The 126,978-nt window shown below is 43.8% G+C and overlaps 1 pseudogene; it reads left to right on the top strand.

The window, feature by feature from the left end:
- Positions 1–21,779: 21,779 nt before the first annotated feature.
- On the top strand, positions 21,780–110,657 carry LOC122935958 (annotated as a pseudogene).
- Positions 110,658–126,978: the final 16,321 nt, after the last annotated feature.

Here is a 126,978-nt window from a genome sequence, read left to right on the forward strand (position 1 = left end):
TCTCTTTCAAAATCATGCGGGGCGCATTTACTTATTAACTTAGCTCGTTTTTTTTTTATCAGGCGTATTAGTAAATTCTGTCTTTAATTTGCGCCTCATTTATTATCCCTTAATAAATCTGGTTTGTCTCTTTTGCTTCAAGTCCGACCTCTATGGGTCATTTTCTTTCGCTTTCCCTTTGTTGTATTGAGATCCGTCATAGGATCTCAATAGCGGGGTAAAACGCTTCTGTTTTGTCTCCATTCATCGTCAATGGGGACAGAACTGAACGAAATGGAGGTCACCAAAATGAATTCCGTTCTCTTTGGTTACGTCCCCATGGCAGACAGAGTAACACTGCAAGCAGCGTTTTTCTGTCCGCCATGTGGTGCGGAGCAAGACGGATCCATCCTGACACACAATGTAAGTCAATGGGGATGGATCCGTTTTCTCTGACACAATAGAAAACTGATCCGTCCCCCATTGACTTTCAATGGAGTTCATGACGGAGCCGTCTTGGCTATTTTAAAGATAATACAACCGGATCAGTTCATAATGGATGCTGACGGTTGTATTATCGTGACAGAAGTGTTTTTGCTGATCTATGATGGATCCAGCAAAAACGCTTGCTAAAGTAGCTAAAGGGTTCATGCACACTAACCTTTTGTTCCGTGTGGAAATTGACCTGTTGTGAGGATTTGGAAATTGTCAATTGTTTGTTCTTTTGTGCGGATTGCACTCTTTTCAATGCAAGGGTGAGATCAGAGGCAGAACCGCACCCAATCTTCACCAAAAACTACAAGTAAGGCCTCATGCACACGACAGTATTTTTTCACGGTCCGCAAAACGGGGTTCCGTTGTTCCGTGATCCATGTCCGTTTTTTCTTCCGTGTGTCTTACATGATTTTTGGAGGATCACCAGACATGAAGGAAAGTTAAGTCGTTTTGGTGTCCGCCTGGCCGTGCGGAGCCAAACAGATCCGTCCTGACTTACAATGCAATCTGTTTGACGTTGACACAATATGGTGCAATTGCAAATAGTCTCCCATTGACTTTCAATGTAAAGTCAGGAGTCCCTATCGGAGTTTTCTCCAATTCGATGGTATATTTTAACTTGAAGCGTCCCCATCACCATGGGAACGCCTCTATGTTAGACTATACCATCGGATTTGAGTTAAATCGTGAAAACTCAGATCCAACAGTATATTCTAACACAGAGGCGTTCCCATGGTGATGGGGACGCTTCAAGTTAGAATATACTAAGAACTGTGTACATGACTGCCCCCTGCTGCCTGGCAGCACCTGATCTTTTACAGGGGGCTGTGATCCGTACAATTAACCCCTCAGGTGCCGCACCTGAGGGGTTAATTGTGCATATCATAGCCCCCTGTAAGAGATCAGGTGCTGCCAGGCAGCAGGGGGAAGACCCCCTCCCTCCCCAGTTTTAAATTCATTGGTGGCCAGTGCGGACCCCCCCCTCCCTCCCCTGTTTTAAATTCATTGGTGGCCAGTGCGGCCCCCTCCCTTCCTCCCCTGTATTAAATTCATTGGTGGCCAGTGCGGCCCCCCCCCCTCCCTTCCCTGTATTAAATTTATTGGTGGCCAGTGCGGCCTCCCCTCTCCCCCCCATCATTGGTGGCAGCGGAGAGTTCCGATCGGAGTCCCAGTTTAATCGCTGGGGCTCCGATCGGTTACCATGGCAACCAGGACGCTACTGCAGTCCTGGCTGCCATGGTTACTTAGCAATTTTAGAAGCATTATACTTACCTGCGCTGTCTGTGACTGGCCAGGCGCTCCTCCTACTGGTAAGGCCTCATGCACACGACCGTTGTGTGCATCCGTGGCCGTTGGGCTGTTTTCCGTTTTTTTTCGCGGACCCATTGACTTTTAATGGGTCCATGGAAAAATCGGAAAATGCACCGTTTTGCAACCGAGGCCGTGATCCGTGTATCCTGTCCGTCAAAAAAATATGACCTGTCCTATTTTTTTGACGGACAACGGTTCACGGACCCATTCAAGTCAATGGGTCTGTGAAAGAACACGGATGCACACAAGATTGGCATCCGTGTCCGTGATCCGTGGCCGTAGGTTGCTTTCATACAGACGGATCCGAAGATCCGTCTGCATAAAAGCTTTTTCAGATCTAAGTTTTCACTTCATGAAAACTCATATCCGACAGTATATTCTAACACAGAGGCGTTCCCATGGTGATGGGGACGCTTCTAGTTAGAATACACTACAAACTGTGTACAAGACTGCCCCCTGCTGCCTGGCAGCACCCGATCTCTTACAGGGGGCCGTGATCAGCACAATTAACCCCTTCAGGTGCGGCACCTGAAGGGGTTAATTGTACTATCATATCCCCCTGTAAGAGATCAGGGCTGCCAGGCAGCAGCGGGCAGACCCCCCCCTCCCCAGTTTGAATATCATTGGTGGCCAGTGCGGCCCCCCCCTCCCTCCCTCTATTGTAATAATAGCTTGGTGGCCAGTGTGCGGCCCCCCGGCCCCCCCCTTCCTCCCTCTATTGTAATAAATCGTTGGTGGCACAGTGTGCGCCCCCCATCGGGACCCCCCCTTCCTCCCTCTATTGTAATAAATCGTTGGTGGCACAGTGTGCGCCCCCCATCGCCCCACCCCCCTTCCTCCCTCTATTGTAATAAATCGTTGGTGGCACAGTGTGCGCCCCCCATCGGCCCCCCTCCCTATATAGCATTACCAACATTGGTGGCCAGTGTGCGGCCTCCCATCTCCCCCCCCCCCCGATCATTGGTGGCAGCGGAGTTCCGATCGGAGTCCCAGTTTAATCGCTGGGGCTCCGATCGGTAACCATGGCAACCAGGACGCTACTGAAGTCCTGGTTGCCATGGTTACTTAGCAATAGTACAATAGTAGAAGATTCATAGTTACCTGCTGGCTGCTGCGATGTTCGTGTCCGGCCGGGAGCTCCACCTACTGGTAAGTGACAGGTCTGTGCGGCGCATTGCTAAATGAACTGTCACTTACCAGTAGGAGGAGCTCCCGGCCGGACACAGACATCGCAGCAGCAAGCAGGTAAGTATGAATCTTCTACTATTGTACTATTGCTAAGTAACCATGACAACCAGGGCTGCAGTAGCTTCCTGGTTGCCATGGTTACCGATCGGAGCCCCAGCGATTAAACTGGGACTCCGATCGGAACTACGCTGCCACCAATGATCGGGGGGGGGGGGATGGGAGGCCGCACACTGGCCAACAATGTTGTTACTGCTATAGAGGGCGCACACTGGCCACCAACGATTTATTACAATAGAGGGAGGGAGGGGGGGCGATGGGGGACGCACACTGTGCCACCAACGATTTATTACAATAGAGGGAGGGAGGGGGGGCGATGGGGGGCGCACACTGTGCCACCAACGATTTATTACAATAGAGGGAGGGAGGGGGGGCAATGGGGGGCGCACACTGTGCCACCAACGATTTATTACAATAGAGGGAAGGAGGGGGGGGCCGCACTGGCCACCAATGATATTCAAACTGGGGAGGGGGGTCTGCCCCCTGCTGCCTGGCAGCCCTGATCTCTTACAGGGGGATACCGCACACTGGCCACCAATGTTGTTACTGCTATAGAGGGAGGGGGGCCGATGGGGGGCGCACACTGTGCCACCAACGATTTATTACAATAGAGGGAGGGAGGGGGGGCCGATGGGGGGCGCACACTGTGCCACCAACGATTTATTACAATAGAGGGAGGGAGGGGGGGGGCCGCACTGGTGCGGCACCTGAGGGGTTAATTGTGCTGATCACGGCCCCCTGTAAGAGATCGGGTGCTGCCAGGCAGCAGGGGGCAGTCATGTACACAGTTTGTAGTATATTCTAACTAGAAGCGTCCCCATCACCATGGGAACGCCTCTGTGTTAGAATATACTGTCAGAAATGAGTTTTCACAATGTAACTCATATCCGACAGTATATTCTAACATAGAGGCGTTCCCATGGTGATGGGGACGCTTCAAGTTAAAATATACCATCGGATTGGAGAAAACTCCGATCCGATGGTATAAAAGGGACTCCAGACTTTACACTGAAAGTCAATGGGGACGGATCCGTTTGAAATGGCACCATATTGTATCAAACGGATCCGTCCCCATTGACCTAATTCAGGACCGATCCGTTTGGCCAGGCGGACACCAAAACGACTTTTTTTTCATGTCCGTGGATCCTCCAAAAATCAAGGAAGACCCACGGACGAAAAAACGGTCAAGGATCACGGACCTACGGACCCCGTTTTTGCGGACCGTGAAAAAAAACTGTTGAGTGCATGAGGCCTAAGTGAAAGGTCTGTACAGCGCATTGCTTATAGCACAGACCTGTCACTTACCAGTAGGAGGAGCGCCTGGCCGGTCACAGACAGCGCAGGTAAGTATAATTCTTCTAAAATTGCTAAGTAACCATGGCAGCCAGGACTGCAGTAGCGTCCTGGTTGCCATGGTTACCGATCGGAGCCCCAGCGATTAAACTGGGACTCCGATCGGAACTCTCCGCTGCCACCAATGATGGGGGGGATTTTAATTAGGGGGGAGAGGGGAGGCCGCACTGGCCACCAATGAATTTAATACAGGGGAGGGAGGGGGGCCGCACTGGCCACCAATGAATTTAATACAGGGGAGGGAGGGAGGGGGGCCGCACTGGCCACCAATTAATTTAATACAGGGGAGACAGGGAGGGGGGGCCGCACTGGCCACCAATTAATTTAAAACTGGGGAGGGAGAGGGGTCTGGCTCCCTGCTGCCTGGCAGCACCTGATCTCTTACAGGGGGCTATGATATGCGGCACCTGAGGGGTTAATTGTGCGGATCACAGCCCCCTGTAAGAGATCGGGTTCTGCCAGGCAGCAGGGGCAGTCATGTACACAGTTCTTAGTATATTCTGACTTGAAGCGTCCGCATCACTATGGGAACGCCTCTGTGTTAGAATATACTGTCGGATCTGAGTTTTCACGATGTGAAAACTCAGCTCTGAAAAAGCTGTATGCAGAAGAATCTGCAGATCCGTCTGTGCTAAAGTAGCCTACGGACACGGATCACGGACGCGGATGGCAATCTTGTGTGCCTCCATGTTTTTTCACGAACCCATTGACTTGAACGGGTCTGTGAACCGTTGTCCGTCAAAAAAAATAGGACAGGTCTTATTTTTTTGACGGACAGGAAACACGGATCACGGAATCCTGAGGGGTTAATTGTGCGTATCACATCCCCCTGTAAGAGATCGGGTGCTGCCAGGCAGCAGGGGGCAGTCATGTACACAGTTCTTAGTATATTCTAACTTGAAGCATCCCCATCACTATGGGAACGCCTCTGTGTTAGAATATACTGTCGGATCTGAGTTTTCACGATGTAACTCAAATCCGATGGTATATTCTAACATAGAGGCGTTCCCATGGTGATGGGGACGCTTCAAGTTAAAATATACCATCGGATTGGAGAAAACTCCGATAGGGACTCCTGACTTTACATTGAAAGTCAATGGGAGACGGATCCGTTTGCAATTGCACCATATTGTGTCAACGTCAAACGGATTGCATTGTCGTTGTCCGTCAAAAAAAAATAGGACAGGTCTTTTTTTTTTGACGGACAGGAAACACGGATCACGGACGCAGATGACAATCGGTGAATTTTTTCGAGTTTTCAACGGACCGATTGAAAGTCAATGGGTCAGCAGAAAATCACGGAAAATGGAACAACGGACACGGATGCACACAACGGTTGTGTGCATGAGGCCTAAGGCCCCCTGCACACGAACGTGTGCACCCCATGGTCGTTCTCCGGCCAGCAAAATGCGGGCCGCAATGCACAAACACAGTCCATGGGCAGCCGCAGTGGATCGCAAAAAGATAGAACATGTCCTATGTTTTTGCGGAACGGAAGTATGGGACGAAACCCCATGGAAACACTTCGTAGTGCTTCCGTAGGGTTCCGTTCCGTTCCGCACCATTCCGCATCTCCAGATTTGCGGACCCATTCAAGTGAATGGGTCCGCATCCATGACGCGGAATGCCCACAGAACAGCACCCGTGTATTGCGGATCCGCAATACGGCAGCAGGAAGCACATGTTCATTTGCAGGGGGCCTAAGGCCTCTTTCACACAACCGTTTTTTTTTTCCCGTTTACGGGCCGTTTTTTGCGTTCCGTATACAGAACCATTCATTTCAATGGTTCCGCAAAAAAAAGGAATGTACTCCGTGTGTATTCCGTTTTGTTGTATTTCCGTTTTTCCGTTCCGTTGAAAGATAGAATGTGTCATATTATTGCCCGCAAATCACGTTCCGTGGCTCTATTCAAGTCGATGGGCCTGTATGTCTTCAGTATTGTTCCGTTTTTGCAGAACCATCTATTGAAAATTGTATGCCCAGCCCAATTTTTTCTATTTAATTACTGTATATGCCATATGGAAAAACGGAACAGAAACGGAAACACAACGGAAACAAAAAATGGAACAACGGATCTGTGAAAAACAGACCGCAAAACACTGGAAAAGCCATACGGTCGTGTGAAAAAGGCCTAAAGCCTTAGGACTCATGCAAAAATGTATTTTTTTTGTCCGTGTCGTTCCGTTTCCCCCCCCCCCCCCCGTGTGCGGAACCATTGACTCCAGTGGGGCCGCAAAAAAGTGGAAATGACTCCGTGTGCATTCGGTTTCCATATGTTAGCATGACCTTTTGCAAAAAAGTAGAACACGTCCTATTAATGTCCGCATTATGGACAAGGATAGGACTGTTCTATTAGGGACTGGTTGTTCCATTCCACAAAATGTGAAATGCACACGGCTGGTATCTGGGTTTTTTGGGTCCTTAATTTGCAGACCACAAAACAACAACGGTTGTGTGCATGAGCCCTTATGCCTCATTCACACGTCAGTGTTTGGTCAGTGATTTCCATCAGTAATTTTGAGCCCAAACCAGGTGCGGCTCTAAACACAGAACAGGTGCAGATCTTTCCCTTAGGGCTCATGCATACGACCGTATGTATTTTGCAGTCCGCAAAAAAAGGATCCGCAAAAAATACAGATGACATCCATGTGCATTCTGTATTTTTAGGAACGGAACAGCTGGCCCCTAATAGAACAGTACTATCCTTGTCAATTAGGCCTCTTGCACACGACTGTTGTTTTATTCTGTGTCCGTTGTGCCGTTTTTCGTGATTTTCTGTGGACCCATTGACTTTCAGTGGGTCAGTTGAAAACTCGGCTAAAGCATCGTTTGTCATCCTCGTCCGTGATCCGTGGTTCCAGTCCGTCAAAAAAAAATAACCTGTCCTATTATTTTTGCAGAAAACGGTTTGCGGACCCATTCAAGTCAATGGGACTGCTAATAAACACGGAGGCACACAAGATTTTCATGCGCGTCCTCGTCCGTTTTTTTCCTATCATTTGCATGGCAAACCTGTCTTAGATTTTTTTTTGTTACTTTCCTTTATGTCTGGTGGTCCTCCAAAAATAAAGGAAGACACACGGAAACAAAAACGGAAATGGATCACGGAACAACTGAATCCCATTTTGCGGAACGGAACACAACAACGGTCGTGTGCATGAGGCCTTACAGATGCAGAATTTCTGCAAGATATCCCACGTGTACAGATAGCCTTTTGTCCCCCTAGTGATGCTAGACGAATAGTTCAGAGCCCATCCTGGGCTGTGGAAGTGACGTACGTGCCCGTTCATAGATCAGACATGATATTCTCATTGACGGACAGCAGATGTAGGATTTCAGCAGAGAAGCAAATGACCAGCCTCAAGAGCAGCCCTTTCTATGCAGCTTGAGAGATGATAGGTATACTGAAATAAAACCTGAAGAATTACAGTACAGACATGTTAATTAGTCATTTTCAGTAATCGGACAAGTGTTTCTGTAGGTACATTGATGAACCCTTTAAAGGGTCACCAACTATTCAAAAATTTGCCGTCTATTTATCAAGCACTTGATAAGTTCGACTGTGTGTATTACCATTAGTCTGAGCTCTAGTGGTTATTTTTCAGTACAACGGGTTCATTTTTACTAAGGCCTAAAAATGACTAATTAACATGTGTGTACTGGTTTCTTGGAGTTGTGGGTGGAGCAGGTTCTCCAAGTATCAGTTCACGTTGTAATCACATGGCTGAAATGATCCCCAAGGGCATTAAAGCCTAAGATTCTGAACTCTCTTCTGGAAAAAGTAAGATAGTAGATAATTTGTATATGGTCTGATGTTCTTAAGCAGCTGAGGTGTGTATTAGGAGGTTCTGCAGCAGCTGAGGTGTGTATTATGAGACTTTGCAGCAGCTGAGGTGTACATTATGAGGTTCTGCAGCAGCTGAGGTGTATATTATGAGGTTTTGCAGCAGCTGAGGTGTACATTATGAGGTTCTGCAGCAGCTGAGGTGTACATTATGAGGTTCTGCAGCAGCTGAGGTGTGTTTTGATGTTGTTTAGCAGCTGAAGTGTGTATTATGAGGTTCTGCAGCTGCTGAGTTGTGTATTACCCTGCTTTCACACCTGAGCGTTTCTCAAACGCGCGTTTTACGCGAGTTTTTGTAGCGCGTTTTTATGCGCGTTTTTTGTAATAGTAAACACGCGTTTGACGCGCGTTTGTGTGATTGACTGCAGTGTCCTATGGCCACAAACGCGCGTCAAAACGCCCCAAAGAAGCTTAAGTACTTGATTATGCGTCGGGCGTTTTACAGCGCGATCGTACGCGCTGTAAAACGCCCAGGTGAGAACCATTCCCATAGGGAAGCATTGGTTTTCATGTGTTGAGCGTTTTACAGCGCGTTTGAACGCGCTGTAAAACGCTCAGGTGTGAACTTAGGCTGGGTCCAGACATGAGCGTCCTGACCTGAGCGCTGTGTATGCGCGATTCTCCGGCGTCTCACATACGCGGCTCCAGTAGTATGCGAACGCCCATTGTCGCGCGTTCCCGGAAGTCTATGTACGGGAACGCGCGACAAGACGCCCCAAAGTCGCTCATGTACTTTTTTGAGCGTCGGGCGTTTTACAGCGCGATCGTACGCGCTGCAAAACGCCCAGGTGGGAACCATTCCCATAGGGAATCATTGGTTTCTCCTTGTTGAGCGTTTTACAGCGCGTAGGAACGCGCTGTAAAACGCTCAGGTCTGAACCCAGCCTAAGGGTTAGGGCACAACCATACTGCTCGGTCATGAGCTGTTTGGGTCAAGTTGTTTTTGAGGACCATGTGGCCAATTAGACCTTTTATTTAAATAATGAAGATCGCATTGTATAGCAGATATTCATTGGCCGCATGGCTGTTAACAATTAAACCAGCTATACAGTAGGGCACATTTACTAAAGTGCTTGTGCCTGTTTTTAGTAAAAAAAATAAATGTTTTTGACTTTCATTTATTTTATTTTTTTAGCTACATAGCTCCTACAAGGAGTAGTAATCATGATCTGCTTTCAGAGACTCACTCAGCTCCAATTCACAATCACAGTACAAACAGAAAGACAAGTTAAAGGATAACTGTCGTAGATATATATATATATATATATATATATATATATATATATAATTTTTTTTTTGTATTGGATTGTAGTGATTAATATCTCCTTGGTGGCCCTATTTCAACTTTTCACTGTTTATGAAATTACCTTAATTCCACATTTTTGTTCCCTGTACTGCCTACTTTTACCTGTGCTTAAAATAGGGTTGCTAGGCATGGTCCGTCTATGTGTTGAAGGACGGAGGACGCAGAAGCACGCAGCCTGCAAGGTCAGATTACAGACAGTCAGGGACTGTAAGTAAATGATTAAAGCCAGGTCCTCCCCAGCAGCTGATAACAGTGCCTGGGCTGTGTGCACTTCTCCCTGTCCCTGCGCTTGACAGACGCTCCCTCACTCAGCAGAGCTGGAGAATGCAGAGTTGGAGCAGCACAGACCAGGGAAGGGAGATCTGCCGTCTGCTCAGTGTATAAATGAAGGCAACATGTGGTAGGAGGACCTCTTTGTGCTGCAGGAGATTAACCCTTTAAGGGGGGGCTCTGGTTACTGACACTTTTTGTGGGCTATTGTTACTGGCTAGTGAGGGCAGGAGGGATTAGCCTCAGGGTGAGGGCAGTGGCGGCCATCTTAACTGAATAGTGAGATTGCAGTTTTATGCAGACTGGTTGCTATGGGCTGAATCTTATTAAATATGGGGTAAGTCAGTCTAATAGTAACTGATTCTGGAATATCATGTTATTAGTAACTACATATATGAAAATTGAAATTGGGGTCTAAATGTGACAGTTATCCTTTAAAGCTTATAGATGCTTGGTGAGCCATTCAAAATACTCACTATTCCAGAGGTACTTGTGTACTTTCCAAATTTATTTTTTATTGTATATATCCATATAGCGTAGGATCACAGGACATGTTTTTAGGAGTCCGCAGAGCTAGTTGTTATGCCATACTGCGCAACGTTTTGGGGTCACACCACCTTACGCACCATTTTATGCCGTGTTGCCAGTCGGGTGGAATGGAGGCAGAGTGTGGGATTGTTGAGGGGACTCTAGCCACCGCAAATTTACACCAGGAGCTGGTTTAGTTTTTACACCAGGTGCAAGGACTACCACAGATGCACCTAATCAATGACATGCCTCATCATAAATTAAACAAATTATAAGAGTGCAGAGAGGGAATGTAAATGTGACCCAGAGGGTACTTTGGCGTATGGATGTGTGTGGACATTTCCTCCCTATTGCTACTACGCAAAGCTGTCAACTCCAACTCCCTACTATTATGCACCTTGAAGGGTTAACTTGCATTATGTTTTATGCTGTTGTTTACACTTTGTTTATACAGTTTTATTTTGTTGAACTGAATTTTATATGCTGTAATATAATTCCATTCATTTGCACAGTTATTGTACTGTATTTGTACTGCAATACTGAGCTAATACTGAGAGACTTTGAGACTTTCCAGCACGTGCACTGAGAATCTAGTAATTTTCCACAGTTGCTATAAGAGAATATGCAGAGCTAAGCTTTGGAGGGGAAAAAAATAAACAGGCACAGTGAACTTTTGGAACTTTTGACTAGACAAGGGAGCTTTGTCTAAACCAGGGATGCCCAACCTGCAACTCTCTAGCAGTTGTGGAACTAAAACTCCCAGCATGCCTGGACAGCCTAAGCTATTATGGCATGCTGGGAGTTGTAGTTTTGTAACAGCTGGAGGGCCGCAGGTTGAGCATCCCTGGTGTAGTTGGCTGTTTACACCTGAAAACTGCTCAGTCATCCCCATTGACTTGTATTGAGGCTCAATGATACAGACGTGGACAAAATTGTTGGTACCCTTTGGTCAATGAAAGAAAAAGTCACAATGGTCACAGAAATAACTTTAATCTGACAAAAGTAATAATAAATTAAAATTCTATAAATGTTAACCAATGAAAGTCAGACATTGTTTTTCAACCATGCTTCAACAGAATTATGTAAAAAAATAAACTCATGAAACAGGCATGGACAAAAATGATGGTACCCCTAGAAAACACAGAACATAATGTGACCAAAGGGACATGTTAATTCAAGGTGTGTCCACTAATTAGCATCACAGGTGTCTACAACCTTGTAATCAGCCATTGGGCCTATATATATGGCTCCAGGTAATCACTGTGTTGTTTGGTGATATGGTGTGTACCACACTCGACATGGACCAGAGGAAGCAAAGGAAAGAGCTGTCTCAAGAGATCAGAAAGAAAATTATAGACAAGCATGTTAAAGGTAAAGGCTATAAGACCATCTCCAAGCAACTAGATGTTCCTGTGAGTACAGTTGCACATATTATTCATAAGTTTAAGATCCATGGGACTGTAGCCAACCTCCCTGGACGTGGCCGCAGGAGGAAAATTGATGACAAATCTAAGAGACGGATAATCCGAATGGTAACAAAAGAGCCTAGAAAGACTTCTAAAGAGATTCAAGGTGAACTTCATGCTCAAGGAACATCAGTGTCAGATCGCACCATCCGTCGTTGTTTGAGCCAAAGTGGACTACATGGGAGACGACCAAGGAGGACACCATTGTTGAAAACGAATCATAAAAAAGCAAGACTGGAATATGCCAAACTACATGTTGACAAGCCACAAAGCTTCTGGGAGAATGTCCTGTGGACAGATGAGACAAAAATCGAAGTTTTTGCCAAGGCACATCAGCTGTATGTTCACAGACGAAAAAATGAAGCATATCAAGAAAAGAACACTGTCCCTACTGTGAAACATGGAGGAGGCTCTGTTATGTTCTGGGGCTGCTTTGCTGCGTCTGGCACAGGGTGTCTTGAATCTGTGCAGGGTACAATGAAATCTCAAGACTATCAAGGAATTCTAGAGAGAAATGTACTAGCCAGTGTCAGAAAGCTTGGTCTCAGTCGCAGGTCATGGGTCTTGCAACAGGACAATGACCCAAAACACACCGCTAAAAACACCCAAGAATGGCTAAGAGGAAAAAATTGGACTATTCTAAAGTGGCCTTCTATGAGCCCTGACCTCAATCCTATTGAGCATCTTTGGAAGGAGCTGAAACATGCAGTCTGGAAAAGGCACCCTTCAAACCGGACACAACTGGAGCAGTTTGCTCATGAGGAGTGGGCCAAAATACCTGCTGAGAGGTGCAGATGTCTCATTGACAGTTACAGGAAGCGTTTGATTGCAGTGATTGCCTCAAAAGGTTGCGCAACAAAATATTAAGTTAGGGGTACCATCATTTTTGTCCATGCCTGTTTCATGAGTTTATTTTTTTACATAATTCTGTTGAAGCATGGTTGAAAAACAATGTCTGACTTTCATTGGTTAACATTTATAGAATTTTAATTTATTATTACTTTTGTCAGATTAAAGTTATTTCTGTGACCATTGTGACTTTTTCTTTCATTGACCAAAGGGTACCAACAATTTTGTCCACGTCTGTATATATATATATATATATATATATATATATATTATGCAACACACAGACCACTCACACATTACATATATGCCACACACTAGTAACAATTTGGATGCATGCCATACACAGACCACTCCTCATGCTACATGAACACCACTCACACATTAGACACATACTGCACACACAGACCACTCTAAGATTAGATCCATGCCACACATACTACTTCACACATTAGATTAAAACATGCCACACACAGACCTGCCACACATACTGTACACACACCACTCGAATTATATAGCTTCATGCACACGTCACTGAGGCTTTAGATTGAAACTGTACACACGTCACATACATTCACTCACTCATTGCATACATGTGGTACACATGTCACCATGCAATCAGCTCAGACAGTGTAACAGAGGCTCCAGTAGCATCATCTGGTGAAATAGCATCATGCTTTCTTCTGACATCAGCCCACAAGAGAGCAGCAGAGGAAGGAGGGAGATGGAGACGGTCCAGCCCTGGATACAGTAGTATCCCCTTTGCTAGGAAAAAAATAAAAGAGTTCTGCAATCACGAGACATGGAGAAATGAAGATATGGTGTCATATTAACTTTTTGGATCATGACAGGTCTTCTCTAAGTATGTGGCCGCTGGATAGCAGCAGTCAGGAGAGGGAAGGTCAAGGCCTTGTGCACACGACCACGTCCGTATTTGCCGTATTCACGAATTACGTAATTTTTTTTTAAATATTTCCTGGCTGCCTTTATAGTGATGTAGAACACTGTGCCTTGCAGTAACACGCATAGGGAGTCTGCTATGATAGTGAAACAATACTGTGAGTCCGTATGACAGGCAGATGACAGGCGTCGCTCTTAGGCCTAGTTCACACTTCAGTGTTTGGTCAGTGATTTCCATCAGTGATTTGTGAGCCAAAACCAGAAGTGGAGCCTCCATAGACATTAGGTAGAAGGGAAAGATCTGCTCCTGTTCTATGTTTAATGCTGCACCGGGTTTTGGCTCACAAATCACTGATGGAAATCACTGACCAAACACTGAAGTGTGAACGAGGCCTTAGAATCACTGCACACTTCACTTATTTGGGCAGTCACGGGCAGGGCCGCATTAAGAGCATCATGGGCCTGGTGCTGAAGATTTTAATGGGCCTTTTTTTTTATAGAAAATGAAAACGCAACACAGAGAAATTTTTTATAACACAAATAAATTGCATCTGTCATATTTTTTTGCATATGAAATCACCAGAATAGATGTTGATGTATTGATACCTTGCATACCTTTTATAGAATCTGTTCTTTAGACTTTACTTGGCTTAAAAAAAAAATATATATTTTAAGTAAAACACTTATGGGGGCCCAGAGTGTCAAAAGAGGTGTGGTAGGGGTTCCTCTGTGCGGTACACAAATGTGGAGTCTGTAGGAACCTGAGACTGTGCATGCACTGCAATCCATATTCACAGCACATACGGGATGTGTGTGTCACAGGGCAGAAGTGTTGCAGCCCAGGAGGACAGCGCACCCCCAGCCATACCTGTTATACACTGGACCCCCATAAAGTTTTTTTATTTTTGTTTAGTGACATAAAGGCAAGAACAACATCTATAAAGGTATGCAAAGTATCCATACACTAACCTCTTTTTGGCTGTGCCGGCGGTTTCATGTGCGTTTTCATATGTCGTATGCACTTTAAACAAGTGGTGCTTATAGAACAGACTACACATTGTAGCGGTATACTGTATATTGTGTGGCACAGTGTAGAGGTATACTGTATATTGTGGGGCACAGTGTATGCTATATGTGTATAACAAACATATTTCACATTTAACTTACAATTGCTTGGCCCTTGGGGATCTCGGACGCCACTGCAACTCTTTGGCTGGGGGGCTCGGCAGAGCTGATGTTGTGTTTTATTCTAATGAGACAGATTTCATAATAAGGATTTGGAGAAGGAGCAGAGGGATAGCAGAGCAGGAAGAGGCTGGTGCTGCTACGATGGGGCTTATACCATGGGGGAGTAGTAAAGCCCACGATAATGCCCCCCCAGTAGAACTAATTCTCCTTATAATGTGACAAATACCCCCTTGTAATGCCCCCAGTTGAGCTAATGTCCCCATAGTGGCCCCATAATGAGACAGTATAAAATACCCCTATATAGTGCCCCCAGTAAATGCCCCCATAGTGCTCCTCTCCCCCCTTCCTCCTAGTGCCTCCATAATGTACCAGTATAAAATGCCTCATATATAGTGCCTCTGTAGATGACCCCATAGTACTCCTGTCCCCAACAGTACCCACCACAATGTGCCCCATTATAAATGCTACTATACTAAGCCCCTCATATAAAATACCCCTTCTTTATGGCCTCAGTAGATGCCCCCATAGTGCCCACCAATAATGTGCCAGTAAAATGTGCTCCCATAGATGCCCCCCCCCATCATGTGCCAGTAAAAAGAGGGCCCCCCATCATGTGCCAGTAGCAAGAGGGGGCCCCCATCATGTGCCAGTAGCAAGAGGTGCCCCCCCATCATGTGCCAATAGCAAGAGGGGGCCCCCCATCATGTGCCAGTAGCAAGAGGGGGCCCCCCCATCATGTGCCAGTAGCAAGAGGCGCCCCCATAATGTGCCAGTAGCAAGAGGGGGCCCCCCATCATGTGCCAGTAGCAAGAGCGGGCCCCCCATCATGTGCCAGTAGCAAAAGGGGCCCCCCATCATGTGCCAGTAGCAAGAGGGGCCCCCCATCATGTGCCAGAAGCAAGAGGGGCCCCCCCATCATGTGCCAGAAGCAAGAGGGGGCCCCCCCATCATGTGCCAGTAACAAGAGGGGGACCCCCATCATGTCCCAGTAGTAAGAGGGGGCCCCATCATGTGCCAGTAGCAAAAGGGGCCCCCCCATCATGTGCCAGGAACAAGAGGGCCCCCCATCATGTGCCAGGAACAAGAAGGGGCCCCCCCATGCCCAATCATGTGCCAGTATTGCGGGCTGCTGCTGGGACGATTTTCATGCAGGGGCCTGGAGCTGCAGCTCCATCCACCCCTACGTTAATCCAGCCCTGGTCATGGGGCCAAAACTGACCAAAAAACTTAAGTATGAACTCAGCCTCATAGGTCGATGTTAGCGCCCAGAAGAAGCGCACTCCTTTTACACAGACGTCAGCTGATTCCTCATAGATGTCTACAGAACCTGTTATATTAAACGCTTATAAAGTAAAGCCCCCTTAACAGAGTGGAGAGGGTATCAGCAGTAAGTTTGTGTTGACGTCACTGATTAATTCACCCTGCCTCTGATCCGTCAGAACAATAACCCACAAAAAACGGATCCTGTCTGTGGAGCATACGCCTTCACTCGGTCAGCATTTGCTCAATAATCCATCAGTATTGCTAATGCCAAAAAAACGGAGATGACACGTGAGTGGAATATTTGCATTTCTTCTGTGTTTTTTGTACCCACTCCTGCTTTTGGCTACCAAATCATAAGCCAATTCTGATGGGACAATACAGGCCTTACAGCTGCTACACAGATAGGATCCGTTGTACGTCTCATTTTTCCTTCCTTCTGACGGATCAGAAGAAAGGTCAAATAAATGAAAGCCAAAATAGTGGACCAGTCATGAAGTGGGGAGGGTGGGAACAGCAAGAGAAGTCCACAGAGTGGACCTATGACATAGTGGTGAGGTGGAAGCAGCATGAGAAGACCACATTCGCCCAATGACAGAGTCTGGAGGTGGCGGCAGCATGAGTCGGCCATAGAGTGGCACTACGACAAGAGATTGTGGAGGTAGCAGCAGCATGAGGAGGCAAGAGTAGCATGACGACGAGAGATTGTGGAAGTGCCAGCAGCATGAGGAGGCCACAGAGTAGCATGAGGAGGCCACGAGAAATTGTGGAGGTGGCAGCAGCATGAGGAGGCCACTTCAGCTCTGCATGATTTAATAATACACGTTCTCCGGCACAAAAGGCTTGGCAAATTGATTGTCCTGGAATTTCCATTGAAGATTGGGATAATATATTGGTGAATTTAAGTTTAGTTTCTTATAATTTTAATCACGTTTTGGTGCCATTTAATATTTAATAAATGTAATTTAAAAAAAATAAGTGTTGCCTAAGACAGGAGAGAATCAACCTCTAAATGACGAGAGATTGTTGGTGGCAGCTGCATGAGGAGGCCACAGAGTGGCATGACGATAAGAGACACTGGAGGTGTCAGCAGCATGAGGAGGCCATAGAGTAGGACACAGACAAGAGAATGTGGAGGTGGCATTAGCATGAGAAGGCCACAGAGTGGCACAACGATGAAAGATTGTGGAGGTATCAGCAGCATGTGGAGGACACAGAGTAGCACGACAACGAGAGATTCTGGAGGTAGCAGCAGCATGTGGAGACGAAAGAGTGGCCCAATGACAGAGTGTGGAGGAGGTGGTGGCATCAGCAGCATTAGGAGGAGGCCACAGAGTGGCACAACGGCGAGAGATTGTGTTGGTGGCAGAAGCATGAGGAGTCCATAGAGTGGTACGACGATGAGAGATTGTGGAGGTGTCAGCAGCATGAGAAGCCACAAAGTGGCATTACAAAGAGAGATTGTGGAGGTGTCAGTGTCAGCAGCATGAGGAAGCCACAAAGTAGCACGATAAAGAGATATTGTGGAAAAGTCATCAGCATGAGGAGGTAAGAGATTAGCACGATTATGAGAGATTTTTGAGGTGGCAGAAGCATGAGGAGGCCACCAAGTGCACAATGACCAAGTCTGGAGTCGGCAGCAGCATGAGAAGACCACAGAGTGGCACAATGACAGTCTGGAGGTGGCGACAACAGCAGCAGCATCAGGAAACCACAGAGTGGCAAGGTGTCATAGTGTGGAGATAGCAGCAGCATCAGGATACCACAGTGTGGCAAGGTGACAAAGTGTAGAGATGGCAGTGGCAGCAGCAGCATCAGGATACCTCATGTGGCTGTGAGATCTAGGCATCACAACTCCGGTCCCCTGACCAATGATTGTTACCACCATCAGTTCCGGGACATAAAACAGTGGAATGACATTGTTCATCCCGTATTCCTGGCGACTGACAAATAACGTGGCTTCCTCGTAAGTCCGGAGCAAATGGCAGGTGTCACGCATGAGCTGCCACTGGCTGACATCGAAGTTACACAGTGGCGTACTCCTATCCACTTGCATCATCAAGAAATCCTTGATGGCCTTTCTCTGTTCGTATAGTCGGTCCAACATATGGAGTGTGTAAATCCAACGGGTGGAAACCTCGCATATCAGTCTATGTTGTGGGATGCCATTCTGCAGCTCAAGGAGGGTGTGCTTTGCGATGTAAGAGTGGCTGAAGTGCATGCAAAGTTTTCTGTTCATTTTTAGGATGTCTTGCAGATTGGTGGAAGACTTCAGTAACCGCTTGACAACCAGCTAGAACACATGTGCCATGCAGGGCGCATGGCTCAGCCCTCCTGGACGCAGCACCAACACAATGTTCTTCCCGCTGTTGGTCACCATGGTTCCGATTTTGAGTTGTCTGGGAGAAAGCCATAATTTGATTTCTCTATGAAGGACACGGAGCAGTTCCTCACCTGTGTGACTCACTTCGCCCAGGGAAATGAGGTGCAGAACAGCGTGACACCGCAATTCCCTGCACATGTGGTATGCTTGAGGGGCACTGTGACTTGTCCTTGCAGTGGAGGCTGAGGACTTGGTGGAAGATGCGGAGGCAGTGGTGGACATTGTCACAGGACCAATGGCGTGACAACGTGGATGCGGAAGTGGCGTGACCTGGAAAAGTTGCTGGTGTGGCTGGAATCACATTTACCCAGTGGGCTGTAAAGGACAAGTACTGTCTCTGACCTTAGTTACAGCTCCACACGTCGGCGCTGCAGTGCACTTTGTCAGACACCGACAGGCTCAAGGACTGGCCCACCTTCTGTTCTACATGTGTGTGCAGGGCTGGTACTGCCTTTTTCGCAAAGAAATAACAGCTTGGGACTCTCCACCTCGGCTCGGCACAAGACCTCAGTTCTCTGAAAGGAGTAGAGTCCACGACTTGAAAAAGGAGGGACTGCAGCACCAGCAACTTGGACAGGAGCACATTCAGCTTCTACGCTGTTGGACGTGTGCACGCATACTGCTGTCTCTTGGCAATCGCTTCGGTGATCGATTGCTGACTGAATGACTGACATGCATGCCACTGGGTGATGCTGCGGCAGGCTGGACCACCACATCGGAGATACGGTTCTCCCAGGCCACTGTATGGCAGGTGGTCTACCCGGGGCAGGATTTTTCCCGACCTTTTTCTGCTGACACCCTGCTGACTCCGGGCCACTCTATCGACTTACTGGTTCCACCGCTGTCTCAGGGCAAACTGCAACCCTTTTCACCTGTTGATGATGAAGCCCCTTCTGCACCCGGCTCCCAGGTGCGATCGGCTTTATCATCATCGAGTAGTCTATTCATGTCACTGATGTCCTCCTCAACGGCCTCTGGGTCAATAGCCTGACCGCTCACAACACCACCTCCCACTCCACTCTCCTCATCACTACTTGCCCGCCTAGCGGAGGAAGCAGCGGATGTCTCCTCCAGATCTTAGCTGGGCATTAGCTGCTGACTGTCCTCTAGTTGCTTGTCTTTGTCGTATAGTGGAGCTGAGCCCACAGCATACAATACTTCTGTGGCTGAGGGAACAGCAAAGGACAGAGGCAGGTTGAGGACAGATGAGGGCACATGACCTGCTCCCGGGTTATGCCAACTAAGGATTGTGTCTGACGAACCCACTGACTGTTGGCTGGTGGTGTCTGATGTCACTTCGAATTAAGTGGATGACCAAGTTAATCAATCAAGAACCGCTGGGTTGATGGTCAAGACACAACCGCTAGATGACACCGGAAGCTAAGACCTTTCTCTGTGACTCCTGCTGCCATGCCTCCTTACTCTGTCGCAATCTCTGCCTGCGCCATAAACATTTATGCCTCTGCAGCTCCGCTGTGCATGGCCTGGTACTTCTCTGTCTGACATACTTTTAGCTGAAGTAAATGAATTAAAAGCAAATTAAAACACCCCTAAAAGCAACAAAAAATGTTTTCTTTTTGTACTGAAATAGGCCACTAAACGCTTTGAATGCATATAACTGCAGAATTAAATTAAGAATACATTTTTATTTTTGTACTATAATAGGCCACTAAATTATTTTACCAGAAATAAATGGCCCAGTGAAGTGCGTACATATTTTTATTTCTGTATTAAAATAGTGAACTGAGAATATATATATATATTTTTGTGCTGAAATAGGCCACTAAATGCTTTGAACACATATAACTGCAGAATTAAATTGAGAATATGTTTTTCTTTTTGTACTGAAATAGGCCACTAAATGATTTTATCAGAAATAAATGCACCAGTGAAGTGTGCATATATTTTTCTTTCTGTACTGAAATAGGCCACTAAATTCTTTCACCACATATAACTGCAGAAGTGAACTGCGGATATATTTATCTTTATCCACAGATTCAAGCCACTAAAGGCTTTTCAACATAGCACTTGCACCCCAAGAACAAATTGCTGGAATGCCAGAGCTGTATAATGGCTATTTGGATCCCCAAATAATCTTTCCCTGCACTTGTAAATTGCTTTTCTAGCACTGTCTCTAGCGCCTTCTGACGTCTCTCCCTGCCTCCCTGCACTAAGATGCTGTGAAATAATTCCTCCCTATCCTTTCCCTGCACTTAAAAATCATTTTTTTCAGTTTCTCTGTTTGCAATAAGGTTTTTCCTACACCCAGAACGCTGGAAAATGGCAGAAACTAAAATGGCTGCCATATTTATAGGGCTGTGACATCACAGGGCTGGCTGGCTGCTGATTGGCTGGATGCATGCATGTCAATCTGGGTGATCCCACCTTCCCAGAGTCCCTTGCCCCATGTCCTCAGTCCTCACACATGTAGCTGCCATTTTAGGAAAAATTGTGATTCGTTACCACAAAGCGCGAGTAAATTTTACATTAGTTGCAAATTAAATGTTTCCTGAAATTTGGATCGAATTCTACTTCGTCTGATTTAATTTGCTCATCTCTAGAAACCATGTTGTGTCTGTTGTTTTCACAAACCCATAGACTATAATTTGCGTAAAGGGTCCGTCATCACAGACAAAAATAGTGCATGGTTCCAAGATGTCACTACAGTGTCGTGGAAAACCACTCATTTATACACATTAAAGTCGATAGGTATGTGTGCTGTTTGTGGAGAACACAGAGAGACATCTGTGATTCTCTGATGTGTGATAGAGGCCTCAGGCGAAATGTGCGCCTGCATTAGATGTTTGCTTTTGTAGATCAGTCATATTAGATATGCTGGTATAAATTCTAGAATGTCTACTCAATACTCTATAAAGTTGACTACCCTTTCAGATGCATTTGAGCAGTAAACTATTGTATTTCAAAAGTTGACACAGACCCTCTTTAAAGAAAAGTTCTCTGGTTTCCCCAAGAGAATATAAAAAAAATATATAATAATAATAAAAAAATCAAAATATGTTAAAACTGACAAAGAGGCATTCTCCAATTCCACTTACCATCTATCTTTGCTACTCCAACACAGCTCGAGTCCCTGCTGCTCTGCACTTATTGTGCTGACTCAACATGCTAGGGCTGCTGAATCAATCTCTGGCCTTAATGGTGACCTGCTTCATCAAGTGATTGGTGTTTCCAAGCATTTCTTTCCTAGTGTTTCATGTACAAAGAACTGGCTTCAGAGGTACAAAGTAGCATGGACCAGAGCAGAGTCGTAATGGCATTAATGCTTCTTTATTATTGTTGGCATGTTCTGCTCTGTTAATTTTAATTTTCTTTTAAATATTTGTATACAAGAATCACTCATGTCTTGACTTATGTTTTCAAATTTTACAGAACTCTCATTCTCCATGGACCTGTTCACAGTTCTCCTCTCTATTGTTGTCATCGTAATTTTGACTGTTGTTTTAAAGAACCAGAATCAAGGAAATTACAAAAAACTTCCACCTGGTCCAAAGCCTTTACCGATCCTTGGAAATGTTCTCATGATAGACATGTCAAAGCCACATAAATCATTCCTAGAGGTAATACACAAATTCTCTAATAATATCACCAAAAAAACATTTCTGGTCTAATTGTTGCATTGCCATATTGTACCACTGTCAGGGGCCACACAAATCTTAGAAGTATTCTCATCTGAGACATTTATGGCCTACCAACAGTATATGCCGTAAGCATAGAAGTCTCAGAGGTACAACCATCTTACTGGATTAATTAACTTTGGCCTATTATCTGCTGCAGAGAATGGAAGTGGTATTGACCCTGATGAAGTGTTGTGTCATGGTATACACCCTCAGGCCATCACTCCTTGGGGACCTGTGCAATGAATAAATAGTGTGAAGGAACCAGGAAGAGATTATAGAACAAAGAACATATTTCTTTACTGAGTGCAAAGACAAATAGCAGCATATCCAGCAGCAGTTTGTACAAAGTGCAATTTCTCCTCCAGATAATGGAGCATGGTGGCTGGCAATATGGCAGAAGTAGTTGACACTCAGGAGAGATGAATTTTCAGCTAGAAAACTTCTAATTTGCATCCCTATGGCTGTACTCTACTACCTGTGGCTGTAGGTGTCCACTGTATGACACAGGCTTCTAGCTATGCCTGAACTGTGGTGGTGGTGTCTTAATGTGTTTTCCCTCACCGTGCAGTGGAGTATGTATAGCTCGATTGCTTGATCTCTCTGGTGACAATATGTTTACATATTTTCTGTAGCTTGGGATCCTGCATGTCCTCTGGGGTAGTGGCCCCAACAGTCACAACAGGTTGGAGAAGGTAAAGAATGACTTTGCCACACCTGTCCATAGGTTGTGTGTGCTATTGTAGCTCAGCCCCATTAACTTCAATGATGCTGGACTGCTGACACAACCCATGCACAGGTTTGACACTGTTTAAAAAAATATAATATATATATATTTGGAAAAAAATAACTGGCAGCACCATCCAAAACAGTAAAGAGGAAAGGAAGGGTGCAATGTCCGAGTATGGTAACTGGTGCTTACCCACTTATACAGAACAAAAAATCGGACTGCACTCCAGATGAATCTTCAGTAAAGTGTATACTTATTCACCCATACGGTGGCTAAAGCGACGTTTCGGCTCATACATGAGCCTTTCTCCAGCATTAGTAAGTAGTGAGCAAGTTACATATAAAGGTGTGTCAATCATAACAATCATTAGTGCTTCAACTTAATTGATACTTAAAAAAATAAAATAAATCCAAAAGACATTACAAATATGCCAAAACAAATCAGATTTGATATAGTTGGTAAAGTGACAAGTGCATAATATATAAAAAATACATATCATATTTTTCCAGATACATAATTGTTCACAGCTTCATTATATACAAACGTGATTGCTGCATAAGCCATAATATTAAACATGTGCAGGAGGAGGAAATTAGTCGATTGATACCTGGGAAAGTGATGGCACCCACGTAGACCATCGCGCTGTACAGCGCGTCCTTGCGATCCGTTTGCGCATGCCCCGATAGCCGCCACGTCATTGTCAGGTGCCCGCACGGAGACGCACGTACGTCGCACAGTCACATGTCAGTGATGAAAGCGGCGCACAATGCAATGACCCACGGCGTCCTGTACAATTTAAGAACGGAAAATGCGCATCCGGTGTCTCCTGTCTGGTGACTTATTGGAAAAGGGAGCATTGCCCGCAGGGATACCAGGAGGAGGAGGTAAGCGAGCCCTCCCCTTCCCAGCTACTTCCCAACTGATTTCTGGGGGCAGGGGATGAGCCTGCGATACCCACTGATCCCTTCCCAGCGGAAGAGCTGGCATCCGGGCAGAGCGCCGTTAGCCTCTGCTCCACCGACCCCCTTGTTACAGGGCTAGCTTGCACCCCCCTCACCCCAGCAGAAGTGCTGGCATCAGTGCAGAACACCACTGGCCGCTGTTCCCCAAGTAGCCCCAGCGGTTTGCCTAGCTGCACCAGGGAGACTGAGGATGCGGAACTGTTTCACTACAACCTGGGACCTACAGACCAGCACTGTCCCTTTTGGGTGAGCTACCCTGTTAACTATATACTGTGGGTGGGCAACTCTGCTAATGTTTCTTTGTGGGGGAGCTTCCCGACTAATCTAGGTACTGACCGACAGGAGGTGAGATACCTGTTTAGTCTTAACCCCAAAGAGAAGATATGTGACAAACTCCCCTCTTTTGAGGTTGCCACGAGTGCTTGGAGAGGACTACTTGCCAGCCTCTTACCATGTGACTACGGTCCCATGTTGTATGCACCGGTTTTATGCAATAGCGGCATAGTTATATAAGTTCATGTATTTTTCTGTCTTTGGAATTGTATTGTATGCTATGTGAGGGTACCCAGATAGCTAATTTTAGTGTATTTGTGTAGTCTGAGTGCATATTATTAGGTGAATGGCACTCAGACTACACAAATACACTAAAATTAGCTATCTGGGTACCCTCACATAGCATACAATACAATTCAAAAGACAGAAAGATACATGAACTTATATAACTATGCCGCTATTGCATAAAACCGGTGCATACAACATGGGACCGTAGTCACATTGTAAGAGGCTGGCAAGTAGTCCTCTCCAAGCACTCATGGTAACCTCAAAAGAGGGAAGTTTGTCACAGAAGAGTCTCAACCTTTTCCAAGTAGGAGGCTCATGTCCTCTGGGGTAGTGGTCCCAACAGTCACAACAGGTTGGATAAGGTAAAGAATGACATTGCCACACCTGTCCATAGGTTGTGTGTGCTATTGTAGCTCAGCCCCTTTAACTTCAATGATGCTGGACTGCTGACACAACCCATGCACAGGTTTGACACTGTTAAAAAAAATAATATATATATATATATATATATATATATATATGTGTGTGTGTGTGTTTTTCTGTTCCTGTACAACATTTTCAGCCAGAACAAATATTAGGATCCTTTTAGCTTAGAAAAATTAGGGTGGATATTCACTTGAAATTTCTTACTGATCGATCATTATCTTTTTGTAAGCTCACATGTGTAATCTCTGCTTCCTGGTCACAGACAGTAGCTATTAGTGTTGAGCGCGAATATTCAAATAGCGAATATTAATTGCGAATATCGCAACATCGCTAATTCACAAATATTTTGAAATATAGTGCTATATATTCGCTATATCGAATATTAGTCTTTTTTTTTATTTATTTTTTTACATCTGAAAACATGATTCCTCCCTGCTTCTTTCTTGTGGGTCAATGAGTCATTGGCCCACAAGCAACTTAAGCAGGAAGGAATCATGTTTTCATATGGGAAAAAAAAATTACAATTATCCCAAAAAACTAATATGTAACAATATAGTGAATATATTAGTTATTTAGAATATTCACATTTTTCTTCCAATCTGTACAGTTGTTCGCATACTCCTCCCCGACAAGCGTCCCCGTCACCATGGGAACGCCTGTGGGTTAGAAAATACCATTGGATCTGAGTTTTCCCTGAGAATGTGAAAACTCAGATCTGATGGTATATTCTAACACACAGGTGTTTCCATGGTGACGGGGACGCTTGTCGGGGAGGAGTATGCCAAAGTAGAATAACAGTACACATAAAAAAAAAAAAGCTGAATATTCTAAATAACGAATATATTCGCTATATTGTTATAACTTCATTTTTTTTAGAATATTTGTCATATTCTAAGACAAGATATATCAATATAGCAAATATTTGTAAAATACACATATAAACAGCAATTTAGCTAATAAAGAGCTATAGTGTGTGTGTATATAAATATATATATATATATATATATATATATATAATTTTTTTATTTTTTTAAAATCTGAAGTTCAGAAGAGACAAAACAAATTAGACTAGAAAAAAAAAGATTATAACACTATATTAGCTAAATTGCAGTCTATATGTGTATTTTATGAATATTCACTATATTGCTATAACTTTGTTTTTTAGAATATTCATCATATTCTAAAACAAGAATATGTAGCAATATAGAGGATATTCGTAAAATACACATAGCCATTTAATAGGAAAGTTGAAAAAATAAAATAAAATCTCAATACGCAAGTAATTAAATCGCATATTATTCGCGATAAATAGAATGGCAACTCCCGCTCATCACTAGTAGCTATTAGAGATGAGCGAATTTCTAAAAAAATTGATTCAGTCAGTTCGACCAATTTTCCAAAAAGATTTGATTTGAATTTATTTGTAGTGAATCACATTAAAAAACTGCTATTTCCTGGCTGCAGAGAGCCTTTATAGTGGTGTATAACACTGTGCCTTGCAGTAACACACATAGGGAGTCTGCTGTGGTAGTGAAACAATACTGCGAGAGTCAGTATGACATGCAGATGACAGGCGTCGCTCTTAGAATCACTGCACACTTTACTTATTTGGGCAGTTACGGTGCCAAAACTGACCAAATAAATTTAAGTGTGAACTCAGCCTTACAGGTCGATGTTAGAGTCAAGAAGAAGCGCACTCCTTTTACACCATCGTCAGCTGATTCCACATAGATGTCGACAGAACCTGTTCTATTAAACGCTTATACAATTAGAGCCCCCAACAGAGTGGAGAGGGTGTCAGCAGTAAGTTTGTGTTGATGTCACTGATTATTTTGCCCACCCTCTGATCCATCAGAACAATAACCTCCAAAAACGGATCCTGTCTGTTAGGCATTACTTGGTCAGCATTTTGTCAGTAATCCATCAGTATTGCTGAAGCCCCACCAAAAAAAGAGTGGGTCCAAAACAGAGATGACACGTGAATATAATGTTTGCATGTTGTCTGTGTTTTGTACCCACTCCTGCTTTTGGCTACTAAATCATAAGCCAATTCTGATGGGACTGTACAGGCCTTACAGCTGCTACATAGACAGGATCCATTGTGCGTCTAATTTTCCTTCCTTCTGACAGATAAGAAGGGTCAAATAAATTATCATGTCAACCAGGCAAAAAAGGCAAAATAGTGGCCCCGTCATGAAGTGGGTAGGGTGGGAACAGCATGAAAAGTCCAGAGTGGCCCAATGACATAGCAGTGAGGTGGCAGCAACATGAGAAGACCACAGAGTGGTGAAGTGGCAGCAGCATGAGGAGACCATAGAGTGGCCCAGTGACATAGTGGTGATGTGGCAGCAGCATGAGAAGACCACAGAGTGGTAAAGTGGCAGCAACTTGAGGAGACTAGAGAGTAGCTCAGATACATAGTGTTGAGGTGGCAGCTCCATAAGGAGACCACACAGTAGTGATGTGGCAGCAGCATGAGGAGATCAGAGTGGCCCAGTGACATAGTGGTGATATGGCAGCAGCATGAGGAGACCATAGAGTGGTGAAGTGATAGCAGCATGAGGAGACCACAGAGTTGCCCAGAGACATAGTGGTAATGTGGCAGCAGCATGAGTAGACCACAGAGTGACAGAGTGGGTAGGTGGGGGACAATACTAGTACCAGCTGAAGATGGTGGCGGACAGTAGGAGCACTTGGCAGCAGGTGTGAAATCAGGCGGGTAGCAGCATCAGAATAGTAGCTGAAGCAGGTAACCAGAAGAAACAGGTCTCTTTTGTCAAAGTGTTGGTGTGGCACCATGGATGATCTAGTCTGATGTATCAGGCATTAGTGATGGCCTTGCGTTTGGCCCGGCGGTCAGTTCGCAATTCATCGAACATGCGAAGATATGGCGATATTTGCATCCGCCATATTCTTTTACATTGTGAAGAACTTTGACCCATGACACATCCATCAGGTGGTACAGGACAGCAGCCAATTAAAAAGTCTTAGCACATGGACATACCCCCTACCTTATAAATAGACCCGATCTGGCCGCCATTTTACATTCAGTCTTTTGTCAGTGTAGGGAAAAGTTGCTGTGTGGAGCAGGGACAGACTGTTAGGGACAAAAACGCTATCAAATAGGCCCACAAAAGTCCTTTTAAGGACTAGTATAGGTATACTATTGATAGGTGTGCAGTACAGAGGGGTGTAATACACTTATAATATACTTTCTAACATACAAAGCATATTATAGTGGATTTGTATTGAGCAGTTCTGCAGCGATACTGCAGCTACACAGAGTGACAAACGAAATTAGAAAACATTATTATAACTGGTGTGATATACCAGTCGCCCCCCAAAAAATCTGATAGAAGCGGGGTGTTATATACCAATAATATACTTTCTATATAGTGCATTTGGGTACAGCAGCATGTCATGACCATGGTCATGGTCGTGACTCCTTGGGAGCCGCATGCATTTGCCCGCAGTCTGGTATTGTTGTCAACCACAGGTGAGGGCTAGTATCTTGCCTCACGTGTGGTTGCCGCTGGCAACTTTTGGTTGTTGGGCAGTGGAGCAGCCTGAGCTGGTTGCTGGGCGGCTCGCTGTCCATGCATGCGGTTGTCTTTGGCAATGTGTGTTTATGTGTGCACTTTCCTTGTCTGGTGTGCACGGGGTTTATTGTGTGTATTCCCCTTTTAGTTGCTGTCTTCCCTTCCCTGGTGTGTGAAGGGTTAATTCCCTTCCTAGTCTGTGAGCACTGGGTGTGTCTGCGTGGGTGTGGCTACATGTGCTATTTAACCTCAGTTGAGACCTGAGTTCTGAGGGGTACTCCAGCCTTGTAGTAAGCTGGAGGCACTCTCCTGGTCCCATATACCATCTGCCAGTGAGGGCCACCCTTGTGGTCAAAAATTGTGATACTATATGTTTATGTGATGTCTGTATTATTGCAGCTATGGTTCTGGGTCCCTGTGTGCTAATGTGTGCTGTGTCCTTTTATGTTTGTGTGTGGACAGCCAGCACTTGTGTCCAGGGATCCAGTCAGTGTGTCTGTGGCAGGTAGAGGTGGAAGTCTTTCACTCTCCTGCCATATCCATAGTCTGTTTATGGTTACATCCCATTGCAGCTCGGCCAGTTTTAGACTCCTCTTTCTCCGCATCCAGGAGGAACAGGTGGTCTACCCAGATCCTAGTTCAGGGATCGGCGGAGGGTGAGTAGGGATCCGAGGTTCCTGAGCATGGGCCCTCCTACCTTCAAGGTCGGCTCATGCAGCTAGGAGTTAGGGTCAGATTAGGGATGCGTTAGGAGGTGACCTGCTCCCTAATTCTGTCGTCCTGGCCGAGCAGCCACTAACATCTTCCGACATCGCACGGCTGAGGGTTTTCCCCATCCTCAGCCGTGACACAGCATTTGTTTGTGGTTTTGCTGCGTTCCCTCTGCTATACACAGTGACAAATGGTATTGGAAAAAAATAATTATAACTGGTATGTGCGTACGCGGAAATTATATTGAAGATATTTCGCATTGAAAAAAAATGAAGATTGCAAATTCGAATAATACATCTGGTATGTCACTGTTCATGTTGTGGGACTATTTGTGCACTTCTAGTAATTATTTGTGCACTTCTAGCAAATATGAGCTGAAGGTTTTTCAGGTTCGCCTGCCATTAAAATGAATGGGACCCACCGCAAACATTTTATTGCGTTCGCGAACCGTCCCGGCAGATGTTCGTCCATCAGGCGTTAATGTTTGAAGATCCTGGCTGAGCCACGCCTGATTCATTTTTACAAAAGTCAGTTTCTCTACATTTTGGGTGGAGATGTGAGTTCTCCTTGGGGTAACTATGGCGCCTGATGCACTAAACACTCGCTCTGATGCCACACTGCTGGCCGAGCAGGAAAGCTTTTCCAGGGCAAACTTGGCCAGTTGTGGCCACAAATCGAGTTTGGCTGCCCAGTTCTCCAGTGGATCTTCAATGTGGGGTGGCAGGGTGCACTCCAAGTAAGCCACAACCTGCTGGTTCCGGTTTTGCTCTTTCTGCCGCCGGCGCCATATTCTTTAGCATTGCGCTGAACTTTAACCCTTGACACACACTTTAGGTGGGACAGGACAGCCAATTAGGACGTTTCAGCACATGTACACACCCTCACCCTATAACAGAACCCGATCTGGCAGCCATTTTACATTCAGTCTTTTGCCAGTATAGGGAGAGGTTGCTTTGTGGAGCAGGGACAGACTGTTAGGGACACAAAACGCTAGCTAATAGGGCCACAAAAGTCCTTTTAAGGACTGGTATAGGTGTGCTATCAATAGGTGTGATATACTTTATAATATACTTTCTAACATAGTAAAGTATATTATAGTGCTTTTGTATTGTGCAGCAGTCATGTGCAGCTCTGCTGCAATACCGCAGATATATAGAGGGACAAACATTATTGGAACAACTTATTGCAACAGCTGTGATATACCTGTTGCCCCCCAAAAAAATGATTGAGGGGTGCAATATACCTGCTTCCACAAAATACTGATTGAGGGGTGCAATATACCTGCTTCCACAAAATATTGATTAAGGGGTTCTATATACCTGCTTCCACAAAATTCTGATTAAGGGGATTGATATACCTGCTTCCACCAAATATTGATTAAGGCCTGCGATACACCTGCTTCCACAAAATACAGATTGAGGGGTGCGATATACCTGCTTCCACAAAATATTGATTTAAGGGGTTCTATATACCTGCTTCCACAAAATTCTGATTAAGGGGATTGATATACCTGCTTCCACCAAATATTGATTAAGGCCTGCGATACACCTGCTTCCACAAAATACAGATTGAGGGGTGCGATATACCTGCTTCCACAAAATATTGATTTAAGGGGTTCTATATACCTGCTTCCACAAAATTCTGATTAAGGGGATTGATATACCTGCTTCCACCAAATATTGATTAAGGCCTGCGATACACCTGCTTCCACAAAATACTGATTGAAGGGTGCGATATACCTGCTCCCACCAAATATTGCTTGAGGCCTGCGATACACCTGCTTCCACAAAATACTGATTAAGGAGATTAATATACCTGCTTCCAACAAATATTGATTGAGCCCTGTGATACACCTGCTTCAACAAAATACTGATTAAGGGTCCATTCACACGTCCGTTGTTTGTTTCCTGATCTGTTCCGTTTTTTGCTGAACAGATCTGGACCAGATCTGGACCCATTCATTTTCAATGGGTCCTGAAAAAAAATCTGACATTGTGCTGTCCGTTTTTTTTCAGGACCCATTGAAAATGAATGGTTCCAGATCTGGTCCAGATCTGTTCAGCAAAAAACGGAACAGATCAGGAAACAAACAACGGACGTGTGAATGGACCCTAAGGGTACTTTCACACTAGCGTTTTTATTTTCCGGCACTGAGTTCCGTCATAGGGGCTCAATACCGGAAAAGAACTGATCAGTTTTATCCCCATGCATTCTGAATGGAGATAAATCCGTTCAGGATGCATCAGGATGTCTTCAGTTCAGTCACTAAACTGCGTTTTGGATGGAGGAAATACTGCATGCTGCGGTATTATCTCCGTCCAAAATTCCAGATCAGTTGCCAGAATGCCGGATCCGGCATTAATTTAAATTGAAATATATTAGTGCCGGATCCAGCATTAAAAATACCGCAGTATATAACAGATACGTTTATCCGGATGACATCCAAAGAGACGGATCTGTTCTTGCAATGCGTTTATAAGACAGATCCGCATCCGGATCCGTCTGCAAATGCTCTTCGTTTGCATGCAGATTGCCGGATCTGCAGGCAGTTCCGGAAACTGATTTGCTTGCCAGATCACTCTGCCGCAAGTGTGAAAGTATTGATATACCTGCTTCCACAAAATACTGATTGAGGGGTGCGATATACCTGCTGCCATAAAAAATTGATTGAGGCCTGCAATATACCTGCTCCCACAAATACTGCTCTTCTATAGGGACTTTGGCACAGGGTCATGGTGAAAATGACAGGCAGAGGAAGAGGCAGGCCATTCCGTAGGGGTGGTAGGGGTCGGGCAGGTGCACTAGGCCGGAGCCTAAGTGGGAAGTTAGTGACGGTGCGTGTGATTACGTCAAAGGACGCACCAGAGTTGGTTGAGTGGCTCACTCAGCCTTCTGCTTCTGCACCCTCCTCACTCTCTGCTGTGTGCACCCCCAAAGACACCACCACCACCATAGCCCCTCCACTCGAGTCAGAGGAATTATTTTCCCACTCATTTCCAGACCTTACCAATGCGCAGCCATTCTTGGAATCAGATGAGGAAGGGGGGGTAGCAACGGCCGCCACCCAGCAGTCTGACGACAGCACCCAGATCAGCCCAAGGAGGGTGGTCTCCGCTGTTTCTGCCTATTCCGAGATCTCTAATGTAAGTGGTGGTGATGGTGACGATGATGATGTGTCGATGGACGTCATGTGGGTGCTCACAAGAGAGGAAGAGGAGGGGAGTTCAGAGGGAGAGACTAGCAGCAGATAGGGAGGAGAAGGAGAAGCAGGCAGAGCTCGCAGTGCACAGAAAGCAAAAAGCAGACTGCAAATGTATCTGGAGCGAGCCATTCACCATCACAGTCACATCTTGCATTCATAAGACAACGGAACATGTGTGTGGGCTTTTTTTAACATGTCAGCTGCTGACAATGGTGTTGCCATCTGCAGCCTGTGCTGTCAACTCATAAGTCGCAGTAAGCCCAACAGTCACCTAGGGACGACCGCCTTAAGAAGGCACCTGGCCTCCCATCACCGAGCCCAGTGGGAGCAACGCTGTCAGAACCCACAAAGCCACACTCGCGGTGCTCCACATCCTGCCTCCTCTCCTTCTACTCTGCTCCCATTTGTCCTCCACTCCACCTTCAACAGTGCCTTCATCGTGTTCAACTGGCAGAAGGCAGGCTTCCGTGTCCCAAATGTTCGAGCGTAAAAAGTATATGACACAGCATAATCCTCTCGCCCAATGGCTGACCGCTGGCTTGTTGGAACTGCTAGCCTGCCAACTACTGCCATATAAACTAGTGGACTCGGAGGCCTTTAGAAAATTTGTGGCCATTGGCACACCGCAATGAAAAGTCCCAGGAAGGAAATATTTCTCCCAGAAGGGCATCCCAGAGCTAAATGGCCATGATCAGCGGCAAGTGAATATATCTCTGGCACACAGTGTCGGTGCCAGGATACATCTGACCACAAACATGTGGTCTAGCAAACACAGGCAGGGAAAGTACATAACTTTTACTGCTCACTGGGTGAACCTTCTGACGGCAGTCAAGCAGGTAACCCATTGCACCCATGTGGATTTGGTGTTACCACCTTGGATTTCATGCAGGCCTGCTTTTTCTTCTCCTCCTCCGTCTCATACTCGGCTGACTCCTCCTTTTCCACTGCTACCACCTCTTCCGCTGTACCCCCAAGCTCCCCAGAACCTATAGGTAAGACGTTGCCATGCTGTGCTGCGGCTGTTGTGCCTGGAAGCCAAGAACCACACCGTTACTGCACTGCTTTCAGCTCTGCGGTCACAGGCCGATCAGTGGCTAACACTGCTCAATTTGAAAGTTGGTAAATTGGTGTGCAACAACGGTGCCAATCTGCTGAGTGTGCTAAAACAGGGCAAGCTGACACACGTCCTGAACTTAGTCGTGTAGCGATTTGTTGTCAAACACCCCGGGATCCAGGACGTCTTCTGGCAGCCAGGAAAATCTCTGGCCATTTTAGAATATCTTACACGGCCATGGCTCTCCTTGCTGACGTTCAGCAGCAACACCACCTGCCCGTCAGACGTCTGATTTGTGACAACCCGACGCACTGGAACTCCACCTTGTATATGCTTGATAGGCTGCTCCAGCAGCAACGTGCCGTTAACGACTACGAGTGTTCATTGCATTGTGTCATTGATCAAGCCGTCGAGGAGCATCTTGACTTCAAGCATGTCTAGAGAAGTGCGCCGGCAGGGGATAAAAGAAAGTTTTCTGAGCTTTTGCTTCATCTGCCTCCAGGAAGAAAACGATAGTCGGAAACACGCTGCTGGCTACTCTCAGGTACTGCTGGCGGCTTGGGATGGCTTTTGGAGGTGACAGGTTCCCTTTAAAAGTAAAAAACATTGCTTATGAAAACGTGTAGAAATCTGAGTCTCAATTCCTTTTGGTATTCGCATCCCCACCTATCCCTTGGTTAAACTTGATGGACATATGTCTCTTTTCAACCATATTAACTATGTAATTATGTAATGCGCATTCGCGAACCATCCCGACCGATGTTCGTCCATCATTACTGGTGAGTAGTTTCTTCCCCGGTCAGACCTGCGTGAGGATGGCCGTGGTGCAAATAGGCAGCGGCAAGATCACTACATAGGATGTCTCAATAGTAGTTCAGTTTGTCTTCCCTCTCAGCGGGTGTGAAAAGGCTTAGATTTTGGACCAGTAGTGAGGGTCTAACATGGAGGAGAGCCAGTACTCATCCATCTAGCGAATGATGACAATTCGACTGTCACTATGCAAGCAAGTGAGCATGCATCGGGCCATTTGCGCAAGTAACTCGTGGGGACTCCCTGCCTCCATGTCCACTGCATACTGCCACCGTGTGTCTGGGTCCTCTGCCTAGTCTTCCTCATCGCCCTGTAGCTCCTCTGGCTGCTCCTTCTCCTCCTCTCCTGTCACCTGTGTAGAAAAACACCTATTTCTCTATGCATTGTTTGTGCTTGAATGTCCTCCTCCTCCTTCTCCACTAGTTCAGCCCCCACAAGGCTTATGTGGCCATGAGATGTAATCGCCATGTCTCCAGTCCCCTGGCCAGCCAGATTTAGCAGCATCTGTTTCAGGACATGAATCACTGGAATGACGTTGTTCATCCTGTAGTCCTGGCGACTGACAAATAAAGTGGCCTCCTCAAAGGACCTGATCAAACATCAGGTGTCACGCATGAGCTGCCACTGGCTAACAATAAAATTACACAGGGGAGTACCTCGGTCCGCCTGTATCATCAAGAAATCATTTATGGCCTTTCTCTGTTCATAGAGTCGGTCCAACATATGGAGGGTGGAATTCCAATGGGTGGAAACGTTGCATATTGGCCTATGTTGGGGGATGCCCTTCTGCAGCTCAATGAGGGTGTACTTTGCGGTGTATGAATGGCTGAGGTGCATGCAAAGTTTCCTTGTCATTTTCAGGATGTCTTGCAGATGGGTGGAAGATTTCAGGAACCGCTTGACAACCAGATTGAACACGTGCACCATGCAGGGCACATGGCTCAGCCCTCCTTGACGCAGCGTGGACACTATGTTCTTCCCGTTGTTGGTCTCCATGGTTCCAATTTTGAGTTGTCGAGGAGAAAGCCAGGATTCGATTTCTTGATGATGGCCAATGAGTAGTTCCTCCCCTGTGTGTCTCTGTTCGCCCAGGCAAACTAGGTGCAGAACAGCGTGACACCACTGTGCCCTGCACATGTGGTATGCTGGTTGGGCACTTTGACTTGTCCCTGCAGTGGAGGCTGAGGACACGGTGGAGGATGAGGAGGCAGAGGCGGACATTGTTGCAGGACCAACGACGTGAGAATGTGGAGGTGGAAGCTGCGTCACCTGGCCAAGTTGCTGCTGTGGCTGGGCAGGAACCACATTTACCCAGTGGGTCGTAAAGGACATATATTGTTCTTGACCGTAGTTACAGCTCCACACGTCGATGCTGCCGTACAGTTTGACAGATACTGACAGGCTTAAGGACTGGCACACCTTTTGTTCTACATGTGTGCAAGGCTGGTACTCCATTTTTGGCAAAGAAATGATGGCTTGGGACTCTCCACAAACCATCAGTACTATGAAAGGTGCAGAGTCCACCACCTTGAAAGGGAGGGACTGCAGCACCAGTAACTTGGCCAGGAGCACGTTCAGCTTCTGCGGTGTTGGATGAGTGAACGCATACTGTTGTCTCTTGGCAATTGCTTCGGTAATCAATTGCTGATGAAATGACTGACAAGGAGTAGGAGGAGCAGGAGCATCAGGGCCAGCAGATGTTGGGAAGGACAGACAACTCCCTTTGGCTGAGGTGGTGGACTTGACTGCATAAAGTTAGGTGCGTGCCACTAGGTGCTGCGGCAGGCTGGACTGCCACATCGGAGACATGGTTCTCCCAGAACACTTTATGGTGATGCTGCATGTGTTGACGCAGGGCAGTGGTGGCAACATTGGCACCCCGACCACGTTTCACCTTCTGCCCACAAAATCCGGCAAATGGCCATGTTCACGTCATCCGCCGGCCTAAACAAAAATTGCCTCACCGCCGAGTATGGCGCTGACTACCTGCTACCGCTGCCTCTGTGAACCCCTGCACCACTACTTTCCAGGCCGGCAGGCTCCTGCAAAGTGAGTAGTCTATCCCGGGCATGTTTGGCTTCCAACCTCCCACTGCTGCCATCCTGCTGACTCACAGCCATGCTGCCACCCTCTTCTCCTGATGATGAAGCCCTTTATTCTCTCAGATCCCAAGTGCGATCAGCTACGTCATCATCATCATACGCTACTGTCTGCACGTCACTGGTGTCCCCCTCAACGGTCTCAGGGCCAGGAGCCTGACCGCTCACAACAACTGCTCCCACGCGGTTCTCCTTATCACTACTTGCCTGCCTACCGGACGAAGCGGCAGATGTCTCCTCCAGATCTTGGCTGGGAAGTAGCTGCTGACTGTCCTCTAGTAGCTCGTCCTTGCTGAAAAGGGGAGCTGAGCCTATGGCATATAATACTTCTGGTGCTGAGGGAACTGAAAATGACAGAGGAAGGTTCAGGATAGGTGGTACTAAGGGGCCTGCTCCCAGGCCATGCCACGTAAATGGGTGTAGTGCCAATTATGACATATTTTCCTTTTTTTTTCTCCTGGTAATACCCCCCTCCCAAAAAAAATAAAAAAGTTAAACAATGTAAAATCAACACAGAAAGGCTAATAGGACGTACGCATATTTCCTATTAATACACCCCGTAAATGGCTGTATTAAAGAACTTGCACCCCAATCACAAGCAAGTTTTGCTGGAATTAGTGATGTATCATATAGTGCAAACAACCTAAAAGCAATTTGGATTCCCAATAAGTGCAGAAAGGTGTGATAGAATCGCTCCTATTACCCAGGCTGTACACTCCCCTATTGCACCATGTTCTCCTTTTTATAGTGTAGATGATGCCTCCCTATCCTTTCCCTACACCTTGAATAATCTTTCCCTGAATTGTAAATCGTTTTCTTGGCACAATTAAGTCTTTCCTAGCACTGTCCCTAGCGCCTGCTGACGTCTCGCCCTGCACTAAGTACACTGGAAAATGGCAGAATCCAAAATGGCTAAGGCTATTTATAGGGCTGTGACATCACAGGGGCTGGCTGGCTGCTGATTGGCTGCTTGCATGGCATTGTGGGTGATCCCTCGTTCCCAGAGTTCCTTGCTCCGTGTCCTCACACGTGAAGCAGCCATTTTAGGAAAAAATGTGATTCGTTATCATAAGGCGTGAAGAAATTGGATTCGATGCAAATCAGATTTTTCCTGAAATTCTGATCGAATTCTACTTCTGAGTCACCCAGGCCTCATCAAATTGTACAGTTCCTGCTCTTCCCGCTTCATTATTTCTTTTGGCTCCTCCTAGATTTTGCACTAACAAAAGATTCATATTTAAAGGGCTTTTTATGCAGAATCATAGGTAGACTTTCCTTCACCTGTGCAAATATGCAGTTTACTGAATTAGCCTTGTATCTACAGTGGGATGCGAAAGTTTGGGCAACTTTGTTAATCGTCATGATTTTCCTGTATAAATCGTTGGTTGTTACGATAAAAAATGTCAGTTAAATATATCATATAGGAGACACACACAGTAATATTTGAGAAGTGAAATTAAGTTTATTGGATTTACAGAAAGTGTGCTATAATTGTTTAAACTAAATTAGGCAGGAGCATAAATTTGGACACTGTTGTCATTTTATTGATTCCAAAACCTTTAGAACTAATTATTGGAACTCAAATTGGCTTGGTAAGCTCAGTGACCCCTGACCTACATACACAGGTGACTCCAATTATGAGAAAGAGTATTTAAGTGGGTCAATAGTAAGTTTCCCTCCTCTTTTAATTTTCTCTGAAGAGTAGCAACATGGGGGTCTCAAAACAACCCTCAAATGACCTGAAGACAAAGATTGTTCACCATCATGGTTTAGGGGAAGGATACAGAAAGCTGTCTCAGAGATTTCAGCTGTCTGTTTCCACAGTTAGGAACATATTGAGGAAATGGAAGACCACAGGCTCAGTTGAAGTTAAGGCTCGAAGTGGCAGACCAAGAAAAATCTTGGATAGACAGAAGCGACGAATGATGAGAACAGTCAGAGTCAACCCACAGACCAGCACCAGAGACCTACAACATCATCTTTCTGCAGATGGAGTCACTGTGCATCGTTCAACCATTCGGCACACTTTACACAAGGAGATGCTGTATGCGAGAGGGATGCAGAGCAAGCCTTTTCTCCGCCCACAGCACAAAAAGTGCCGCTTGAGGTTGGCTAAAGCACATTTGGACAAGCCAGCTTCATTTTGGAATAAGGTGCTGTGGACTGATGAAACTAAAATTGAGTTATTTGGCCATAACAAGGGGCGTTATGCATGGAGGAAAAAGAACACAGCATTCCAAGAAAAACACCTGCTACCTACAGTAAAATATGGTGGTGGTTCCATCATGCTGTGGGGCTGTGTGGCCAGTGCAGGGACTGGGAATCTTGACAAAGTTGAGGGACGCATGGATTCCACTCAGTATCAGCAGATTCTGGAGACCAATGTCCAGGAATCAGTGACAAAGCTGAAGCTGCGCCGGAGCTGGATCTTTCAACAAGACAACGACCCTAAACACTGCTCAAAATCCACTAAGGCATTTATGCAGAGGAACAAGTACAACGTTCTGGAATGGCCATCTCAGTCCCCAGACCTGAATATAATTGAGAATCTGTGGTGTGACTTAAAGAGAGCTGTCCATGCTCGGAAGCCATCAAACCTAAATGAACTAAAGATGTTTTATAAACAGGAATGGTCCAAAATACCTTCAACCAGAATCCAGACTGTCATTGGAACCTACAGGAAGCGTTTAGAGGCTGTAATTTCTGCAAAAGGAGGATCTACTAAATATTGATTTCATTTCTTTTTTGTGGTGCCCAAATTTATGCACCTGCCTAATTTTGTTTAAACAATTATAGCACACTTTCTGTAAATCCAATAAACTTCATTTCCCTACTCAAATATCACTGTGTGTGTCTCCTATATGATATATTTAACTGACATTTTTCATCGTAACGACCAACGATTTATACAAGAAAATCATGACGATTAACAAGGTTGCCCAAACTTTCGCATCCCACTGTATATCCTGGCCAAGGTAGAGTAACAAGAAAAAGGTGCAAAACAGTAGACTGATAGATGATTGCAGAATCAGACTACGCAGGGTTTGTTTTGTAGTCTGTAAACATAGAAACCAGTTACATATCTGGGGGAAAATATCATAGCACAGTTCCTATGTAAAGGGAACCTGTCATCACATTTTAGACACCTAAACCACCATGGTGCTGTTATACCTGATGCTCCACTATAAACTGTCCACTGCAGCATAAAGTATAAAATAAAGATACAATGTAGCATGTGCTGTACATTAATCACCCATTAAAGTGATCATTTGGGAGGTCTATTTTGCTGCAGAGGTCTTGTAGTCAGGTACCTAATTAATTCTGTCTTGCTTTGACATCACACAGGCCAGACTACATCCAGGGGCGGACTGGGTACTTAAAGTAGCCTTGGGAAAAATACTAAAAGCGGCCCTGTTTTGTAGTCTGACCCAAATTGATGGAAGGCAGGGCCAACAGAAATAGGCTGTACCAACAATACCATACTGTGGTACATTATACCACCCTAACCGAGCCAAATACCACAGTCCATCAGAAAATACTGCTGCCACCAGCACAAAATACATCCCCATAAACTTCCACTGGCCAGCCATGAGGATGGCTCAGGCGTCCCCCTGTAAGGTCTATGGCCAATACACACCTGGATACATCATTACAAGCCACCTCCATGCGCACACAGTCCATAGATGCAACCGGGGCAGCGCTTCACTATGTATGCAGTCTGACACAATCAATCAATGTTGACCGCGCCCTAAGAAAGTCTTCTGTAGAACTGTTTCTTTTCATAGGGAATTCCTCTATCCACTAAAATTGGTGACAGGTCATCTTTAGGAGAATGTTTGGATACAGTTAAAGTTAATCATAACATATCTTGTGTTCACAGCTATCAAAGACGTATGGTCCGGTTTTGACTGTCCAGCTTGGCTTGAAAAAAATTGTTGTCCTATGTGGTTATGAAACTATTAAGGATGCGCTCATCAATCACGCTGATATATTTTCTAACAGACCTAATGAACCTGTGACAGACAAAATATTAAAGAATTATGGTAACTACTTTTTTTTAAACACATTTTATTACGTTTTCAATTATAGACAGAACAAAATCCACTATGTTGTGTACGCAGAACCTTAACATATACATCAACATAAACACAAGCAAGGTTACACACCCATAGCTTCATCACTCGTCATGAGCAAATGGTCTCAAAGTGTATCATGGAGACATTGATGTCATCAGAAGGAATGAAACACATGCCCATAGTATGTGGTAGTGTTCAGCGAATGAAGGTTAATGAAGTGGAATTCAATACGAATTTCAGGAAAAATTCAATTAGCCACAAATCCAAATTTCCTGCCACTTCGTGGTAACGAATCAATTTTCCCTGTGAAGAGGCCGTTCTGCTCATCTCGATTTAAGAAAATGCGGCAATTCTGATGTGCAGTGACATGTGACCTCATGAAGCTGTGGTGGCTGCGGAGAAGTCACCAGTGACGTCACATCGCCTGGCCAGCGTGATGAAGTGGTGACGTCATTACGTCAGCGCACCCCTCAATTGATGCATTTTTTTCTATTAAGATGGCCCTGATGGCCTCTCCGTGATCAAATGGATGAGGTGATTGTATATATTTTGGTTTTTAACGCCTGATTAACCCCCCTGAAAGGCTAAATGTGACTCTCAGATGCCTCGATCAGCGTTGACTTCGGTATCTGAGAGGGGTGGTGAGATCGCCGTTCCCCATCAATTGCACCCTTTCCATACAATGGAATGTGATTAATTATGAAGTAATTCGTAACAAACAAATTGACAAAATTCGGCAAAGCAGCCAAATCAAATATTTGTATTGAGTATCAGGGGTGGACTTCAAATTTCATCCCTGTGCTTCTATCCCCCCCTTCTGCCGAGTCTCTCAGACCTAACCAATCCCCAGCAGCCAGAAGTAATAATCTTCCCAATTTCCTTTCAACTGCTCAGTCAAATAATGGAGAATGAAGCCTTTACATTCGACAAAGAGCTGAGAACCTTTATCTTTGGATCTCTCTGCCTCCATCCTCTCAATATTCAGCATGTGCTTCAGTTGGTTGATGGCAAAAGACAATGAGGGTGGGTCTGATTGAAGCTGACGTTGTGATATGCATTTTTTTGGGTTACCAAGGGACAGAAAAATACCTTTTCCCTATCATCATAATGAAAAAGGAATAGTTGGGGCCTTAGAGAAACCCGCCAACCCCACAGAGTAAGGAATACAGTGGATATAAAAAGTCTACACACCCCTGTTAAAATGTCAGGTTTCTGTGATGTAAAAAAATGAGACAAAGATAAATCATTTCAGAACTTGTTCCACCTTTAATGTAACCTATATACTCTACAACTCAATTGAAAAACAAACTGAAATATTTTAGGTAGAGGGAAAAAAACATAGAAAAATAAAATAATATGGTTGCACACCCTTAAACTAATACTTTGAATACTTTGTTGAAGCACCTTTTGATTTTATTACAGCATGGCATTGGGTATGAGTCTGTCAGCATGGCACATTTTGACTTGGCAATATTTGCCCACTCTTCTTTGCAAAAAACACTCCAAATCTGTCAGATTGCAAAGGCATCTCCTGTGCACATCCCTCTTCAGATCACCCAACACATTTTCAATCGGATTCAGGTCTGGGCTCTGGCTGGGCCATTCCAAAACTTTAATCTTCTTCTGGTGAAGCCATTCCTTTGATTGGATGTATGCTTTGGGTCGTTGTCATGCTGAAAGATGAAGTTCCTCTTCATGTCCAGCTTTCTAGCAGAAGCCTGAAGGTTTTGTGCCAATATTGACTGGTATTTGGAACTGCTCATAATTCCCTCTAGCTTAACTAAGGCCCCAGTTCCAGCTGAAGAAAATAGCCCCTTGGCATGATGCTGCCACCACCATGCTTCACTGTGGGTATGGTGTTCTTTTGGTGATGTGCAGTGTTGTTTTTGGGTCAAACATATCTTTTGGAATTATGGCCAAAAAGTTTAACCTTGGTTTCATCAGACCAGAACACCTGTCGCCACATGCTTTTGGGAGACTTCAGGTGTATTTTTGCAAAATGTAGCCTGGCTTGGATGTTTTTCTTCGTAAGAAAAGGCTTTTGTCTTGCCACTCTACCCCATAGCCCAGACATTTGAATAATACGGGAGATTGTTGTCACATGTACCACACAGCCAGTACTTGCCAGATATTCCTGCAGCTCTTTTAATGTTGCTGTAGGCCTCTGGGTAGCCTCCCAGACCAGTTTTCTTCTCGTCTCTTTATTTTCATCAATTTTGCAGGGACGTCCAGTTCTTGGTAATGTCATTGTTGTGCCATATTTTCTCCACTTGATGATGACTGTCTTCACTGTGTTCCATGGTATATCTAATGCCTTGGAAATTATTTTGTACCTTTCTCCTGACTGATACCTTTTTACAATGAGATCCCTCTGATGCTTTGGAAGCTCTCTGTGAACCATGGCTTTTGCTGTGGGATGCGACTAAGAAAATTTCAGGAAAGACCAACTAGAGCAGCTGAACTTTATTTTGGGTTAATCAGATGCACTTTAAATGATGGCAGGTGTATGCAGACTCTTATTTAACAGAATTTTGAATGTGATTGCTTAATTCTGAACACAGCTATGTCCCTTTATCCAGTTATACCACATTTTTTTATTTTTTATTTATATATTTTTTCCCTCCACCTAAAAGATTTCAGTATGTTTTTCAATTGAGTGGTGGTACAGTTTATTGGTCACATTAAAGGTGGAAAAAGTTCAAAAATTATTTATCTTTGTCACAGAAACCTGACATTTTAACAGGGGTGTGTAGACTTTTTATATCCTCTATATTTGTCCTACCTCCTCCAAAATTTCCTTGATCTTTGGAGAGGACCATAGTTATACAGTACATATTGGTTTTAGACTTCTCACATTTGGGATAGTGGGGAATTCGGCTTGATATTTCAAACCACTTTTTAATATTGACATAAAAAATAAAGTAACAGTAGTAAGTTGTGCTCACATTTTATATTGAGTATTCTTCTTCTAGGTTCTTTTACAGTTTCATGTGACCTTTTATATACCGTAATTTTCCATGATCATCCAATAATACAGAACATAGTGACGGTGGATATATATCAGGGCTTCTCTAAGACAAACGGGGTTGATTTTGTTTTAGTTTAGCTCCATAATAGTTGCGAGTGAACGCGCTCATCTGAAAGGGGGCTTATGTGGGGTATATATTCCCTTCTGAGTATACCTTTTTAAAAGTAAAACAATTGCATACCAAATAAAATATAATCAGTTCAGCATTACTAAATGTAACTGTTGATGCGACAGAACACAAATGGTTTCTCTCAATTCAAGATGCACAATATGCTTATTGGTAGAAGCACTAAGTGGTTTCTGCACACATAATTTGGTGTAAATGCCTTATGATGCACAATAACTAAGAAAATGGAAAATTGAACAAATATTTGTGCTCTTCTTTCCTTTTAACAAGCCTCGATCCCTACTATTGTCTTCCTGTCACAGTTCCAAGGATTCTGGAACTGTGTCGCAAGGGTTTTATTCTTCATATTGTTCCCTTTTAGAATACCATCCAGTAAGCAATCTCACTACAAGACACTCAGACCACTCATGAGGTCAACTCCACATTTATTCTACTAGACAGTAGGCAGACCTTCTCTCCTTGATAACTCTCTAGGGTTTCAATTTTGCTTCCCCTTCTACTGCCTACTCTATCCAGCCCAATCTAGCCCAGGATTGTACTATCAGTCTACATCCCACGTCTGCAAGGCAACTAGACCTCACTTTACTTCTCTTCCAGGTCCACAAAAACAAGAATCCTCCATCCCCTACAGAGTTACTATAGAATTCTATGGATTTAAGCACATTACTTAACCCACCATTGGTTCCATAACCAAGTTGTCTATTCTCACAGTCCCAGCAGCCCCTCCAGAGCCACCCATTTGGGCTGACATTGCTCCTCAGCCCCCCACATCAGCAGTGGCCCACACGGAAGTATCAGACCCTAGACTATTAGTTATCACCCTATTAGCGTTAGGCCTAGTTCACACGATCGTATGGCTTTTCTAGTTTTTTGCGGTCCGTTTTTCACGGATCCGTTGGTCCGTTTTTGACTTCCGTTGTGTTTCCGTTTCCGTTCCGTTTCCGTTCCGTATGTCCGCAAAGAATAGCCGTATGGTTTCCGTTTTTAATCCGTTTTTTGCGGATCAGAAGCGAAATAGAAAAGGTTGGACATCATCAGTTTAGGCCACATCCCTTTTTCACACCCCCTATTTAAGTTGGTCATGTGATATTGTGACTCCATTTTCATCAGCTTGTTTCAGCATTGAGAGCGTATTTGGAATCCTGTGTTTGGCAGACATTGGTTTCTGGCTACAATTTTCTGCTGTATCATGGCTGAGGAGGAACTGGTTCTCTTGTGCTGGCTGCTTTCTCGGGACTTCGATCCGCAGCCAACTCTGCAGAACGTGGAACCGAGGAGGAGGAGGCAGTGGGTTCACCCTATTGTCTCTCAGCGGCACAGGAAGGGTCATTTCCACACGCTGTACGTGGATCTGCGACAGCATCCTGATAAATTTCATCGGTATTGTCGTATGTCTGTGAGCAGCTTTGACTTGTTGCTAGCGACTCTGCGCCCTGGCCTCACCTACCAGGACACAAATATGAGGCGCTGCATTTCTCCAGAGGAACGGCTCATCGTCACGTTGAGGTATGCATCGTTTATTTTATAGAATGTGCATAGTATTACATGTTATTAATGTTATCATTTTGTTATGTGTCATAGTGTTGCGCCAAAATTTTCTATGGTAAATATCGAAATAGTAGTGTAGACGGGCACTCTATACCAGGAGACACACACATATAGAGTGCACGTCTACACTACTATTTTTCCATTTTCCATTTGATCTGACTGGGTGAATCAGGCTAGACGACTAGCGCCTATACATATTTACTGAGCGGGTGACCAACCACTTTGGTTATATTAGTTGTAAATGGTGAATGTTATAGTATATAATCTTTTTTTTCTTTTTGTTTTTCAGATTCTTGGCAACAGGGAATTCATTTGTATCTCTGCATTTTGAGTTCCTGCTGGGAGTCTCGACGATTTCTATGATAGTTCGTCAAACATGTGATGTGATTTGGCAGCGACTCAGGGAAGCGGTGATGCCAGAGCCCAAGGCTGAGGATTGGATCCGAATAGCTGAGGGTTTTTATGGTGATGCGCAGTTTCCCAACTGCATTGGGGCACTGGATGGCAAACACATTAGTGTTAAGAAGCCGCCTCACTCAGGGTCCCTGTACTACAATTATAAACAGTATTTCTCTGTCGTGCTAATGGCCTTGGCTGACAGTAATTACAAGTTTATAATTGTGGATATTGGGGCATATGGTAGCACTGCAGATGCGCGCATTTTCAGTGCTTCCAGAATGTGTGAGAGACTTCGAGCCAACCAGCTTGCCCTACCAGAGCCCAGATTGCTGCCAGGTTCTGCGGGACCACAGGCTCCATTTGTAATTGTGGCTGATGAAGGGTTTGCTTTGGCACCACATGTCATGCGACCCTTTCCCAGACGCAACCTGGATGACAGCAGACGTATCTTCAACTATCGGCTGAGTAGAGCTCGTCGGTATGTTGAGTGTGCGTTTGGAATACTCACACAGAAGTGGAGAGTATTCCTGTCATCCTTACAGATGGCACCGGAGAATGCCACCCGGGTTATTCAAGCGTGTGTCATCCTGCATAACTTTGTCAGGATTAATGATGGTCCCTCAGAAGTTGAGGATTTGGAATCTGGTACATATTCTTCTTCCGGAGGATTGGACCAGACCCTTCACGGACGACCTGGAACTGCAGCCCTTGCAGTTCGGGCCCTCTATGAAGAATATTTTTCAAGTCCTGAGGGAGCAGTGCCGTGGCAGATGGGCGTAATTCATGGCAGAGTGTAAAATAATCTGGACTCTGGTAATCCTAGTAACTTTATTTTCCTAGTTTTTTTTTTTTTTTTTTGGTTGGTGGTGGGGTTATATATTGATAGTGTAGGGACTCACAAGACAAAGAGGACCCTTGACGTGGGCTTGTGGGCTGGGGTTATATTGTATGAATTGTCAAATAACATTCGTGTAGTTGAAATTGCGAAATTAGTCAATTTTCCGGACTACAAAAATCAGATATTTGATTGTATACAACAACCCTCTAATACCTCTTCAAAACTAAATCCGACTTGTGTTATGATTGCATACGCACCCATATGTTGCAATACTTATTCCAAACTTGTCATTTTTCCCCGAGGCATGCCGAAGACTTTTAAAGATGCTGTCCAAGGTCCCGGATTCGGAGATTATTCAAGCACATACAACATGATTCCGGAAGGTTGAGCAGCGTTGACTTTATGTGTATTTCCAGGCCAAGTTGTAATGATTCATCAATAAAAAGATGTGTATGACGTTTGGAGTGTAGTGATGTAATTCAAACATGTAATGTTGTATACTGTTTAAATGTTGATGCTAATAAAAGGATAGAGATTTTTGCAATCTTTGTATATATTTTTAATTAACATTTTCCATGGTAAAAATAAAAGTGCTTCATATTCAGCTATCAAATACCCAACAAATAAACAAAAAACTAATTACATTTCGGATAATTCCCGCATAAAAGGGCCCTGTGTGCTTGGGCCAGCCACATTAGGGGGTGGTGGGTATCTAATCCTTGGTACAGGACAAGGGGGTCGAAGGGCAAAATCATGTTCCTGAGAAAATAGGGGCTGGGAATAAGTTTGCTGGATGGGCTGCTGGAAATACATACTGGGCCCTGGTTGGGCTGATGTGCCAACGCTTATAGTTAAAGCCCGACAATGTACATTATGGACTGCCCGCACTAGCTCCACTGGGTCCATAGGGCTTTTTAGAATGTTGGCTACAGTAGCCATAACAGAAACAAATATATCTTGCTTTTCAGCAGACAAAGGTTCTATAAGTGGCGCTAGGCCACTGAGCATTCTTTCTTCCTTGCCCTCAATCCTTCTCTGCCTTAAATACTCGAGCACCTGACTTTCAACAATGGCTCGAGTATTTAAGGCAGGTTCGGCAGGCTGTGGTGCGCCCCTTCTCCGCCGTGATGGTCTCCTTAATAAAGGTTCGGGGCTCGAATGAACCTCAGCCCCAACCTCCACAGCAGAAGACTCCTCCCTCTCTGCCGGATCCAACGGTTGCGACAGTAGTGGCTCTTCAGTGGCCAGAGAAGGGGAATCCTGTGGAGCAGCCACACGCTCCTCATCACTGGTTGTAGACTCCAGGCCTCTCTGCTCTTCCAGGCTGTCAACGGTGCTGTGGAATGAGAGAGTAATGTAAATAAGATTGCTATATATATATATATATACATTGTATGAACATACAGACGTGGACAAAATTGTTGGTACCCTTTGGTCAATGAAAGAAAAAGTCACAATGGTCACAGAAATAACTTTAATCTGACAAAAGTAATAATAAATTAAAATTCTATAAATGTTAACCAATGAAAGTCAGACATTGTTTTTCAACCATGCTTCAACAGAATTATGTAAAAAAATAAACTCATGAAACAGGCATGGACAAAAATGATGGTACCCCTAGAAAACACAGAACATAATGTGACCAAAGGGACATGTTAATTCAAGGTGTGTCCACTAATTAGCATCACAGGTGTCTACAACCTTGTAATCAGCCATTGGGCCTATATATATGGCTCCAGGTAATCACTGTGTTGTTTGGTGATATGGTGTGTACCACACTCGACATGGACCAGAGGAAGCAAAGGAAAGAGCTGTCTCAAGAGATCAGAAAGAAAATTATAGACAAGCATGTTAAAGGTAAAGGCTATAAGACCATCTCCAAGCAACTAGATGTTCCTGTGAGTACAGTTGCACATATTATTCATAAGTTTAAGATCCATGGGACTGTAGCCAACCTCCCTGGACGTGGCCGCAGGAGGAAAATTGATGACAAATCTAAGAGACGGATAATCCGAATGGTAACAAAAGAGCCTAGAAAGACTTCTAAAGAGATTCAAGGTGAACTTCATGCTCAAGGAACATCAGTGTCAGATCGCACCATCCGTCGTTGTTTGAGCCAAAGTGGACTACATGGGAGACGACCAAGGAGGACACCATTGTTGAAAACGAATCATAAAAAAGCAAGACTGGAATATGCCAAACTACATGTTGACAAGCCACAAAGCTTCTGGGAGAATGTCCTGTGGACAGATGAGACAAAAATCGAAGTTTTTGCCAAGGCACATCAGCTGTATGTTCACAGACGAAAAAATGAAGCATATCAAGAAAAGAACACTGTCCCTACTGTGAAACATGGAGGAGGCTCTGTTATGTTCTGGGGCTGCTTTGCTGCGTCTGGCACAGGGTGTCTTGAATCTGTGCAGGGTACAATGAAATCTCAAGACTATCAAGGAATTCTAGAGAGAAATGTACTAGCCAGTGTCAGAAAGCTTGGTCTCAGTCGCAGGTCATGGGTCTTGCAACAGGACAATGACCCAAAACACACCGCTAAAAACACCCAAGAATGGCTAAGAGGAAAAAATTGGACTATTCTAGAGTGGCCTTCTATGAGCCCTGACCTCAATCCTATTGAGCATCTTTGGAAGGAGCTGAAACATGCAGTCTGGAAAAGGCACCCTTCAAACCGGACACAACTGGAGCAGTTTGCTCATGAGGAGTGGGCCAAAATACCTGCTGAGAGGTGCAGATGTCTCATTGACAGTTACAGGAAGCGTTTGATTGCAGTGATTGCCTCAAAAGGTTGCGCAACAAAATATTAAGTTAGGGGTACCATCATTTTTGTCCATGCCTGTTTCATGAGTTTATTTTTTTACATAATTCTGTTGAAGCATGGTTGAAAAACAATGTCTGACTTTCATTGGTTAACATTTATAGAATTTTAATTTATTATTACTTTTGTCAGATTAAAGTTATTTCTGTGACCATTGTGACTTTTTCTTTCATTGACCAAAGGGTACCAACAATTTTGTCCACGTCTGTATAAGCCACATTTCGTAACCCACACTGGATGACATGGGTCCAGTAAACGTGTCAAATATTGAATATCAGGATAACTAATCAATCTGAAAAGGCGTTTGGAGATCCTTATTATGTTAATATAGAGCTGCCCAGATGGTTGTCCCTTATCGCTATCCTCACCTGTTTATAATGTTAGCCATTTGTTCCGGTCATATCAGGATAAACAATGATAGCTGGAATACTTTAGTGATCATTGTGGTGACAAGGGCAGTATATTCACACTAGATATTATAACAACATGAAAATTTTTTAACTAAAAATAAGCCACTACTAATAGATTTGGGGACATTCCTAAGCAAACATTCTAAATAATCTAGGCATTTCATACTTACGGCCTAAGGTCCAGCACTGGCTTTAAGAAAGCCAACTGCCGGGTATAAAGGTATGGCTTCTTTCGGACGCCTCCATCACCACTTTTGCCCATGGCCTGAACTCGTTCCCGGCGGAACTGATCCCGGCACGACTGCCAGCGAGTCTTTAAGCGTTGGACTGTAGAAATATAACATACCAACAATTGTAACGTAAAAAATGTAATCACACGTATAAAATCACATGACAAAATATGGTTACTACTACATTAAAACCGGCAAATACTTAATTTCGTATACCATATACTGGAGATTTTCAAACCTAATAGGCTGAATAACCTGCAAAATAGTAGGATTGTTGTAACCCGGGAATCATAACAGGCCTTTAAACATTATTCACACTTGATATTTGGACATTACAGGGATACACAATATAAGTATACAGTATACAGTACACACACAGTATACCTCTAATCATGTCCACACATGAAATATATATCAGACTGCAGCAGGCCATGGTTATAATTGAGGTTTTAGTACAGCAGGTGAGCCACAGGTGGCCATGGCTGATGAATAATCAAGCAATATATAGTGCTGAGCACTTTCACATTGAAAAAGCAAGTGCTACACAACATCCTCATGGTGCACATTAAATAAAAAAACATACTGATTTACCTGCTTGTGTAATATACTCCAATATACACCACTGCTTGACAAGTAACAATGACATTATAGGCATTTTACACATAAAACACATCAACATGGGTTGTCATACCTAATTTTCGGCGTTTGGAGGAAGTGCCCTTCTCCCACTCTCTGGGCAACATGTCACGGGTCACCTCGTCCCATGCCCGCTCCTTGCACATGCGGTCGTGATAGGCCTCCGTCCGAGTGTCCCAAAGCAGAGGACGTTCCTGGATCAGCAGGATCAATTTCTCCACATCCATCTTGAGAAGCTGCTATCTTGCAAGGCAGACAGGCTGGGGCCGGTTTCAGCACCTGCACATGTGCTCTTAGCAAAGTTTGTAAACACCGAACACATGGCTAAAGTAGGCTGGGCCTAGTATTTCTAAATTAGTGATCCGCAAAAAACGGATGACATACGGATGTGTTCCGTATGCATTCCGTTTTTTTTGCGGACCCATTGACTTTAATGGAGCCACGACCCGTGATTTACGGCCAAATATAGGACAAGCTCTATCTTTCAACGGAACGGAAAAACGGAAATACGGAAACGGAATGCATACGGAACACATTCCGTTTTTTTTGCGGAACCATTGAAATGAATGGTTCCGTATACGGACCGTATACGGAACACAAAAAAACGGCCCGTACACCCGCAAAAAAAACGTTCGTGTGAACTAGGCCTTAGAGGACTTATTCAATTTATGGTAGGACAATACTCCTCAGCTCTGCAAAGACCCTCATTCAGGACTCATGGCCTCTAGTTCACCACTCCCACAGTTTCAGAGGGACTTCTCCCACTGGTGACCAGGCACTGGCCTCAACTCCTGCACAGGCCCACAGGACCCAGTTCTAGCACTCCGCAGAAGGATGCCAAAAGTCCAGCCTTTTTGGGCTCTCTCCTGTCCTTCCTTACATGTTCACTGGTAAAGGCATTCCCATAGTGGACTTCTTTAAGCTCCATATGCTATGGATTAGTATAAGGCTGGGGCTACAACTAGACTTTTTGTAGCACTTTTAATTGTAACTATTGATCTACAGCTGTAGCCCAAATCAGTAAATTTTATTGTATGCAACTGTCATTTTAATCAATCATAAGTCAAAGGACAAAAATTCTAGGTGTAACCTCACCCATACATGTATTCATTCTATTCAGGTGTTGTCTTTTCCAATGGAGAGAACTGGAAAGTGATGAGAAGATTTACAGTCTCCACGCTACGAGATTATGGAATGGGGAAGAAGAGCATGGAAAACAGGATCATTCAGGAGGCAGAGTGTTTAGTAGAGAGGTTTAAATCATACAAAGGGGAGTGTTTTAATTCTATAAATACATAAAAAGGATAATTGTTTGTGCATATGTAATGACAATGATGCACAATCTGGCCCTTATCTACTGCAACAACCTTGCCGTTGCCCTAGTTTGAATGCTACCTCTACGTTTCTTGCAAGGACAGCTTCATAAAACATCAACCTGATCCAAAGGCTGCTGGAACCACTTGCAGATACCATCATGTAAGGGGTCAGTTCTTAGAGAGAGGATCTTTTTGGCCCTTGAATAGTATGTGTTGCTTTCCACTCTAGGATTGCAGAAATAATCAGATAGAAACATCTCTAAAAACAAATAAAAATAAATAACTCAAAAGATTTGAGTATACTGCTACAAATGGCTCTGGATAAATTGGATGCCTGTGCAGATAAGTGGCAGATGGGGTTTAACACTAAAAAATTTAAGGTTATGCACATGGGAAGGAATACTGCAAGTCACCCGTACATACTAAATAGTAAAACACTGGGTAACACTGACATGTTAAAGAACTTAGGAATATTAGTGAACAGCAAACTAAGCTGCAGAAATCAGTGTCAAGCAGCTGCTGCCAAAGGCAATAAGATAATGGGGTGCATCAAAATGGGCATAGATGCAGTGATGAGAACATAGTCCTACCATTTTACAAGTCACTAGTCAGACCACACATAACGTATTGTGTACAGTTCTGGGCTCCTGTGAACAAGGCAGACATAACAGTGCTGGAGAGGTTTCAGAGAAGGGCAACTAAAGTAATAACTGGAATGGGACAACTACAGTACCCTGAAAGATGATCAAAATTAGGGTTAATCACTTTGGAAAAAAAGACAACTGAGGGGAGATCTAATATCTATTGTGGGGATTCACTCTGGTAGTTAGGACTAGCGGATGCAGTATAGAGGCAAAGTTCAGTTCTTGAATCAAACAGCGGTGTTTATTCACACATTGGTGTATAACAAAATGCAGATAAGGTGTATCACAAAACGCAGGTGGCTTGGTGTTTGTTCACACACAAGGTAAGTCCATAAACAATAAAAGTCACCTTTTCTCCTGGCGTGAACGCCGATATATTTTTGGGTTTGCATTTTTGGGCACAGTTGTATGTTCTACATCAAACCAGCTGTATTCCAACCCATGCCCCATGACAAAATGGAGGCTGTTGTGAAGGCCCTCATGGAGGCTAATTTGCAGCAGTGGGAGACCAACCTGCACCAATGGTAGGCTAATATGCAGCAGCAATAGACCAACTAGTTACTGCTACAACACGTGATGGCTTTGCAGAAAGCAGGAGCAACCCCAGGCATCCACGATGCCTGGAAAGCAGTCCGTGCAGTGATCCCGAAGATGACACCTGCAGACGACATCGAAACCTACCTGGTGATGTACGAGAAAGTGGCCACCAGGGAAAATCTGCCCTGAGACCATTGGGCTGAGGTCGTTGCTTCTTTCCTGGCATCAGAGTCCCAGCGGGTGTATTTCGACTTGCCGGGCGATCAAGTGGCCGACTACCGAAAGGGAAGATTTTGGCAAGACTGGGGGTGAATGTGTTGGTCCGGGCCCAGCGGGTACATCAGTGAGGGTTTAAGCCGGCTGAGCCTGCGAGACCCCAGTATTATGACTTACTCCACCTTTTGCAAAAGTGGCTACAGCCTGATGTGCTGAGTCCCATGGCTATGCTGAATAGACTATTGGCTGACATTCTGGAGGGTGCTGCCACCCCCTCTCTAGCACTGAATCGGCCAGGTATCTCTTGGAAATGCCCTGAATATGGTAAACCTGGTGGAACGCTACGAGGCCACCAAGAATCTCAAGGGGGGTTCTTTTGGGAGGAGGGCAGGCAAACTCCAGAACTCCCCACCCCAGGCCCACTGGTATTAGCCAATAAAATCCCAGAGGAGGTTCCCCCTATGGACCAGACCCAGTTAATCTGCTGGCAGTGTCAGGAACCTGGCCACACCAGGGCTGAGTGTCCTCATCTGGTTGAGCTTATGGACACTAATTGTGGTTACCGACAATCGCTATATGCTAGGAAACTGTGCCACAGGTACCCCGGAGGCTCTAGACAACTTGTGCCAGGTGGAAGTGGGAGACACTCAAGCAGAGGCGCTGCAGGACTTGGTGACCCTGGTAAGGGTTTCCTGCTGAGTATACTGGCCGGAAAGTTGTGGTGATGTGCATTTATGGAGACTTGAAAGACTACCCCACCGCGCTGGTGTCTCTAACTACGGTAGCTGGCAGGTGGACCCACAAATCTCCACTATGAACTCATAATAAGAAGAGACTTTTCAGGGTTCCCTGCCCTATCTCCAGTTGTAAGAGTTAAGGATACTCCTGAGACAGGAATAAGCCGAGGAGATTGGCCTTGTTCAGGGGGGCGGCCAGAACCCTAGGAACGAAGGGCCAGCAGTAGGGGTGGCCACCACTTCGGCAGAAAAGGGGAAGACAATCACGCGCAGGGTAATGGTGGGGGACATTGCCACTGGGTCCTGGGTTGGCAGACCTCAACGTCTCCGGGGAGAATTTCGGTACAGCCCAACACCGAGACCCAACCCTGATGGTGAATTCACTAAAAAAGTTCAAGAGGGGAATGGATGTATTTCTGGAGGGTAATCATATTACAGGTTATAGTTACTAGAGAAGGGTTGTTGATCCAGGGAGTTATTCAGATTGGATCCTGATTGTAATCGGGAAGGAATGAGGAAAATTGTCTGCCACTTCATAAGGTTTTTTGTCTTCCTCTGGATCAACTTGCAGCATAACAGGCTGAACTGGATGGACGGATGTCTTTTTTCAGCCTTCTAAACTATTTTACCATGTAGGCGCAGTACCCCAGACCTAGGACTACTACAATTGTATGTAGTTTTGTATTATGTATTGGTTTGTATTTTTGTATTTTTATGGCAGTTACTACTAGTAAGTGTATGGATGGCAATGGTTTGCAAGGAACAGGGCTATCCACCCTGTTCCTCCCCTCTTGGTAGGAGTGGGCTGGTCCTGCTTCCTTCTCAGACACAGAGTGGAAGCACACTGCAGAGCTCCTGCTCCTGGAAAAGGTTCTCCAGAGAGATCAGTTATATCAAGTACTCCAGTGAATCCTTGAGTATACAGAAATCAGAGTGAACAGCTAAGACGCCCATCACCCAGACTACTACTTGACCAGTACAATACTCATGCTAAACTGCAGCCAACCAACCTGAATCCATCTTGCTTACCGGTGCCACAAGATTGCACTTACATTGAGTTACTATTGGATTTATTTAAAGTTCTATGTTAATTTTAGTAAAATAGACATTTCATTCTGGCTTCATTCTTTTATTCAACATTTCCTTTGCATGACCCTTTGTAATCAATAGCTTTTATTTATTTTTTACTAAAAATGTTTATTTTCTAAATTTACAGGAAAGCCCTTTGATAATGTCACCAATATTAATTGTGCAGTGGCCAATATAATTGTGAGCCTACTGCTGAGTCACAGATATGACTATGAGGATCCCACCATACTGAAACTTATACATTGTGTTAATGAAAATATAAGACTCATGGGTAGCCCATGGATTGCAGTAAGTCAGAATTGTATGACTTTGTATCATTATTTTCTTTATTATGGGGATTTAATACAATTGTGACTGATGTAACCACAGCTAGGCTGTAGGCCTAGTTGAAGAGACACTAAACACACAGATATATACTGTGTGCAGCTCTGTCTCGTCTTGGTCTGTGGTGGATGGGCTGTATTTCATTTCCTGGAGACCTTAGAAGTCTATTGAAACTTTTTTCTGTCCATTACTCTCATATGATGCAACTGCCTCTAAACACACAATCAAGGAAAGAAGCGTAAGTCTCCAATATGTTTCCCACTTGAGGGTAGCCCTTATGGTTTTCAAGACCTATGCTTGCTGATATTGAATGGGAATCTTCACATCACAGACTGTATAGTAATCAGCTATTCACCTGTGTGTGCAACACATTGCTTGGGCATATTTTATCCACTGGAAGTAAATAATGATGGTCCTTATTAAATACGAATGGCAGCACACTGTTATACAGGTCCTTCTAAAAAAATTAGCATATTGTGATAAAGTTCATCATTTTCTGTAATGTACTGATAAACATTAGACTTTCATATATTTTAGATTCATTACACACCAACTGAAGTAGTTCAAGCCTTTTATTGTTTTAATATTGATGATTTTGGCATACAGCTCATGAAAACCCAAATTTCCTATCTAAAAAAATTAGCATATTTCATATTTCATTAGCATATTCATACCAATAAAAGAAAAGTGTTTTTAATACAAAAAAAGTCAACCTTCAAATAATTTTGTTCAGTTATGCACTCAATACTTGGTCGGGAATCCTTTTGCAGAAATGACTGCTTCAGTGCGGCGTGGCATGGAGGCAATCAGCCTGTGGCACTGCTGAGGTGTTATGGAGGCCCAGGATGCTTTGATAGCGGCCCTAAGCTCATCCAGAGTGTTGGGTCTTGCGTCTCTCAACTTTCTCTTCCCAATATCCCACAGATTCTCTATGGGGTTCAGGTCAGGAGAGTTGGCAGGCCAATTGAGCACAATAATACCATGGTCAGAAAACCATTTACCAGTGGTTTTGGCACTGTGAGCAGGTGCCAGGTCGTGCTGAAAAATGAAATCTTCATCTCCATAAAGCTTTTCAGCAGATGGAAGCATGAAGTGCTCCAAAATCTCCTGATAGCTAGCTGCATTGACCCTGCCCTTGATGAAACACAGTGGACCAACACCAGCAGCTGACATGGCACCCCAGACCATCACTGACTGTGGGTACTTGACACTGGACTTCAGGCATTTTGGCATTTCCCTCTCCCCAGTCTTCCTTCAGACTCTGGCACTTTATTTTTCGAATGACATGCAAAATTTGCTTTTATCTGAAAAAAGTACTTTGGACCACTGAGCAACAGTCCAGTGCTGCTTCTCTGTAGCCCAGGTCAGGCGCTTCTGCCGCTGTTTCTGGTTCAAAAGTGGCTTGAACTGGGGAATGCAGCACCTGTAGCCCATTTCCTGCACACGCCTGTACACGGTGGCTCTGGATGTTTCTACTCCAGACTCAGTCCACTTCTTCCGCAGGTCCCCCAAGGTCTGGAATCGGTCATTCTCCACAATCTTCCTCAGGGTCCGGTCACCTCTTCTCGTTGTGCAGCGATTTCTGCCACACTTTTTCCTTCCCACAGACTTCCCACTGAGGTGCCTTGATACAGCACTCTGGGAACAGCCTATTCGTTCAGAAATTTCTTTCTGTGTCTTACCCTCTTGCTTGAGTGTGTCAATGATGGCCTTCTGGACAGCAGTCAGGTCGGCAGTCTTACCCATGATTGCGGTTTTGAGTAATGAACCAGGCTGGGAGTTTTTAAAAGCCTCAGGAATCTTTTGCAGGTGTTTAGAGTTAATTAGTTGATTCAGATGATTAGGTTAATAGCTCGTTTAGAGAACCTTTTCATGATATGATAATTTTTTGAGATAGGAAATTTGGGTTTTCATGAGCTGTATGCCAAAATCATCAATATTAAAACAATAAAAGGCTTGAACTACTTCAGTTGGTGTGTAATGAATCTAAAATATATGAAAGTCTAATGTTTATCAGTACATTACAGAAAATGATGAACTTTATCACAATATGCTAATTTTTTTAGAAGGACCTGTACATGCAAACAATAGAATTAGGAATTATTTTGGATTACAGTGGCACTATACCTACTATGCATGAAAAATGTAAGCTCTTTGCTCACATTTTTGATCAAACATGTGTCGGGTCCATCTACCAACATCAAGATGGCTAGTTTCTACACCGTCTTGAACATTGTAGGCTTAGGTTACGCCCAGAAGAGGCAGTTCGGTTAGTATTAGGTAAACATCTTCAGAAGTCACCTTGACGTTGGCAGATGGGCCCGACACACATTTGTTCAAAAATGTGCACGAAGAGCTTCCATTTTTTATGTATAGTAGGTTTAGTGCCATTTTAATCCAGAATAATACATAATCCCTAATTCTATTGTTTGTATGTATGTCAGTGTGCTGCCATATTGTGTTTGCTGTTTGTATGTAGCTTTATGGATGTGTGTCTGTGAATTTGGATGTGCTAGCCTAAATTTTCTCACAGTGTGTTTAGAGAGTAGCTCCCTCCTTTAGATTGAGCACTCTCTACGCATTTGTCCAGTGCTTCTTAGCAGAGTATAAATATAGCTGGTTCCTGCACCACTTCTAACATTGTAGGCATAGGTTAGGCCCAGGAGCGGCAGTTCTGTTAGTGTTAGGAACCCATCTACAGAACCACCTTGACGTTGGTAGATGGGCCCAACACACATTTGATCAAAAAATGTGCTCAAAGAGCTTCCATTTTTCATATATAGTACCACTGTAATCCAAAAGAATCCCTAGTTCTATTGTTTGCATGTATAACAGTGTGCTGCCATACGGTTTTGTTTGCCGTCTGCATGTTAGCTTTATGGATGTGTGACTTTGGATGTGCTAGTCTACATTTTCTTACACAATCCTCTGTCTGAAAGCAGAGATTTTGAAAACCATGTGAAACTGGTAAAAAAAAAGGTATACTGGAAAACGATATTCTGGGTATTGCTGGACATACTGTAGTAGTAGTGTCAATAACAGTAGTGACCATGCAAACTTACTGACTGCCCTAGGTAGGGGGCAGGAACAGAAGGACAAACATATTTTTTTGCAGAGCTTTTATTTTCAGTAATAGTGTGAATAGGAAGTTTGTTTCGGCAAGCACAAATCTTCCAAGTGCCCAGGGGGTGGAGCTTCACTCTGAAGTGCCCTCTGCATTGAACTTCTTCCGAATTGTCAAATTGTATGAATTCCTTCAGATACTACTCCTGCAAGTGCCTGGGAGACAAAATTCACCGTAAAGTGTTTTCTGTTTCGCAGACCCTCCTCTCTGCTCTGAGTGACAGTTGTCATTGTCTCCTGGTTGGATGTGACTGTTGTCACTCAGAGCAGAGGGGAGAGGCGAGTGGCGAAGCAGCTAAATGCAGAAAACACTTCACAGTGAAGTTTGCATCCCGGGCACTTGCAGGAGTAGTATCTGACGGAATAAAAGTTCATATGCTCAATGCTTCTGATACTGTAGTAAAAGCTCTGCAAAAGGCATATTTGTCCTGCCATTCCCAGCCCCAACCCTGTGTACTGACGGACTCCCTTTTAAACTTTTGTATATAAGGCATGAACTTTAAAAGCACCTATTATTACGCTTTATGCTAGTGTTCATTACTACTTTTACATTTCTTTATTCAGCTGTATAACAGTTTTCCATTATTGATGGACTGGCTTCCAGGAGCTCACAGAACATTTTTCCGGAACATGCGAGCGTTTCAGCAATTCGTAAGAGTGACATTTACAAAACAAAAGAAAGAATTGGATGTAAATAACCAGAAAAATATTATTGACACCTTCCTAGCCAAGCAACAAGAGGTACAGTGTCAGACTGGGGGTTTCTTGGCTCCACCAGAAGATTGATTCTGAGGGCCCCCATTCACTTTAGAACTATCAATATCTGAATTGAGGTCTCAATGCTCAATGTGTTGCCTTTTCTTCTATGCGGCTTAAATATTTCATTCAAAAAGTTGTATGTAACCCAAAAATAGTACTAATAAAAACAAAAGTTTGTCCCACAAAAGACAAGCCTTAATTCAGCTCTGTATGCCAAAAGTAATGGCTGTCAGAAAATGCAATGCACGGAATATTTTTATTTTTCAAAGGTTTTTATTTTTTAAATAATAAAACAAAATAAAAAACTTGCAATAATTATATTGACCCACAGAATAAGGCCATCATGTCATTTTTTGCTCAGTCAGCGCGCAATATCAACTTAGTGGAATTGTGGGTTTTTTTTGTTAGTTTTTTTTTATTTTATTTTTTAAATGTTACTTTGTTACTAAGACATGGTAAATGAAATGTTGCAGTAAAAAAAATGCATCTAGTCCCGCAAAAAATAACCCCTTTATATTGCTATGTGAGCAGAAAATTAAAAAAGTTATGACTATGGAACGTGGGAGGAAAAATCAAAAACGCAAAAATGAAAATAGGCTTAGTCCTTAATGGGTTAAAGGCAGGGGCGGATTGGCCATAGACCTTTACAAGGAAATTTCCCAGTGAGCCAATGCCGATGGGTCCATCTGGGTCCTCTTCACGGCTGGCCAGTGAAAGTTTTTGGGGATGCATTTTGTGCCCAACTACGAAACGGGACCACTTTTCATATTTTTTCCAGGGCTACTTTAAGTTCCCAATCTGCCCCTGGTTTTCAGAGATTACAATATGTCAATATCAGATCAGTGGAGGTCCTACTCTTGGCATCTCCTCCATCAGTCAGCAGTTTGAAAGAACCACAACGTACGGACATGTCCAGAGGCCTCTGAGGGTATGTTCACATATGCAGCATCCCAGATCCAGCAGGCTATTCTGGAGCAACACTGGAAAATGCCGCGCTCTTCCACAGGAAGCCAGGAGCCCGGACCTCGCCCTGAACCTTGGGCGCACAACGGATCCCAAAAGAAAGAAAGATGGTCCAGCTTCACTGAAAAATACTTGAGGCTTTATTCAATCCCGTGCAGATAAAAACCAACATACAGCAATGCAGAAAATCGACCGGTTTCGGATCACTGTAGATGCGGATCCTTAGTCATGATGTGCATCAGTGGGAAGTGAGGTCGAGACTAAATAGTGAACCACCAAACACAGGTGATCACAATCAGGTACAGGACACACCTCCTGATGACATCCTTCACAGATAAAATGCATAGTAATTACAACATGCCCAAAAAACATAGAAAAGTAAGATAAAATGTACAAATTGCAATGATAAAAAAGAAGAAGAGTAAACATATTAGTAATGTAGAATTGTATCATGACGCCTGTTCAGTCCTGATGGTATCCGTGAGCCTAATTTGAAAATCCAAAAGCACTCACGATTGAGCAACTTTTTCTTGTGATCACCGCCTCTGTTTGGTCTGTTAACCCTTTCCACTCCTTGTACTGACATGCTGTCTGTATTACCATCATGGACCGCAGCAAAATGCAGACTAGCGGCAGAAACATTTTTTATTTTAGCATGAGGTACATCAGAGATGTGACGGCAAATTCAAATTTTCAAACAGTTGGATGTGCACCCGACGTACTGTAAATTACACAGAGAGCATGTTATGCAATATACCACATATGTGGTGTTGCAATTGATGTATTGCTGAATAGTATGAGTGGTGTGGTTACTTGTAGACACAATATGCAAGCCCATCCTCATATATGAGCAACATGTGCATCTTTTATGCCCACATTTAAAATTACCTATGTTTCTCAGCCAAGTAGGCTGGGAGCCAGGTTTATCCTGGTATAGAGAGGGGCTCACCATATTTGCTAAAGTAACAGCACGTCGGGCAACACATCGAACACCGCTTTTCACAACGTCACCCCACGCTTGGTCATATTTGAGAAGATGAAGATGTCTTTTGACAATATTACATATTTGTGAATATTCACAACTATAACTCGTGGAGAAAGTAACTTGCTTCTCTTTATGACCAAGCCTGGGCGTTTTGTTGGGAAAGATTAAATTATCCCGAGACATGGTAGAAACCATATTTTTTGATCGGTTTAAAAGTCTGCTGGGATAATTCCTGGCCTGGAGACGAGTGGTGACAGTATTCATTTCTTCAATGCAAGTTTCACTGGAGGAACAATTGCGCAAAGCGCGAATGTATTCGCCCCTAGGGATATTATGGACAGTGTGTGCAGGATGACAGGATCCCGCATGTAGGATGGTATTTCCTGCGGTTTCCTTTCTGTGCGTACGACTATGTACACGGCCATCCCCCACGTCCCCCACCAGACACAAACCAAAAAGGATATTAGGGTCTTATGAGAATTTAAAGAAAAACGTAAATTGCAATTGTTAGCATTAAGGAAGGATCCGAATGATGGTACGGCTGCCACATCGCCCGACCATACAAGGAGCAGGTCATCGATGTACCGACCGTACCACCGGACGGATCCACTCCATGGGTTGGAATCAGAGAAAAGAAAATGATGTTCCTATGATGTTTATATGGCATGGTGGGAACATCATTTTCTTTTCTCTGATTCCAACCCATGGAGTGGATCCGTCCGGTGGTACGGTCGGTACATCGATGACCTGCTCCTTGTATGGTCGGGCGATGTGGCGGCCGTACCATCATTCGGATCCTTCCTTAATGCTAACAATTGCAATTTACGTTTTTCTTTAAATTCTCATAAGACCCTAATATCCTTTTTGGATTTGTGTCTGGTGGGGGACGTGGGGGATGGCCGTGTACATAGTCGTACGCACAGAAAGGAAACCGCAGGAAATACCATCCTACATGCGGGATCCTGTCATCCTGCACACACTGTCCATAATATCCCTAGGGGCGAATACATTCGCGCTTTGCGCAATTGTTCCTCCAGTGAAACTTGCATTGAAGAAATGAATACTGTCACCACTCGTCTCCAGGCCAGGAATTATCCCAGCAGACTTTTAAACCGATCAAAAAATATGGTTTCTACCATGTCTCGGGATAATTTAATCTTTCCCAACAAAACGCCCAGGCTTGGTCATAAAGAGAAGCAAGTTACTTTCTCAAATATCTTCTCAAATATGACCAAGCGTGGGGTGACGTTGTGAAAAGCGGTGTTCGATGTGTTGCCCGACGTGCTGTTACTTTAGCAAATATAGTGAGCCCCTCTCTATACCAGGATAAACCTGGCTCCCAGCCTACTTGGCTGAGAAACATAGGTAATTTTAAATGTGGGCATAAAAGATGTACATGTTGCTCATATATGAGGATGGGCTCGCATATTGTGTCTACAAGTAACCACACCACTCATACTATTCAGCAATACATCAATTGCAACACCACATATGTGGTATATTGCATAACATGCTCTCTGTGTAATTTACAGTACGTCGGGTGCACATCAAACTGTTTGAAAATTTGAATTTGCCGTCACATCTCTGATGTACCTCATGCTAAAATAAAAAATGTTTCTGCCGCTAGTCTGCATTTGGCTGCGGTTCATGATGGTAATACAGACAGCATGTCAGTACAAGGAGCGGAAAGGGTTAACAGACCAAACAGAGGCGGTGATCACAAGAAAAAGTTGCTCAATCGTGAGTGCTTCTGGATTTTCAAATTAGGCTCACGGATACCATCAGGACTGAATAGGCGTCATGATACTATTCTACATTACTAATATGTTTACTCTTCTTCTTTTTTATCATTGCAATTTGTACATTTTATCTTACTTTTCTATGTTTTTTGGCATGTTGTAATTACTATGCATTTTATCTGTGAAGGATGTCATCAGGAGGTGTGTCCTGTACCTGCTTGTGATCACCTGTGTTTGGTGGTTCACTATTTAGTCTCAACCTCACCTCCTACTGATGCACATCATGACTAAGGATCCGCATCTACAGTGATCCGAAACCGGTCGATTTTCTGCATTGCTGTACGTTGGTTTTTATCTGCACGGGATTGAATAAAGCCTCAAGTATTTTTCAGTGAAGCTGGACCATCTTTCTTTCTTTCAGCAGGCTATTCTGGTAGAGAACAGCCTGCCATAGTTCTCCAGATCGGCCGTAGCCTGATAGTATTGCACACTGTGGGACTCCATAGACTATAATGGGACCAAGCCTCTTTTTGCTGAAATGCCAGCTTTTGGCCGGACTAAAACTGTGGCATGCAATAGTTTGTGTTTGGTTAATAGCCGGTACTTATGTCAGAAAGTGGTGGATCCAGTTATAGTCTATGGAGTCCAGCAGTACCAGATCCGGAGAACTCGGGAAGGCTGTTCTCTGTCAGAATAGCCTGCCGGATCTCTGATGCTGCATATGTGAATGTATCCTTAGGCTAGTTTCACACTAGCGCTCTACATCCAGCAGGCTGTTCTAGCAAGGAACAGCCTGCCGGATCCCTTTTCATTCCGGCAAGTTAGTAAATTTCCATCCACAGGTTTTCCCTCGGCATATTTGCCAGGTTGCTGCCAGATCTCTGCCAGTCCCCATTACAGTTAATGGGGCCGGACGGAGATTTACAAACTACCTGCAATGCCGGAGTGCAAAGAAATCTGGCAGGCTGTCCCTGCCGGATGTACAGTATAGTGTAGTGTGAACCAAGCCTTAATTGCTTACATTGATCCATAAACCAGAACACCTAATTCATTGTAGCAGCTCTTCTGGGTATTGTCTTGCTGTTTCATTCCATTTAATAGTATTTCTGTTTATTTTGTTGCTGTCCAGGGAAAGCCTGAATCCACAGAGTATTACCACAATCAAAATTTAATTGCACTGGTTGCAAACCTGTTCGCTGCTGGGATGGACACTACTGCAACCACACTGAGATGGGGTCTTCTGCTCATGATCAAATACCCTGAAATTCAACGTAAGAATCATACTAATGAAACCCAGTAAATGGTTTACAAAAGGTTTACTTATCCAAGCCAAGATTTGATTGTTGCCACCTATCCCCAGGGCCTCTCTAATGTGTCCCAGGTGTAGTAGGAATGCCGAGTAAAGTAGTGCGGCCTAAACGTCTCTTTGTGTCACGGTGCTCCTACCTGGATACTGCTGGACCCCAGGCTTTGACTCCAAAGCAAATAATAGGGGGAATAATTGAGGAATTGGAAAGAATAACTTGAGTCCAGACCTTGAGATGAAGTTCAATGACAGCTTTCTTCAAACAGTTTACATGCTTTGTCTTGGTTCAAGCAGGCTTTGGCATTAAACTGGCAGGCAAACTCAACTCTGCTATATCTGTTTCTCTCACACTGCTGTACTGACAAGCTGACTGGATAACATGGCTTCTTCTTTAAGCCTCATTCACACGTCTGTGTCCATGCTCAAACCGTGGTCAGTGATGCATCCGTGAAGGATCCGTGTTGGGTCCGTGTGTCAGTTTTTTTGCTGTCCGTGTTGCATCCGTGTTTCACTGACAATAAACAGCTGAAAAATAATATTCAAAGAATCTCTTCTTAATGATCAGTAAAACACAGATGCAACACGGATGGAATCCGTGTTGCATCCGTGGTTTTCACGGACCCATAGACTATAATGGACGTGATGGATCCGTGAACACGGACAAAATAGAGTATACATCTGTACTAAAAACACTGACCCACAGACCATGCTAAAACACTGATGTCTGAATACACACATTAAAATGAATGGGGATGTGTGCGGTCCGTGGAGAACACATACAGCAGACGTCCATGAAACACTGACATGTGAATAAGGCTTTACACTGCACTTCACTTTATATCTAACTATAGATCTGCCGTGTTTGCTGCCACTTGCTGGTGAACCAGGCACATTACATATAAACAATTGTATAACAAGATTAGGAATGCACATTGTGGAGGACCTGGACAAAATACATAAGATGGCACTGTGTTAGCCCATTAAAGACAGTAGCAGGGTGCAGGAGTGGTAACTCCACTCTGGAGTGTTACACACTGAGATCCGTATCTGTACAGTATTAGAATGTATGGGATCCGATGAGCCAAAGGTAGTTATTCACGAATAGAGATGAGCTCATTTAAAAAAAATATAGATTTGCTGGTTCGCTGAATTTTTCAGGAAAAATGTGATTCGATCCGAATATATTCACTGCAAATTACTTTTAAAAAAATGCTATTTTATGGCTGCTGAGAGCCTTTATAGTGGTGTAGAACACTGTGCCTTGCAGTAATACGCATAGGGAGTCTGCTATTGGTAGTGAAATAATACTGTGAGTCAGTATGACATGCAGATGACAGGCGTCGCTCTTAGAATCACTGCACACTTCACTTATTTGGGCAGTCACAGGGCCAAAAGTGACCGAATAACTGAAGTATCAACTCAGCCTTACAGGTCGATGTTAGCGCCAAGAAGAAGCGCACTCCTTTTACACCTTCGCCAGCTGATTCCACATCGATGTCAACAAAGCCTGTTCTATTAAACGCTTATACAAGTAGAGGCCCTGACAGAGTGGAGAGGGTGTCAGCAGTAAGTTTGTGTTGATGTCACTGATTAATTAGCCCTTTCTCTGATCCGTCAGAACAATAACCCACAAAAAATGGATCCTGTCTGTGGAGCATACGCCTTCACTCGGTCAGCATTTTCTCAATATTTCATCAGTATCGCTAATGCCAAAAAGAAAACAGGAGTGGATCTAAAACAGAGATGACATGTGAATGGAATATGTGCATGCCTTCTGTGTTTTGTACCCACTCCTGCTTTTGGCTACTAAATCAAAAGCCAATTATGATGGGCTCATACAGGCCTTACAGCTGCTACACAGACGGGATCAGTTGTGCGTCTCATTTTTCCTTCCTTCTGACAGATCAGAAGAAAGGTAAAATAAATAATGATGTCAGCCAGGCGAAAGCAAAATAGTGGGCTAGTCAAGAAGTGGGGAGTGTGGGAACAGCATGAGAAGTCCAGAGAGTGGACCTATGACATAGTGGTGAGGTGGAAGCAGCATGAGGGGACCGCAGAGTGGCCCAATGACAGGGTTTGGAGGTGGCGGCAGTATGAGGAGGCCACCGAGTGGCACAATGACCGAGTATGGAGGTGGTGATATCAGTAGAAAGCCACCGAGTGGCACAACGACAGAGTCTGAAGTTGGCAGCAGTATGATGAGGCCACCAAGTGGCACAATGACAGAGTCTGCAGGAGGCGGCAGCATCAGGAGGTTTTCACATTGTTTTCATGTACTTTTTGCATATTTGTTGTTTCATAATATATATTTTCCTTACACTTTCAGACGTCACACGACCTCACACGACGTCATTCGATCCATATAGCAAAAGGAGTTTTTCTGTCACCCATCAATATTACCGAAAACCCCCCACTTTGAAATAGTAGCACAATGACAGAGTCTGGAGGCGGCGGATGCAGCAGCAGCATCATGGGAAGGCCACCAAGTGGCACAATGACACTGTAGTCTGTAGATGGCTGCAGTATGATGAGGCCACCGAGTATAAAGGTGACATAGTTTGGAGGAGGCGGCAGCATCAGGAGGCCACAGAGTGTCAAGGTGACATAGTGTGCAGATGCAGCAGCAGGAGGATACCACAGATGGGCAAGGTGACAGTGTGGAGATGGCAGCAGCATGAGGAGATCACAGAGTGGAAAGGTGACATAATGTGAAGATGGCAGTGGCATGAGGAGACCACAGCGTAGCAAGGTGACATAATGTGGAGATAGCAGCAGCAGCATTGGGAGACCACAGAGTGGCAAGGTGACATAATGTGGAGATGGCAGCAGCATGAGGAAACCACAGAGTGGCAAGGTGACATCGTTTGGAGGTGGTGCCAGCATCAAGAAGCCACAGAGTGGCAAGGTGACATAGTGTGTAGATGACAGCAGCAGGATGATACCAAAAAGTGGCAAGGTAAAATAGTGTGAAGATGGCAGCAGCATGAGGATATCACAGAGTGGCAAGTTGAAATAGTGTGAAGATGGCAGCAACATGAGGAGACCACAGAGTGGCTAGGTGACATAGTGTGGAGTTAGCAGCATCAGGAAGCCACAGAGTGGCAAGGTAACATAGTGTGGATATGGCAGCAACAGGAGGATACCACAGAGTGTCAAGGTGACAGTGTGGCGATGGCAGCAGTATGAGGAGATGAGAGTGGCAAGGTGACATAGTGTGGGGATGGCAGCAGCTAGTGTTGATCACGAATATTCAAATTGCGAATTTTTATCGCGAAAATAGGTACTTCGAAAATTTGCTAATATTTAGAATATAGTGATATATATTCGTAGTTTTGAATATTCAAGATTTTGTATTGTAAATTTTTGTAATGCAAATTTTCGTTATGCAAATTTTTCAATTGCTAAGCAAAAACATGATTCCTCCCTGCTTCTTGATTGTGGGCCAATGAGTCATAAGCCAACAAGCAAGAAACGGGGAGGAATTATGACTTTAAATGGGAAAAATTATAAATATTCTGAAAAACAAATATATAGCACTATATAGAATATATTTGTTTTTTCGAATATTCGTAATATTCTAAAACAAGAATATATAGCATTATAGCGAATATTCGAAAAAAAAATAATAATAATATAGAGCAATGTAGCTAATATAGTGTTATAATCTTCTTTGTCTAATAGTTGTCATTTTTTTCTCATCTGAAGTTCAAATTGGAAAAAATTGTTAACTATTGAAAAAAAAAGATTATAGCACTATATTAGCTAAATTACTCTACATTCTTTTTTTTCTCAAATATTCACTGTATTGCTAAATAATCTTGTTTTAGAATATTACGAATATTTTAGAAAACAAATATATTCAATATAGTGCTATGGCTCATGTTTTTGCTCGGCAATTAAATAATTTACGATAAACATTTGCATTTAAAAAATTCACATTATGAAAATTTGCATATTATGCGATCATTACATTGTCGATTTTTCAAATCGTATAATATAATCGTATAATAATATAATCGTATAATATAATGAATATTCGAATTCGTGAATATTCGCCGAATATTCTACAAAATATTTTCGAAATATCACGAATTCAAATATGACCCCAGCCTCTCATTACTAGCAGCAGCATGAGGAGACCACAAAGTGGAAAGGTGACATAGTTTAAATGTGGCGGCAGCATCAGGAAGCCACAGAGTGTCAAGGTAACGTAGTGTGGATATGGCAGCAGCATGAGGATACCACAGAGTGGCATGGTGACATAATGTGGAGATGGCAGCAGCATGAGAAGACCACAGAGTGGCAAGGTGACATAGATTGGAGGTAGCGGCAGCATCAGGAAGCCACAGATTGGCATGGTGACATAGTGTGGAGATGGCAGCAGCATGAGGAGAACACAGAGTGGCAAGGTGACATAGTTTGGAGGTGGCAGCAGCATCAGGAAGCCACAGAGTGGCAAGGTAAAATTATTTAAATACAAAAAAAAAAAAAAAAAAAAAAAAGGAAAAAGGTGACATAGTGTGTAGATGGCAGCAGCATGAGGATACCACAGAGTGGCAAGGTGAAATAATGTGGAGATGGCAGCAGCAGGACACCACAGAGTGGCAAGGTGACATAGTGTGGAGATGGCAGCTGCATGAGGAGACCACAGTGTGGCAAGGTGACATAATGTGGCGATGGCAGCAGCATGAGGAGACCACAGAATGGCAAGGTGATATAATGTGGAGATGGCAAGAGCAGCAGTATACCACAGAGTGGCAAGGTGACATAGTGTGGATATGGCAGTAGCATGAGGAGACCACAGAGTGGTAAGGTGACAATGTGGAGATGGAAGCAGCAGGATACCACAGAGTAGCAAGGTGACATAGTTTGGAGATAGCAGCATCAGGAGGATACCACAGAGTGGCAAGGTGACATAGTTTGGAGATGGCAGCAGCAGCTGCATCAGGAGACCACAAAGTGACAGAGTGGGGCAGTGGGTGGCAATACCAGTACCCGCTGACAAAGGTGGGTGAAATAAGGAGCGCTTTGCATCAGATGTGTGACACCAGACGAGTTGCAGCATCAAAGTAGTAGCTGAGGAAGGTAGCCAGAATAAATCCATCTCTTTTATCAAAATTTTGGTGTGGCACCATGGATGATCTAGTCTGATTCACCAGGAATTGGTGGTTGGAAATCCTGGCTGATCCACACCTGATTCATCTTGACAAAGGTCAGTCTCTCCACATTTTGGGTGGACAGGCGAATTCTCCTTGGGGTAACTATGGCCCCCGCCGCACTAAACACCCACTCTGATGCCACACTACTGGCCAGGCAGGAAAAACTCTGCTAGCTGCAGCCACAAATATAGTTTCGCTGCCCAGTAGTTCAGCGGATCTTCAATGTGGGGTGGCAGGGTCCTGTCCAAGTATGCCACCACCTGCTGGTTCAGGTCCTTTTCCAGGTCTACCTGCTTCTGCTGGTGAGTAGTTTCTTCACTATGCGGCTGAAGAAAGCTACTCATCAGGGACTGTAGATTCAGGATGCTGCTGATGGAGCTGGTACTGCTCCTGCAAGCCCAGCAGCCATGGCAGTGGAACGTGAGTGCAGAGGGCCCCCCCCCCAGTCAGACCTGTGAAAGGATGGACAATGGTTCAGATAGGCAGCTGCCAATTGACTACATAAGATGTCTCTGTAGTTTGTCCTCCCTCTCAGTGGGTGTAAAAAAGGCCCCCATTCTGTTCTGGTAACGAGAGTCCAACAAGGTGGAGAGCCATAAGTCATCCCTCTGCCGAATGGTGACAATTCAGCTGTCACTACACAAGCAAGTGAGCATGCATAGGGCCATTTGTGCAAGTGACTCGGAGGAACTCCCTGCCTCCATCTCCACTGCATACTGCAAAGGTGTATCATCTGTATCGTCTTCCGCATCACCGTGTAGCTCCTCTGGCTGTTCCTGCTCCTCCTGTCCTGTCAGTTGAGTAGAAAAACCACCCATTTGGCTACACATTGCCTATGCTCCAATATCCTCCTCCCCCTCCTACTCCTCTTCCAGTTCAGCCCTCACAAGGCTCATGTGGCCATGAGATCTAGGCGCTACATCTCCAGTCCCCTGACCAGCCAGATTTACCAGCATCTGTTCTAGGACATTAAGCAGTGGAATGACATTGTTCATTCCGTAGTCTTAGCGACTAACAAATAACATTGCCTCTTCAAAGGGCCTGAGCAAACGGCAGGTGTCACGCATGAGCTGACACAGGCTGACAATGAAGTTATACAGTGGTGTACTCCTATCCGCCTGCATCATCAAGAAATCGTTGATGGCCTTTCTCTGTTCGTATAGTCGGTCCAACATATGGAGGGTGGAATTCCAACGAGAGAAAAGGTCACATATCAGCCTATGTTGGGGGATGTTCTGCCGCTGCAGCTCAAGGAGGGTGTGTTTTGCGGTGTACAAGTGGCTGAAGTGCATGCAAAGTTTCCTGGCCATATTTAGGATGTCTTGTAGATGGGTAGTAGACTTCAGGAACTTCTTGACAACCAGATTGAACATGTGTGCCATGCAGGGCGCATGGCTCATCCTTCCATGAAGCAGCGCCGACACCATGTTCTTCCCGTAGTCGGTCAGCACGGTTACGATTTTCAGTTGTCGCAGAGAAAGCCAGGATTTTATTTTTTGATGCATTACACGGAGTAGTTCCTCCCCTGTGTGACTCCGTTCGCCAAGGCAAACCAGGTGCAGAACAGCATGTCACCGCAGAGCCCTGCACATGTGGTATGCTGGAGGGGTACTGTGACTTGTCTCTGCAGTGGAGGCTGAGAACATGGTGGAGGATGAGGAGGCAGATGCTGACAGTGTCGCAGGACCAATGGCGTGACAACGTGGAGATAGAAGCGGCGTGACCTGGCCAAGTTGCTGGTGTGGCTGTGCAGGAGCCACATTCACCCAGTGGGCCATAAAGGACATGTATTGTCCCTGACCGTAGTTACAGCTCCACACACCGGCTCTGCCATGCACTTTGGCAGACACCGACAGATTCAAGAACTGGCGCACTGCCTTTTTTCGCAAAGAAATGACTGCTTGGGACTCTCCACCTTGACTCTGCACAAGCCATCAGTTCTCTGAAAGGTGTAGAGTCCACCACTTGGAAAGGGAGGGACTGAAGCACCAGCAACTTGGATAGGAGCACGTTCAGCTTCTGCACCATTGGATGCATGGACGCATACTGTTGTCTCTTTTCAAACGTTTTGTTGATCGATTGCTGACGGAATTACTGATGAGGAGTAGGAGCAGTTGCATCTGGTGGAGCCTTGAGTGGCTGAAACTGAGTGTGTGCCACTGGGTGATGTAGCGGTAGCTGCGGCAGGCTGGACCACCACATCAGAGCCACGGTTCTCCCAGGACACTTTATGGTGATGCTGCATATGTTGATGCAGGGCTATGGTGCCGATATTTGCCATGTTGACCTCCTCTGGTGGCTTCACAAAAAACTGCCACACCGCTGAGTACCTGATTTTTTCCCCTCCAATACTACTCACTGGCTGACTGCTACCGCCGCCACTTCCGTGAATCCGTGCACCAGTCCTTTCGGGGCAGGTAGGCTGCTTCAAAGCCCCTTGCCCGTTTGGCTCTCGACCTCCCACTGCTGTCACCCTCCTGACTCCCAGCCACACTATCTCTGTTTCAGCCGCTGACTGACGGGCAAGCTGCCACCCTCTTCTCCTGATGATGACGAAGCCCCTTCTTCACCCGGCTACCAAGTACGATCGGCTTCATCATTATTGAGTAGTGTCTACACATCACTGATGTCCTCATCAACAGTCTCCGAGTCAGGAGCCTGACTGATGGCAACACAAGCTCCCGCGCCACTCTCCTCATCACTACTTGCTTGCCTCGCGAAGAATTGTTCCCTGCACTTGTAAATCACTTTGCAAGTCCCTAGAACCTTCTGACGTCTCTCCCTGCACTAAGATGCTGTGAAATGATTCCTCCCTATCCTTTCCCTGCACTTATGAATCCTTTTTTCTGTCTTTTTTTTTCACATTAATTTTTCCAATAGCTGTCCCTAGCGCCTTCACACATGTGTCCCTGCACTCTGAACGCTGGAAAATGTCTGACTGTAAGATGGCCAACATATTTATAGGGCTGTGACATCACAGGGCTGGCTGACTGCTGATTGACTGCATGCAGGCATGTCAATCTGAGGGATCCCACCTTCCCAGAGTTCCTTGCCCCATATCCCCAGTCCTCACATGTGTAGCCGCCATTTTAGGAAAAATGTGATTTGTTACCACGAAGCGCGAGGAAATTCGCATTCGTTGCGAATCAAATTTTTCCTGAAATTCTAAATGACTTCGACTTCGTCAGCTTCGATTCACTCATCTCTATTTACGAAGTCGCGCTTGACTTTGTTGAATAACTTAGTCGATTTTTAAAGTGGAAAACCACTTTAAAACTTGAAACCGAACTCTGCTTCTGTTCTGTACCTCGGAACTAATGCCGAGTTCGATTTCAATTAGTACAGAAGGTATTATGGTGGCTCACCTGGTTGTTATCATGTGGTGGGTAGTGTTGAGCGCGAATATTCGAAAAGCGATTTTTTTTCGCGAATATCGCAAATTCGCGATTTTGCGAATATTTCGAATATAGTGCTATATATTCGTAAAAACAAATATTCTTTTTTTTTTTTTTTTTCACTAAATTACAGTACACATATAATTGATTGTTTCCCAAAGGTCCAAAAGCTCAGATCTTACTCACATTGCCTAGAAAGTGATTGAGGCGCGAATCTTCGTAAGGCTATTTTATTAGCGCACATGCGAATATCGGCACTTGTCCCAGAACAGAGGCAAAGGGCTTTGCATTCATACATTAGTGAATTGAGTTGCGAATCTTCGTAAGGCGATTTTATTAGCGCACATGCGAATATCTACACTTGTCCCCAGAACAGAGGCAAAGGCCTGTGCATGTGCATTCATATAGTATAGCACCATATTCGCGAATATTTCGAACTCCGTAAAATTCGATTTACGAATATTCATATTTTTTACTTTAGTTTCCACTTTACAGATTACATTGATCTGTACTCTGTCAACTACTGTCATCACCCCCCACTGTATCTCGATTGATTCCCAAAAGTCCAAAAGCTCAGATCTTACTCACATTGCCTAGAAAGTGATTGAGGCGCAAATCTTTGTAAGGCGATTTTATTAGCGCACAGGCGAATATCGGCACTTGTCCCAGAACAGAGGCAAAGGGCTTTGCATTCATACATTAGTGAATTGAGTTGCGAATCTTCGTAAGGCGATTTTATTAGCGCACATGCGAATATCTACACTTGTCCCCAGAACAGAGGCAAAGGCCTGTGCATGTGCATTCATATAGTATAGCACCATATTCGCGAATATTTCGAACTTCGTAAAATTCGATTTACGAATATTCGTATTTTTTACTTTAGTTTCCACCTTACAGATTACATTGATCTGTACTCTGTCAACTACTGTCATCACCCCCCACTGTATCTCGATTGATTCCCAAAAGTCCAAAAGCTCAGATCTTACTCACATTGCCTAGAAAGTGATTGAGGCGCAAATCTTTGTAAGGCGATTTTATTAGCGCACATGCGAATATCTACACTTGTCCCCAGAACAGAGAGGCAAAGGCCTGTGCATTATAGTATAGCACCATATTCGCGAATACTTCGAACTTCGTAAAATTCGATTTACGAATATTCGTATTTTTTATTTTAGTTTCCACCTTACAGATTACATTGATCTGTACTCTGTCAACTACAGTCATCACCCCCCACTGTGTCTCGATTGATTCACAAAAGTCCAAAAGCTCAGATCTTACTCACATTGCCTAGAAAGTGATTGAGGCGCAAATCTTTGTAAGGCGATTTTATTAGCGCACAGGCGAATATCTACACTTGTCCCCAGAACAGAGAGGCAAAGGCCTGTGCATTCATATAGTATAGCACCATATTCGCGAATACTTCGAACTTCGTAAAATTCGATTTACGAATATTCGTATTTTTTATGTTAGTTTCCACCTTACAGATTACATTGATCTGTACTCTGTCAACTACAGTCATCACCCCCCACTGTGTCTCGATTGATTCACAAAAGTCCAAAAGCTCAGATCTTACTCACATTGCCTAGAAAGTGATTGAGGCGCGAATCTTTGTAAGGCGATTTTATTAGCGCACAGGCGAATATCTACACTTGTCCCCAGAACAGAGAGGCAAAGGCCTGTGCATTCATATAGTATTGCACCATATTCGCGAATACTTCAAACTTCGTAAAATTCGATTTACGAATATTCGTATTTTTTATGTTAGTTTCCACCTTACAGATTACATTGATCTGTACTCTGTCAACTACTGTCATCACCCCCCACTGTATCTCGATTGATTCACAAAAGTCCAAAAGCTCAGATCTTACTCACATTGCCTAGAAAGTGATTGAGGCGCGAATCTTTGTAAGGCGATTTTATTAGCGCACAGGCGAATATCGGCACTTGTCCCAGAACAGAGGCAAAGGGCTTTGCATTCATACATAAGTGATTGAATTGAGTTGCGAATCTTCGTAAGGCGATTTTATTAGCGCACATGCGAATATCTACACTTGTCCCAGAACAGAGGCAAAGGGCTTTGCATTCTTACATTAGTGATTGAATTAAGTTGCGAATCTTCGTAAGGCGATTTCATTAGCGCACATGCGAATTTTGCATCTCAAGTCATATGTATTATGCTATGCGAAAATTCGAATTATCGCATATGCGAAATAATAACGAATTTGAATATTCGCGAATATTTTACGAATATTCTTTCGAATATTCGCGAAATTTCGCGAATTCGAATATGGGACATGCCGCTCAACACTAGTGGTGGGTGCTCAATGTCTATCTGACTCACCCAATCAGTGAAATGTGTACATAAAATAGCTATATAGACAGGCATTCCACACCTAGTCACACGCACAGAGACTTATATATAATACTAAAAATATTTATTACTAAAATAAAAAAACTATGTATAAAATCATTGAATAAAAATAAGATTGCGTATTGTGGTAAGGTGTACAGTGCTGGAAGGCATGTTGTCCCACTTGGGTACCTCAGATGGGTGAGACAGATACAATCCAGAGAGTGTTAGTGGTCTCAGCAAAAGCATAGTGTGCTGAGACAGTTTTGTAAACATTTTCTGGGCTGGATTTTACTTGGACTGGCAGTTACACTTGGTAGAGGGAGATGCCAATCCACACCCTTCCGGCACGGGTATTCCCTTTTATCTGAGGTGATAGCAGGTGAGGCCTGCTCTAATCAGGCTGCAATAAAGCACCTCCCAGTGTGTTATCCGAGACCAGAGACTTGCAGAGGTTTGGAGTGGTCTCAGCCGGGGAGGCTGAGGTGCCACGAGGCTAGGTGATAGCCTGGACTTTGGGGGACGCAGTGACGCCTGGGAAAGTAGGGTCGCTAGGTCAGAGTCGGGAGGACTGCTAGACCCCCTAAAGGTACTGGACTTGATACGACCTGAGAGGCTGGAAAAGCCGCATGTTGGTTAACAGGGTGTTAATAGCGCTTTAGCTGAGGTAGGGAAATTATTTATGTTTAGTGAGAGCCTTGACGGGCAGGTGTTCATTTGTATTGTTTTGTGTACTGCTGGTGTTAAAATAAATACACTCTTTGGACACGAGAATCTGTTGTCTGGCAAGGTATCTGTGAGAATGACCCTGGAAAAGAGCTAATTCCCCACAGTAGTTACACAGACATGATCATAAAAAGTCCCTAGGAGCCAAAAAGGTTTTCTATAAATGTATAATTAATATCAAAGGCAAATAAAGGTGGCTTTGTCTATACATGAAAACAAGCATAAAAGAAACGTTTTTCATAAATGGAAGCAGCCTCCTGCCGTCTTTATACAGTCATCATCTCATTAAGGGTCCATTCACACGTCCGTTGTTTCTTTCCTGATCTGTTCCGTTTTTTTGGCGGAACAGATCTGGACCAGATCTGGACCCATTCATTTTCAATGGGTCCTGAAAAAAATCGGACAGCACAATGTCCGATTTTTTTCAGGACCCATTGAAAATGAATGGGTCCAGATCTGGTCCAGATCTGTTCCGCAAAAAACGGAACAGATCAGGAAAGAAACAACGGACGTGTGAATGGACCCTAATTCAAGTGAAGATGGATGTATCATCTGTTATCATCTTGTGGTTATCAGTGTATATTTTAATATTACCAACAGCATACATAGTATGTTATTATATCTTAATCTGATTACATTATAACCATTCCATTGGACATTTATGTAACATATACCTTCAAAGGTGTAATTGTGTCATAGAACGTCTAAAAATATTTAGAAATATATAATATTGATATATAGGGTTTCTGTAAGTTGTTCTGATATTTATTTTTCATTTCATAGGTCCCCTAGCCACTAAATTGGACCTGTGAAATGAAAAATAAATATCGGAACAATCACAAAAAATATAGTCATATATAGGATTCTCCTTAGGATAGCTAGAATATCACAATAACTCCACAAAAACCCTATGTATCAATATTATATTTTTCTAAATATTTTTAGACGTTTCATGACACAATTACACCTTTAAAGGTATCTGTTACATAAATGTCCAAAGGAATGGTTAAAATGTAATCCTCTTGAAAATATATACATGAAAAATGCATGTAAAAGAAAATACTCTGTGTTACCGCAACAAAAAAACAACTTAACAATTAGCGGTCCATACTGAGTTATGAGTTGCTGGGTAATGTGGACCTTTACCTATGAAGAATAGAAGACATACAAACATTCTTAGAAAAGTCCACATAAAGAAAAACAGATTGTACAACAAAATTCTGGAATTCCATGCAACCAAAGATGAGATATAAAAGAGCCTTATAGATGAATGCGGGTAACCACTCAGGAAGGAGTCAGAGTCAGACTCCGAAACACTCCGAAAGATAATCGCCCAAAAACTGAAAAAACTATGGCTCTTAGACTATGGAAACACTAAAACATGATTTTTTTTGTTTCAAAAATGAAATCATTGTGTAAAACTTACATAAATAAAAAAAAGTATACATAGTAGGTATCGCCGCTTCCGTATCGACCGGCTCTATAAAAATATCACATGACCTAACCCCTCAGGTGACCACCGTAAAAAATAAAAATAAAAACGGTGTAAAAAAAGCCTTTTTTTGTCATCTTACGTCACAAAAAGTGTAATAGCAAGCGATCAAAAAGTCATATGCACCCCAAAATAGTGCCAATCAAACCGTCATCTCATCCCGCAAAAAATGAGACCCTACTTAAGATAATCACCCAAAAACTTAAAAAAAACTATGGCTCTTAGACTATGGAGACACTAAAACAAAACAAAACAAAAAATGCTGGTATCGCCGTGTCAGTGACAACCTGCTCTATAAAATTACCACATGATCTAACCTGTCAGATGAATGTTGTAAATAACAAAAAAAAACGGAGCCAAAAAAGTTATTTCTTGTTACCTTGCCGCACAAAAAGTATAATATAGAGCAACCAAAAATCATATGTACCCTAAACTAGTACCAACAAAACTGCCACCCTATCCCGTAGTTTCTAAAATGGGGTAACTTTTCTGGAGTTTATACTCTAGGGGTGCATCAGGGGGGCTTCAAATGGGACATGGTTTAAAAAAAAAACAGTCCAGCAAAACCTGCCTTCCAAAAACCGTATGGCATTCCTTTCCTTCTGCACCCTGCCGTGCGCCCGTACAGCATTTTATGACCACATATGGGGTGTTTCTGTAAACTACAGAATCAGGGCCATAAATAATGAGTTTTGTTTGGTTGTTAACCGTTGCTTTGTAACTGGAAAAAAATATTAAAATGGAAAATCTGCCAAAAAAGTGAAATTGTGAAATGGTATCTCTATTTTCCATTAAATCTTGTGCAACACCTAAAGGGTTAACAATGTTTGTAAAATCAGTTTTGAATACCTTGAGGGGTGTAGTATCTTAGATGGGATCACTTTTATAGAGTTTCTACTCTAGGGGTGCATCAGGGGGGCTTCAAATGGGACATGGTGTCAAAGAACCAGTCCAGCAAAATCTGCCTTCCAAAAACCAAACGGCACACCTTTCACTCTATGCCCCGCTGTGTGGCCGTACAGTAGTTTACGGCCACATATTGGGTGTTTCTGTAAACGGCAGAGTCAGGGCAATGAAGATACAGTCTTGTTTGGCTGTTAACCCTTGCTTTGTTAGTGGAAAAAAAATTGGTTAAAATGGAAAATTAGGCAAAAAAATGAAATTCTCAAATTTTTTCCCCACTTGCCAATAACTCTTGTGCAACACCTAAAGGGTTAACGAAGTTTGTAAAATCAGTTCTGAATACCTTGAGGAGTGTAGTTTATAGAATGGGGTCATTTTTGGGTGGTTTCTATTATGTAAGCCTCGCAAAGTGACTTCAGACCTGTAGTGGTCCCTAAAAATAGGGTTTTTGTAAATTTCAGAAGAATTTTAAGATTTGCTTCTAAACTTCTAAGCCTTGTAACATCCCAAAAAAATAAAATATAATTCCCAAAATAATTCAAACATGAAGTAGACATATGGGGAATGTAAAGTCATCACAATTTTTGGGGGTATTACTATGTATTACAGAAGTAGAGAAACTGAAACTTTGAAATTTGCTAATTTTTTAGTGAATTAGGTATTTTTTTATGCAAAAAAAATAATATTTTTACTTCATTTTACCAGTGTCATGAAGTACAATATGTGACGAAAAAACAATCTCAGAATGGCCTGGATAAGTCAAAGCGTTTTAAAGTTATCACCACACCAAGTGACATTGGTCAGATTTGCAAAAAATGGCCTGGTCCTTAAGGTGAAATAAGGCTGTGTCCTTAAGGGGTTAAATAGGCCTTGAGACATGACTTGGATAATAAATAAGCCAGCACCTCATCTGCAGACAGCTGTTTTGGGGTGAGTGCCCCTCATCAGTGCAGAGCAGAGAGTACTGGCTTAACTGTGTGAGAGGCCTAGGTCAGGATTTGGGGGTACTATCTTTTCTTATGGAAATCACCTTAATTGGCACGAGGAGACTTATAGGCTATACATGCTGGGAAGAAAGAAATGAAAATAAGCTCTTAGCAAGCTTTGCCTCTGATGCCACCAGATGTACTGCAGCTATCCTATAAGTCAATGTCCGATCCTTTAAATAGGCCTTGAGACATGACTTGGATAAGCCAATATGACTGTTTTCGTTAGACAATGAGCTAATATGAGACTGTTCATTGGACAAGCCAATATGAGACTGTTTTCTTGTGACACATCGTATTTCATGCTAGTGGTAAATTTTGTATTTATAAAAAAAATACAAAATTTATGGAAAATTTGAAAACATTTTCTAAATTTTACTTTCTTTGCCTTTAAGACAGTGATATGTCATAAAATAGTTATTACTTAACATTTACCATATGTCTACATTATGTCAACATTATTTTGTAAATGTACTGTATTATTATTATTATTTTTTAGGACTTTAGAAGACCTAGAATTTTAGAAGTAATTTTAAAACAAATTTCCAAAACTGACTTATTTAAAGACAAATTCAGTCATGAGCACCTTTAAGGGGCTTACATAATACAAACCATCCATAAATGAACCCATTTTAAAATAAACACCCTGCATATTATTCAAAACTGATTTTACAAACTTTGTTAACCCTTTAGGTGTTCCACAAGAATTAAAGGAAAATATAGGTGAATTTCAAAATGTCACTTTTTTGAAGATTTTTCATTTTAATTCATGTTTTCCTGTAACACAACAAGGGATAATGGCAAAACAAACCTCAATATGTATTACACCAATTCTGTAATTTACAGAAACACCTCATATGTGATTGTAAACCGTTGTGTTGGCACATGGCAAGGCTCAGGAAGGAAGGAGTGCCATATGGTTTTTGGAAGGCAGATTTTACTGAAATGGTTTTTAGATGCCATGTCATATTTGAAGAGACATTCAGATACCCCTACAGTGAACCCCCCCCCCCCCAAGCGGTGTAGGTGGAAGCGGCGGTGGAGGAGGACGAGATAGCCAACACAGGTTTTTGGTTTTTATTTTATTTTTTAAAATTAGGGTACACTCTAAAAGAGTGTGAAATATTCAAAATACAAGAATGAGCAATTGCGCTGCAGTATAACAATGGCTTGTTAGTGCCGGTATACATGTCTATTCTGCACAAGGTACGGACAAGTCCTGTGGAATCCATGCCTGGTTCATTTTAATGAACGTGAGCTTGTCGCCATTGGCTGTGGACAGTCGGCTGCGCTTGTCTGGGCAGGCCAGCACCTCCAAGGCGTAAAGGACAAGCTCAGGCCATGTGCCCAATTTGGAGACCCGGAAGTTGAAGGGGGCAGACCCGTCATTCAGTTCGTGTAGGCATGTGCACACATACTGCTCCACCATGTTGGTAAAATGCTGCCTCCTGCTAAGACGTTCCATATCAGCTGGTGCTGCTGGTTGTTATGGCGTGCTGACAAAGCTTTTTCACATTTTGGCAATGCTAACCCTGCCTTCTAAGGTGCTGGCAGTGCCCCAGCTGCATTGGCGACCTCTTCCTCATCCTCTGTCTTCGCCTTGTGCTTCCACTGGGCCCCCTCTGTCAGGAATGTCATCAGCAGCGCGTCTACCAGCGTGCGCTTGTACTCGCGCATCTTACAATCACGCTCCAGTGAGGGAATTAAGGACGGTACGTTGTCCTTGTAATGGGGATCCAGCAGCGTGACCATCCAGTAATCATCACAAGTTAGAATGTGGGCAACTCGGCGGTTGTTGCGGAGACATTGCAGTATGTAATTGTTCATGTGTGCCAGGCTGCCTAGAGGCAACGAAAAGCTGTCCTCTGTGGGAGGTGTATCGTCTGTGTCCTCTGTATCCCCCCCAGCCACTTACCAGTGATGGCCATGAGCTGGTATGAGTGCCACCCTGCTGTGAACATGGTTCCTCCTCCTCATCCTCCGCCTCATCATCCTCCAGAACTGTGCCCTGGCTGGACAATTGTGTACCGGGCGTTTTTGGGTGCAGGAACCCACCCTCGGAGCTGCAGCCAGCCAGTCACAGGGGTTGCCGGTGAGGTTCACGGTTGACCGATGAGGGGCCAAATAATATAACACACAATTCATCAGTTTACTCACAGTTAGCAGAAAGCCTCCCTGGGCTGGCAGCACAGTGTTGAGGTGGACAGCATGAAATCCTCCGGGGCACACTCTGTGGTAGAAAGCATCTGCCAAGATGGTGGTTGAGGTGCCCTTGATGTTAAGGGTACTTAGGGTGCTTGTTGATTTGATGATTTTTGTCGTGATGCCAGTACCGTTAATGGTGGTACAACCATGGGTGGTAATAATGAGGTAGACAGTGGTAAGATGCAACTCACAACTTTTACTTTGGATGTCTTTCAGTACAATTATGCAGTCTTTAGATGATACAGAGGTAATTCTGCAAATCCACTGTTTAAGGCTTGTGTGGTTTTTGTGGTTTTGGAGCAGTGGGTTACTTCAATGTCAGTGGAACTTCTGGTGAGGTTGCCGGAGGCTAAGGTATCCTTTACCTAAAATATTCCAAAGGTCCTTTCTGCCTGGGTTACGGCTTTTATCCTTTGGATGAAGTTAAATTTGTCCTCTCTTGTCCCTCTTCTGGGCTAAGACTTTTCTTTAGAGCTGACGTGCTGGATCTGCACCTTTTCACTCTCTGATCTTCACACTGACCTGTGGTCTCAACTGAACTGATCTCCACTAACCACTGACCTGAACTTATCTGATCTGATCTGATCTTCTCTAACCTGTCTCACTAGGCCTGACCTGGGTATATATAGGACCCAAACTTTTTCCCCATCTAGTGGTGGGATGTATAAATTGCACCTAATAGGCCTGTTAACAGGGATTTAGCAGTTACACAAATGCAAAACTATACATTACGGTGCAATGCAATTGTTAAGATGAAAAAGTACTTTAAGCGGTGCCCACACACATGTAGTGGGACGCTGCAGAGCCACTTGGGAATGACTGTCTGGAAACCCTACGAAATGATCCCTCTTCCTCCTCCTTCTGTGCCACATCCTCTTCCATCATCGCCAGGAGCGTTTTTTCAAGGAGGCATAGAAGTGGGATAGTAACGCTGAGAACGGCGTTATCAGCACTGGCCATGTTGGTGGAATACTCGAAACAGCGCAACAAGGAACACAGGTCTCGCATGGAGGCCCAGTCATTGGTGGTGAAGTGGTGCTGTTCCTCCGAGCGACTCACCCGTGCGTGCTGCAGCTGAAACTCCCATATCGCCTGCTGCTGCTCGCACAGTCTGGCCAGCATGTGCAAGGTGAAGTTCCACCTTGTGGGCACGTTGCATATGAGGCGGTGAGCCGTAAGGCCGAAGTTACGTTGCAGTGCTGATAGGCGAGCAGTAGCAGGGTGAGAATGCCGAAAGCGCACACAGACGGCCCGCACTTTATGCAGCAGCTCTGACATATCGGGTTAATTTTTAAGGAATCTCTGCACCACCAAATTCAACACATGCGCCAGCAAGGGATGTGCGTCAAACCGTCTAGTCCCAGAGCTGCTACGAAATTTCACTCATTATCGCACACCACCAGGCCGGGCTTGAGGCTCACTGGCACAAACCACTCATCGGTTTGTTGTTCAAGGCCCGTTCACAGCTCCTGCGTGGTGTGGGATTTGTCCCCCAAACAGATAAGTTTTAAAACAGTCTGATGTCGTTTACCCCTGGCTGTGCTGAAGTTGGTGGTGAAGGTGTTACGCTGACCAGATAAGGAGCCGGTAGAGAATGAGGAAGCGGAGTAGGGGGAGGAAGCAACAGGAGGCAAACTGAAGTGCCCTGCATTCCTCGCTGGTGGAAGGACATGTGCCAAACTGCTATCAGCCTCAGGCCCAGCCGCCACTGCATTTACCCAATGTGCTGTTATGGAGATATAACTTCCCTGACCGTGCTTACTGGTCCACGTATCCGTAGTAAGGCGCACCTTGCCACAGATGGCATTGCCGCAGTGCACACCTGATTTTGTGCCCCACTTGGTTATGCAGAGAAGAGATGGCTCCCCTGGAAAAGTAGTGGTGGCTGGGCACGACGTACTGTGGGACAGCCACTTCCATAAGGCCTTTAAAACTATCCATCTCCACCAGACGGAATGACAGCATTTCAAAGGCCAGTAATTTTGAAATGCTGGCATTCAGGGCTAGTGATCGCGGGTGGGTAGGGGGGTACTTCCTTTTCCTCTCAAATGTTTGGGAGATAGAGAGCTGAACGCTTGCGTGGGACATTGTGGAGATGCTTGGTGACCCAGGTGGTGGTGTTGCTGGGAGATCCTCTGTTTGCGGGGTGGCAGGTGCCACTGTCACTCCAGAGGTGGATGAATAGTCCGAGACTGCAGCAGAAAAGGAAGCAGGAGGAGCCAGAGACCTTTCTTGGTTTTTGAGGTGTTTACTCCACTGCAGCTCGTGCTTAGCACCTAAATGCCTGGTCATGCAGGTTGTGCTCAGGTTGAGAACGTTTATGCCTAGCTTCAGGCTCTGATTACACAGAGTGCAAACCACTTGTGTCTTGTCGTCAGCACATTGTCTGAAGAACTGCCACGCCAGGGAACTTCTTGGAGCTGGCTTTGGTGTGCTCGGTCCCTTGCTGCAGTGGGCAGTAGCAGGCGTACTGTCTAGAGCAGGGGTAGGCAACCTCCGGCTCCCAGCTGAAGCAAAACTACAATTCCCAGCATGCTCCATTCATTTCTATGAGAGTTCTTTGAGAAGAGCAGAGCAAGTATGCATACTGGGAGTTGTAGTTTCACAACAGCTGGGAGCCGGAGGTTGCCTACCCCTGGTCTAGAGGATGGCCGCTCCGCTTTTTCACCCTGCTTCCTCTTCTGCTGTGCTGGAGGCTCTGTGCGACCACCGCCTCTTCCTCCGAACTACATAGGTCACTCGCATGACCTTGATTCCATGTGGGGTTGAGGACCTCATCGTCCTCCACATCATCTTCCACCCAGTCTTCACCCTTGCCTTCCTTGTCTGTCTGCACACTTTCGAAAGCCCCAGCAGTTGGCACCTGTGTTTCGTCATCATTCGGGACGTGCTGCGATGGTCCTCCCATGTACTCCTCTTGAAAGATAAGTGGTTGGGTATCGGTGCACTCAATCTCTTCCACTTCTGGGGCAGGGCTAGGTGGATGGCCCTGGGGAAACCCTGCTAACAGAGTCATCAAAAAGCAGAAGAGACTGCTGCATGACTTGGGGCTCAGACTGCTTGGCTGATTTGCAAGGGGGTGAGGTGAAAGACTGATGGACATCGGCTGCAGGTGCCAACTGTGGTCTTTCAGCAGGAGACTGGGTGGGAGACAATGTGAAGGAACTGGATCCACTGTCAGCAACCCAATCTATTATCGACTGTACTTGTTCTGGCCTCACCATTCGTAGAGCTGCATTAGGCCAGATCAAATACTGCTGCAGGTTCTGTCGCCTACTCGCACCTGAGGAAGGGTTTTCACTTGTGCGTGTAGCTGCCACAGATCGACCACGTCCTCTCCCTGCAACAGGAGCTCCACCAGCAGCACCACGACTTGGGCCACGTCCCTTATTTGACGCTCTCCTCATATTTCTCCAATTTAGGATCTTGCCCTAAATAGGTGTTTCATTAATAGTAGAATAGAACGACAGTATGTACAGGGTGTATCTGACATGCCCTGAACCAGACTAGGCCTCAATTAAATTTGTTTGCCCAAAATGGCTGTATTTCAAATACCTGAATCATACCCCTGTATGTAAAGGGTGTATCTCACATGGCCTGAACCAGACTAGGCCTCAATTAAAGATTTGTGCACTAAATGGCAGTATTTCAAATATCTGAATATAACCCAAATATATAAAGGGTGTATCCCACAATGACATATGCAGCAAAGGCTGCCAAATAAACTTTTTTTTGCCCAAATGGGTGTTTGTTTAATAACTGAATATGGCAGCAGTATATAACCCTGGAATTTCAAACGTGCTGATGCTGCAAGGCCTGAAAAATTGTGTATTTTGCCCCCAAAAGGGTGTTTTATTAATAGAAGAATATACACCCTGTATATACAGGGTATATCTCACATGGCCTGACGCACAGTAGGCCTCAACTAAAGATTTATGCACTAAATGGCAGTATTTCAAATATTTGAATATAACCCAAATATATAAAGGGTGTATCTCACAATGACATATGCAGCAAAGGCTGCCAAATAAACTTTTTTTTTGCCCAAATGGGTGTTTGTTTAATAACTAAATATGGCAGCAGTATATAACCCTGGAATTTCAAACGTCAAGATCCTGAAAGGCCTGAAATTGTGTGTATTTTGCACAAAAAAAGGTGTTTTATTTAAAGGGTGTATCTCACACGCCCTGAACCAGACTAAGCCTTCTTTTAATTTATTTTGCCCAAAATGGCTGTATTTCAAATACCTGAATAGAAGCCCTGTATTTAAAGGGTGTATTTCACACACCCTGATCCACACTAGGATGCTATCAAAGAATTGTGCCCAAAATGGCTTTAAAATACATAAAGGGAATCAACAAGGTAAAAGAGGAGAGAATATTTAAAAGAAGAAAAACTGCTACAAGAGGACATAGATTTAAATTAGAGGGGCAAAGGTTTAAAAGTAAGATCAGGAAGTATTACTTTACTGAGAGAGTAGTGGATGCATGGAATAGCCTTCCTGCAGAAGTGGTAGCTGCAAATACAGTGGAGGAGTTTAAGCATGCATGGGATAGGCATAAGGCCATCCTTCATATAAGATAGGGCCAGGGGCTATCCATAGTATTTAGTATATTGGGCAGACTAGATGGGCCAAATGGTTCTTATCTGCCGACACATTCTATGTTTCAAATAACTGAATAGAAAGACAGTATGTAAAGGCGGTATCTCACAATGACATCTGCAGCAAAGGCTGACGACAATTTTTTTTTTCCCCAAACGGGTGTTTGTTTAATAACTGAATTTGACAGCAGTATATAACCCTCGAATTTCACACGTGCTGATGCTGCAAGGCCAGAAAAATAGTGGAATCTGGTAAAAAAAAAGTGTGTTTTTAAAAACCCAGAAAATCATGGCTGCATCTCTAGCTTAAATTGCACACTCACTAAGGCCTCTTTCACACTACCGTATGGCTATTTCAGTGTTTTGTGGTCCAGTTTTCATGGATCCGTTGTTCCGTTTTTTTTGTTTCCATTGTGTTTCCGTTTCCGTTCCGTTTTTCCATATGGCATATAAAATATACAGTAATTACATAGAAAAAATTGGGCTGGGCATAACATTTTCAATAGATGGTTCCGCAAAAACGGAACGGATACGGAAGACATATGGATGCATTTCCGTATGTGTTCCATTTTTTTGGCGGACCCATTGACTTGAATGGAGACACGGAACGTGATTTGCGGGCAATAATAGGACATGTTCTACAGTATCTTTCAACGGAACGGAAATACGGAAACGGAATGCATACGGAGTACATTCCGTTTTTAGGGGGAACCATTGAAATGAATGGTTCTGTAAATGGACCATATATGAAACGCAAAAAACGACACGCAAAACGAAGAAAAAAAAACGGTAGTGTGAAATAGGCCTAATCCAGATGTTGTATATTGCCCAAAAAGTTTCTTTTTTGGGTAACAGAATATGAAAGCTGTATATATTAAACTTTAATGTAACACTTGCAGATCAGGAAAATAGTTTTTTTTTGGGCAAAAAAAGTGTGTTTTTTAAAACCCAGTAAATGATGGCTGTATTTCTAGCTTAAATTGCACACTGACTAAGCCTGCAAATGCACCAGATGTTGTAAATTGCCCCAAAAATGTCGATTTTTTTTTTTTTAAACTGATTATTTGTGCTGTTTTTAAAGCTTGGATTTTAATGTCCCAAAAGCTCAGATGGAGCGCTGGTGAACTGAGCTTGCATAAAATGGCCACCACCGCCCACCTTACTGACTTCTAAAAGTTATATATTTTTTCCGTCACTGGGCTCAGGGCAGGATAAAAAAATTGTGCCCTGCACCCACACAACACAATGTATGTAGATCGCTGAGTTAGATTCACGTTTTGAGCAAAGATTCTCTCCTATTCTCTCCCTGAAATCACCAGCAGCATCCTCTCCCTACACTAAGCACAGCAGAGTGACGTGCAGCGCTACGTGACTCCAGCTTATATAGAGCCTGGGTCACATGCTACACTGGCCAATTACAGCCATGCCATTAGTAGGCATGGCTGTGATTGCTTCTAAGGGCACAGAGTTAAACGCTTGTTAATTGGCCTTTCAAAAAGCGCAGAGAAATCACCGAACACCGAACCCAAACTTTTACTGAAATGTTCGGGTTCGGGTCCGGGTTCCAAAAATCCAAATGTTCGATACGAACCCGAACCTTGCAGTTCGGGTTCGCTCAACCCTACTCAGGAGTTAAAGGACAGTAGAAACCTCTTATAGGTGACCCCATTTTGGAAAATAAATGCCTCAAGTAATTTATCAAGGTATTGAGTAAGTATTTTGACACCAAAGGTATTTAGAAATTAATGAGCAGGAGATAGTTTAAAATGAAAATGTCAAGTTTTCAACAGATATGGCATTTCAATGCAGAAATGCCATATTGGGCACGATGTGGTATTTAGACTGGAAAGACCACCTTTTGGTTTTTGCAGCTCAGATTTAGATGGATTGGTTTACAGGCGACATGTTGCTATTGTAGAACAAAAGATAGTTGGTGTGAACTCCTGGACTAGAGCAGCGGTGCCCTTAATAGGGTAGGTTCAAACTCCTTAATACAGAAATAAAACAAAATACGGGTACCGCACTATATCTAAAACAGTGTATGAACGTGGTTATCTTATAGAACCAAAAAACGCAGAGAGTCAGGTTCGTAATTTGCTACAGAGGTGGTGATCGCAAGTCCATAGTTCGCATATACAAAGACAGCTGTCGCAAGTTTATTTTCCGCATGCGATTTTCAGAAGCAAATCGCTTCGCATATACCGAGGTAGCTGCCACAAGTCTATACTCCACATGCGATGAACCTGTTATCCACCTCCAGCATAGAATCAGATCTCGCCTTGAGCCACCGACCGCCCACTCCAAACCGGTCAGGATTACCAAAATCCTGACTGTGTGAACAGGCCACACTAGATGGTCTTTGCGTACATACAAGTTGTCTTTTCTCTTCTGTATAACATCCCCCCATACAGGTACTACTGGCTGGAATCCAGACCCCTGTCACAGACACCCCACTGCCTTAATTCTACGTGGCATTGATTCAACAAGGTGCTGATAGCATTCTTTAGAAATGTTGGCCCATATTGATAGGATAGCATCTTGCAGTTGATGGAGATTTGAGGGATGCACATCCAGGGCACGAAACTCCTGTTCCACCACATCCCAAAGATGCTCTATTGGGTTGAGATCTGGTGACTGTGGGGGCCATTTTAGTACAGTGAACTCATTGTCATGTTCAAGAAACCAATTTGAAATGATTCGAGCTTTGTGACATGGTGCATTATCCTGCTGGAAGTAGTCATCAGAGGATGGGTACATGGTGGTCATGAAGGGATGGACATGGTCAGAAACAATGCTCAGGTAGCCCGTGGCATTTAAACGATGGCCAATTGGCACTAAGGGGCCTTAAGTATGCCTAGAAAACATCTCCCACACCATTACACCACCACCACCACCAGCCTGCACAGTGGTAACAAGGCATGATGGATACATGTTCTCATTCTGTTTACGCCAAATTCGGACTCTACCATTTGAATGTCTCAACAGAAATCGAGACTCATCAGACCAGGCAAAATTTTTCCAGTCTTCAACGGTCCAATTTTGGTGAGCTTGTGCAAATTGTAGCCTCTTTTTCCTATTTGTAGTGCAGATGAGTGGTACCCGGTGGGGTCTTCTGCTGTTGTAACCCACCTTTCTTTCCCATTCTGACATTCAGTTTGGCATTCAGGAGATTGTCTTGACCAGGACCACAACCCTACATGCATTGAAGCAACTGCCATGTGATTGGTTGACTAGATAATCGCATTAATGAGAAATAGAACAGGTGTTCCTAATAATTTTTTAGGTGAGTGTATATATATATATATATATATATATATATATATATCCATAAGAAAGATTAGGCAGCACTCCTCACATGCACAGCTGATTATGTGGTGCCCGCGGTGGTCCCTCGATCCAGGACGGATAAATAAGAAAGAAAGTCCGCAGCACTCCTTGAAGTAAAAAATGTGCAGTTTATTCACACATGTCAAAAAATAGACAACGTTTCGGTTCTCTCGCAGAACCTTTCTCAAGTCAGGTCTGACTTGAGAAAGGTTCTGCGAGAGAACCGAAACGTTGTCTATTTTTTGACATGTGTGAATAAACTGCACATTTTTTACTTCAAGGAGTGCTGCGGACTTTCTTTATTATATATATATATATATATATAGATATATATATATATATATATATATATATATATATATATATATATACAGTACAGACCAAAAGTTTGGACACACCATTTTTATTCAAAGAGTTTTCTTTATTTTCATGACTATGAAAATTGTAGATTCACACTGAAGGCATCAAAACTATAATTAACACATGTGGAATTATATACTTTGATTACTGCTTTGCACACTCTTGGCATTCTCTTGATGAGCTTCAAGAGGTAGTCACCTGAAATGGTTTTCACTTCACAGGTGTGCCCTGTCAGGTTTAATAAGTGGGATTTATTGCCTTATAAATGGGGTTGGGACCATCAGTTGCGTTGTGGAGAAGTCAGGTGGATACACAGCTGATAGTCCTACTGAATAGACTGTTAGAATTTGTATTATGGCAAGAAAAAAGCAGTAAAGAAAAACGAGTGGCCATCATTACTTTAGGAAATGAAGGTCAGTCAGTCCCAAAAATTGGGAAAACTTTGAAAGTGTCCCCAAGTGCAGTCACAAAAACCATAAAGAGCTACAAAGAAACTGGCTCACATGCGGACCGCCCCAGGAAAGGAAGACAAAAGAGTCACCTGTTTGAAGAGACTTGTTTGGGCTAAAGAACACAAGGAATGGACATTAGACCAGTGGAAATTGGTCTGATGAGTCCAAATTTGAGATCTTTGGTTCCAACCACCGTGTCTTTGTGCGATGCAGAAAAGGTGAACGGATGGACTCTACGTGCCTGGTTCCCACTGTGAAGCATGGAGGAGGAGGTGTGATGGTGTGGGGGTGCTTTGCTGGTGACAGTGTTGGGGATTTATTCAAAATTGAAGGCATACTGAACCAGCATAGCTACCACAGCATCTTGCAGCGGCATGCTATTCCATCCGATTTGCGTTTAGTTGGACCATCATTTATTTTTCAACAGGACAATGACCCCAAACACACCTCCAGGCTGTGTAAGGGCTATTTAACCATGAAGGAGAGTGATAGGGGGCTGCACCAGATGACCTGGCCTCCACAGTCACCAGACCTGAACCCAATCGAGAAGGTTTGGGGTGAGCTGGACCGCAGAGTGAAGGCAAAAGGGCCAACAAGTGCTAAGCATCTCTGGGAACTCCTTCAAGACTGTTGGAAGACTATTTCAGGTGACTACCTCTTGAAGCTCATCAAGAGAATGCCAAGAGTGTGCAAAGCAGTAATCAAAGCAAAAGGTGGCTACTTTGAAGAACCTAGAATATGACATATTTTAAGTTGTTTCACACTTTTTTGTTATGTATATAATTCCACATGTGTTAATTCATAGTTTTGATGCCTTCAGTGTGAATCTACAATTTTAATAGTCCTGAAAATAAAGAAAACTCTTTGAATGAGAAGGTGTGTCCAAACTTTTGATCTGTACTGTATATATATTAGTGGGGATTCACACTGGTAAACAGGATAAGCGGAAGCAGTATAGAGGCACCAACCAGTTTGTAAACCAAAAGTTCAGTGTTTTTTCACACCTTAGAAAGTTCACAGAACAAAACAAAAAAACAAAACACGTTCAAGAAAAAAAAAAAGTGACCTTGCAGTATTGGTATCAGTTTAACAAGAGTCCATCAGCATGCTTTAGTCGGCCTGTTTCCCCTCACATGGGTCTCAGCCCTACACCCAAGCACAAGCCTCAGATCCCAATACAGAGATCCCCTCTGCATGACCCCAGCTATCTTTTAAAGGCAGCTAGGTGTTATCAAAAACCCGGACCTGTTGAATTTGGTAGCCTGTCTCTGTCCAGTGAGTCAACCGAGGTTGTGTGGGTAACTGGTACTCCCGGTCTCTGTGTTGCTCTCTGGCTGGGAGTGAAGGTTGCTTTGTGGGCAGGGATCAGCGGTACTCTGCCCTGGTGCCAGCACTTCAGCTGGGCAAACTGGTGCGCAGTCCTGCCCGGTAACAAATGGACAGGTAAGGCAGAGCCCAGTGGCGCTCTGCCCGGATGCCAGCGCTTCTGCTGGGGTAGCCTGTGGGGAGTCAGGCTCTGGACAAGAGGATAGGGGAGGGCAGAGGCCAAGTGCGCTCTGCCTAGATGCCAGCTCTTCCGCTGGGATGTGGTCAGGGAATACTACCCCCAGGTTCTGGTTGTGGATCTGCTGTGGAGAGGAGGGATTGCTTACCTCCTTCTCCTGGCATTCCTGCAGGGTTTGTTGGGGATGTGTATCGGCTATCCAGCATCCCTGTAGGTCTAGCGCAGAGACCGCGGCCCTATCTGCACCATCAGAGTTAGGGGTGCTGCTCCCCTGTGCTTAGGGAGAGAGAGCGGTTGTCTCCTCTCCCTGCAAGGTACACTGCCGCTTGGGAAGAGAGACTATGCTCTCCTCTCCCTGCAAAACATACTGCCGCTGGGGAGCAGGCCCAACCGTCCCTACTCCCTGAAACTCCGGCTGCCGTTGGGGATCTGGGCCGACCGCCCAGCATTTCTGTGGGGCCGGTGGAGAGACCTCGGTCCCATCTCCACCTGCCATATGGAGTTCCCCCCAGATTCCGTCTATCAGGTCCCCTACCTCTGTAGCTGGTAGTGAATTAGGGGGTGTCAAAGCCGGGTCTTCCCCGCCGCAGGGTTTTAAGTCTGGGACTGCCACCCAACTCTCCTGCAGGGTATTCTCAATTACGTGGAGCAGATGTTGGTAGTCCTGCTCCAGCCCCCACTCCAGTGTCACTAGATATTCCAAGTCTGGTCTCACCTTGTTGGAGTCAGCCCCATCTTGCATATCCTCCCTGAAGTCGTAAATGTCATAAAATCGGGTCTCCGTAGTGCTCCTGAACTCCGGTTCTGTGAAAGCCTCTCACAACAGGCCAGGCCATCGTAATCATACCCCTCCGGGTTGTCATGCTCTGCCGTCCAGGGTGTATACCGAGCGGTATAGCACCAGAGTGCCTGGTAGGCATTCTCCAGCCACAGCTCCTATCACACCCAGAGCTCGAGTTCCTTCACCCACTCCTCCAGGGGCTGCTCTCCCAGGAGGGGCATCCATGGGGCCAGTCACATCTGCCATTGCTGGTCCTCACTGGGGAGTCTCTCACCCTATCGACGCTGTACTCCCTCCAGGGCTTCATACCAGACACCTTTCCAGACTCTATCCCGATTGATCAGTTCATCCTCGTCTAGTGACGCTGTTTGGTTACAAACTGGTTCCATACTGCTGTAGCCAGAGGCACTGTAAGGGGGCAAACGTTGCCCTGAATTTTGTAAATCCACAGACGGTGACTCCGAGCTGCTTCTCCTCGCACTAGGACGCCATCCCACTGCTGCCACCACTGTAACTGATGGTCCATCATCTTCCCAGGACTGCAGTAAATTTACTAGACTCAGCAGTGAACCGCAGGAGACCATTGAAGCCAGTGATTGGTTGCAGAGCTATATAGGATGTTACCACTGAAATCCATTTAAGAGTACAGTCAGAGCAGTGCTGGAACAGCGAGGGTTTAGGAAGATACGGTGACGGTTCTTTTATTTTTTTTTTTCACAGACCCTCAGTATTTTTTAAAGGACCATCCAGGATTGTGATATCGATGGTCTATCCTCAGCATAGGTCAGGGATCAGCAAACCTTTTTGCACTCTAGCTTCTTTGAAATTACAACTCCTAGCATGCACACTCACTCAGCTGTTCTTGTAACTCCCACATAAGGAAAAGAAGGATTCTGAGAGTTGTGGTTTAAAATCAGCTGGATTGCTGGATGTTGCTGATCCCTGGGATTGATCATCAATATCTAATTGGTGGGGGTCCAACTCTCGGCACCCTCCTTAATCAGCTGTTTAAAGAGGCCATAACACTCTGACAAGCGCCATGACTTCTTCCTAGACTAGTGACGTTATGTTCATAGGTCACATGGCCGATTAGAGCGGAGTCCCATTGAAGCCTATCCTGAGGAAAGGCCATCAATAGCAAAATCCCTGACAACCCCTCTAAACTATAATAAAACAGGGACAGCCTTGTTAACCACTTCAGGTCCAAGGTATTTTGAGTCTTCAGGACCAGACACCGTCTAGCATTTGTTAGTACTCATTTGTTTAAGGACTATGTACAATAGGCCTGAGAAGGTAGAGGGTCAGAGTGGTGATAGTTCAATGGGGGAAGTAGTTATGGTGGCAATGCTCACTCTGGCGTTCCTTGTGGCCATGTAGTGCTGACAGGGGCACACCTTTTGTTCCTTTTGGGGCACTCCCTGGCTTTGGTGCTGCTGCCTGCTCTTGGGGGGTGGGGCACCTTGGTGTAGATTCATTTTGAGGTGCAAGGCAGGGGAGCTATATGGTGAGCGGCCGCACAATACAATGAGGTAGCAATTTAGGTGCAAAGAGTTCACCATACTTTACTGAAGCAACTTAGTGGCTTCCACAGGCACTTTCAAACATGATCATAGTCTTTCCAAGTGTTTTAGGCAATTTTCTCAAAGGCTGTGTGTATCGGAGGGTAGGTAGTTTACTAGTCTCCTTTGGGTCTCTCTCCCTTTAATCTCACTCTCTAATCAGACTGTACAAACTCTCTTTTTTGGCCTAAGAGGTATACTTTATCTATCTTTTAGATCTATATATCCTCAGCAGGGTGTACGATCTCTAAACAGATATTCAATCTGTACTAATTTTATTATAGTAGGGACCCTGAGGTATATCGTCCCAAACAAGATGATTGCCAAGGTGTAGGGGTTAGGGGTTACTTTCTCTGACAAATGTTCTCCATGCCTCCATGTATGGCTGCTAAACTTTCTGTTGTCTCCAGTAGTTCTTCCTTCAGGATTTGGCACATATGCTGTTTGTTTGCTTTCTGCGAACTCTAGGAAAGGGTGGTGCCCGCCCTCACCTAAGTACTGTCACAAGGGAATTCTCTCCTTTCCCACACAGCCTATGGGATTCACAATGCACACAGTACAGTGCCATTAACCTCTTGCAGTGGAATACTGCATTGCATATGGAGCAGATTTATTAAGACTGGTGTTTCACACCCACATTATTCCAACTCCTAATAAATTTTTTCCAAATTTTGTCCAACTTTATAATGTCTTAAAGTCAGAAAAGAAAACATATGTCTGCTATGAACACTGTTTATCGAACCATTTTCTGTCTTTGCAGGAGAATGTCTGGCCATGCCTCTCCCAATTGCCCCACCCACTTTTATCGCAAATTTTGAAAAGATGTAAGAAGTGAGAAAAAGTTGCAAATTATAGCGCAAATATGTTGTGCATTGAAATTTGTGACACTTTTCACTCCATAAAATTGGTGCCAAGCTTAATATAATTGCTCACCATAACTTTTTTTATTTGCGTTATTATGCAATGCATGTTAGTGTCCATTCACACAACCGGAAGTATTTAGCGGTTCGCAAAACATGGTCACTGGCGGTGTGCGTTCCACATATTTGCAGAACCCACATTGCCAGCCCTATGATAGAAATGCCTATTTTTGCAGACAATAAAAGGACATGTTCTATCTTTTTTGCGGGATGCCGGAACAAAACTTCGCACCCATTCTGCAGAATATGACTGTGTGAATAGACCCTTAGGTTGTCTGCAGACAAACAGATTTCACACTGGAATGGTTAAACCTCTAGTTTTATTGATTTCTTTATGAATAACTTTTTTTAGACAACTGTCTTAACTTGCAGGGCAGGTTAGGCTACTTTCACATCTGCAGCATGTCATTCTCCAGATCCGGCAACCAGATGGGATGGGTCCAGCAGAGATCTGGACGCATTCTTGCAAAAAGGCGGAGAATCAGCTGGATACAAACCACTGCATGCTGTGGTTTGTGTCTGGCCAGTTCCCTGTATTCTTGGCTGGAACTGGCGGCCAGATACCAGTGCTGCAGATGTGAATGTAGCCTTAGTCTGACTGAGGTTGGGAACGTCAACACCATGAGAGTCCGTCTGTGAGTGGTTATGCCTGTAAACCCCCCCCCTACAGTATACAGCACTTGAAATGGAGCGCAAGTTGTGGCAGAGGGTGCAGTGCGCTCAGCTATTTCTGGAAGTCCCATTGAAATTAATGGGACCCTCATCTATACTTAGAGTGGAGCCCGCAAAGTGCTGGAGGGCGCACCGCACAAGCACGGCCACCGCTTTATTCACTTCTATGGGGCTTCTGGAAATAGTTGAGCCAGCACTTTGGTATTTTCGGCAGTCCCATAGAAATTAATGGATGGAGGCATTTTGCGGGCTCCATTCTAAGTAGAGGTGAAGGTGCCAACCCACAGCCATCAAACGTGGCCCCAATGTTCAAGATGGTAATACCCCTTTAAAATTTGTCCCTTTCTGATGACTGCAAAGAAATAAATGATAAGTGGCATTTTATCCCTTTCTTGGCAGAAAAAGTGCAAGATGAAATTGAAAGGGTAATTGGATCGGCACAACCTCAAATAGAACACAGGAAACAAATGCCGTACATAGACGCCGTTATTCATGAAATTCAACGATTTGGAGATGTTATACCAAGTAATGTCCCACATGCCATAGCTGAAGATGTCACATTCAGAGGGTATTTTATTCCAAAGGTAAGAAACAATGCATATTTTATATTGGACACCTTCAAGCTGGGGATCCCTGAGGTACCCCACTGGTAACAAGACGATGGTCTGAATATACTCCATTGACTACAACCCTCTGTTGTCTGTCCCTCAGCCACTGCCTAATCCATTCAACAATATGGGAGTCCAAGCACAAAGACTGCAATTTATTGATAAGCCTTTTATGTGGGATCAAAAGCCTTACTAAAGTCTAGATAAGCGATATCTACTGCACCTCCACCATCTATTATTTTAGTCACCCAATCAAAGAAATCAATAAGATTAGTTTGACATGATCTCCCTGAAGTAAACCCATGCTGTTTTTCATCTTTCAATTCATGGGATTTTAGATGTTCCACAATCCTCTCCTTAAGTATGGTTTCCATTAATTTCACCACTATTGATGTCAGGCTTACTGGCCAATAGTTGCCCGATTCCTCCCTACTACCTTTCTTGTGAATGGGCACAACATTTGCTAATTTCCAATCTTCTGGGACGACTCCTGTTGCCAGTGATTGGTTAAATAAATCTGTTATGGTTTTGCTAGTTCACCGCTGAGCTCTTTTAATAGCTTTGGGTGTATCCCATCAGGCCCCTGTGACTTATTTGTATTAATTTTAGACAGCTGACTTAGAACCTCTTACTCTGTAAAGGCACATGCATCAAAAGATTAATTAGTCTTCCTCCCTAACTGAGGTCCTTTTCCTTCATTTTCCTTTGTAAAGACTGAACAGAAGTATTCATTGAGGCAGTCAGCTAGTTCTTTATCTTCTTCCATATACCTTCCTTCTTTTGTTTTTAATTTGGTAATTCCTTGTTTTAGTTTCCTTTTTTCTTTTATGTATCTGAAGAATGTCTTATTGCCTTTTTTCACTGACTGAGCAAATTTCTCTTCTGCCTGTGCTTTAGAAGCTCTTATAACTTGTTTGGCCTCTCTCTGCCCAATCTTATAAATTTGCCTGTCATCCTTTTTTTTTTTATAATTACTAAATGCTATCTTTTAGTTTTTAATGATTTTGGCCACTTCTGCGGAGTACCACAGTGGTCTTGTCCTTTTTTTGCTTTTACTGACAAGCCTAATACAATTATCTGTTGCCTTCAATAGTGCCACTTTTAAGTAGTCCCATTTCTCCTGGACTCCATTGAAACTGTTCCAATCTGATAGGGACTCGTATACCACTAATCTAATTTTAGAAAAGTCAGTTTTTCTAAAATCTAAAACTTTTGTTTTTGTGTGGTGTGACTCAGTCGCTGTACTTATAGTAAACCACACTGACTGGTGATCACTAGATCCCAAGCTTTCCCCTACAGGAATACCAAATTCCCATTTGTGAATACTAAATCTAAAATCACCTTCTTCTGGGTTGGCTCCTCAACTACTTGCTGTAGAGATAATCCCGGTAGGGAATTTAGTAGTCCCAGTAGGGAATTTATTAACTTCTTTTCAAGTAAAAAATAAATCTAAGGTATTAACTAGAGATGAGAGAATCGAAGATCAGAATTTCAGGAAAAATTTGATTCGCAATGAATGCAAATTTCCTCGCGCTTCATGGTATCGAATTACATTTTTCCTAAAATGGCTGCTACGTGTGTGAGGACTGAGGACATGGGGCAAGGAACTCTGGAAAGGTGAGATCCAGATTGACAGGCCTGTATGCAGTTAATCAGCAGCCAGCCAGCCCTGTGATGTCCCAGCCCTATAAATACGGCGGCCATCTTACAGTCAGACATTTTCCAGAGTTCAGAGTGCAGGGACAGACGTGTGAAGGCGCTAGGGACAGCAATTGGAAAACCTTATTGTGGGAAAAAAAGACAGAAAAAATTATTTATAAGTGCAGGGAAAGGATAGGAAGGAATCATTTCATAGCATCTTAGTGCAGGGAGCAACGTCAGAAGGCGCTAGGGACATTGATAGGAAAGCGATTTACAAGTGCAGGGACAGATTATTTGGGGATCCAAATAGCCATTAGACAGCTCTGTCATTCCAGCTAGTTGTTATTAGGCTGCAAGTGCTATGTTGAAAAGCCTTTAGTGGCTTATATCTTATTATCTTTAGTATTACATATCAGTACTACAAGAAAAATATATCCGCATTTCACTTCTGCAGTTATTTCTGGTGAAAGCGTATAGGGGCGTATTTCAGTAAAAAAGAAAAAGAAATATACGCACTGCAGTTTTGCCGTTATTTCTGTTGAAAACGTATAGTGGCCTATTTCAGTCCAACAAAAAATATATATTCTAAGTTCACTTCTGCAGTTATTTCTGTTTAAAGCAAATAGGGGGGTATTACAGTAAAAAAAATGATAAATATATATGCACTGCACTGTTGCAGTTATTTCTGGTCAAAGTGTATAGTGGCCTATTTCAGTCCAACAAGAAAAATATATTCTCAATTCACTTTAGCAGTAAATTGTGGTGAAAGCGTCTAGTGGACTATTTCAGTACAAAAAGAAAAATATATTTGTCGCTTTTAGGGGTGTTTTAATTTCCATTTAATTTGTTTAGTTCAGCTACAAGTACAGGTATATCAGGCAGAGAAGTGCCAGGCCATGGACAGAGGAGTGGCAGAGTCCTAAATGTTTCTGGCGCAAGCAGAGGTCGCAGCAGATTAAGGGGGCATGGCAGCAGGAGTCGCAGCGAGAGGCCTGAGCTCCTTGTGTCATTTGGTGGTTGTGTTTTGACCAGCAACCCAGCGGTTCTTGATTGGTTTACTCAGTCATCCACATCATCCCAAGTGACATCAGACACCCACAGCCAAGAGTCAGTGGGTTCGTCAGACACAACCCTTAGCTGGCGTGGCCCGGGAGCAGGCCCTGTGCCTCACCTGTCCTCAACCTGCCTCTGTCCTTTTATGTTCCCTCACCGCGAGAAGTACTATATGCTGTGGGCTCAGCTCCACTTTTCAGCGAGGAAGAGCTACTAGAAAGACAGTCAGCAGCTACTGCCCAGCAAAGATTTGGAGGAGACATCTGCCGCTTCCTCCGCTAGGCGGGCAAGTAGTGATGAGGAGAGTGGCACAGGAGCTTGTGTTGAGAGCAGTCAGACTCCTTACTCAGAGACCGTTGAGGAGGACATCAGTGATGTGAAGACACAAATTGATGATGATGAAGCCGATCGCACTTGGGAGCCTGCTGCAGAAGGGGCTTCATCATCATCAGGAGAAGAAGGTGGCAGCTTGCCTGTGAGCCAGCGGCTGAGCCAGCAAGGTGGTAGCATGGCTGGGAGTCAGCAGGGTGGCAGCAGTTGCAGGTCAGGAGCCAAACGTGCTCGGGGTAGACCACCTGCTTTGCATCAGTCTACCTGACCGGGAAGTAGTGGTGCAGAGGTTTACTGAGGCAGCGGCGGTGTGGCAGTTTCTTTATTAAGCTGCCAGAGGAGGTTAACGTGGCCAAATGTAGAATATGTGGGCAGAATGTGAAGCATGGCCAGGGTGCCAATGTTGGCGCTACAGCCCTGTATCAACATATGCAGCATCGCCATGCAGTAACCTGGGAGAAACGTGGCTCCGATGTGGTGGTTTAGCCTGCTGCAGCAACCGCTGCATCACCCAGTGGCACGCGCCCGGTTTCAGCCAGTCAAGGCTCCACCACTTCAGCCGAAGGGAGCTGTCTGTCATTCCCATTTTCTGCTGGTCTAGATGCACCTGCTCCTACTCCTCGTCAGTCATTCTATCAGCAATCGATCACCGAAGCGATTACCAAGAGACAGCAGTATGCATGCACCCATGCAATATAAAGTTAATCCACGGCACTCCAAGAGATTTGTGCAAAATACATTTTCACATTTAATTCTTAGTTTTCAGAATATCATTTGTGTACATCCAGAGCAATTCATTTGTACAATTTAAGCCATATTAGACAATTAATCCCGGACGTTTCGGTCATTGCGACCATCTTCAGCAGGGTCTTATGACAGGGTAGAGAGGCAGGCGCTGGATGTACACAAATGATATTCTGAAAACTAAGAATTAAATGTAAAAATTTATTTTGCACAAATCTCTTGGAGTGCCGTGGATTAACTTTATATTGTCTAAACCACACTCACAGGCACCCACACTTGATCCGAGGTGTGCAGAGTACATACTTAAAATTATGCACGCATGCAATGGCGCAGAAGCTGAACGTCCTCCTGTCCAAGTTGCTGGTGCTGCAGTCCCTCCCTTTCCAAGTGGTGGACTCTGCACCTTTCAGAGAGCTGATGGCTTGTGCCGAGCCGAGGTGGAGAGTCGCAAGCCGTCATTTATTTGCTAAAAAGGCAGTACCAGCCCTGCACACACATGTAGAACAGAAGGTGGGCCAGTGCTTGAGCCTGTCGGTGTCTGCCAAAGTGCTTTGCAGCGCCAATGTGTGGAGCTTTAACTACGGTCAGGGACAGTACATGTCCTTTACGGACAACTGGGTGAATGTGGTTCCTGCAGAGCCACACCAGCAACTTGGCAAGGTCTCGCCGATTCCGCTTCCACATTGTCAGGCCGATGGTCTTGCGACAATGTCCGCCTCTGCCTCTTCATTTTCCACCATGTCCTCAGCCTCCACTGCAGAGACAAGTCACATTGCCCCTCCAACATACCACATGTGCAGGGCATGGCGTTGTCACACTCTTCTGCACCTGGTTTGCCTTGGCAAACAGAGTCACACAGGGGAGGAACTGCTCCGTCAAGAAATCGAATCCTGGCTTTCTCCAAGAGGACTGAAAATCGGAACCATCATGAACAACAACTGGAAGGACATGGTGTCAGCACTTCGTCAAGGAAGGCTGAGCCATGCGCCCTGCATGGTACATGTGTTCAATATGATTGTCAAGTGGTTCCTCAAGTCTTCCACCCATCTGCAACACATCCTAAAAATGGCCAGTCAACTTTGCATGCACTTCAGGCACTCGTACACCGCAAAGCACACCCACCTTGAGCTGCAGCAGCAGAACGGCATCCCCCAACATAAGCTGATATGCAACGTTTCCGCCCGTTGGAATTCCACCCTCCATATGTTGGAATGACTATATGAACAGCGAAAGGCCATCAACGATTTCTTGATGATGCAAGTGAATAGGAGTAATAGGAGTACTCCCCTGTGTAACTTCAATGTCAGCCAGTGACACCTGTCATTTGCTCAGGCTCTTTGAGGATGCCACATTATTTGTCAGTTGCCAGGACTATTGGATGAACAACTTCATTCCACTGTTTCATGTCCTGGAACAGATGGTGGTAACAATGCCTGGTCAGGGGACTGGAGACATGGTGCCTAGATCCCACGGGCACATGAGCCCTGTGGGAGCTGAACTGGAAGAGGAGGAGAAGAGGACATTGAAGCACAGGCAATGTGTAGCCAAACGGGTGGTTTTTCTACTTAGTTGACAGGAGAGGAGGAGCAGGGGCAGCCAGAGGAGCTCCAGGACGATGAGGAAGACAAGACAGAGGACCCAGACATCCTGTGGAAGTATGCAGTGGAGATGGAGGCAGGGAGTCCCTTATGAGTCACTTGCACAAATGGCCCGATGCATGCTTACTTGCTTGCATAGTGACAGTCGAATTGTCACTATTTGGCAGAGGGATGACTTCTGGCTCTCCACCTTGTTGGACCCTCGCTACCGGTCCAGAATGGGGGCCTTTTTTACACCCAATAAAAGGGAACACAAACTGAACTACTACAGAGACATCCTATGTAGTCAGTTGGGCGCTGCCTATCTGTGCCATCGTCCATCCTCTCGCAGATCTGACTGGGGGGGGGGCCCTCTATGGTCATGTTCCACTGCCATGGCTGCTGGGGAGGGGTGGGGTGGCAGGAGCAGTACCAGCTCCATTAGGAGCAGCCTGAGTCTACAGTCTCTATTGAGTAGCCTTCGTCACCCACATAGTGAATAAACTACTCACCAGCAGCAGCAGCAGGTAGACCTGGAGAAGGACCTGAACCAGCAGGTGGTGGCATACTTGGACAGTACCCTGCTAACCAACATTGAAAAAGCTGCCCTGCCCGGCCATTAGTTTGGCATCAGAGCGGGTGTTTAGTGCGGTGGGGGCCATAGTTACCCCAAGGAGAACTCGCCTGTCCACCCAAAATGTGGAGAGACTTACCTTTTGTCAATATGAATCGGGCATGGATCAGCCAGGATTTCCAACTACCAATTCCTGATGCTTCAGACTAGATAATCCATGGTGCCACACCAACACTTTGATAAAAGAGACCGGTTTCTTCTGATTACCTGCCTCAGTTACTACTCTGATGCTGCCACCCGCCTGATGCCACACAGCTGATGCCAAGTGCTCCTTCTTTCAGCCGCCTTTATCAGCCTTTATTTTTTATTAATGGTATTGCCACTCACCGCCCCACTCTGTCACTGGGTCACTTTGTGGTATCCTCATGCAGCTGCTGCTGCTGCCATCTCCACACTATGTCACCTTGTCACTCTGTGGTATCCTGCTGCTGTTGCTGCCATCTCCACACTATTTCACCTTGCCACTCTGTTGTCTCCTTCTGCTGCTGCCATCTCCATACTGTCACCAATATCCTGATGCTGCTTCCACCTCATCAATATGTCATAGGGCCATGCTGACTTCTCATGCTGTTCCCACCCTCCCCACTTCATGACTTGGCCACTATTTAGCCTTTCGGCCTGGCTGACATCATGATTTATTTGATCTACCTTCTGATCTGTCAGAAGGAAGGAAAAATGAGACGCACAATGGATCCTGTCTAAAGCCTGTATGGTCCCATCAGAATTGGCTTATGATTTGGTAGCCAAAAGCACAAAACACAGAAGACATGCAAATATTCCATATTTTTTTATCATTAGCAATACTGATGGATTATTGGGGAAATGCTGACCGAGTGAAAGTCTATGCTCCACAGACAGAATCCGTTTTTGTTGGTTATTGTTCTGACGGATCAGAGGAAGGGCAAATGAATCAGTGACGTCAACACAAACTTACTGCACGGAAAAAGGGGGTGGGAACAACAGAAAGGACACACACATTTAACAATTGTATACACACTTAGGACAATCTAACACATGTTAGTGTAATGAATGTAATGAAACACTATAAATGAATAGCATGTATACAAAAAAAATTGTTGGTAAGTCACATTACACAATTAGTAATAATAGAGACCTGGAGGAGTAATCTCATCAATCCTCATGTTTTCTGGAAAGAAACAAAATGTAATGGATGGGTTACAAAACTAATACTAATGAGTCATATTCCAAAACAGTATACCTTTATAGAAATGAAACGAGTTCATATTCGCGATTTATGCCCCTTGGCTCCAGGGTCTGCAACCTATGGATCCAAAAGGCCTTGCGTTTTTAAAAAACTGAATTCTGTCACCCCCCGCGTGATGGTAATACTTGCTTTATAATCTGGAATCGCAAAAGAGATACGTTGTGGCGGCATCGATCAAAGTGGAAGGGTACAGGCAATAGTAGGTTTTTTTTTTCCCCCGCATTATCGATTTGTGTTTACAAAACCTTTCATCCTGGTCAAAGTCTCCCCAGCGTGCAACAATCCACAGGGGCATTTTTAAACATAAATCAAAAAACTACTGTCACAGGTAAAAAAACCTTTTATAGGAAATTTTTCACCGGTATATGGATGAGTGAGATATTGACCTCTAATAATGCTAGAGCAATGAATGCATTGTAAACAGGGGAATGTACCACTTTTAGGTGTGGACAATGTCATTTTTCTCAATGCGGTCTTTTCACTACCTACTGTATGTCCGCCCTAATTATAGTGTCACTAATAATTTTGAACCTCTTTTAACACACAATTGGAAAGTTTTGGAACTTTGAGATTGATGGATAGGCCTCTCTAATGATATCCCAGTGTTTATTGATTATGTTCCTAAATTATTATTTTTTTGATTCAGATTGAGTTGTTGTGAAGCTCACATTTTTCGATTTATCACATTCTTTTTGCAAAAGAGATTCTGGATAACCTCTCGCCGAAATTTGTGTCATATCTCTAATTCTTGTTTCCTGATTGATAGGCTCAGAGACTATCCTATTTACATGCTGGTACTGTGAATAAGGTAAGGATTTTTTTGTCGCAAGTGGATGATTACTGGTGAAATGTAAAAGACTATTACGGTCAGTCTCCTTAACATATAGGTCAGTCTATAAATTACCTTTATCACCTTTAATGACCCAGGTATCAAGAAAATGTATTCTCATATTGTCCCAATGTACAGTAAATTGTAACTCCACTCACACAGAATTGAGAAAGGCAGAGAAATCTGACAGGGACTGGATGCCACCCCGCCACACGCAATAATGTCATTGATAAATCGTCGCCATAAAATGCAATGTTCTTTATAAAGTTCATTGTTTTACGTATATAAGTGTATGTTCAAACCAGGAAATATAACAATTTACATATGGCGGTGCGGCATTCAAACCCATCGCAGTTCCCCGCCTTTGTTGCTAAAACGTATCCTGAAATAAGAAATCATTTTCTTTCAATACAATTTACAGTAATCTTCGAAAAAAATCTTTTTCCTGTGTTGTGTAAGAGGAATATTCAAGAATCCATTTCACTGCTGTGAGACCATTAGTGTGATGAATTGATGTATACAAACTGCATAAATCAAAAGTCACTAATAGATCTCCCCCATGTACCATAAAATCCTTAATTTGCCCCCAAAAATGACTAGAGCCCAATAAAAAGGATGGTGTCTGTTTGGTTAAAGGTGTAAGGACTTTTCCTAACAAAATAGCTGGAGGCTACAAGATGGAATTAGTGGATGCTACTATGAGGCGTCCTGGTGGCTGTGTTAATGATTTATGGATCTTCGGCAAGGTATAAAATACCGGTGTTATCATATATTAATTAATCAAATATGTGCGTAATTTATCATCCAAGACGCCTCTGTCCCTAAATTCTGTAATAATAGCATCATTATATTTACGTTTGATGTCGTAAACTGGATCCTGTCTTAGGGGTTGGTAATATTCCCTATCAGCCAATTGTCCCATAATCTCTGCGACATAATAATCCTTGTCCATAGAGACAAGTGCTCCTCCCTTACCAGCAGGTTTGAAAATTAAATTAGAGATCACAAGGCATTTCTCTCGACTGATGTTAAATTATCTGATAAAAACTATTTTCCATTTCTACAATCATACAGTAATCGTGTCATATCCCTCTGAACCAGTGATATGAAGGTCTCCACAGGATGGTGAGTTTTGGGAGGTTGAAATCTACTCTTAAGTTTAAGATTAAAGCGTTGCAATGTCAATTTATTGGTATTAACCGACACCACCTGGGGAGACCACTCATCACCGGTTACAAAGTTGCCTTTAAACGTATATTACGAAAGAAACGTTGACAATCCATCTCAAGGTCAAAGGTATCAAGATGTCCTGTTGGACTGAATGTCAGTCCTTTTTGTAATACCTGTAATTGAACAGGGTTCAAATGTTTAGATGAAATATTCAAGACAAGAGTTTCTTCTATACCTGGGACAACGTTATCCATGGAGCATTTATGTCCCCTATAATGGTGCCCTGCCCTTCTTGTGTTCTTTTTATATGTCATGATTTTTTCCCTAAAAAAGCATTTAAGTGACGTGGGGCAGAGGTATAGTAGCTCCCAGAGCCAGAAGACTGAGAGTCTATTCGCCGCATCGGGAGTCTGGAAAAGGGAATTGCGGTGCCCTAGGAGTCTTGCCATTTATATATTCTTTTATTCTGATAGTCCTCAGAATCTCTTGTGCACTTGTTAGGCTTAGTGATTTCAATGTACTTCTTAAGATCAAAACAGGTCTTGTCAATCCTAAGTTTAAGAGCAGTAAAATCATCTGCCCTAAAGTATCATGTACCTGTTGTTCAATTGATGCGATCTTAACCTTGGTTTTGGTTATAGCATCAGCCAAGTGTTCATGATACATATGTACTTATGGTACATGGGGAAGATCTATTAGTGACTTTTGATTTATGCAGTTTGTATACATCAAATCATCACACTAAAGGTCTCACAGCAGTGAAATGGATTCTTGAATATTCCTCTTACACAACACAGGAGAATGATTTTTTTCTAAGATTACTGGAAATTGAATTGAGAGAAAATTATTTCTTATTTCAGGATACGTTTTACCAACAAAGGCGGGGAACCGCAATGGGTTTGAATGCCGCAACGCCATACGTAAAATTGTTATATGTCCTGGTTTGAACATACACATATACACTCACCTAAAGAATTTTTAGGAACACCAGTTCTATTTCTCATTAATACGATTATCTAGTCAACCAATCACATGGCAGTTGCTTCAATGCATGTAGGGTTGTGGTCCTGGTCAAGACAATCTCCTGAACTCCAAACTAAATGTCAGAATGGGAAAGAAGGGCGATTTAAGCAATTTTGAGCGTGGCATGGTTGTTGGCGCCAGACGGGCCGGTCTGAGTATTTCACAATCTGCTCAGTTACTGAGATTTTCACGAACAACCATTTCTAGGGTTTACAAAGAATGGTGTGAAAAGGGAAAAACATCCAGTATGCGGCAGTCCTGTGGGCGAAAACGCCTTGTTGATGCTAGAGGTCAGAGGAGAATGGGCCGACTGATTCAAGCTGATAGAAGAGCAACGTTGACTGAAATAACCACTCGTCACAACCGAGGTATGCAGCAAACCATTTGTAAAGCCACAACACACACAACCTTGAGGCGGATGGGCTACAACAGCAGAAGACCCCACCGGGTACCACTCATCTCCACTACAAATAGGAAAAAGGCTACAATTTGCACGAGCTCACCAAAATTGCACTGTTGAAGCCTGGAAAAATGTTGCCTGGTCTGATGAGTCTCGATTTCTGTTGAGACATTCAAATGGTAGCGTCCGAATTTGGCGTAAACAGAATGAGAACATGTATCCATCATGCCTTGTTACCACTGTGCAGGCTGGTGGTGGTGGTGTAATGGTGTGGGGGATGTTTTCTGGGCACACTTTAGGCCCCTTAGTGCCAATTGGCCATCGTTTAAATGCCACGGGCTACCTGAGCATTGTTTCTGACCATGTCCATCCCTTCATGACCACCATGTACCCATCCTCTGATGGCTACTTCCAGCAGGATAACCATGTCACAAAGCTCGAATCATTTCAAATTGGTTTTTTGAACATGACAATGAGTTCACTGTACTAAAATGGCCCCCACAGTCACCAGATCTCAACCCAATAGAGCATCTTTGGGATGTGGTGGAACAGGAGCTTTGTGCCCTGGATGTGCATCCCTCAAATCTCCATCAACTGCAAAATGCTATCCTATCAATATGGGCCAAGTTTCTAAAGAATGCTATGAGCACCTTGTTGAATCAATGCCACATAGAATTAAGGCAGTTCTGAAGGCAAAAGGGGTTCCAACACCGTATTAGTATGGTGTTCCTAATAATTCTTTAGGTGAGTGTATATAACAATGAATTTTATAAAGAACATTGCATTTTATGGCGACGATTTATCGATAACATTTATTGCGTGTGGCGGGGTGGCATCCAGTCCCTTTTGGATTTCTCCGCCTTTCTCAATTCTGTGTGGGAGGAGTTACAATTTACTGTACATTAGGACAATATGAGAATACATTTTCTTGATACCTGGGTCATAAAAGGTGATGAAGGTCATTTATAGACGGACCTATATGTTAAGGAGACTGACCGTTATAGTCTTTTACATTTCACCAGTAATCATCCACTTGCGACAAAAAAATCCTTACCTTATTCACAGTGCCAGCATGTAAATAAAATAGTCTCTGAGCCTATCAATCAGGAAACAAGAATTAGAGATATGACACAAATTTCGGGCGAGAGGGTATCCAGAATCTCTTTTGCAAAAAGAATGTGATAAATTGAAAAATGTGAGCTTCACAACAACTCAATCTGAATCCCCCCAAAAAATGAGTATTCCTTTTGTAGTAAAGTTCCATCCATGGGTTAATAAAATTAGGAACATAATCAATAAACACTGGGATATCATTAGAGAGGCCTATCCATCAATCTCAGAGTTCCCAAACTTTACAATGGTGTGTTACAAGAGGTTCAAAAATATCAGGGACACTATAATTAGGGCGGACATAGTTAGTGAAAAGACCGCATTGAGACAAATGACATTGTCCACACCTTATTTGAGCTAAATTCCCCTGTTTACAATGCATTCATTACTCTAGCATTATTAGAGGTGAATATCTCACTCTATCCATATACCGGTGAAAAATTTCCCATAAAAGTTTTTTTTACCTGTGACAGCAGTTTTGAGATTTATGTCAAGAGACTTCAACCAGGATGAAAGGTTTTGTAAACACAAATCGACAATACGGGAAAAAAACCTACTATTGTCTGTACCCTTTCACTTTGAACGATGCCGCCACAACGTATCTCATTTGCGATTCCAGATTATAAAGCAAGTATGACCATCACGCGGGGGGTGACACAATTCAGCTTTTAAAAAACGCAAGGCCTTTTGGATCTATAGGTTGCAGACCCTGGAACCAAGGGGCATAAATCGCGAATATGAACTGGTTTCATTTCTATAAAGGTATACTGTTTTGGAATATGACTCATTAGTATTAGTTGTGTAACCCATCCATTACATTTTGTTTCTTTCCAAAAAACATGAGGATTGGCGAGGTCCAGGTCTCTATTATTACTACCTATGTAATGTCACTTACCAACTAATTTTTTGTATACATGCCATTCATTTATAGTGTTTCATTACACTAACATGTGTGTATATAATTGTTAAATGTGTGTGTCCTTTCTGTTGTCCCCACCCCCTTTTTCCGTGCACCCATCCGTATACAGACTCTTCCCGCATGTTTTTTTTGTTTTGTTTGTAAGTTACTACCCTGACGGCACGTCACATCCTGTAATGACAAAGCTGGCGGGTTATTTAAATGTTTCTGTTTTCGTGTACTCACTTGCTTGACAAAGACTCGTGTTTGAGTCAAAACGCGTCATTTGTTCTTTCATGTGGGAATTAAAAGGATAAAGTTGCATCCAATATAGCGAGTGCCGGTCTTCTTTGTTTTTGGATTAATGGGACGCCGACACTGGACGCGTGCACTGCTTACCATATACATGGAGTGCTGGCTGATATATCTTCTGTAACATCTATGTGGGCATCCCTGCTCTATACTGCACCACACAGGAGAGCCAATAGATCCTTTTAAAGGTTTTAACATCTGAACCTCCTGTTGTGTTCTTGGTTTTGTTCAGAAGAACAATAGTGGTTGAGGTTTCACAGTCATCAATCCTAATTTGCAGTAGTATTATGACATGTACTCCATTTGCTGATCGTGATTTTTACATGATATATTTTTATTATAAAGTGTATACGTCATAACTGATTTTTGTTTCCTCCAGGGCACTGATGTTACGCCATTGCTTTACTCTGTACACAGAGATAACACTTACTACAAGAAGCCTTATGAGTTTTATCCAGAACACTTTCTTGACTCTAACAGAAATTTCATAAAGAATGAGGCCTTCCTACCCTTCTCAATAGGTAATATTTATATAGGAGCAGTCACATCATAAAAGTCCAGATGACCCCCCTTTCATTAGACTGGGAGTGCAAAGAGTAGTAGACAAGCAGGATTAGAACCAGGAGATACAGATAGTGCCAAAACAAGGGGGTAATTAAAAAACTAGCCATAGTCAGATTACTAGGAGAATTAGTAGAAGACAATTAGCAGACAAGATGTTAAATCTGGAAAACAAGCCATAGTCAGATTAACAGGATTTTGGATACCGTAGAAAACAATAGGACAACGTACAGGAACCAGGATAACAAAATCACAGGCAATAATAATGTATCAGAATTAAATTGCCCACCTAATTCCAGGATTGGATGCTGAGCCAGGAAACTGATTGGCTATCCTCCTAGCCTCACTAATAGGTCAAGGGCATGTTCACACCTGCGTTGGAGGCTCCGTTCGGGGACTCTGTCACAGAGGTAATCAAAAATGGTGAGAAAAAAAAAGTCATTTTTTCAGCTAAAAAGACATTCTCCAGAACGGAAACCAAACAGACCCCAATTAGAGCTGTTTGGCTCCTTTCCTGTTATGTGCAGAATCCCACACCTCAGTTATCTTTGTAATTCTACAACTGTAAGGGTCAGGGAGCTGCTTCAAAAAGTTTGCACTAGTGAGAAGGTCTTTTTTGGGGTTCTTTTTCTTTGCATGTCCAAAATCTGAAAATTTTCAGTTTTTCTTCAGAGTAGTCTCTCACCCTGCCACCAAAGTCACATCTGCTTCTTCCTTACCTATTGGAGTTGTATGGGTGTTTTCAAGTAAGTGACTCCTGAAGCCTGACTGCGCATGTTCTACAGTACATGTTCTATTGCTACAACCCATTTCTGATCCTGTAAAAGAGTCACTAAATGGCAGAGGTGTAAATTTAAGTTTCTCACCCCAATGCAAAGTCTGTAACTGAGCGCACCATGTGCCATGTACTGGTATTATACAAAACATCTAGAAAACCTTATTTCTATTGAGTTTTCAGATCACAGTATGAATCAATCAACTTCATGTTTTCTGTTCTTCCTTTTAGGTAGACGTAACTGTCCTGGGGAAAACTTGGCAAAAATGGAGCTCTTCCTGTTCTTCACAATACTATTACAAAATTTTACTTTCCATGCACCGCCTGGAGCCAAACTGGACCTTGAACCTGCACTGGGGTTTACAAGTGCCCCTCAAACCTATGAGATCTGTGCCATATCTCGCACATAGACTACACTTTCAGTCACTGGTGGCACGAGATGTCTTGCATGTCATCATAACTCTTTGAAGAGGTTCTTCAATAAATGTATCATGTCCACATGCTCTCTGTTATCAATTATTTCTAGTCGGGGAAAGGCTAGCTGTTGTGTCAAGGGGGTAACTGACCGACGAGCTCTAAATCTCATGTCTAGATATAGAGTCAAATTATAATATTTTTTTTCTTCCAATTCTATTACATTTGGAATATTTTTTTCAGCTTCCCACCATATCCTATGCAATAATATATGATACCATTAGTTCAACTTGTCCCATTAAAAACAAACCCTCATGTGACCGAATAATAAATAAAAGCTATGGTTCTGGAAAAGCAGGGAGTGAAAAACAAAACAAAAAAATCCTCCAAGACTTAAGGGGTTAAGAGTCATGTCTTTCTAAAAAAACGTCTAACTCTAATGTGTCAAGGTCTGTTTAAAAGTTTGAATATTGACTTATTGGGTAGCTACCTCCCAACTGGTGGCACCACAGGGTTTCATGCCTAAATTACTCCTCAGATCATGCCACTGCTACTGGCATGATCTGAAATAAAATCACAGCATCTTCCAGCTATCTTCTTTTAAAGGAAGCCCAGTGCGCTAAGATTGTATAGCTTCCACTGAGTTCAGGCAGGCAGATAGTTTTATCATGTTCTGTATTTAATGAAGGACAAGAATCAGAGGTGTATGTGAGTGTTTTTAAAATGTGTAAAATAACATTTAACAAAATGTTCAAGCCTTAAGGGTGTTACTGACCCAAATAGTTTTCTTTTTTGTTACATTGTCTCCTCAATCTTTAGAAAAAGGGAAGGACAAAATAAATCCTTCCTATGGTTCACAAACTTTACAGAAATGTCCAAATGCTACCCCTTTCTCCTAAATTAAACTTATAAACATTCATGGATTTTTTTATGATGCACCCTGGCCGAAGGTCACATATTTTTGTCTGTAAATTTACAGAGTACTGGCAACTATGACCCACTCGTTTAGAAGCATACACAAGTTGTAACGTTAGGCAACAAACATTTAGAGGTAGAAGTTATAGAAAGGTCCCTGCTAAAACACATAAAAAAGTAAGCATCTGTAGAACTCTCTGTCCTTCCCAACTACTCTCTGAGATTTGCCTTTTTTTCCTGATTTTTTTTCCTTCTATACTATTTTTAGATTTTTTTTATATTGACAATTGTTATCGTTTTTTCATAAAGTTGTAAGTAGCCATGGACAGTGTAAAATTACATCACAGGCATCATTTTGAAATGAAACAGGTACAAATAAAAATTTGATAGAATGACGGGCGTGGGCCAGTCAAGATAGGTAGTACACAGATTTAAACTACAGTACGGATATGAATTAACAGTATGACGTGGATACCTAGGAACATAGAATGTGTATTGAGTTAGGCAACTTCTAGTATGTGATCACCTTAAGGCTAAGAGAAACTCCTGTAGATCATCCAGGGGGTCCAGATCTGGAGAAAAGTGGATCTAGAATGTAGCTCCCAATGAGAGATTTCTTCTAATCTGTAGATCTGGTCAACTTTGTTAACCCAATGTTCCACACTGGGGATCTCAGCGGAGAGCCAATGATTTGGTAGAAGTAATCAGGCAGCTGCTAACATGAGGGAGAAAATTGATGATTTACGAGGGCCCAATCCCCAGGGAGAGCAAAGTTATTTCAGGAGTGCAGGGGAAGGAAGTCTGGCAGATCTGGTTACTGAGTTTGACTATGTTAAACCACCAGGGTTTGATTAATTCTCAAGACCACCATATGTGGATAAATGAGCCTCTTTCTTTACGACATCTCCAGCAGACATCAGAGGAACTGGGTTTATAGATACAGGTCTTATTTGGGGTTCTGCACCAGCGTGTTAAAATTGTATAGCTATTTTCTTGGATATGGATGCATCTGGAGATCTTATGTGGGGTAATCAATATTTTTGTAGTCTCAGAAGGCATTTTTCTCCCAGAGGCTAATTACGACAGACTTTGTATAGAAAGGAGGTGATTTTAATTGTTTGTATATCATGTATATGGTTTTAGGGGGATACAGCGAATTCCCTATCATCTTCTCAAACCAATTAGACTCATGAGAAGGAAGAGTCTTTTTTGCAAGGAGGAGTGATTCTGATCTAAGGAATCGCATGAGAATAGGGTTCTGGATGTGCGTTTTGAGTAGCTTGCAGATTTCAAGATCGAAAAGGATACATCCATCTTGATCTAATAACTTTGAAATGGCAAGCTCAGACGACCTTAGGGGGAGTGGACAGCTCTCTTTTAGTTCTTTGGGGGCTAAGGCAACTACATCTTTTATAAGCATGAGGGGAGAGGGGAGTGTTGAGGCCCCAGAGCTGGCCGAGAACCACCTCCAGACCTTTAGAGTGTTTCGGATCAAGGGGTTGGGTATAGAGCTGGGTACTAGAGGTGGTCTGTCATCCAGCAGGAGGGCCCGGATATGGGAAGGTTAGAAGGCCAAACAAGACCAGAGGGGTGGATTTATGTGAGGCATAATATAAGGTGTTTAAGATCTTCGTGGTGTTGTCCTTCCCCTCACGTCCTATGACAAATCCCACCTGATCTGGATGGATCAGGTTTGGTAAGAAATTTTGTAGTCTAGTGACAAGCATCTTGGCTAATAGCTTAAGGTCCACATTAAGTAGGGAGATAGGGCGGTAATTGGAGCAGGAAGTGGGGTCCTTGCCTTCTTTGGGGATAACTGTAATGGTGACTTTTGTCATGTCTATAGTAATTGGGTGTTTGGACATTGCGAGATTACAAATTGGGAGCAGAAAGGGAAGGAGGGTGTCCTTGAACACAGAGTAATAAGATATGGGAAGTCTGTCAGGGCCTGGGCATTTTCCTTTAGGGGTTGACTTAATAGCGGTTATTAGTTCTGAGGAGGTAAATGGCTTAGTCAGGGATTCTCGTTGTGGTGGAGTCAGAGATGGGAGATTAAGGGCATCAAGGAATGAGTTAATATTGGCCTCTCTGCCCTGGGAAGGATTTGGGAGTTCAGGGGAGGGGAGATTATAAAGTGACTCATAGACTAGCCTGAATTGTTCAGCAATCTCTTCTGCTTTAAATAATTAAGTTCCCTGGGGAGATTTAATGCTCTGAACATAGCGGGAGTATAGTCTCTGCTTTATTCTTTGCATCATGAACTTGGAAGCCTTGTTGCCATGGGCGAAGACTTTTTTCTGAGCAGACAAGTAAAACTTGGCTGATCGTTCATTAAGAAGGTTTTTTAGTTCAGTTCTGAGAGAGGAAAATTCAGAGAGTTGCTGAGCAAGTAGTGATTGTTTGTGAGCTTTTTCTAACACATGAATTTTGGATAGCAGAGTAGTGAGTTTTTTCTCAGATTCCTTTCTAAGAAAGGAGCCAAGACTAATCAGTCTACCTCTAATGTAGGCTTTATGGGCGTCCCAGAGGATCTGGGGGGATATACCTGGAGTGTTATTGGTTGAAAATTATTCCTCGAGGAAGGAGGATAATTGAGATTTATGTTTGGCATTGCCCAACAAAGACTTGTTGAACCTCCAATTTGTGTTCCTACTAGATCTGGCGGTGGGACAGATATCGCAAAATACTGGGGAGTGGTCAGATAAAGTTGTGTCGTCTATCCAGTAGGATGAGCAGAATTGCTAGTGTTCTTTTGATATTAGGATGTAGTCTATCCTGCTGTACAAATTATTTGCTGAGGAGTAGAAGGAGTAGTCAAGTACTAGGGGTTTGCGGCAGCGCCAGACATCTAGGACACCTAAATTGTAGAGTTTTGTTTGTAGTAATTAAAGTGCTTTTGAGGAGACAGGCGATTTCTTTGAGGAGGTGACAATAAGTGGGTTAAGGGCTAGGTTGAAGTCACCAGCGATAATCAGGATTCCCTCTCTATAGGTTTCCACTAATGAGAAGAGGGTGGTGAGCCTGCTAATTTGGTCTGTATTAGGGGTGTATATATTTACAAATGTAAACAGGGTTCGTCCCACTAGACCTTTGAGGAGGAGGTATCTACCTTCGGGATCCTGAATCCAAGAATTGTATTGGAAGGATAGACGTCTGTGGAAGCCTATACTGACTCCCCTCCAGGCGGCACCCCCGGCTCCGCAGTGATACCAGCTGGGGAATTTAGCGAAGGAGAGATTGGGATAATTACCATGTTTAAAGTGATTTTCCTGTAGGAAAGCTATTGAGCAGAAGGGAGAGGATCTGGCATTTCTTTGACGGAGATCTCAGCCCCTTGACATTATATGATACAAGTCTGAGGTCAGACATGTTTGAGTATAAGGAGGAATATAGGGAAAGCTGTGATTAGCTTGTACAAATAAACATAACCAACCAGTAAGAGAAGAAGGAAGGTGCCACCTCAAGATAAGGACGCCCTCAACCACCATCCTGGAGAGTAATACATTGGTATGTTCCCGCTTTGAATAAGCCCAATAACAAACACATAGTTGATTATTAAAGCTAATCGGTGGTACCTGTCATAATACCAGGAGTGTAAAACATAAAATGAAACAGAGTATAGCAGTCTTGTGGTTCCTGTCGAACAAAAAGAAAAAACTAAATACATAAAAACAAGAACAGTATAAAGAAAGAGTTTGAATGTAAGAGCATTTTTTCTCAGAGGGCATGGGGGAAAAGGGGTCTCTTCCCTGAAAACGACCGTGACAAACCCTCAATTAAATCTTAGGCTTGGAGCCTAACATGTCTAGGGGCTAGGAGCTGGAGGGGTAGTTATCAAAGGGCTGATGGTAGAACAAATGATTAAGGGGGATACATTTATACTATACGGATAGCTTGAACGTGTAGCAGCTGGAATTTGGGGTCTCTGAAATGAAATAAAGATCCTCATGAACATCTGTAAGCAGTAGTCCCCTGGGGGATTTAGCTTGGCCAACTTTCTTGATTCTTTTAGGATTTTGTGCTTGGGATGTCCTCTGCATATGCTGAAGCTAGATAAAGGGGTCCTTGAATTGGAATATAGGACTTCTTAATCATCTGTAAGTGTCAGACGCTTGGATGATGAAGCTTGGCGGTTTCTCTTGGATCTTTGAGACTTTTGTGTGCGGGGTGTCTCCCAAGGCTCATCCGTGGGCAGGATTGGTAGAGCGGAGATGTCTTGGACTGTTTCCCAGTTTTCAATGGGTAGTGATGAGATCTGTAGAAGATCATATGCATTATCCAGGTCTCCGTGAGATTGGATGGAAATCCTGTGCCCGTTGTGGAAAAATGAAAGTCCAAATAGGAATAGCCATCTGTACTGTACATCACTTTTCTGTTCCGCAGCAGGTCAGTGAGCGGTTTTAGTGCTTTGCGCTTCTTTAGAGTGGATTGGGCTAGATCTTGGTAGATAGATATTGGATTATCTTCCCATGTCAGCTGTAGGGTATTTCTTGCACTATTGAGTATTGCCTCTTTGGCTGGAAAATACAGAAATTTTCAAATCACATCTCTTGGCGGTTCTGCAGGCTGAGGTTTGGGGCGAAGTGTCCTGTGGGCACGCTCAATGATGACTTCATGTGAGGAGTCAGGGCTCAAGAGTTTCAGGCAGATCTGCATCACAGTCTCGGGTATCTCTTCAGGGCCCACAGATTCAGGGATACCTCTGAAGTGCACATTGTTGCATCTGCCCCTGTTTTCTTGGTCCTCCAACTGTGTGAAAAGAGAATTCAGGTGTTTTTGATATATGGACATGTTGGAGGAGATTGTGTTCTGGTGTGCTGTGAAAGCAGTGTGCGCTTCTTCCAGCACCTCTACCCTTCTCCCTATATGGCGCATATCCTCTTTGATGGAGGTAAGGTCTGTCTTGAGAGGCCCCAGGGCTTCCGATAATGCCTCCCTCAGGAAAGATCTTGATAATGGTAGTGTGTCGGCCCCTGGGGAATCCTCTCTTACCTTCTCAACGGGAGTTCCGGCTTGTTGTTTGCTCCTCGGCGTAAGAGGTGCTTCGGGCGCCATCTTGGAATCCCTTGCGACATACGTCTGTGCGGCTTTCTTAATAAATTTCTCCATGTTGCCAGCTTGGGTCTGTGTTCTGGCTTGCTTTTGAGTGTCAGCGGATCTTGGGCCCCCGATCTTGACCATGTCGGGATCGCTGTGCTAAAGATACAGGCTCTTGAGGGAGTCGTTCACAGCAGAGCTTCTCTTCACTCTGCCATTCAGCTTCGGTGCAGGCTCCGCCCCCCTATTCTATACTATTTTGAAGATAAAGGATCACATAACATTGAGAGGAAGTTTATGGAGGGCTTGCCCTGATTGCAGTTCCTTTCCTTCTCCATACTCTTCTCTTCCCATCACTCTGGTACAAGTTGATCTTGGTCTCTTCTGTCCATAGGATGCTGTTCCAGAACTGTGAAGGCTTTTTTAGATGTTTTTTAGACTCTAATCTGGCCTCTCTGTTTTTGAGGCTCACCAATGGTTTACATCTTGTAGTGAACCCTCTGTATTCACTGTGGTGAAGTCTTCTCTTGATTGTTGACTTTGACACACACACACACACACACACCTACCTCCTGGAGAATGTTCTTAATCTGGCCAACTGTTGTGAAGGGTGTTTTCTTCACCAGGGAAATAATTCTTCGGTCATCCACCTCAGTTGTTTTCCGTGGTCTTCCGGGTCTTTCCTTCTTTTTAAAAATGTTCCAAACAGTTGTTTTGGCCACGCCTAATGTTTTTGCTATCTCTCTGATGGGTTTGTTGTGTTTTTTTAAGCCTAATGATGGCTTCCTTCACTGATAGTGACAGCTCTTTGGATCTCAACTTGAGAGTTGACAGCAACAGATTCCAAATGCAAATAGCACACTTGAAATGAACTCTGGACCTTTTATCTGCTCATTGTAATTGGGATCATGAGGTAATAACACACACCTGTCCATGGAACAGCTGAGAAGCCAATTGTCCCATTACTGTTGGTCCCTTAACAAGTGGGAGGCACATATGCAAACTGTTGTAATTCCTACACCATTCAACTGATTTGGATGTAAATACCCTCAAATTAAAGCTGACAGTCTGCAGTTAAAGCACATCTTGTTTGTTTCATTTCAAATCCATCGTGGTGGTGTATAGAGCCAGAAATGTTACAATTGTGACGATGTCCTAATATTTATAGACCTGACTGTACATTTTATGTATGAACAACCAGCTATTTTTTGCAAACAAGTTTATACAGTTCATAGGCTTTTTGCCAGCACCCCAGTAGCATATATCCTGCTGAAAATACTGAGGAATTGCCCCTTTATTTAAAAAAAAAAAAACAGTTCCTCTTTACCATTTGCATTTCAGCGCATAATACCCAAATTGAACCAGGGCCTACCAGACGTGTGTCTAAAATAACAGTTCAGCACAACCGGTTGCGTATGGGCTATGAAGCAGATGGATGGTAACTGCACCCGTTCATCCACATGGAAGGCATGCTCAACTGATTGGGGTGTAAATATACACTGATGAACAAAAAGGTAAAAATGGCTCCATGTCACCATCCACTACTGCTTTGATCATTAAATTGCCATCATTTTATAGACAATAATCTTGGCCATCTCATGCATAAATTAGATTTGCAACTACTGTATTTAGCATATCATTAGTTATGCAGAATCTTGTCATGTAACTGCATTGTTACTGTTTTTCTCCTAAAATGTTACATTTTATTATTTTGTAAATCCACCTTTGGCTTTCAATACCCTTCTTGGCATGCTCTCGATCAGATTCAAGCATGTCTCAACCAAAATCTGTTCTCAGGTCTCTTCTATACGTTCCCAATGTGTGTGCATACTGGGTATAAATACTGCTTTTTTTTCAACTGTACACAAAAGTGTTCAATTGAGTTGAGATCTGGGGACTGTGGGGCCAATCTAGCACCTCTACTTCATGGTCTTTTAACCATTTCTTAACCAATATTGATGCATACTTCAGGTTGTTGTCCTGCTGGAACACTGTACTATCCTTTTCATACCCATAGTGCTCGAATGCACGAAGTAACTCGGCTTGTAGGATACTCACTTACAGCTCAGCATTGAGGCCACCATTGATCCTCGTGAAGTATCCAACACCCTTGGCTGTGAATCAACCCTATATTATCAGGCTTCCTCCACCAAATTCGACAGTTCCTTCAATTTCTTCATCCATAACACCTTTTTGCCTTGTTTCTTCCAGACCTATTTGCACCAATAAGTATATTGACTTTGGTCTCATCTCTCCAAATCACCCGTTTCCAATCTTCTACTGTCCACTGTTTATACTTTTTTGCAAACTCAAGCTGACACTTATTATGAGGATATTGAAACCAATGCTTCTTCACCTTTTTTCGGGCCAACATTTCAGTCTTGAGTAATGTGTGTCTCACTATTACAGAAAATACCAGCCACCCCACTGCCATGTTTGTCACTCCAGAACTGATAAACCTTATGATGAGCCAACTTATTGATATTTTGCCTGAACGTCTACCTGTTGGCTTTGGAATGGATGGACAGACTTCATTTTATATTCTTCCAACTGTCATGGCACTCGCAGTTTGGTGTGTCGCCATCAGCTTTCTCAAGAGGTAGCCCTTGAGAAAGCTAATGGCGAAACGCGCTCCGGGGTGTGGTGGTGGTCTGACCTGATACAGGGTTGCACACTTTGGTTGGTATTATCAATTTTTCTTTTTTTCATATACATCTTTATTATACTATATTTTCTCTAGTATATTTAGCATATTTAATATAATTCCATATATATAATATAATTGTTATGCTGTGTTTCTAATACCATCCTATTATTTTGCACTTACACTATATGTCTATCCCGTTGTCCGGCCACCACAACTATGCTGTTTTTAATCTTTTTAACCAGTTTGTGTATGCCAATCATGTTGTTAATATATGTTTAATAAAATGTAATGGTATAATCACATTTACGGTGTGACTAATCATTGATTTATTATTTAACTTCATATACTCCTATTGGTTTCTGCAGTTTATTATGTACAGTTGCAAGAAAAAGTATGTGAACCCTTTGGAATGATATGGATTTCTGCACAAATTGGTCATAACATGTGATCTGATCTTCATCAAGTCACAATAATAGACAATCAGTCTGCTTAAACTAATAACACACAGGGGGCGGAGCTAGCGCCGGACTGTGATGGCCACATAGTTAGGAGCTCTCTGCATTAGATCCCCTTCAGCACCAGCATACACCAGCGGACAGATGATAAGATGGTCAAAATCGGTCACCCCAGGTCCGGGGAGACCCCCTCTACCAACAAGTCAGCTAACGGCAGCCGAGACATGGACAAATTTTTAAAGAAAGCTGCGGCCTCGCTGGTGTCCCGGAAGCCCAAGATCGCGCCGAACCCGCCACAAAAGGTGAACGAGCACACTGCTGATCCCTCTGAAGGGGAAAGCGACACCGAAGATTCTTATGGCAAAACGGCACTCCCTATCACGCGCCGCTTCCTCAAGCAGTCGCTTACCAAAGCCATGGAGCCATTACTGAGTGAGCTTACGACCCTCCGCCATGACATGCACCATATAGGTGACCGGGTGGTATCCCTTGAGACTCACCAGGCCGCAGTACTGGATCACCAAAATGCGACCTCAACCTCTCTGCAGAGATGCCGCACTTACCTAAATGAGCTCCACAATGCCCTGGAGGATCAAGAAAATAGGGGCCGCAGAAATAATCTGCGATTTAGAGGGATACCAGAATCTGTTATTGCGACTGACATCCCAGGAGCTGTATCCACAATCTGTTGCTCTCTGCTTGGTCCAGAGTACCATAATGAAATAGTTATTGAACGCGTCCACAGAGCACTGAGACCCAAACCTAAGATTTTGGAACCTCCCAGAGATGTAATCTGCAGATTCCTTAATTTTCAAGATAAAACCGCTGTCCTAGACGCTGCCAGGATCCATGAGAATATGACATATGAGGAGGCTGCCATTACGATCTATCAAGATCTAGCTCCATCAACACTAAAGAAGAGGAGAAATCTGAAGCCCCTTACAGATTGGCTCAGGGCGAACAAGATCACATACAGATGGACTTTTCCATTGGGAATATCTTTCTTTCACGCGGGTCGTCGCCTCAACGTATCCACATTCACTGACCTGATTGGAGTCTATGATCACCTTCAGATACCTCCACTTGAAATTGAAAACTGGGAACTGTATCAAGATCTGACAGAGCTGCCAGAACTGCCGAAGACTTCCCCTTTTGAATTGCCACGCACCCCAAAGGCCCAGAGGTTTAAGCGGAGGCATACGCAGTTAACCCCATAGGGACTGACCCTACTAGAGTAATCATCTTTCTCAACCATCTTCCTTAACAATACTGTAGTTTTTTCTTCCCTTTTTTCCTCTGACCTACCCATTCCTACTCCTCCCTATTTCCTACCTCACTGTCAGTCTCTTGCTGTCGCCTTCCATAAAAAATCGAAATATGAGGAGGCTGTCATTACGCCTTACTTCCTCCCTCACTGTCAGTTTTTTGCTGTTGCCTTCCCACCTTTTATCCCCATCCCTTTCCCCCATTATACCTATATTTTCCCCTCCCCCTTATGTCTTCAACTTTGTCTGTCTGTTTGCCTCTCTTAGCTAGAGGCTATTAACTAGTGCTGGGGGGTCGCAACAGGGTTGATCAACCATTTCCCCCCTTGAAATCCCCACCTTATTCGCTATTATACCACATTTTGATGTGAATCATTTCTCCATTCATTCTTGTTTCCGTTATGGATTGGTTTTCTGTTATATTTTTTCTTTGTTATTCCTTATTTTGAGAGATATGTGGTTATATGACTATAAATATAAGATTGTGACTTAAATGGACCTGTCTCCTCTCGAGGCCGCACCTCAAATTCCCACTCACTTATATAGATGGGACCTGCAGCATTATGTAAGAATTCTCTTCCATCTTTTATATAAACTACCATGACTGATTTCAAGCTTGCATCCTTCAATGTGAAGGGAATTAGATCACCTTCCAAAAGATCACAAATTCTCAATCTCCTATGGAGACAGAGCTGTTCAGTATTTTTTTTAAAAGAGACCCATTACAAGCAGGGTAAATTCCCAGATCTTTCCCATTCTAGGTTTCCAGAGTGGTACCATTGTGGTGCGGGTGGAGCGGCCTCTAGGGGAGTCAGTATTGGCTTCCGAAAAAACGTCCCTTTCCAATATTCTACACATATCTCTGATCCAGAGGGTAGATACATAATCTTAAAGGGTCTCATTGGACATAAGCTATTCAGAAAAATTATGGGGGATTCAGCCCGCACAACCCTATGCAGGTGCAGATTGCTATGGCGAAATACAGATACAAACGCAAAAACACAAATGCAATCGCACTCTGCAACCAGCACTTTGCCCTGCCTTTATGCTGGATGTTGAATAAGGCATTGGTGTACATTTTGGCCAAAACGTAATAAGCCACTCACCACGTCAAGGTCGCCTTCATGAGTGGTCCCTAACACTAGTTCCTACCTGTTATGGGCCACGACAGCCACACAAAGTCTAGGAAGTGTAGGTATAGCATGCACGCCAAGCACACTCTGCTTTAAACCCCGTCCGGTGCCATTACAGCTTTCATCGGATCCAGGGATGCAAGTACCAACATGCATGCTGAGCCCACTATATACTTCTCCTGGAGCCAAATGGCTACTGGTAGGTGCTATATAAGCAGACTCAGTTTTATACTGACTTTAAAACCAGCCTCCAGGGCATACTAACTGGTCAGGTAAAATAAAATAGTTTATAAAAAAATAAATAAAATAATAACACACAAAGAATTAAATGTTACCATGTTTTTATTGAACACACCATGTAAACATTCACTGTGCAGGTGGAAAAAGTATGTGAACCCCTAGACTAATGACTGGAGGTGTTGGTTACAGCTGCCCTGCCCTATAAAAAACATACACAAGTTCTGGGTTTGCTTTTCACAAGAAGCATTGCCTGATGTGAATGATGCCTCGCAAAAAAAGAGCTCTCAGAAGACCTACAATTGCGAATTGTTGACTTGCATAAAGCTAGAAAGGGTTATAAAAGTATCTCCAAAAGCCTCGCTGTTCATCAGTCCACAGTAAGACAAATTGTCTATAAATGGAGAAAGTTCAGCACTGCTGCTACTCTGCTTAGCAGGGGCCATCCTGTACAGATGACTGCAAGAGCACAGCACAGACTGCTCAATGAGGTGAAGAAGAATCCTAGAGTGTCAGCTAAAGACTTACAAAAGTCTCTGGCATATGCTAACATCCCTGTTAGTGAATCTACGATATGTAAAACACTAAACAAGAATGGATTTCATGGGAGGATACTACAGAGGAAGCCACTGGTGTCCCAAAATAACATTGTTGCACGTTTAAAGTTTTCACTAGAGCACCTGGATGTTCCACAGCAGTGCTGGCAAAATATTCTGTGGACAGATGAAACCAAAGTTGAGTTGTTTGGAAGAAACACACAACACTATGTGTGGAGAAAAAGAGGCACAGCACACCAACATCAAAACCTCATCCCAACTGTAAAGTATGGTGGTGGGCGCATCATGGTTTGGGGCTGCTTTGCTGCATCAGGGCCTGGACGGATTGCTATCATCGAAGGAAAAATAAATTCCTAAGTTTATAAAGACCTTTTGCAGGAGAACTTAAGGCCATCTGTCCACCAGCTGAAGCTTAACAGAAGATGGGTGTTGCAACAGGACAACGACCCAAAGCATAGAAGTAAATCAACAACAGAATGGCTTAAACAGAAGAAAATATGCCTTCTGGAGTGGCCCAGTCAGAGTCCTGACCTCAACCCGATTGAGATCCTGTGGCATGACCTCAAGAAAGCGATTCACACCAGACATGCCAAGAATATTGCTGAACTGAAACAGTTCTGCAAAGAAGAATAGTAAAGAATTAATCCTGACTGTTGTGCACGTCTGATCTGCAACTACAGGAAACGTTTGGTTGAAGTTATTGCTGCCAAAAGAGGTTCAACCAGTTATTAAATCCAAGGGTTCACATACTTTTTCCACCTGCACTGTGAATGTTTACATGGTGTGTTTAATTAAAACATGGTAACATTTAATTCTTTGTGTGTTATTAGTTTAAGCAGACTGTGATTGTCTATTCTTGTGACTTAGATGAAGATCAGATCACATTTTATGACCAATTTGTGCAGAAATCCATATCATTCCAAAGGGTTCACATACTTTTTCTTGCAACTGTATATGGATTAATGTTACTCTAAGGGGATGTAGGTTTGGTGTTCATATAAAATGATGGTAGTCTTACATTCAAAGCTGTAGGGGATGGTGAGAGATGGAGCCTGAAAGTCAAAAGTTCAAAACATTGTTACCCTTTTGTTTGTCAGTGTATCCTTGCAGATCGTGTACACCCATACATGTTCATTGTCTTCCAGGGGCAGATGGGATCTTCCAGCCAGACAAAACAACACGTTACACAGCTAGAAATGTCCAACATTGGTTGGAAGAGCATGACCAAGACTTCCAAGTACTACCATGGCACCCTAATTCCACAGACCTGAACTCAATTGACTAAATGTGGGATGCCTTTAATCATCAAGTTCGCTCTATGGATCCTCTCCCATGCAACCTCAAGCAGCTGTGGAATGCAGTGCAGTCAGCATAGCTCCATCCATAACAATCTAACAGGATCTTTCTGAGTCATACCAAACACATCTAGCTGCTGCCCATGCTGCACACAGCTGTTACTCTGGGTATTAACTTGTGATCATAATAATGTTAGTTGACTGCGTATATTACTGCAGGATACCATTCTGTGTAAAGCAAACACATTTTACTGCAATATCACAATTATATCTGACTTACTCAACGCATTGTATAATACTGCAAGATACCATTCAGTATTACACCAAACCTATTTTACTGCAAAATCTGCATTATTACCATTGTAAATTGTGAATGCCAGTGTGCTGTGTGTTTGTAGAAGGGGATGGGCATTTAATAGCACCTCTGTATTAAAAGGGATATTCCAGTTACATTAAGTTATCCCTTATTTACAGGATAGGGCATAAGTATTAGATCTAAGGATGAGCGAACCAGTTTGGACTGAATAAGGTTCGGTCTAAACTTTGCAATTTTCCAGATGGCAGACAAGCTCAAATCTTTTCAGGTTTATTTCAGATGAATCCAGCAAAATGGTGCACATGTTGGTGAAAAAACAAACAAAAAAACATTAGGGAGAAATAAGAAGGGCTTTCACCTGATCCTGAGAGGAGGTGGGGGGGGGGGGCAGACAGCCTGGATGAGCCAATCAATGCTGCAGCAGGCAGAGAGGTGCCTTAGCAGAACAAGCAGAATGCCATTGCATGCTGGGTTGTGAACGAGGGTGGTTGGTTGTTAAGGTGCCTGCCAGAAAAAAGATCTTGGGGAGTCAGGGAGGCTGCTGTGCCTCCTAGCGGAACTGCAGCTTCTGCAGTGCAGAACTAAAAAGTAGCTATTTATAGCTACTTTTTACAGAAATCCTTTTTTTGTGGGGTTGAATTTAATTAAACAACATATATACGAGATCACTGCAGCAATACACAAGGTATAGCAGCAATCTACCTGTGAGTGTTAACATGAAATTGAGTGTCAAGCATCTATAATCCATTTAGGTTTATTCAGCTTCCACATGGTTCAAATTTTTTTTTTTGGAACTTGTTCAAATTGTTCAACTTGTTCAAGTTAATTAAACCAGCATATAGTTGATAAGTACACCAGAACACAGGCTAGGGTAACACTTTAGCTGGGAGTGTTAATGAAATATTAGGCCTAAATCATCCGTTTCCATGAATACCATTTTAATATACAGTGGAAAAATAAGTATTTGATGCACTGGCGATTTTGCAAGTTTTCCTACCTACAAAGAATGGAGAGGTCTAATTTTTATCGTAAGTACACTTTAACTGTGAGAGACAGAATCTGAAAACAATCCAAAAAAACACATTTTATGGTTATTAAATAATGAATTAGAATTTTATTGCGTGAATTAAGTATTTGATACAATAGAAAAACAGAACTTAATAAATAATTACAGAGGTCAGACGTTTCCTGTAGTTCTTGACCAAGTTTGCACACACTGCAGCAGGGATTTTGTCCCACTCCTCCCTACAGATCTTTTCAGGGCTGTCTCTGGGCTACATTGAGTTTTAGCTCCCTCCAAATATTTTCGATTGGAGTCATGTCTGAAGATTGGCTAGGCCACTCCAGGACCTTGAAATGCTTCTTATGGAGCCACTCCTTAGTTGCCCTGGCTGTCTGTTTCAGATCATTGTCATACTGGAGGAAAGGAGGTTGTTGGTCAAAATCTCGCGAAACATGGCCCCATCCATCCTCCCGTCAATATGGTGCAGTCGTCCTCCCATGCCTCCTTTGGATCATCCAGATGGTCATTGGCAAACCTCAAATGGGCCTGGACATGTGCTGGTGCGAGCAGGGGGACCTTGCGTGCCCTGCAGGATTTTAATCCATGACAGCGTAGTGTTTTCCTAACAGTAATATTTGAGACTGTGGTCCCTGCTCTCTTCAGGTATTTGAACAGGTCCTACCGTGTAGTTCTGGGCTGATTCCTGACCGGAATCATCCTGTGTTTGTCACGGTAGGTGAGGGAAGGGAAGCAAACCAAATACAAAAAAAGCAACAACACACCAGGCTAGGCCCAAAGCTAGGGAACAGGGAAAGGTCACCACCTGACAATCCCTGAGTCTTTGCCTGACTGCTGACAACATGAGCAAATCCTAAAGGTGGAAGTGCTCATGCACTGGAACCTAAGCCTAGATGAAACTGTAACAAACCCTCAGCTAGGGAGCAGGGAAGAAGACAACCGGTTCCTAGCGCTTGGTGCAGGAACTAGCGTCTTCCTGAGGCATAGCCAGAACAAACAACAAAAGGGAAGGAATAGGACTTAGCTTAAGACGGACGGGGAGCAGGCTTCTGATCTGTGCCACAATATTATTGAGGACAAAGAGAATGAGATTGTGGACTGGATGGCTCTCAGTCACAGCAGGATTGTATCCAGGTCACTTCAGAATCTGATACCATGCCTTGCAACTAGAGGTCCTAGCATTCCTCCTGCTTCTCCTCCTGCATTCAGCTGCATCCTTTCTGTCTTCACTGCTCCTTCCTAATAGGGCACCTTTTTTTTTTCCTAAGAGTAAAAAAATAAATGTTATGGAACATACTCAAAAGTGTTTCCCCGTTGATGACTTGCATAAGCCAGATTTAGGTGCTGATAGGGTGGACACTGGCTTCATCCTAGAAAGCAGGACCTCACCGGCCACGCCCCAAATCATGCCCACAATGCCTCAAAGCTTGCCTCCAAAC

The sequence above is a fragment of the Bufo gargarizans genome, chromosome 4 (genome assembly GCF_014858855.1).
Source record: "Bufo gargarizans isolate SCDJY-AF-19 chromosome 4, ASM1485885v1, whole genome shotgun sequence".
Classification (NCBI taxonomy): Eukaryota; Metazoa; Chordata; class Amphibia; order Anura; family Bufonidae; genus Bufo; species Bufo gargarizans.